General features: G+C 38.4%; 8 protein-coding genes across 11 annotated transcripts; 5 read left to right on the top strand and 3 right to left on the bottom strand.

Moving 5' to 3' along the window:
* Positions 1 to 26105: 26105 nt before the first annotated feature.
* Positions 26106 to 27997, top strand: aplnra (apelin receptor a). The gene has a single exon (XM_039663483.2). It carries the CDS (start codon positions 26286 to 26288, stop codon positions 27366 to 27368), a length of 1083 nt encoding a protein of 360 aa, XP_039519417.1. The 5' UTR covers positions 26106 to 26285; the 3' UTR covers positions 27369 to 27997.
* Positions 27998 to 44835: 16838 nt separating this feature from the next.
* On the bottom strand, positions 44836 to 55138 carry orai1a (ORAI calcium release-activated calcium modulator 1a). Its single transcript, XM_039663492.2, has 2 exons — positions 54836 to 55138; positions 44836 to 49937 (listed from the first exon to the last, which is right to left on the bottom strand). Exons 1-2 carry the CDS (start codon positions 54947 to 54949, stop codon positions 49392 to 49394), a joined length of 660 nt encoding a protein of 219 aa, XP_039519426.2. The 5' UTR covers positions 54950 to 55138; the 3' UTR covers positions 44836 to 49391.
* Positions 55139 to 59790: 4652 nt separating this feature from the next.
* Positions 59791 to 73414, top strand: kdm2ba (lysine (K)-specific demethylase 2Ba). Of its 3 annotated transcripts, none has more exons than XM_089119469.1 (10): positions 59791 to 60154; positions 66038 to 66304; positions 66786 to 66929; positions 67208 to 67294; positions 67741 to 68088; positions 68173 to 69179; positions 69941 to 70104; positions 70190 to 70351; positions 70447 to 70665; positions 72034 to 73414. In XM_089119469.1, exons 1-10 carry the CDS (start codon positions 60098 to 60100, stop codon positions 72222 to 72224), a joined length of 2646 nt encoding a protein of 881 aa, XP_088975595.1. In that variant the 5' UTR covers positions 59791 to 60097; the 3' UTR covers positions 72225 to 73414. The 3 variants fall into 3 exon arrangements, with proteins under 3 accessions (XP_088975595.1, XP_039519424.2, XP_039519425.2); XM_039663490.2 differs by having other exon boundaries at positions 59835 to 60154; positions 67771 to 68088; XM_039663491.2 differs by having other exon boundaries at positions 59835 to 60154; positions 67780 to 68088.
* A 257-nt stretch (positions 73415 to 73671) lies between these two features.
* On the bottom strand, positions 73672 to 91210 carry rnf34a (ring finger protein 34a). Of its 2 annotated transcripts, XM_039663448.2 has the most exons (9): positions 90695 to 91210; positions 89421 to 89639; positions 87328 to 87515; positions 87026 to 87224; positions 86009 to 86071; positions 78401 to 78602; positions 78199 to 78228; positions 77983 to 78024; positions 73672 to 76136 (listed from the first exon to the last, which is right to left on the bottom strand). In XM_039663448.2, exons 1-9 carry the CDS (start codon positions 90698 to 90700, stop codon positions 75952 to 75954), a joined length of 1134 nt encoding a protein of 377 aa, XP_039519382.1. In that variant the 5' UTR covers positions 90701 to 91210; the 3' UTR covers positions 73672 to 75951. The 2 variants fall into 2 exon arrangements, with proteins under 2 accessions (XP_039519382.1, XP_039519383.1); XM_039663449.2 differs by lacking the exon at positions 77983 to 78024 and having other exon boundaries at positions 90695 to 91166.
* On the top strand, positions 78892 to 80316 carry LOC148973698 (P2X purinoceptor 7-like). The gene has a single exon (XM_089119472.1). It carries the CDS (start codon positions 79751 to 79753, stop codon positions 80240 to 80242), a length of 492 nt encoding a protein of 163 aa, XP_088975598.1. The 5' UTR covers positions 78892 to 79750; the 3' UTR covers positions 80243 to 80316.
* Positions 80480 to 84938, bottom strand: LOC120488722 (uncharacterized). Its single transcript, XM_039685351.2, has 14 exons — positions 84390 to 84938; positions 83809 to 83916; positions 83660 to 83704; positions 83494 to 83562; positions 83323 to 83409; positions 82771 to 83113; positions 82398 to 82680; positions 82035 to 82268; positions 81868 to 81959; positions 81621 to 81725; positions 81324 to 81517; positions 81059 to 81223; positions 80667 to 80911; positions 80480 to 80566 (listed from the first exon to the last, which is right to left on the bottom strand). The coding sequence occupies exons 1-14, from the start codon at positions 84590 to 84592 to the stop codon at positions 80526 to 80528; spliced, it is 2214 nt and encodes a 737-aa protein (XP_039541285.1). The 5' UTR covers positions 84593 to 84938; the 3' UTR covers positions 80480 to 80525.
* Positions 91211 to 93056: 1846 nt separating the features above from the next.
* Positions 93057 to 103060, top strand: anapc5 (anaphase promoting complex subunit 5). The gene is made up of 17 exons (XM_039663447.2): positions 93057 to 93603; positions 93747 to 93826; positions 93922 to 94025; positions 94662 to 94884; positions 96826 to 96886; positions 96984 to 97085; positions 97167 to 97357; positions 97514 to 97595; positions 99039 to 99131; positions 99307 to 99488; positions 99774 to 99909; positions 100023 to 100097; positions 100182 to 100303; positions 100382 to 100489; positions 102091 to 102238; positions 102447 to 102609; positions 102685 to 103060. Exons 1-17 carry the CDS (start codon positions 93403 to 93405, stop codon positions 102894 to 102896), a joined length of 2283 nt encoding a protein of 760 aa, XP_039519381.2. The 5' UTR covers positions 93057 to 93402; the 3' UTR covers positions 102897 to 103060.
* Positions 103061 to 103156: 96 nt separating this feature from the next.
* On the top strand, positions 103157 to 105755 carry gpx8 (glutathione peroxidase 8 (putative)). Its single transcript, XM_089119471.1, has 3 exons — positions 103157 to 103442; positions 103567 to 103828; positions 105374 to 105755. Exons 1-3 carry the CDS (start codon positions 103236 to 103238, stop codon positions 105535 to 105537), a joined length of 633 nt encoding a protein of 210 aa, XP_088975597.1. The 5' UTR covers positions 103157 to 103235; the 3' UTR covers positions 105538 to 105755.
* Positions 105756 to 139665: the final 33910 nt, after the last annotated feature.

Consider the following 139665-nt stretch of genomic DNA (forward strand, 5'->3'; position numbering starts at 1 on the left):
GCCTGCTCTGCCCTGGCCATGCCCACATTTTGCTTCGCCTTGGAAGCCCGAGGGTCTGACAGCGCCGCTCTGGTCTTCGACTGCTCCGACCTGGTCGCCTCCACAGCCAGCTCCGCCACAGTCTCCAGGTCCTCTTCCGCTCCACGGGCCTGGTCCTCCACATCTCTCCTGGACATTGTAAGGAGCGTCTGGAATCCGCTCCTTAAAGGGGGGGCTATGTAACGGTTACCAGCTGGAGTGCCCTATTTATCCACCAGAGGGCACTCCAGATAAGACTAGGTTTCACACGAACTCCATTTCCCATAATGCCCCGTACCTAGGTCTAATCACCAACACAGGTGTTCCTCATTTACCCCTCCATATAAGCTTCTCTCTGACTCTCAATCAGGGCGAAGTCTTGTTTTGCCCCGGCGACATTTCTGAGCGTTTTCCCTGTGTTTTTCTGGATTCTCTGTTTATCGACCCTCGACTGTTCCTGGACTTTGTATCTCTGTTTGCTGCCTGCCCCGACCCTTGCCTGTTATCTCTGGATTCTGATTGTTGCCGCCTGTCCTGACCTCTGCCTGGTATTGTTTATGATCTGGATTGCCTGCTCTATATTGAATGCTGATCGTTGACTTCTGCCTGTCTGACTCTTCTTAATAAATATAACTGCACATGGATCTGCACGCTTCTGACTCTTCATGACACCATGTCATCCAAGATGTCCATGTCTTTCTTTCTTCAGTCGAAAAGAAATTAAGTTTTTTGATGAAAACATTCCAACATTTTTCTCCATACAATGGACTTCATTGGGAACCAAACGATTTCAGTGCAAACTGAAAACTGTTCAAAGGGCTTTAAACGATTTCAGACAATGAATAAGGGTCTTATCAAGCAAAACGATCGCACACTTAAAAAAAAAATAATAAAAAAGTTCAAGTTTTATAATCTCAAATGCTCGCCTTGCTCTGTTCTGTGATGCTCATTCATAACTCTCCTGTTCGAACTCATTCATCAAAATGAACTAATCTTTTTTTCGTGTCATTTAGTTAAATCAACGAACGAACTGAATGAATTGACTCAGAAAAAGATTCGTTCATTTTGATAAACGAGTTCGAACAGGAGAGTTATGAATGCACATCACAGAACAGAGCAAGGCGACCATTTGAGCTTATGAAACTTAAACTTTTTTATTATTTTTTTTAAGTGAAAAACCCTTATTCATCGTCTGAAATCGTTTAAAGCCCTTTGAACAGTTTGCAGTTTGCATTGAAACTGTCTTTTGGACCTTGAACCGTTTGGTACCCATTAAAGTCCATTATATGGAGAAAAATCCTGGAATGTTTTCATCAAAAACCTTAATTTCTTTTCGACTGAAGAAAGAAAGACATGGACATCTTGGATGACATGGGGGTGAGTAAATTATCAGTAAAAGTTTTTTTTGTTTTTTTTTTTAAAGTGAACTACTCCTTTAATTCAACTGAGTGATACTTACTAATTCACTCTCAGAAAAAAAGGTACAAAAGCTGTCACTGGGGCTGTACCTTTTCAAAAGGTACACTTTTGTACCTAAAGGGTGTATATTGGTAACTTAATGGTACCATTAAGGTACCAATATGCACCCTTTAGGTACAAAACTTTTGAAAAGGTACAGCCCCAGTGACAGCTTTTGGTCCTTTTTTTCTGAAAGTGTTCATCAATTAAAGTTTCCTGTAAATTGAACTATGTTAATATTGCGTTTCTAATTTGTTCATGTGTAGTTGTTCATTAATAACGGAACAGCATTCTAAAGTGTTAGAATACCTTTTCTTTACCTTATTATACATTTTTAATGTTTGTATTTCAATACTATTTTGGTAACCCCCCCTTCTCTCTTTCTCTCTCACACACACTATTTTTCTGGACTTGTGCCAAACATAAATTGGTCCCTTATGCACAGGGTAGGGGGCAGACTTGGAAGAGATGGTAGCTCACGTTATGTGTGCAAGTGTGTGGAAAAACAGACACACGTGGTGTTGTGTGTTGACAGCCCTGTTCATTTTTGACTCTGGCTCAGTGTGTGGTCATACAGCAACTGCAGAGTTCTGTAATGTATATCTTGCAGAATTTTCTTAATCATTATTTTTCATATTGTTTTCCAGTTAAAACATCTAAACCTCTCTAAAATAGCATCATTATTTTACAACAGAGATCATTAATACATCATCAGCATCATCATCGTCACCATTCCGTCTAATAAGTCACTTTTTGTCAGGTAATTTCCACACACGCACACAAAGTTTAGTCAAGAGGAAAGCTGCAGAGGGTTAGCAGGTGTGTTGGGGCTTGCCTATGGGCCCCCCGTTTTCTGACCTCCTGTTACAAATTACCATACAGGTGAGGGGTCAAATACAACAGAAAAGAATTCAGATCAGTGTGTGTGTGTGTGGTTGTGATGAGCCCATAAGCTGCAGGCATTGTGCTGTACACCAAACTTAAAACTGTGACAGAGCCGAGGCCAATCTGCCCCGCAGCTCTCCGCCTCACTGAAAACTTTCATTATCCTGCGTCAAAAAAACATGAACGAGGGGGGAAGAGTACAGGTCATAGCTTGTCTGTCCCTCGCTGTTCTCGCTCTGAGAATTAGGGTCAATGGAGAAAAAAATACGTGTCAGTTCTTATTGTTTAGACGCTGTGTCAGGGAGCCGATTGCTATTTATATGACCTCTGTTTGTCTTGAAGAAAAATTGCCTTAGACTAAGTGGAAAACTTGAGCTACTTGTTTGCAACTTCACGGGAGGACAGCGAGGAAATGAGAGCAAAGAAGTGATGAATTACAATATGTGAAAGTATTTTATCATGAGAGTGATTTATTGAATTAAGGTGGGCTGTGATACACGTTCCCACGCTCTCATGCATTACAACCAGCAGCAACAGCACAGCGTACAGAGCTGTGAAAAACTATGTACTCCCCAGCATATTCCAGTACGTCTATTTGATTGGCATTTCACCAATGTTAATCGATAAAAAGCCTTATAATTTAGCAGATTAATGTAAATAACGTCAAGTCAAGACATTTTTATTTATGTAGTGTTTTATACAATACAGATTGTTTCTAGCAGCTTTTACAGTGCACACATTACATTATGGATAAGAACGAGACAGATAGTCTAATATTAGTGAAATGCCATTCTTATTACGATGTCACAAGTATCAAGTGTTATAGGAAGTGTTCAATAATTCTATATAATTCCAATAATTAGAAACTCTTTTTTTTTCAGAATTAAGAAGTAAGAAATTACGGTAACACTATACGATACGGGTGCATTAATAAGCATTAACTAATGCACAGATAATACTGAATTAATGTGTAACTAATAATTATCTAAGCTATTCATTAATGATTACCACATTAGGAACTAATTAAGAGTCTGTAAGGTTAATGTATTAGTTCATACATGAATTGTTATTAATTAAATAATGTAATTGTGGATTAATTCCATAATAACTCATTTTTAAGTAATAGTGTTAATTAATATGTTAATTACCAGAATGAACCAAAGCCTTGTATTTCAACTTCCAGATAATATGACAGGTACACTAATATGCATTAATACATGATTAATTACTTCATTGTTAGTACAAATTCATGTGCAAATTACTACAATCACTAAATGACTAGTTAATAATGATGTGCCCCAACAAGTAAAGTCATAACATAATGATACCTATGCAAATCATTAGCTAATGATTAATTAAAGCAGACAACTGGAAGTTGAAGTGCATATTTGACTAATTGTGGTAATTACATTAATTTACACTATAAGTAAATAAAATTTGTTATGAATAGACAATGACACATTGAATTAACAGCAATTCATGTATTACTTAATTTATTAATCACATGGACACTTTATTAGTTGCTCATGCAGTAATCATTAATTAATGGTTTAGTTCTCCATGAGTTATACATTAACTCATGATTATCTGTGCATTAGTTAAGCATGAATTAATGCATATTAGTGCACCTGTATTGTAAAGTGTTACAGAAATTACTAGTCATCCATTCATTTTTGAGTCTGGAAAGGGATTTGAAACAATACTCAAGCTATTAAAAGTCCACCACAGCACTGTACGTAAAATGATCTAGAAGTTCAGAAGGTTTCAGACCACTGCAATCTGACCAGGCCAGGACAACAGAGCATTCTACATCTGATATGCCCAAAAACGTTGAAAAAGAAAAGAAAATATTCAATTTTGCACTTTTATTCACAGCAATATGCAGTGGTGGAGGAATTACTGAATCTCAGTACTTAAGTAAAAGTACAAATAACCAGATAAATATTTACTTTAGTAAAAGTAGAAGTAACACAATGACTACCATACTTAAGTAAAAAGTAAAAAGTACTGTATTTTAAATGTACTTTAAGTATTAAAAGTAAAAGTACTTGCATAACAATTTATTATCTTAATGTCTATTTTCTAATGATTAATAAAACATTTAATTCTAACTCATTCAACCTAATAGCCTACTCCTATAATGATGTTCAATAATGATGGAAAAAAATGTCACCATTTCTGAAACAAGCTTGCAATTAGGCAATATCATGCTTATCCTTACTATATGTTAATAACTATGTTTGGCAGTAAACGCGATTCATTTATGGTGTAATTCTGAACCTCTTGGCTTGCCATAATCCTAAACAAACCAAACATATATTACACACGGTGCGTTTCCTATGCACGTAAAAACAAATTTTCGCGTATGAGTTGCATGATAAACACACTGCGTGCGAGACGCATTTAGTGTGACCGGGTTGATATACTGTATCTATGGCAACCAAACGTCACTGGTGAGACAAACGTGCAACGAACGGACGGTCAGATGACGTTTTGGCAGGGGAAAAACTGATCAGAAAATGTAACGAAAATGTAACAGAAGTTGTAGAAATGTAGTGGAGTAGAAAGTATAATAATTGCTGCAAAATGTAACGAAGTAAAAGTAAAAAGTATGCACTATTTATTGTACTTAAGTAAAGTAAAGATACGTGAAAAATGTACTTAAGTAAAGTAACGAAGTATTTGTACTTCGTTACATTCCACCACTGGCAATATGAAATGACTATGTACAAATGAACATCAAAACACACTTAAACACACCAGTCACATACACAAATCCATCACAGCACACTGGAACCACCTCTTTAGACAAAACAAACTGATTCTGACCGCTCTCTCTGTCGCTCTCTCTCTGCTACACACACACACACACACACACTGACTCACGCGTGCTGTTACTTCAATCAATTCTCCCATCCTGCCATTGTTGCCACAATGCTTAGAGGTGGGGTTCTGTCCTGTTTTCAGCACACTGACCCCTGAACTCTATTTCTTCGTGACCCGTAATGAGAATGTGCCCAAGTCACAAAGTGTGTCAATTGCTGTGTGAGAGAGTTTATGGGATTTTTCTGTGTCTGTGAGTGTTTATGGGATTTTTCAAGCTGTTTATTTAAAGGAAAAAAGTGTCATTTTTTTTTACTCATTCCCTTGTTATTACTTTCTTTCTTCTGTGGAACACAAAAGGAGAAATTTTGAAGAATGTGGTTTAACCAAACAGTTTTGGTGACCCCTGACATTAATTGTATGGATAAAAAAAGACTGAGAAATTTCTCAAAACGTCTTCGTTTTTGATCTACTGAAGAAACATATATTTTAATGTCTGTGTGAACTATCCCATTAATCCCTTCCATTGAAAGAAAGCTCTTTGTCTTTCCAAGTGTGTGTGTGTGCATGTGTTTGCTTATTTGAGTACTGATTTGTGAACAATAGTTGTGTTAGTAAGGAGACCATTAGTAAGGGTGAGATCACTCTGGCTGATAAATTTAGCGAACAACTCATGGACAGATATAAACAATCCATCATTGTGCTAGTTTAAATATTTCAGTCTCCTATTGTTTATTGTCCCATATCTTGTCTCAAATGAGCCATGAAACCACTAGATCTTCTGACTGATGCTGACCACATATATGTGTGTTAGTGTGTGTTTGTGTGGTTACTATATGAACGGAAAGGCATGGTGGTCAGGGAGGGAAGTGGTTGTGGGGCTTGACCTTGTCCAGCAGACTCCCCTCCCTGTCTGTCTCTTCTGCTCTTTCTCTCAGATAGAAGATCTATGATGCCTAATCAGCAACACCACAGGAAACACCTTCCATCTTAAGATGCAGGAAAATAACATCCCAGAGGGAAAGAGGGAGAGATATCCTGCAATCGTCTGCACATCTCTTCTTGGATCTAATAGAAACCCATCACGTAGGTCAGAGTGCAGTCAAAACACATGCTAAGAGTGCTTGTATGAGCAAATGAGATCATAAAGAAGAAGCTCACACACTTTGAAAGGGATAGTTCAATTTGAAATTAATTTTTGATATGTTTTAGCTTACCTCAAGGATATCCAAGATGTAGGTGTCTTTGTTTCCACAGTATTTTCAATTTTGATGTTTTTAGGTCAAACCGTTCTTGTCTGTCAGTCATATAATGCAGGTCTATGGTCACCACCTCAAAGAGCATGCAAGTCCAAATTAAACATGATTTAATGTCTCGTAAGTGTAAGTGTAAGTTTTCCTGAGAAAAAGAGCTCAGAAATCTCACATATCTTCTAGAGTTTCAGAAGACATCTCAACGTCACACACTGTGTTCAGACCTGTACAAAACTCTGCAATCAGAGATTTCGGTATGAACTCAAATTTTTTGTTTTCAGTTATCTGAAGTATTTTATTCGCATTGATAAACAGAAAAATACCACACAAAGTTGACATGTCAATGAAAGGGCGCAACCTCTGCAAGGTGAAGACCAAGGTGAAGCAGTTTGCGAGTTTCAGCAAGTTTGTTCTTGTTGTTTGCTGAGTGCTTCTTTAAGAGCTCGAGTCAGTTCTTCTTTCACTCACCTGTCACAAGACATCTTTAGCATTCATCAGTAAAGTCTTTTTATCACATTCTTTCTTTGTCTCCTTCCCTCTGTCTTTTGATTTTTTTTTTTTTTTTTGGACCACCAAGCTTCATGGTCCATTAAATACTTATTTGGATTACAGAACAAAAAGCATAGACAAGCACACAAATCCACACAAACATAAAAAATATGGTCAATAGGAAATGATGTTGTTTGCTGACCCGTTGATTTGACCATGTTAAGGACTTTCCATTTACTTCACTTATTTTTCTATCCCCTAAAATTTCACTTATCCCTGACAGTTATAAACTTTATATATGTCTTAATTAAAACATTAGTAACCACCATTATTAAAACACCATTGGCTGTTCCCCATAAGTAGGGGATTTAAGGTTTTTCTGTCCAAAACATGACACACACATAAGTATTCAAAAGTTTGTGGTCAGTAAGATTGTTATTTTTAAAGAAATTAATACTTTTATTCAGCAGGAACACAATCAAAGGTGACAGTAAATACATTTATAATGTTACAAAATATGTCTGTTTCAAATAAATCCTATTCTTTTGAACATTGATTGAAAAAAAAATCCACAAAAATAATAAGCGCACCTGTTTTAAACATTGATAATAATTATAAATGCTTCTTGAGCAGCAAATCTGCATATTAGAGTGATTTTTGAAGGAACTTGTGAAACTGAACACTTAAATTAGATTTTAAACTTGGATTTTTTTTTTGTAATATTTAGCAAAATTACTGTTTTTACTGTATTTTTTTTAACAAATAAATGTTGAGAACGTGCTGAATAGTTAACTGACCACTACTAAATCCTTTATAACTACCTGCATTTACTACATTTACTTACACTTTCTAAGTGATCTTATGAATGACTGACAACTAACTTAAATAACTGGTTTGTAAATAATGCTCTACTTCATTTAGAAATTATTAATTGATCATTAACAGAGTATGAGAATACAATATTAAACGCATTATAGATATGCTTATAAATCAAGAAAAAAAATTATCTGTATTTATAAACTGCTTATTAATGTCTATTAATGCTTTATAAATGATGAATTAACTGTTTACTCATGCTTAACTAATTATTAATAGCGTGCAGTTATTACTTGTGTGCATGTGTGTGTGTGTGTGTGTGTGTGTGTGTGTGTGTGTGTGTGCGTGATGATAGGTGCAATGCAGCTGTCAGCATTTAGAAGATGGAGGTCAGCTGCTTTACTATCAGTGTGTGTGTGTGTGTGTGTGTGTGAGAGAGAGAGAGAGAGAGAGAGAGAGAGACTATTCCATTTTGCTTCCCTTACTGTTGTTCAAATCAGCATTTTTGAGGACATTTCTTCAATTTGTCAAATCTGTCTTCTAGTGACTCCAACCTCTAATGTGAATACTGACTATCTAAGTCTGTCTAAGTACAATATGTCTAAAGAAAGTATCCAGTGCAAATATTTTCCCACAGTGACCAGTGGTGCTTGTTATTTGTGTACATATGAGAGACACACACACATGGCTTTGACATTGGCTTTGAGCCCATGTGCTATCGTTAAAGGGCAGTTTGTCAGTGTGCACCAGCAGAAGGCAGACGTAAACATGAGGGTCTGGCTAAAGTGCTCTAAAAGAGTATCCTCTGCCTGTTTTAGAGCACCAAAGAGTCCAATAATGGCTACAGGCCATAACTTGTTACAGGCCATAACTTAACCTTCTGGAGACCAGTGGGCCCAAAAAGTATTTGGCCACTTAAGACACTCTCAAAATAGATAAATGTTGTTGCTTTAAATAATACTAAAATATCAAACCAAGAACACTCTTTAAGCAAAACATTTAAAAGAAAGGTCAATCTGACACAATGTCACAATTTTAACTCAACCAGTTGAATCAAAGTCATGGATCGACATTAAAACACTGTTGAATTTTGGTTCAATTTTTCTAATCGAATCAAGGTTATCGCAACAGTGTTTCAACGTGTGAATGAATTTCAGCATTGATTTATGAGTAGGCTATTTTGTTATTTTTTTTCCATCCACTTAGCATTAAATGTTGTTTTAACTGCTTGTAAATGCTGACAACCTGACGTTGTTTCTGTCAGCATTACTATGGTCAGAGATGATTGATAATTAGCATAGTGTTTGGATTTGCGATATGGCTCTGTTATGGGCAAGAACGCTCCAACCATCCATGCAGCCAAGCAGATATAAGAGCAGGGAGAAGAGCGAGAACAGACATACATATATTGCAGATATTATTCATGTTCTAATAACACTACTTTAATGTAACAACATAAGAGGAATATCAGAAGGTAAAGTCCTCACTGTGGATGACAGGAGGAGCTGGGGATGGAGGATGGTAATTAGATGCTGATAACACTGATTGGACCTTATATTGGGACGCTTTGATAGGCATCACATTCCTCACTGTAATATATATATATATATATAACTTAAAAAATGAAGTTGCCTTAAAATGTTACGTTCATTGAAATGGAAATTATTTAAGTTGATTTGACAAAAGAAAAATGTTGTGATCACAAATCATTAACATATTTTTTTTCACAGTGTACACTGGAGATTGATTTAATCATCAGAAACTCAAAATATCATGTTATCTGACCCACATTAATTATTTAAGTTGATTTGACAAAAGAAAAATGTTGTGATTACAAATGTTTGTCATCATGTTTTCTGATGATTATATCAATCTTCTTCATTGTGTTAACTCAATTTTTCCATTTAAATGAACTTAAAAATTTTAAGGCAACCAGGTTACTTCTTTTTTTTTTAAGTTAAACCAACGATATTTTCGTGGATCAGCTGAGATTCAGCTAAACTTGCTTTATTTTAACCAATTTCAATGCTGAAGGCATGTTCCAACTGGGAATATATTATCACTTTGTGACATAAAGGACCAACTGTAAGAAACAATTGCAATTGTGAGAAATAAAGTTGCATTTGTGAGATGTAAAGTTACAATGACCTACATTCAGAAGTGTTAATTCCATACATTTATACATTTTAAAGAATTACTTACTTTTCAGTGTGTTACTGTATGTGCGTTTCTCCCTTGCTTGGCTTGATAATATCCATAACCTTTTAGCCTTTAATGACTGCATCGGCATCTGCTTTAATCATCTATAAATAATGAAGGTAATAATAGAATCAGCTGTTGTGAAAGAAATGCTGAAGAACTCTGTCATCCCTTGTGAAAAGAAGTCTGCTTAATTGTCTTGAATGAACACGGTAGTGAACATCTTAAACGTTTTGTTTGCTTTTTTAACTGTACGTGCAGATAATATATTACTGAAATAAAAGGAAACTTAAAGTTAGTCCACCCAAAACCATAAAATTGTATCATTTTTTACTCGCACTCATGTCGTTCCAAACCTTTAAGGCATTGCGTTCATAATTTCGTTCACAAATGAAGGTATTTTTAATGAAATTTGAGAGCATTCTGTCCCTCCATTGACAGTCTACGCAACTACCACTTGCAAGGCCAAGAAAGTTAGTAAAGACATCATAAAAGTAATCCATGTGACTCCAGTGGGTAACCTCAATTTTATGAAGCGACTCAAGTGCTTTTGTTTTCCACACACACACACACACACAAAAATATATATTTAAATGTATTATAATTATATTATAATATTATAATTATAATTTAACATTAATCTCCAACACACGTTCACGCAACAATGTCTGCTCTCGCGTCAACAACACACATGCATGAAATGGAGATTACTATTTTGTAAAAAAAAAAGTGTTTTTTTTGCTAAAAAACTGAGCTATTATCATTTTGTCGGGACAATCTGTTGTCTATGGATCACAACTTGTAAGTATGTCTTATTATTTGTGTTTTCTATTAACAGTTCCAATTATAAGCTTTATGTGGTCGCTATGATAGATATAAACGAAGGGCAAGCTTTGCCTCCGCTAGCCTGCTAATTAACATTACAGTATTGATGTAGTGTAACATACCACTCTAAAACGTCCTGTGGAATACATGCTTGCAAAGTCTGTGGTTGACATCCGTTCAGCACGATCAACATTGGCAGGGTCTGAATCGAGCTCAAAATGGTTTGAATTAGACGCCATTGTTAATAATTACAGACTGTGAAGAGAGGAGCTGAAATATGTACAAAAAATAAATAACAATCAAGCATGAAAACATATTCTAGTACACCTTAAAAACAAAATCAAGACTTCGTAAAAAGACATGATGGACCCCTTAAAAGTATGCTATATTGTATCTCTTTTTCAAGGAGTGTTCTGGCCTTCAACTAAAAAAGAAAAGAAGGATAGAGCAAGATGACGAAGAAAAAGAAAAAGAGGAACTGAGAAGCCTTGCAATTTGTTGAGAAGGAACATACCAGAGTGGAAGGAAAGTGATTTGTGCCTGTTCTTGATTGGTTCTGGCTGCAGTGCTTGATTAAAGGGGATGAAGATAAGGAGGTTTAGAAAGAACAAGCACACGAGCACATGATCATATGAACACATAAACACAGCTACTGGATGTCATTGACTGCTTGCAGATTGTTTGTTGTGTTTTACTGACTGCCCACCGAGCACTAAGAAATCCAGAACACACACACACGTGCAAAGAGACGTTGTTCCACCAATAATTCACATGCATGCACGCGCCTGTTAACAATAAGAGCAGAAGCCATTGTACTGACAACAGGATGATGATTGTGCCTCTCGCAGGAGCAAAACTATGACAATGCAGACAGAAAGCTGTAACATTGAGTGCTCATTTATCATAGGACAGAGTCGTATTCTCATACAGCACTGGGATTAAATCTCAAATTTTAAAATTGCTTAAAGGGATAGTTTATACAAAAATGGAAATCCTGCAATCATTTACTCATCCCTATGTCGTGCCAAGTATTTCTGTTTTTGTGGAAATACAATGAAAGCCAATGGGGTCCAAAAGAGCAATGAAGTTTTTTTTTTTTTTTAAAAAAGAGGGTCATTAAATGGCAAAAGAAAGCTCATTTTTGAGTAAACTCCTTTAAATGAAACTTAAATCAATATAAAAGGGTCATTTAAAAAAAAAATCCCAGGCTCACAAATACATTTGCTCACTTTCAACTAAGTACACTTTCATGACTAACACACTTAAAGGAGTAGTTAACTTTTCAAAAAACTTTTGCTGATAATTTACTCACCCCCATTTCATCCAAGATGTCCATGTCATTCTTTCTTCAGTCGAAAAGAAATTAAGGTTTTTGATGAAAACATTCCAGGATTTTTCTCCATATAATGCACTTCAATGGTAACCAAACGGTTCAAGGTCCAAAAGACAGTTTCAGTGCAGCTTCAAACTGTTCAAAGGGCTTTAAACGATTCCAGAAGATGAATAAGGGTCTTATCAAGCGAAACGATTGCCCACTGCTCAAAAAAAAAAAAAAAAAAAAAAGTTTAAGTTTTAGCTTGAATCGTTTAAAGCCCTTTGAACAGCTGCAGTTTGCACTGAAACTGTCTTTTGGACCTTGAACCATTTGGTTCCCATTGAAGTCCATTATATGAAGAAAAATCCTGGAATGTTTTCATCAAAAACCTTAATTTCTTTTCCACTGAAGAAAGAATGACATGGATATCTTGGATGACATGGGGGTGAGTAAATTATCAGCAGAAGTATTTTTAAAAAGTGAACTACTCCTTTAATTTTACTTTTAAAAAGTGCAGTTTGTAATGCTGTCAAATTAAAAGTTTAACTTTAACAAAACTAGGGTTATTAAATGATGAAAGAACGTTAATTTTGTAATAAACTATTCCATTAAATGAAACACAAATAAAGTTAAAAGGGAACTTTTACAGTTGTTCCCATGGCACAAATACATTTGCTCATTCTTTCAACTGCCATCTTTCTGTCCATTAAGTCCTGATCATTTGGTCCATTTGGAGTGCAAGAGTTTGTCTGTCTTTAACATTCAGTCTGGTTTACAGCTACAGTAAAATCTCTGCTATAGAAATACATGCTATCTGGTGAAACAGGGTACGCGACGTTTAAAATGCACCTGTCACTCAAACTGTGACACCTCTACCTCTCAGCGGGACGCCACTATGGGGGTCTGCCAAAGCACATACACACAAGCACAGAATTAGTTTAAAGTGGCTGCTCAATAACAGCCACATTTGGGTCACTGTAAACCATATGGCAAAATAGGTTTTGACAGAGTGTAAAAACAATCTTGGCCCGCAACAGGAACAGCCCTTCAGGGGCTCATGAATAGCACACACATACATATTTAGAACAAGTTCAGTGGGAACCGTCCAAAGTTATGAAGCACCTCTCTCTTCAGGGAAAACGTGTCTGGATATAACTCATATATTTTGAGGTGGTATTTGGATAGTTTACCTTTTACGCTCAACTAATCTTTAACGTTTCTTGACATTTTATGATTCACTTCTCACTTGTACATATTTCATTTGTCAGTGAGTCATGGGAAGCAAATATACACCGTAAACGCACTGGCTACTTGTGATCGGATCACAGATAAAATGTTCACAGCGCAAAGCATATAAATGCTTACTGTAAGTAATGGCATTCGCAATAGTTAAGGTCATTGTTATCCATTTTGGACCTTTTGACCTGCAGAGTTAAGCTCCCGTACTAAATGTAATATGTTTGAGGCAACCAACGTTGGAGAAAAAATATCATGGGTGATTTGATTTATTAGGCACACAAAATTATAAGCATATGACTTCCAAACTTACTGTGACAGAGTTGAAGTACTACTGCAGAGCGTTAGCAATGAATTATTTAAATGAGATGATTTAAAATACACAATTCTCCTAGATTATGTAACCGTTTCCTGAGAATGACACATTTGTGGTGTATTTAATAAAACTCAACATTATGAAAAGCAATACCTCTATATAATAACTCTAACTCAACATGATGACTAGTCCTTTGCTTTTGAAAACTGGTCTGAATTAGTTCTCTGTTTACTCTTGAACTGTGCTCTGCCTTTTTTTCACACAATCCGTCTAGTGGGTAAAACTGGTGTGTGTGTGTGTGTGTGTGTTAGGTAAAGCTGTGGAGAAGCTTTTGTTTTCTGCAGGATTTGGGTCCAGATGTGTCCAAATTCCTGTCAGGCCCCCAGGAAAGAGGTAACCAGATAGGCGGTAAGCTTTATCCTAATTTTTTAAATGTGCAATGGTGTGAATGCACATCGTGTGTGTGTGTGTGTGTGTGAGAAAGAGAGATTGAGTATTCATGTGTTTAGTCCTTCTCTAATCCTGCTCATTATCCATTCCTGCCTCTCATCACCTTTATCTTCTACCTCTGTTTTTCCTCCTCTCCTTGTTTTTCCTTCCCGTGTTTTCCCGCCCGTTTCCTCCCTCTCTCCCTCCTTTCCACCATCACCACCTCTCCTTGATCCACAGCCCAAGGGCTCCACGTAAATGCTAGTTTGATTAAAGAAAGCACTTCCTGTTAATTTAGAGATGTGTTGTGTAGCATCCTCCGAAGAGCAAAAACAGCAGCATCAGCTTTTGTTTCTTTTGTTTCTCAAGCCTTTTAACTCGCATGGCCTGTTTGGGGGTCTGAGAAACTAAGCTGAGAGACCCCAAGGCTATTTTAATGGCCTTAATATACTAAACATAACTATCAGGTTAATACTTATGATATTACACCCAGTGATCATGTGTGCGAACACATACACAAAATTCGTTCGTTTGAATCAAAACTCATTGTTTTGAGTAAGAAATCATTTTATTTTTACCTTCTTGGTTGCATTTCTGTTTATAGTGTAAATACTTAATCTGACCACTTTTCATGGGGGGTTTTATTCACTTTGGGTCTATTTTCACAAGGTGTACATTTCAAAACTGATTGTAGGCTACTGTTCACAACAGATCATCAAAAATGCACTTTTTTCAAACATTTCAGCATGCTTTCAATCTTTTTCACAACACAAAATAAGTGTTTAATGTATTTAAATGTTAAATTCACAGTAACTGGGGTGCGTTTCCCGTACAACGACGTAGTTCGCTGCTTCACTACCATAGTACGATGCATCGTTGGAGAAATCAACTAGCTAGTCACTACTGTTTCCCGAAACTCACTGTCGCAAAGTATCGTTCAACCACGTTTCGCACGTGGTGGAGTAATAACTACTTTTAATGAAACTGTTTGAGATGCAATTAATGCTAGATTTGTTAATATAAATTACAGACATGTCATCTGAGGACTATTTCTAATTGTTCTCAGTTGTTTTGCTTCATTACCAGACTCAATATTTGTCTCGTTCTTACATAGTAGAGCACGTTCGCACATGCGCACACTTCAAAATCAGTACTTAAACTCTTTTGACAAACTAAAAGACGCAAATTCTATTTGTATTTATTCTAAATAAAAGACACCGTTTGTACTGACATAGCTTGCTTATTTTGCTCAAGATAAGGATTTATTACGTCCAAATGTGTTTCAATATAGAAACGATGCCTCTAACCACAGGTCGAGAGCTGTTGTTCAAACCACACAACTTTGCAATGCTGTTTGTGAATGTCCGTTGGAACGATGGTTTCGGGAAACATCGACTTGTTGAACTATGCAGATAACGACGGAACTTGCGACCATAGTTGGCTAACGAAGCTTTCGGGAAACGCACCCCTGGTTAGTTCACCCAAAAATGAAAATGATGTCATTAATGACTCACCCTCATGTCGTTCCAAGCCCGTAAGACCTCCGTTCATCTTGGGAACACAGTATAAGATATTTTAGATTTAGTCCGAGAGCTTTCTGTCCCTCCATTGAAAATGTACGACATACTGTCCTTGTCCAGAAAGGAAATAAAGACATCATCAAAGTAGTCCATGTGACATCAGTGGGTTAGTTAGAATGATTTGAAGCATCGAAAATACATTTTGGTCCAAAAATAACAAAAACTACGACTTTATTCAACATGGTTTTGTCTTCCGGTTCTGTTGTCAATTCGCTTCAGTGACGCTGATGACGTGTGTCTGGTGCGTCCGTGTATTTGGGTTCAAATAAATATGGCTGGACAAAAAATGCAAGTCTTCCTCTGTGTTGAAATCCTTAGACATGTTTGCGAAGATTGTTTTGTTTACAGCGTGCGTCTCGCTCAGACTGTAAACGATGCTCGGGCACACCAGACACACGTCAGCAGTGTCTTACGTCAGCAGCGTCACTGAAGCGGATTGACAACAGAACCGGAAGACAATACAACGCTGAATAAAGTCGTAGTTTTTGTTATTTTTGGACCAAAATGTCTTTTCGATGCTTCAAAAAATTCTAACTAACCCACCGATGTCACATGGACTACTTTGATGATGTCTTTAATTCCTTTCTGGACAAGGACAATATACCGTACATACATTTTCAACGGAGGGACAGAAAGCGCTCAGACTAAATCTAAAATATCTTAAACTGTGTTCCGAAGATGAACGGAGGTCTTACGGGCTTGGAACGACATGAGGGTGAGTCATTAATGACATCATTTTCATTTTTGGGTGAACTAACCCTTAAATAATGCTATTACTGTCAAACTTTTGATTTGCGTCTCTTCTCGTTCAGTTTAATATATTTGTCTGTTACTGTATTTAATCCAACTGATCTTAATAGTTAATCAAATAATCTTTTAGTATAGCTATAGATACAGATTCTATATAGTTTCTACTTTGTTTGCAATTTCAACCCAGCAAATTCAAGAGAATGTGGCATCCTGTGTTACCATAATTTTTAGCAACAAGGGTGATTTGAAACATGTAACTTGCATTGTTTGCTATTAAATGAACTGATTGTTAAAATTACTAAACTGAAAGAAGATCATACTGTTGTGTTTAGTCACCTCTATTTCAATACAATACAGATTGTTTCAAAGCTGTGTGTGTGGTGGAATACATGTGGGCGTTTGTGAATTTAACCTTGCAGTGCACATTTAAACATGAGCCAAAGGCAACACTGCCCCATTAAACCCTAAAAAGACCTATATTTGGGCCTATATTATCTGAAAAACCATCTATAAAAAAAACTGTTATAAATATGCAAGCAGACCCCACACAAGAACACACACACAGCATCTTCCATTATCCTGAGTCCAGAGCTCTTCCTGCTTTGCTTGCTGCTTTATCCATTCAGGGAACGAAGGGCACGGGAGAGAGGCAGGGTCAGAGGTCACTAAGCCCTCAGTGCAAGCAGGGAAACACCTTGCGAACCCTGTTTGTTCCTGATTCAGATTTTAAGAGAGAGAGGAAGAGAGAGTCCATGTTTATGAGAATGGTATATAGATTATTTGGTTAAAAATAAATATAAGGCAGAAAAATTTTCTCAGATGACATTTTTTTTGCTTTTTCATACCTCAAGATCATTTCGTTAGCGGTAATACGTAATTTAAGTATCAACTTTATTTCAAATTTTTCCATATTGTTTATGGGTGAGAAATTAATTTATACTTCTGCGTAGGGTGCGCGCAGTAGGTAGGCATAGCATATGCATAGACGCGTACCATACCGCATACCTTTCGCCGTAGCCTGACGCGCACCTCCTCAAAAATGTAACTACACGTCGCGACGACGCGGGCCGCAAGATCTGTGATTGGTCGGCTTGATAGCATCGCATTTCCTCCTACGCATTTCCGCACGTACCATCTCACGCATTTCCGCACTTACCGTCTTCTCTCGTTTCTGCCTTTTAGTTTTAGTAATTTCACTAAAATTAACTGTTTTTCCACCTCAATAAGCTCCAACTCCAACATGATCCGCTCTCTTTCAGTAGCCATTGCTTGTAGTAACCTAGCCACGAGGAATCTAAACACAGTGGAACATTAAACCCTCTACTGCCAACTAGAGTATCGGAGCAGTACTGCAGAGCAACCAAGACCTGAACGGAGAAGTATAAATGCTACGTGCGTAGGCCTTCAGAACTGCCTCAACGCAGAAGTATAAATTGGCCTTTAGGGCAAAATGTCACCAAAATTAATTTTAAAAAATGCTCCCAAAATTTAAGATATATATTTATACACACAATACACTCTCACCAGCCACTTTTTTAGGTACACCTTGCTCATAGGCCTTCAGAACTGCTTTAACTCAACTCAACTCAAATTTATTTCTAAAGCACTTTCAACACCACAATGTGGAACCAAAGTGCGGTACTGAAAGAATATATAAAAGAATAATAAAAAAAAAACATAGAAAACAAATCAGTTTTTAGTGCACCTTGAAATATACTGATTTTACAGACAAAGTTTGTTCCATTATTTTCCGGTTATCTCTGTAAAGCTCATTTGAAACAATCTGTCTTGTAAAAAAGCGCTATATAAATAAAGGTGACCTGACTTGACTTGACACGGGAAAGTCATTCCAAAGCCTCGGAGCAACAACAGAAAAGGCCCGATCACCTTTGCACATTTTTTCACACTTGAAAGATTTCTCTCTGAGAAACAACCCCAGGCAGTCAATGATATCCTCCACACATCCCTTTTTACCAAATAAAATAAACCAAGTCTTATCCTCGTTTATTTGAAGAATATTGTTAGCCAACCAACACTCAACCTCAGCCAAACATTCATACAGAGACTGAATGGAAAACGTATCTCCAAGTTTCAATGATGAATAAATTTGAGAGTCATCAAATGATAATGAATGCCATATTTTTCAAAGATCGATCCTAAAGGGAACATATAAAGGGAGAATAAAAAATGGTCCCAAAATTGAGCCCTGGGGAACCCCAGCCCGTTCTCGTCCTTTAACGTCATATAGAACGCTATATGCCAAAACGGCGCTCTACTACGCACATGGCACCCTTTATCGGTAATATAACACGCGAACCCAAGACGTTATAAATCCTTTAGCGTGAATATGACACGCACACCCTACCCCACACCTAAACTTAGCCCTCACAGCACGTGTTATATTAACGATAACGAGTGCCATGTGCGTAGTATAGCGCCGTTTTGTCATTTAGCGTTCTATATGACGTTAAAGGATGAGAATGCGTTGGGAACCCCACACATGAGAGGTCCTTTGTGGCATAGATCCAACAAGACGCTGGAAACATTCCTCATGGATTTTGGTCCATATAGACATGATAACATCACACAGTTTCTGCAGATCCATGACGCTAATCTCCCGTTCCATCTCATGTGGTGTGGTATACGTCTGCTTTTCAGCCTTTTATGTGTAATGTTTTTATGTACAGTCCCATATACAATAGAAACAGGAGTCAGCCATCATTGATCCATTGATCCCCCTCAAATTTGCACTACCGGATTGAGATCTGGTGTTTTACTGTAGTATAGTGAACTCATTGTAATATTCAAGAAAACTGTTTGAGATGATGGAAATATCCTGCTGGAATTAGCCATCAAAAGATGATACACTGTGGTTATAAAGGCAAGGATATGGTCAGAAAAAATACTCAGGTGCTTAAACAAGTCTCAATTGGTACCAAGGGGCCCAAAATTGTGGTAAAAAAATCCCCCACACACTTAAACAACACCACCAGCCTTAAACTTGTTGACATAAAGTAGGATAGATCCATGCTTTCATGTTGTTTACACCAAATTCTGGCCATACTATCAGAATGTCACAGCAGGAATCGAGACTTCTTCTGGATCAGACTTCATCAACCATCTATTGTCCAATTTTGGTGACCTCATGCAAATTTTAGTCCTACTTGATCTTAGCTGATAGGAGTGGCACCCGGTGTGTTCTGCTGCTGCTGCTGTAGCCCAACTGCTTCAAGGTTCGATGTGTTGTGTTACAATGGCCCTGGAAATCTGTTTAAGGGGGGAAAGTCTTCCCTGAATGTCACTGATGTGTATTTGAGTTTATTTGTAGTGGTATACGTCTGCTTTTCAGCCTTTTATGTGTAATGTTTTTATGTATCGTGGTGTAATACTGTACAGTCCCATATACAATAGAAACAGGAGTCAGCCATCATTGATCCCCTGATGCAATGGCTTCCTCCATAACAATGGTCTTATCTGATCCAGTTCTCCTCATTCACACAGGTGTGCCTGTATATGTGCGGCCATTTGAGGTCAATCCTGCCAGCTCTGTCTATGTGTGTGTGTGTGTGTGTGTGTTCATGCACCAGCATGTGTGTCCATTGAAGATAAGCTATTTATGAGCCACCTCATTTACGGAGGATTCTCAGAAACTAGTGCCATTTGTATCTTACATGTGTCCCTTTTACTACTGATATATTCAGCAGGATACTGAACTCAGTGACCTTATTTTATTAACTCTTTATTAACTCTTTTTGGTGTTAAATAATGAGAAATATAACATTTGAAGTGTTAAAAATCAGTCAATATCCATGTCCCCTTTTAAAATAATTATAAGGTTTTTTTAGTTATTATTTTTTTTAGCTTTGAGAGTTAAAGGGATACTTCAACCAAAAATGAAAAGTCATTAATTACTCACTCCCAAGCTGCACCCACCCCGTAAGACTTTCGTTCGTCTTGGGAACACAAATTAAGATGTTTTTGATTAAATTTGAGAGGTGGATCACTGCTACATAGGCTGCCTAAGGGACTGAAACTTGACGGCCCAGAAAATCATTGAAGAAAATGTTTAAATATTCCATGTGACTACAGTGGCTCAACTATAAGTTTATCAAGCGACGAGAATACTTTTAGTGCGAAAAAACAAACAAAAATAACAATTTATTTCAACTATTCCTTTTCAAGAGATTTCCACGACGCAAGTCATACAGTATGGATTCATTTTTTGATGGATTAATGTGCTTTTTGTCGGTGTATGAATGAGTGTATGAATGGGTGAATGTGAGGCAAATGTAAAGCGCTTTGGTGGCCATTAGGTCTATGAAAGCGCTATATAAATGCAGTCCATTTACCATTTACCATTTTTGGGGGGCTTCAAAATCTCAGTTTCTATTCACTCCCATTATAAAGCTTGGAAGAACCAGGACATTTTTTAAATATAACTCTGATTGTGGTCGGCTGAAAGAAAAAAAGTCATATACACCATGGATGGCTTAAGGGTGAGTAAATTATGGTAATTTTTGGATAAACTAACCTTTTAACCCCTGTAAATGGCTTTGGAACATTGCTTTTTTTGTAGTTAGAACAAACACTCTAGTTAAGTGAAACCTGTATGTTTAACCTGTATGGGAAAGTTGCTTGTGTTCTCTGAACGTTCAAACATTAACATTTACGTAAGAAAATTCCAACTAAAACGATTTTTAACGTTTGAAAACATTTTTAAAGACCAGATAACTGTGAAAGAACATGCTATTAATGTGACTGGGAGGACGTTTTTCACCTTGCCAGAACATTAACCACAGTTCTGAGAATGTTCCCTGTTAGCTGGGGATTTGGCATTTTCGTTATGGCCTGTATATTTAAGGGCAAGAAAACACTAAAAAGAAACACCATTTTAAAACTCCCTTGGCTATGTCCAGGTGAGTATGTGTGTTATCAGACTCATCAGTGAGGGCAGTCTCGGGCTAAAGAGTCAAAGAGTCGGGCGACTGCCCGTAGGCGCCATATTTCAAACATGCCTTCAATAATGAGCTGGGCTGGACCGACTCAGAGCTAAAGACTGGCAACTCACTTAAGAGGAGGTGAAAAAAAAACACATTCATTGACAGAACAACTTGTCGGTATCCTCTACTATGTGATTACTGAGTACACATGGGGGAGAGCGAGGGGGTGAACAGACACATGCTTTTAGGGATTTCAAAGACTCACAGGACTCTCAACATCAAATCAGAAGAGAATGCTAACATGCTAAGCTAAAAGGTAAACAAACCATTATGATTGCCTTTTAAATCTCAATGAATTACCTCACAGGCCTAAATCAACAGAAAAATGGTGATCTAAGTGTGTGTGTGTGTGTGTGTGTGTAAGACCAGAAGTGGGGTGTGGAGTGGCACATGGGTGTGATATCGTCTGAGGAGCTTTCTTGGTGTTTAGCATACCCATATGAACACTCGGAACACTTATTTTACAACAGAGAGATCCAAACAACCAATACACAACATACAAGGGAATATTCTCCTCTTCAGTTTAAGCGGACAGCCTCTTGAAACTCACTATCCTTTTTCATTGTCTGAAGTGCCTCTGGTGACACAAAAGCACAGAAACACACACACACCTTGCGTGATTTGTGGGGGTTTGAAGTCGTGAGATCAAATCGGACGTGTTAGGTGCCTGACAGCTGTATACTTCAAACAATGCCCGAATTACAGCTAACATCCCTCCTGTAGCTTCACCTCTGCTGGCTTCAGCCGTGCCAAAATGCTTAGTCTGTGTGGGAATGTAAGTGTATGCATTTAGATGTGTGTGTGTGTGTGTGTGTGTGTAAATGAAACATCGCAACTCATAAAAATGGAGGACCGCTCTAATCTGCTATTTAGCAGCGGTCCGGTCATCTGTACAAGGGCAAAAAACAACACAGCTGCTATGGGTCTCACACACTTACTCACAGGCAAAGTTGCCATTTCTTGTGTGGTCTTACTCTTCACAGCTGATAGAAAAATAAAATCTCACAAAAATTTGAATTATTGGAAACCTTACATTAACTTTAATTGCATTGTTGCATGAAAAATATGTCTTTAAAAGATATGAACTATACAGAGTTTAAAAAATCACATCTTTGGATGACTGTTTACTTACGTAAAACAGTTCTTAGGCAGTTTGTATGCTCATATACTCATGCGCTTTTATATCAAATTAACATTTGACCTCTTACTCCCCATTTACCCCCTCCTGTCCGCCTAGCTTCACTAAGACATGCAGGAGTACAGCAGTGTGATAAAATGTCCATGAGTAAATCATGCTCAAACAAAGCTTTCACTAAAAAAAAAAATTGATTTGTTACAACTAAGGGCTTTTTGGTGAAGATCTCAATTTCATCTGCCTAATCTGGCAATTAGAGGTGTGTGTTGAGTGTTTGAAAGTCGTCTGGCTAATCTGACCATCTGCTTCTTATCAGCGTTTCTTTTATTTTTTAAATGTGTGGATTTATTTATTTATCTAAAGGATCTATTAGAGCAGCAGGCAGCCACATCTCTCTGCAGTCAATCAGATAGCAGCCTACCAACCTAGATGTGTGTGTGTGGGGGTTTGCGTGGGAATGGTTTTGGGCTTAGTAGGTAGAGTTTGGTTTAAGTTATAGAAAATATAATTAACCTCATATAAATTCAATTGAAGTCTATGCAATGCCCTGACTACAGTGAAACAAACGTGTGTGTTGTCTATATAGAAATCCACTAGAGGGCGCCGTCTCATCTGAGGGCCTGCCAGCTTGATTTAAGCAGGAAACTCTCTGTTGTTTTTTGCCAGGCTGTCTTCTGTGTGTGTGTGGAGTGTGTGTAGTTTCTCTGAGGTCCAACAAAAACAACATGCAGAGGAAGGGGTGAGGGGTAGACTGGCGGGGCCGGGCAAAGGATTATGGGGGCACAGAGAGCAACCCAGTCGCCTTTTTGCACAGCAGGAGTACCTCACTGACTTTATGCGAACTTAGAAATTATACAATAATTAATGGCTACAAGTAATATTTTAATAAATCTGAATGCCGTGAATAATAATGCCAAGATATGAACCATGACATTGCATATTGCTTGCCTTTAAAGTAATTTCAAAGTACAACAGGTGTTTTGAGGGGTAAAGACCCATCAGGGATCTAATCTACTTAGCCTATGATGACTTTCAGTATGCACTTTATAAAATAAAAGTTGCAAAAGGGGTTTTTGATAAGAACCATTTTGGCTTCCCTAAAAAAACATTTTTTTAATGTGAAGAACATTTTAACAAACTAAAGAAGAACTTTTTTTTATGCCAATAAGCATTTTTTTTTTTATGATCGGTCAATCTGTTTGACATGTGCTATTGTGTTTTCAATTAGCCAAGTTCACCTTGAAATGTCTGGTGAGTATGTCTTTCAAAATGAGTTCTGAATCTCAATCTTGAGATGTTTACAAACTGAAAAAAAAGATCATACCACAGATTCAGTGTGCAGAATGAAACCACAATCTGATGCCACAAGTGGACATGTGCAGACAGTATCCTCAGAATAAATGGTGAACATCCTCTTATTCAAATGTATGTCTTAAGTGCCACTATTCACACATTTTATATCTAATCTGATTAAACAAATTTGCCAGGGATGCATTTCATGCCTCTGTTTTCTTTACATTATTTTTCAGTAGTCACACATTTACTTCACACTGTGATTGAAGTGTTATAATATAAGCTATAATTATTTCCCCCCCTATTATAAATAATTGCGATCCAGCATTTGAGTTAAAGATACGTGATTGAGAAGATCTCCATGTCGCAGTGTTGTGGAGAGTGACACTGATAGGTTTTGATTGATGGATTACACACTGATCCTGCTAAATGTGATTGCACGTTAATTTAAGGAGTGTAGTGCGTGAAACAAGATTTGTAGGCCTATGTGTAAATAGTGGTGCATATATAGCCTATATGCAAAGACCAATTTAACAGAGAGGTCATAAGAACTTCTTGGACGATAATCCGTCGAATAGGAAAAATAAGTTAGGTGTAGCCTATAGTTTTCCTGTTTGTTTTGAATGTGAATTGCTTTCTATTCAGCCTAAGCTATTTCGCTTTAACTGCCCCTTTTCAGGTGCTACAAATTGGGTGTAACGCGTGAACAGCGCGTCCTTGAGAAACTCGTTAATGTCAAATGCGTCGTTTCCTTTTGTTTTTGTTTATTTTGAGAGTTTGTGTCTGCTATTATCATGCAAATAAATGCAAGAAATTGCGAATTATATTCACACATATCCAAATCCTTTGCTGACATGTCTAATCTAATCACTAAATACACTCGTAGAGCTTTAAGACAGCGAACAATGTATTTTTATTAGAACCGCTGGAATTAGCCTATGAACTCCGAAAGGAAGGTTTTTTACGAATGAATATTAGGCCTATAGTGCACGTGAAGCTAGCTAGTTAGTTAGTTAGTTAGTTGGTTTGTTAGTTAGTAGGTATATGATGTAATATTGTTAAATGTAATGTTAAAGGAACATGTGAGTTTGTATTTTTTTTTTTTTCGTTTAAGGGTTTTAATAATGTGTCTGCAGGTAAATCTCTTCCTATTAAAGAGGCTCCACTGTAGTGGAAGTCGAGTGTTTGAAGTGACTGCATGTCACCTTCATGTAATGTTTGAGTGAGAGGAAATCACAGAGCATTGCCTCTTTTACATTATCATTTGGTCACTAGGCGTTGGTTTCACTGGGAACCTGTCTGAAACCTGTTTAGGCTTGCTTGCTAATAAGTGTAATTGTAGGCTAGTGTCATGTAGTCAGATCGATCGTGTAAACTGACAGTAGCCTAAATAATTAAAACTTACACTGAATGATTGAAAAAAAAAATGTCGTTCAATTAGGCTATTTTTACATGCACTCGGAGTATTTTAACGGAAAGCGCATGTTGAGAACATCTTGGATAGCCTAATATAGAACATTTCAGATGGCTATAAGAAAAGAAAAAAAAGTGTAGCCCAGTCTATAGATTTCCTGTTAGTTTTGAATGCGAAATTATATTTAATGTCGTTCAATTAGGCTATTTTAAACGGAATTTCTCTTAAACTGGGTATTTTCTTAAATCATGCTTTACTGCAACAATCTTTCCATTTATATAGGCCTAACATTGTTTCCATCCATTTAACTTGTCTCTTTCTGTCACGCTCGATTAAATGAGTCCTCCATCGTAAATTCAAAAGTGTTGGAAAATGTTTATACGTTTTTGCTATAGCACATAAAACGTTCAGGAAGCAATTTAACTAATCTCATTTGACGGAACAATAGGCAATAAAAATAGGCCTAATTCGTGTAGGCTATTATTTATTTGATAAATGTTTAAGTCTGTATGACATGAATGAACAAATGTTAAGGAAAAGTTAACAACATCCATTGAAATCCTGCGACTGTGACTCATTTTTATTTTAAAAGTGCCGTAAATGAGACGTGACGCAAAAATATTTTGTCAGACAATTTAAGCTAAATCTAACTTGAAAGACGAGCAAGCCATTACTTTTTCATTAAGAAGAAAAACAAAGAGTTAAGCTCACTTTGTTGACACACACACTCGCTCCTGCCGACTGCGTGGCCCGGGGGGGCCGTGGTGGGTGGGAGAGTGTGTGTGTGTGTGTGTGTGTGTGTGTGGAGATAAGGGGTCCGATATATGGGTTCAGAGGGAGGGGTGAGAAGTCTGGAGTTTAAAAAGACAGGGCGCTTCTCTCCCTCACACAGACGCGCTTCAGCTTCCAGTGAGGGAAACTTACCCCAGACTCTCGTTTCAGTCAGAAGAGTCCAAACATTCCATCTGAACTCTCAGAGATTCGGATAAAACTGCACAAAAAGAAAAAAAAAAAAAGAAGAAAAATCTTGAAGGACTCAAAGCTCAACCAAATGGAGCCAACGCCGGAATACGCCGACACGTATGACTATTATGACTATAACGATACTGGATGCGACTACTCGGAGTGGGAGCCGTCTTATTCTCTCATCCCCGTGCTGTACATGCTCATTTTTATCCTCGGTCTCTCCGGGAATGGCGTGGTTATCTTCACTGTCTGGCGCGCGAAATCCAAACGCCGCGCGGCAGATGTTTACATCGGTAACCTGGCGCTCGCGGACCTGACGTTCGTCATCACGTTGCCGCTGTGGGCCGTGTACACCGCGCTGGGTTACCACTGGCCGTTTGGCGTGGCTCTCTGCAAGATCAGCAGTTACGTGGTGCTGGTCAACATGTACGCAAGTGTCTTCTGTCTGACCTGCCTGAGTTTTGACCGCTACCTTGCAATCGTCCACTCTCTGTCCAGTGGCCGGCTCCGATCCCGTGGCACCATGCTGGCGTCTCTGGGTGCCATCTGGTTCCTCTCGTGCCTGCTGGCCGTGCCGACTCTCCTGTTCCGCACTACAGTGAATGACGCTGGGAACAACCGCACCACCTGTGCGATGGACTTCAGCATGGTCGCTCACAGTCAGGACCACGAATCCCTTTGGATTGCGGGTCTGAGCCTTTCCTCCTCCGCTCTCGGATTTCTTCTGCCCTTCTTGGCCATGACTGTCTGCTACTGCTTCATCGGCTGCACGGTCACCCGCCATTTCAGCCACCTGCGCAAGGAAGACCAGAAGAAGCGCCGTCTTCTCAAGATTATCACCACCCTGGTGGTGATCTTCGCATTCTGCTGGACGCCTTTCCATGTGCTGAAAAGCATGGATGCCCTGTCCTACCTGGACCTGGCACCCACCTCGTGTGGCTTCCTCAACTTCCTGCTTCTAGCTCATCCTTACGCCACATGCCTGGCATACATCAACAGCTGCCTCAACCCGTTCCTCTACGCGTTCTTTGACCTGCGGTTTCGCTCGCAGTGCCTGTGTCTGCTGAACCTGAAGAAGGCCATGCATGGGCACATGAGCTCCATGTCCTCAACCCTCAGCGCCCAGACTCAAAAGTCGGAGGTGCAGTCGCTGGCCACCAAAGTGTGAGGGATTTCAATGAGAAGAACAGAAAACATGAAGTTGAAGAGAAAACACTGGGTTGAAGGGGTTCAAAAAAAAGCTGGAGATCTACTGACGGCTGGTCCGTTCTGACTGGCGGTGAACTGATGGACTTTGGAGAACATATTGCTTTATGTTTGTAAATAACACTCATAGTTTGGTGTACTCTACTGTATCCGTGGATGAAGTGCCGGAATGATGTGACTTTGTCTGAATGCATGTGTGAATTTATGTTTGCTGACACCTTTTCGTCAGCTTTGACACACTCAAAATCAGGTCAGATTTGTCACAAACATTCAAACAATGCTGACCACAGTGATTCTGCTCTGAGGATGAACTAGAGTCCCAGACTGCAACATGGTGTCGGCCCAGATTCGGCTCACATCTGGACTGTGTGGAATCCACGTGTGGGCCGGATCTGGGCCGACACCATGGGTTGTGCTGTTGTAAGAGTGTGCGTTTGTGTTGAAGCCTGTATACACTGGTGTAGAGATGCAAATTGTACAGTATTTTCGTACTATTTTCCTTTCTGCTAAGAAAATGTTCAGAAATGTGTTCAGTATCTGTAGCACTTGTTAAGAGGAGATATAAAAAATTATAATTTTTGTTAAACTCCCTGATGTGAATGTGTGTGTTTTTTTGATGAGCGTGTGTGAGTGTGTTTCAGTGCAAAGGTGATGCTGCTTGATTAGATAGTTTAAAGCGCAGACAGAGAGTCAGGGTTTGGGGTGGGGTGGGACAGGGGTGTTTGGGGTGGGGGGGGGGGGGGGGGGTTGTGGAGACAGACAGACAGATGGCTGGTGACAAATGTCTCTGGGAAAAAAAAGGAAGGCAAGTGGAGGAAGGGAACAAATTTGTGGGGTGTAAATATATATTCATGAAATAATGTTATATTTTTTGAAACTTCTGTAACTAACTACTGCAACTGTATTAAATATGTTCCTTGAATACAATACCGTCTTAGCGTCATTAAACATGATTATGGGTATGAAATGGTGTACACAGTACAGTTCAAAGGGAGTTCACATTGATAGTCCATCCATCCTTTTTCCAAACTGCTTCCGCTTAATTGAATGTGCACTTGTAGTGAACTTTAAATCTTGTATATTTTAAAAAAATCTGTACTTGCAGATAATATAACATTAATGAAATAAAAGGCCACTTAAGTGTACTTACAGAGAATACACTTTCATGACTGTTTCTTAACACACTTAAGTGCACTTTGTAATAATGTCAAATGAAGTGCATTTTAAATCAGTGTTTTAATATTTGGTTGTAATTTAAAGAAACAAAAAACTTTCCCAGTGTAATAACTGTTACTTATTATTGTAATAAAATGTTCATAATGTAATGATTTTCTCAAAACATAATAAAATCTTGAGCTCATCATGTAACAACATTTTTTACATTATGAGAAATGTACATTATAATTACAGTATTACACAGCTTTTAAAGCAGACAAAAAATTAGTATTCCCTTAAAGTACATTTAAAAAAAAAATCTAAATCCAGTCTTAAACCACCTGTGAAATACAACAGATTGAAATATTCATGCAATTATTATAATATTAATAATCTTTACTATTATTATTAATTTATTTTTATCAAACATAAAGCATTGGTATTGCTTTACAGTACATTTACATGTACATCTTGACCTGCCTACAAAATTCAGCAGATAAATTCTTATTTATTTCTACTTAAGTGTGTCAAAGAAGCACTCTTAAAATCAACTAATTGCATTTAAAATAAAGTAAAATACATTTTTTTATTTAATTGTGAATAGCATGCATTACATTTAGATCGCACTTCATTATATTATTTCTGAGCTAGTATGCTTTTTAGTATGCTAAAGTGAACTTCTTTTTCGCAAGGGCCTGTAAAGTTCTAAAAAAATCTAAACTGTTTGCATGCTTCAAAACAACAACAAAGATGCATAAAAATCTTCCAGGTTCTGATTGAAACTTTTCTTAAGTCCTGTGAAGATACAGAGAGTTTCAAATATTTAAAAACCAAATATTTGATTTCCCACGCTGTAAAAAAATATTGTTGGTTTAACTTTAAAAAAATAACTTTTAAAAACTTTTAACTTTTAAAAAATAAGTAACCTGATTGCCTTAAAATTTTAAGTTCATTGAAATGGAAAAAATGAGTTAATACAATGAAGGAGATTGATTTAATCATCAAAAACTCAAAATATTATGTTATCTGAACTACATAAATTAAGTTGATTTGACAAAAGAAAAAATGTTGTGATTACAAATCATGAAGATATTTTTTTTACAGCAGTCTTACAGGCCTGGATCACATAAACACGCACACATCCACACACACAACATGTGGTATAATGATGGTGACTAATTAACACTGACATAGTGAGGTCACTATGATTTCTAAAGAATGGAACAGTATGGATACATACAGTATCTGTTTGAAGCTAGCTATTATGGGGCAAGTGCAAAAAATATTTCTGAAAAGATGACCGTTAAAGAAGGAAGAAAGGGATGCTACACACACACATACATGGACATTCACCAATAACAACAGAACCGACATGACCGATTGGATCCAGGCCCTTTTAAGTCAAAGAGAACAGAGAAACAAGTGAATGGACAGAGTAACAGAAAATAAAAAACTTGACTCGCCGAAGCCCCTCGTAACATAGAGAGTTCCAATGATAAATATCGCCAGATTGTTTTTGGCAGACTGTCTGATATACACACTGTCTGGAACAGAGATATGAGATAATCTCATTAGCAGGATAAACCAGACCAATGATGTCATCTAAAAAAAAAAAAAAAAACATAACAAACCCTAAAAGCCCAATGTATTTTTGTCCACAACGCACTATATGTTAAGCAGCTATTTCACATATATTCTTTTCTGTGACAGTTTCCTGTAATCGCAATAGCATAAAGTAAATGCATATAATGCACTCAAGTGCATTTGCAATCATTAGACAGAGGCTTTATTCAACAGTGATTTAGAAATGAAGACATCACAAGCATCATAAGAACAAATAATATTTGCAGTACACAATGCCATGTCTAAACTAGAAATTTGGACAAGCTGCATGAAAAAGTAAAAGCGCATCAAGTGGTGATGCATTTCATACATAAAATATTTTTTTAAATTGTTAAATGATTAAGTTTGAGCCCTTCAGTTTCAATCAGACCTAATGGGAATCTCATGTTTCAGGGCTTTTGTGCCAAACATAACAATCCAAGCTTTCAAAAAGAAGTTGCAAATGAAAAAAATAACGTGCTTATTTCATCCTGCCAATCACAACACACTTTTCTTCACTCCTTCGACAAGTCGTCCGGCATCCCTTCAGTGGCCCAGCTGCACCTGTATTTCCTTAATTAGGTCCAGGGGGAAAGAATGCTTGTGCCCATGCATTAGAGACCGTAAGAAGGAGGAAAAAAACAGTAAATTGTCATTTTGTTCCTATAAAATAGGCTATATGAACATGTGAACCTGAGAAAAGGCTTCACTAAATCATGTCATCATGCTGAGCAATGATTTTACTGTGTGTTTGGTCAGGTATCCAGAAATACAAGCACACTCAAATAGTCTCCATGTGAAACAGCAGCAGGTGCTGAGCTACAGTGTTGGAGTGTGTATTCAGGACCGTTATAAACCATTAACCTTGTCACAGAGTTAGATTATGATATACACGCATGTATGTGTCCCAGCTGCTAAGCTTCATAATAAAGAGCAGAAGTGCATACCCTCTGTCATCACTATACTCAAACTCGCTCACATCCCCCAGTCCTCGACAGGTGTGTTTCCTCACTTGATTTTGCCGTCATTTGGGCATCCTGTGTCATGCCTTCAAACTTACACTAAACAACTGTCCAAATGCACCATGATGGACATCTCTCAGGAGGCTTGGGTGCACTTTATCTGACCGTACTCTCATTCCTGTCAAAATTATGTTAATTGGATGATGTGGTTCAATCCATGGTCATTATATTCAGCTGTGCAACTACGTTTTATATTAAAATGTTTCCAACAAGTGTTGCAACAAGTTATGAAAACTTTTTTTGCCTAATCGGAAAAACAACAACAACAACAACAACAAAACGTTATTCGTCACAATCATGAGTTTATTTCTCATGACTTTATATTTCCCAATTGAATTGTGACTTTATATAATACAACAATGATAATAGCTTGTTTTCACGTGACGTCACGCCACTGCGTTGCCATGGCGCGAAACGCAGATGGACGGTAGGAAGTGATTTTCTATATTTAGGAAGCACTATAATACACTCAAAATGCCTATGTTTTGCGTCGTTTATGGTTGCTCAAATCGATCAAACCGCACGAGGAGTTTTTATCGTGTGCCAAAAGTTGTTGTTCATAAGGGAGGAAAATACAAGAAATTGACAGAAAAACACCGGGAAAAAATCCCTTGCAAACCTACGTCTGCGGTCAGGAGGAGCCGAATGGGATAATGCCTGTGTGTGTGTGTGTAACACAGTCTCATCCCAAAAAGTCATATAACTGACGTCTTGGGACGTTTTTTGACCATACGTCAATATCCGCCTTTTTAGGGCCCCCTTAAACGTCGGTAGATGGCGATCCCGGGCCGTCATACAACTGACGCTTTACCTTTAACGTCAGTTAGGTGACGGGTTAGGTTTAGGGTTAGGTTTAGGTATGGGGTAGAGTTAGGATCCTATAACCTCATCTACCGACGTTTAAGGGGGCCCTAAAAAGGCGAATATTGACGTATGGTCAAAAGACGTCCCAAAACGTCAGTTATTTGACGTCTTGGGATGAGACCGGGTTGGTGTGTGCAGTGATCACTTCGTCAAATGTGAGTTAATACATTATTTATGTGGCTTATAATTACATTATTCTTGTGTTAAAATACACTTATGTGGCTGTTTGTGTAACGTACCAGTTTCCGAACTTTGTAAAGTCAAAGTATGTCTGTAAGACGAGGTAGTTGCTGATATCTATAGCCTCGATGGCAGGCAAATCTCTCAATTCAGTTGAAAATCGGTCCCCTTCATAACGGATCACGTCCAACATATGTTTCGATTTTCTGTTTAACACAGTCTCATCCCAAAATGTCATATAACTGACGTTTTGGGACGTATTTTGACCATACGTCAATATCCGCCTTTTTAGGGCCCCCTTAAACGTCGGTAGATGGCGATCCCGGGCCGTCATGCAACTGACGCTTTACCTTTAATGTCAGTTAGGTGACGGGTTAGGTTTAGGGTTAGGTTTAGGTATGGGGTAGAGTTAGGATCCCATAACCTCATCTACCGACGTTTAAGGGGGCCCCAAAAAGGCGAATATTGACGTATGGTCAAAAGACGTCCCAAAACGTCAGTTATATGACGTCTTGGGATGAGACCGGGTTGTTCTGTTTATATATTTCTCTTGTAATAGCATCTAAAGTAGTACGGATTTTCCTCCATCTCGTCCATTGCGTTCTTCACTCCTTGCCCTCCATCTGCATTCCGTGCGTCAACACAATCATGTGACTGCAAACCACCTATTAAGGGTGGAATACACTACTTGAATATCGCCCAGGTTTTTGCTGTGATTTACAGTCTGCCAAAAGTCAAAGCTAGTCTGCAGATTTTTGTCAGTCATAGTTCACTTAAAATCATGTATATGCTGAGCAGACAATGATTCCATCAAGTCAAAGCCCACTAACCATGTTTGAAAGTTTGAGCCAATTATTGAACGCATATTTTTTTCATTTGTCATGTGTCTCCTAGCCTCAGACACCACGCCGACAGACCGTTGGCTGAACATCTGCAATTCACAGACAGCAACATGGTGTCGGCCCAGCCACCCAGATACAATACAAATGTATGTTTCTCCACACAAGTCAAGTCACCTTTATTTATATAGCGCTTTACACAATACAGATGGTTTCAAAGAAGCATTACAGGACTGGTATCAGGAAAATTATGCATTTTGGCTGTTGCTCAGCTAAAGTCAGATTAGTGAAGATTCAGTTCCGTTGTAAAAATCATCAATTATTAAATTTGTTAATTTCATTTATAAAGTAGTTCTGCAAAAGAAAAGAAAAAATTGTAATTGTCCACCTCAGCTCAGTTCTAATACAACAGGGTCAGCAAAGTCAAATCAGTAATATTGTTGACTATTAAGTGTCCCCAACTAAGCAAGTCAGAGGCGACAGTTGCAATGAACCTACAGGTATCTTGTATTTTGTGGAAGGAAAGTATAATTGCATACAGAAAGGCATACGTGCATGTTTGCACATATTCAGTTATATTGCACAATTGTGACTGAATTTATTTCCCATTACTTTTAAATTCTCATTAAACACTCATTTTCACTGACTTTGCTATTTTATTGTCAGGCTTAATACTGCTGTCAAACTGAGTTTTCTTTTACTCTTAAGGACAGGCAGAGATCAGCTGCTTCACTCTTTAATCAAGCACCCGCACACATTAGAACGACAGACACAGTGAGTGTCAGGTCAATAACGCAATGTGTCTGGGCTAGCTTGACAATGGAGCCTCTCATCTATCAAAACACAGAGGCCATCTTTGAGCAGAGGTTTGCTGAAAGACGTATCACACAGGAGAACATACTGTGCGAAAAACAATGACGGGAGAGTTGTGGGGTCTCCCGTTACTGTGATGGAGCGCAGAGCTCTCTGAGAATGTGTAACACATTAGCTCCTGGATTTGCCTCGAGTGTGAATGTTATGCAACTGTCCATATGACAGATGAGAGTAATGTCTACACTGGGAATTCCTATATTTTCTATTGTGGTTTCTCCAAGATAAATCACATGACATTTGGCATCAGATCAAGTATCTAAACTAAGCCAGATGGGTCTTATTACAATCTTTATATATATAAAGATTGCAATAAGACCCATCATAGGTTCATCATTTTTGTACAGTCAAAAGAAATCCTATTTTTTGCCTCCCTCTCATGACATTTTCTCATTTGTGTGTAGAGTTGAATCTGCTTTCCATTCTGAAACCCCCTAGTCTGCTGTTGGATTTGTTCCTTTAATCATGATCGCTATACTTTGTAACTCCTGTGAAACTTTTTTATCCACCTTTCTCTCATCTCCTCTTGTGGTTTGGGCTCTTTTCATGTTTAATGTGATTTCTCCTCCTCTGTTTAAGCTGTGATGAGCTCTGGGAGAAAAGTAAAGTAGTAGCCTAAGGATAAACACAATTTTGCCACAAAGAGGTTATATGTCCAGGATTAGTTGTTTTATAGCACCTGTCTATTACTATGAAAGTCACTGGCAAGAAGTTTGGCTTTATATTTCAGATCCTTAAAGTCAAGATTAAAATTGGAATGCAACCGTCTAGAGTAAATACTTCATTGAAGCACATTATTATTATTATTATTATTATTATTATTAGAACAAGTTATTTTAAATAAGTTTGACATGAGACCAGAGAAGAAAATCTGTGACATTTACAACAAAAGAATACAAAGTGATTCAAATTCTGGCACATGTTCAGCAAGTCAGACTGAGGGGTTTTTTGTGTTTGTATTAATATGTTATACTTAACATAAATAATCTACAGCCTTATAAAGATTTAAGCCTGAAATGTGATAATTTTCCAGCTATTAAATGGTGTTTATGCCTAAGGGTGTATGTTTACACAACAATGCGTTTTCCGCATACAGACAGCAATGTTGTCAAAACGATCCCATCCACATGGAAAACAACTAAAAAACACTGTATTATGCATGCCAGGCCAGTAGATGGCGATGTAACTTTGTAAAAAAAACAACAACACTTGGATATAAACTGTACAGGTAATACGCATACACATGACGTCACAGTTTTCACAAATGCGCATTTTTGAACTTTACACAGAGACGATAATGGTATAGTTTTCGAAAACGTGGACTTAGAAACCTGTTTTCAAAAGTTTGCGTTTTCAGGGACTCATTAAGACACTTTCGTGAAAACAAAGGGCCAAAACACACAGTTTTCTATTTTTAGTTGAAAATGGTGTCTTGTAAACACCCCCTGTCCTGGAAAATTTTATTCAGAGGAATCTACAGTGTATGACTTGAACATTGAAAAACGTCTTGCGTGTGAGCTTGCAATGAGTGACACGGGATGTTTATCAAACCGTTTTATAAAACAGACGACATACATTCGAGCCAGAAACACACACGCACTCTCTCTTTACACAGGTGTCTGTGATCTTTCATTCATGAATAGCTACATATTTGGCTCCAGCTGCAGATGCTGTTTACTATTTAAGCTTGTATGGCAAGTCTAAGGAGTCAGACCAGCTTTAGGACATTTTTCTGGGTGAGACTGCTTTTCCTTTCTGCAATATCGTATTTTGAGTGCCCACTATTCAGACAAATCTCGCAGTTGAAGAAATAGATGAGTGATATCCATAATAATGGAGGAGACAAGCAATACACACCGATGATGGTGATGATCCTGTTACACAATGTCAAAACCAAAGTAAAAGCACGTTGTTGAATGTGTTTATTCTTTACAACTCCCAGTGACCACACCCAGAGAGGACCAAACCTGTCCATGTGTGAATTCAGATCAGACAAAGACTAAAGTGGCCTCTCCATTCAAGTGCTGACAAAAGCCAACTAAACTTGTTTGCACTGACTTCCATTCAAGTTCAGTGTAGTTTTCCAGGCAACATTTGAGGGTCTCATTATATGTGTCTGACTGTACGTTTGTATAAAAGACGTATATAGCGCAGCAAGCAGGACAATAACCATATGTACACCAAAATCACCATCCCTCATCCAATTCCTTTTGTGTTGCATGGAAATGAAAAATCATATTGGTTTTGGACTTCCATAAAGTGAGGCATAATTTTTGTAATATTAAATTAATATATTATGTGTAACTTAAGTTAAATTTCTTTCAATAAAAATAGTCAATTTTCACTATTCAACTAAACAGCTACACATTTCAATAAAACTTATGAATGAAAAAAAAATGATAAATGAAAATGCTGTTAATGTTTTTCACAGCAATTTTGTATTTAAAAGTTTGATTAGTTTTTAAAACAACTTCACTGCTAATATTGTCAGCTCCTTTTTATTAACCCTAAAAGTCCGCACCAAGAAAAAAGTGATGGAAAAATCCACACTCAATGTATTTTTTTTTTTCAACACATCCAATAATTTTTAAAATATCGGCCTCTACCAAATGGTGGGATGTCACTTAATGGTAATAAATGGTACCGGAATTCATACTTTTTCATTGCCCATCATAATTTCTGATCAAAACCTTTTCTAGTCTTGACAAAACACATTGTCAGAAAGGTCTGAGTCTCAAAGTTCCATATTTTGTAACAGGAGTGATATTTGGACAGAAATGTATTAATTTGTTACAGCAGAATGCAATTAAATTCAATGGAATTTATGTCATTTTTGATATTATGCCTAAACAAAATCTCATTTTTTGTGATATCAACTTCAAATTTGGAACACAACTTGGTTAGATATATGGCTTTGATTTAGTAAATTTTATAGAAAAAAAATATTTTGTAAAATATACTGTATATTTTATATAAAAGAAAAAAATATTTAGTACAGTATATTTGATTTAATGTACATTTAAAACTTCCATACCTTTTTCATACTTTTATTTTTTGAAGTGCTTTTACTTCAGCAATAATGTGCTGAGTGTTTTCTTTAAAACAAGACCAAACTTAGGTCTTTATTCCAAAGCATACTTGAATTACAACCAAGGTTTAATATTTCATTGTAATGTCCATTTTCAAAAAGGGGGGTGACAATTAACCGTTATGTCCCAAATCAACCGTTTGGTTGAGCATGTTTTTGAAAAATTATAAAAAATATACTTACGTTTTTGTCATAGCACCAAGTAACATCATTTTGTAAAGTTAAGGCTCTTACGATGTAATATGTGAAAAATTTGTGCTTAGCTTGCAAAATTTCACCAAAAAAGTTCACATGGCTGGGGTAATTTCTTTGTTTCTGATATCCATGTTAGAAGAAGTGTTGTGACAAGTGCTGTTGATTGACACTGTGAAATCTATTGGATTTTTTTTTGGCCTAATATACCTCAAGCAGATGATATTGATAGCTCAATCAGTTTGAGTTAAGTTAGGTACTCCTCTCAATAAAATATAGTGACTCAAAATGTGCTCAGCCGTTTGAGTCAGGTCTGAGTCTTTTCCTATAAGTTTGGAGAACACCTGACAAGAGATCAGAGACCATTCCTCCATACAGACTCTCTCCAGATCCTTCAGATTCCCAGATCCATGTTGGTGCTTCTTCTCTTCAGTTCAGACCACTCATCAGGTCAAGACACTGGGACGATCATGGCAGAAGCTTCATTTTGTGCTCCCTAACACATTTTTGTGTTGATTTTGATGTTTGTTTTGGATTGTTGTCCTGATGGAAGATTCAACCACGGCCCATTATACGATTTCTAGCAGAAGGCATCAGGTTTTGATTTTTTATCTATATTTCCACAATGCCTTGTCTGAACAAGAAGTCCAGGACCTCCAGCAGAAAAATATGAAAATATGAACATGAAAGATCCAAAGATCCACCCATCTAGTGTGTTTTTTTTTTAAGTTTCATCTGACCACAGAAGCCTGTCCCGTTTGAAGATCCAGTCGTGTCTGACACCTAAATTTGCTGGAGTTTGTTGGATGAGCGAGGAGCATTTTTTTTAAAACCCTCCCAAACAACATGTGGTGATATAGTTTTTTTTAATTATTATTATTATTATTATTATTTTGCTTTTTGACCCCAAGACTCAACTAATCTCTGCAATTCTCCATCTGTGATCCTTGAAGTGTCTTTGGCCACTAAAAACTTTCATTCTCACCATCCATTAATAAAAAAAAGACACACGTCCTCTTCCTGGCAGAATATATATAATTTTATTATTAGTTTTTTTTTAATTATTTGTAAAATGCATTTCCCTGAACTGATGTTTTTTTTTTGTTTTTGTTTTTTGTGCACAATATAAAAACGCATCATGCTGAATGCTGTTGAAATGCTGTTGCGGGCTGCGTGTGTGAATACGTGTCTCTGTGTGTGATAAGACTAAGAGGGGTGAATCTCTGACTGCCCTGAGAACATACAGGTCTTCCTCTCACATTGTGCTTCTTAATGGATTAAACATTCCGTTTCCCCAGGATGCTACAACTGGCTCAGGATTTCACCATTTAAGGTTAAAGTGCAAGAAATGCACACCCAGCACTACTACAACATCACAATACCACTATACCACAACAAGCTTTTGCACAGTATTTATAACTGGACAATATTACAACATGAAAGATTAAACACAAGAAGCACAGTCTGTCTGTCTGTCTTTCACCCGAGGGAGATGTGTCTGCATCCGATGGTGATTTTGGCGGGAGGATGTGCTGTGTTTATATGAGTGTGTCTGTATGAGTGCCCAGCTGGACTGGCAGTGAGTGCAGAATCGTTTAGCTTTCTAACGGGCAGCCAGGGATGGACGGCCCGCACAATGCCATCCTCTCACGACCACCTAAACGGACTCTTTGTAGCTCAGGAAGGATGAGTCGTCTCTGCATCCGGATCCGGCCTTACACACTTCAACACACATACAGGTGTTCAAACAGACTAAATTTGTGCTGTTGCATTCCTCTTCTTTCCTAGTCTCTTTTTTTGTTCACAAAAAAAAAAAAAAAAAATGGGTCAACGCCTTTATTAAGCTCTCTTAAAAATAAAGGTGCCAAAAGGAGGTTCCCCAAAGAACCCTTTAACCCAATTTGGACTATTTATTTTCTTATAGTGTGCGAACATCTGAATCATCCTTAAAAACCTTTTTGCACTATAAAAAAACTTTTGTGCAATGCAAGACTCCACTGATGTTAAAGGTTCTTCATGACCATTAATGCCCATAAAGAACCTTGCAGTACACAAATAGTAAGGCTGTGGGGGATGTATATTATTGGATTGTATATATATATATATATATAATATTCATTATTGGCATGAGAATAAAACTATTGATATTCTCATTCCAATAATGAATATTTTAATGTTTTCACATTTCGTTGTAACCCTTAAATACGTGAATGTTTCACCAATCATTATTACATATTTGGGTCTTTAGATACCCGAATCTATATCTAACACTGCAACCCGGTACGTCAATATTCGCCTTTTTAGGGCCCCCTTAAACGTCGGTAGATGAGGTTATGGGATCCTAACTCTACCCCATACCTAAACTTAACCCTAAACCTAACCCGTCACCTAACTGACGTTAAAGGTAAAGCGTCAGTTGTATGACGGCCCGGGATCGCCATCTACCGAAGTTTAAGGGGGCCCTAAAAAGGCGGATATTGACGTATGGTCAAAATACGTCCCAAAACGTCAGTTATATGACGATTTGGGATGAGACTGTGTTACACACTGATGGATTTTAATAAACTTTCCAGATATTTGAGAAACAATTACAGAAGAATAAAATAAAGCATATTTTGTTAGCTTTTGGAGCTTGAAAAGGTTTAGTTTGAGCAGATGTTTTATACCATCATCACTGTCCTCGTCATTTTTCCAGCTCATTCAGCATCTGGCTTATTTTCACGAGCTCAAACATTTTCTAAAAACTATGGAAGAACTATCTTCAAAATCAATATTTTGATCGCTGACAGCTTCATCAGATCCACCACCAAGTGACCGTGATAGTAATATTTGATTACGTTCAGTACTTGCTCTGAAGTAAATCGCTAAAACTTTTCAAGATTTGCTGATGATTCTTCCTATTCTTTTGTTTTCTGCCTGCGGTAACTATGAGTGAAACGTCACTTCATCATTGTGTTTCAGACATTGCCACTTTGTGGAATAAAGGTTCAGTCATCAAAGATTAAATTATTGTTGTGCAGAAAAAATACACTGTTACACACTTCTGGTCATTAGTGACCCTATAAATTAAAAAAAAAAAATGAATGGGAAAACGTTGATTCTTTTTAATATTTTTATTCTTATATTGTTTACAATGAATTGATTGAGAAATAGTAAAAAGATTGATGATTAACTTAAAAAAAATGTATGAGGATGAGGATAGTGAATGATGTCCCAGGTCACTAAAGAGCCGAGGTGTGCATTTTATATTGGAAAAAGGCATTGCCCACCATTCAGCTATTTAGTTTATTTGACCAAAATCTCAAAACAAAGATATATTTCTAATAAGTATAGTAGATAAAAAAGAACAACTGATCTACAGATCCCAATATACTGTATATTACATAAATACATCAATATATTATCATACCAGATGAAATAATATTCACACCCTAATACAAAGTTTAGAACACTTTTTAACTGTTTGTGTGAACCATCTCAGGCATATTTTGGGGACAAATTTTAAATAAATCTGTCAAAACCTTATTTTTGGGGACTTATTTGTAAAAGTAAAAACCAGTATGACAATAATGTTTGGTTTTGTTTTTGTTTTGAATTGCAAAAACCCTCTGTCAGGGTTGTACAGATAAACAATGTAAGTCTATGCAGGGCTTTTCTTTTAGACATCACAGACCTCCATACTGTATGACCGTCCAGCTGCAAGGCACTAAAGACCCAATTTCTACTGTGCATTTATTAATCTTTGTTAATGTCAGTTAATTGAAATGTTCATTCATGTTGTGTATGTGAACAAATACAATTTTGGACCTTAAAAAATGTACCAGTAAATGCTAAATGAACATTAACTGCTAGAAGTATTTCACATTGTTAGTTAACTATGTTAACAAATGAAATCTTGCTGTAAAGTGTTACCGCATTATTTATATTTTTGTAGTATTGTAGTGTTTAATTATTTAAATCGATTTATTTATTTTAATAGTTTTTGATACATTTTGTTCAAATTATTTATTTATTTCCAATTTCTACTTTGAAAATGTAATATAATATATAATATAATGTATATAATATAATAAATACACATTAAAAAAATATATAATTTTAAACAGTACTATTAGATGTATTATGTATTTACTTATTTAAATCCATTTATTTATTTGAATACCTTTTATGTACTTTGTTTCAATTATTTATTTACAGTACAGGGTAGTAAGTGATCACATGTAATCTGTATTGCATAATCAGATTCCACAAAAACATTGTAATCATATTATATTGCGTTTTACTCATAATCAGACTAGTTACTTTTTTATTGATTACATGATTACGTTATTCTCACAATGACAGTAAATTATTCATAACTTATTGATTCTCCCTAAATCTTCTTTTTCATGTTTTGTGAAATTGCACACACAGACCAGCCACTGGTGGCTACAATTTCATGAAAACTGAGACGCACACAGAATTTGATCACTGGATTTACAGAAATCATTTCTTTCATTTCTTTGAGTGTTTTCTCAACATTGTGCACAAAACGAACACATTAATTGTTATTTGAATTATTACTCAGGGAGTCATTTAACCATATTGCTATGTCTTTAAAAGGCTTTTGTCTTTCAAACACATTTTTTATTATTTAAAAATTATTGGTTTTAATCTATTTTTTTAAAATGATTTATTTCATTATTAGATTTTCATTAAATTCACAAACAGCAGTTCCTTCACAAAACCCAAACCTTAAATGTGTAATGTAATGGATTAAGTTGCTACAGTTTTTGTCATGTAATTCAAGTGTAATAAATTTAGTACAACAGTTCATCCTTTTTATTATTTAGTTATGCATTTTTTGCTAATTTTTAACACGTTTTTTTCTCAAATTTTAGCACTCCCTTGCGGCCCTCTGTGGGGTCCCTGGACCACAGTTTGTGTGTGTGTGTGTATGTGTGTGTTTGCTTGGTCGGTTGAATTCAGTCAAAACTGCCAAGAGGCAAAACTGTGTCCAAGTTGACTGGAGCTCTTTAGCAGCCTTAAACCCCTTTACTTCTCACCTCTCTTTCTTCATGTCACCTAGCAGACATCTCTTTCCATTCACACACACACAAATAGACACACACACACGTCTGCCTCATCTGGCCATTGCAGCCTGTAACAACAAACCGCCATTCCCCACTTCCTCCTGACAGGTGCTCCCAATGAAAAGACCTCCAGTGTGAGAGATACATGGCACCCCATCAAAGCTATAGAGTGACGGGAAGTGAGCAGAAACAGAGCGAGAGACAGATAAAGAAAGGGAGAGAGAGAGAGCGAGAGAGAGAGATGACCCTCTCTGAATGTCTCGAGAAGCAAAGCAGCATACCAACACAGTCATGCTTTAGTTAACAGAGACATCACTGATCAACCCGAGCATCATTTACGGGTCTGTACGCAACTGAGCAACTACAATGAAGCAGTCATGAACTCAGGCTCACCTGCACTTCCAGCAGAAAGATCACAGCACATCAGCCAGGAGCCAAAGAAGAAGCTCCATGCAAAATTTGCATGTAAGAATAAGCAAAGAAGCTAAATTGGCTATTTTATGATTATTTGACAGCAGCAAAAGGATGTTGGAGATAATGACAATTCATTATTATCATCCACAGAACATATTAATAGACACAGATGTTATAGATAAATATTTAGGCCTAAGTATTATGAGGTTTTCAAGCTTTTCTAATTAGCTATAGCTCATATATTAGGCACTGACTGAGGATGTTTCCACTTGCCCTGAGCCTGATCAACACTGCCATCTACTGATACCGGACATGTCTTACAAGTTGACTAGTATTTTGGCGTTTAATCAGCAATTTGTTGCAAACTCCTCGATTTCCCCACGTAATTTAACAACTTTCAAAATGTTAAAGCGGGTTATTATTTCTTCTTCTTTTGGTTCGCGTGTTGAACACAATTTAGGGCGGGGTTTAATAGCAATTGACTGGTTTTGTTACCCAAACCTGGCAACCCTGAGACTTTCATCTTGAACTAGTTCATTAGGGGAGACCAACACCTTTGTTTGAGCATCGGTAACTCACTGGCTGTTTGTGCTATCTCTCAAAACTGTATGATAGCCAAATTTGTCAGCTATAAACACAACTCGATATGTAGGCTACAACACAATCACAAATTATGTGAGGTTGGCCTAATGTCAAACACAAAGATTTCCGTTGTTAGGCCTATAGGCTACAGCCCCAAGTTGTAACACAGGCTGAGGATAAATGTAGGCCTAATGTATAATATTCATATATGATAGAATTATGCTAATTTGATTAAATAAGACACACACAATCTATGCAAGAATGCTATTGAAGAAAAAAGAAAAATCTGTTTTTTTTAAAAAAAGTAAGCAATTTAAAGTTTCCTCACTGTTTCCACCCATAATTTTGGGACATAAAAAAGGCAGAAAATGTTGTTGTTGTTTTTTTCTGATGAGAATAGGCAACATGCACATAAACTACGATGGAAACATATTTACCACACAAATTTCTCAATGCACAAAAACGTTTGTCTTAACAGGTATGTGACATGGACAGAAAGACATGGACATCTTGGATGACATGGGGGTGAGTAAATTATCAGCAAAAGTTTTTTTTTTTTTAAAAAGTGCACTACTTCTTGAAGCAAACAGATTTTTTACTTTCCTTCCTGAAAATCAGTTGTTGTTGGTTTTTGTTTTTTGTAAAATGTACAACGTTGTTCACAGTAACGTGCTACTACTCCTCAGAACAGTTATGTGAGTGTATGATATTGATGGCATCACCACAGCTCTTTTCTGACTTGTCAAACTGCAGTGTTAGCATACAACTGACCCCATATTACACTCCCTGGTCTCCCTTATATATTTAGTAGGCTAAATATCATTACTATTTTAGTTTTTGTCAATATTTTGACTTAATTTTCGTTTTCCTAAGTTTTAGTAATTTTGTTGGTTTTGTAATTTGTATGGTTATTTTTTATTTATGTCTAAACAGTTTTAAGTCTTAGGGGTTTTTTGTTGTGAAACAAGTTTAGGTATAAGTTAATGTGCATTTCATATTTAAGTCATGGATTTCTTTTAATGGTTTGTTTAAAAAAAAAAACTACACGTAGCATCTTTTCAGTTATTTCTAAAAACGCTTTCAATAATCCTTGACATCTTTAATCAATAATTGTATAATTTCACGAAGTGTAAGAGTATTGTATCTGCAGTGTGAAAAAGATTTACTAGGTCAGTTGTTGTTCAGTTGTGTTCCTCAAGAGGGCGCACTGGGCTGCTCTATTGTGCTGCACTCACAAGACATTTTCTGGACGTTTTGTTCCATTATATTTTGTTTTGTTCTGTACAATTAGTGTACTAGAAGTCTATAAAGGTAAGGGACCAGCAAAAACACACACGTGTAGCTTTCATTTCATCCTGCCATGTCAATGAGATAATCCAACTTTAGCTGATTTACACGATTCGATAAACACATAGGTTAAGTGCATCTAACTAGAGACAAAATAGAAGTTCTGAGCTTCTTTAACATTTGGAATAGTTAAGAGAAAAAACTAAACAAAAATAAATCTCAGCTAATCCTCTTTAAACTCCAGACAATAAGAAACAATCAGCACCTTACAAATTTTTATTTGGCAAATGCTCATTTTCTATTTGACAAATACCTGTCGGGGGCACAGACAAATGAAACAACGGAAAATTGCTGAAAAGTGCCATAAAATGAAAAAGTCATGTCCAAACTCAAGCATCTTATACAATAATGAAATATGAAAGTAAGGCTTCTTTTAACCCCCATTAAGTGGGGATATTTTACATATTCACAAAGAAAAGCAACCTATAGACACTTATATATAGGATAAAAATAAATTGTTATATAAAATATAAAAATATGATGCTCTGTTTTTCTCTATTACTGTCACTACATCTGAAGTACTAAAATGTCTGCCAGTAAAACAGTATCTCTACTTTAAGAAATAGTACCTTCTTGCCATAAGGACAAAAGCATACTTTTCCAAGGCTTATTATCAAACACGTATTTGTACATATTTCAAAATAATAAAACACTTAACCAACTTAGCAAAAGATATAAGATGTAACACACAAGTGGAGGTGGCCTGAATAATTTGAAATATTAAAAAAACTTTACAGTAGATGTGCAAAAACCTATAAAAAGTTTTACTCTTGAAATGACTCATGACTATATTTGTAAACAAATGATACCAGCCTTATAATAGCCTCTTCACAGCAAAGGCTTTTTGAAATATCTCTTAAAAAAAAAAATCCAATCCACATCTTGTATTCACGCAAACAAAACATGCAGAACAAACAAAATATACAATATTTAAGATTTTGAGCTTTTTGAAGCCTCAGCCAAGAGCAAGATAAAGCACCCTAAAAAAAATCTTTATTTCAGGTCTTAATGGTCTAAACAGCAGCAAAGTAAATATGTTTTCATGTGGCCTGGCACATAAATGATTGAAATAAAACCAGCTGCAACCCACTGTTTGGCTAAATTAAAAAATGTAATTGGTAAAAATTCCATATCTTTATTTACGAAATGGGTCGTCAAAATGTTAAACAACACTTTTTTTTTTAAAGCTGCACTTTCCACACTTGAAAATTAACTCTTCTTGCTTCAGACTGCTCATAATTTACGTGGGGTAAACGGTAAATCCTGGGGGTTTATTTATAGGGTTGGGTATCGAGAACCAGTTCCAAATTTCCACCGATCGTGAATTTGATAAGACGATTCCACTTATTGATTCTTGTGTGTGCAATTTAATGCAACCATTCAAGCACAAGAATACACGAAAGAAAAAAATACAGCACTTGCATGCTGTTTTCTGTGCTGAGCACACATCCAAAGCACAAGCACGCTTGAACGGACAAATGCACACACAATTATATCACAATACCCTCATAAACGCAAGAAAACGCATATGTAACACTAACAATATATTGGATCTGTGCATTCGTTCCTAAAGTGACAAAAGCCTAACCCAACTGCTGCTGTTTGGTGTTAACCAAAGAAAATCACTTACTGATCCTGACTGAATAACTTTTGTAACTTTAATAATGACTAATCTATATTTTATTTATAAAAAAAACTATTAATTATTTTTAGTACTGTCAAATCGATTAATCACATCTAACATAAACATTTGTGTTTGTATGTGTTTAATATATATATATATATATATATATATATATATATATATTATTCATGTGTGTATAAAAAATATAATATAAACACAAACTTTTATCTAGATCCGATTAATCACGATTAATCAGTAATTATTTTACATTTGATAACAATTTTAACTGTAATTTTTCTGTACCTGAAATGTGTAGAGGTTCCTTTATTCGTGCTATTGATAATTTGCTTATTTTTTCTTATTTTATTACTGATTGTTTACTTGTCTATTGTAATGTTTGAAATTTATATTAGTAGTACTTGTTTTTGCTGTGGTATTTTTATTAAACCATAAGGGACGCACCAACCCGACGCCAAAAAAACTACCGCTAATGAAAACTACCGCAAAGGTGCTGATCCACTTGTCCGTGCGACCCCTGTGTCGCGCCGCGCAATGCTTTATTCCTATGGGTGACGTCATGCAACTTTGTCGCGACCGCAAAGCATTCCGGGAAGGCGGTGCTTCATTTAAAAAATTGTTGCTCGACAAAAAAAGCTGGCTGACGGTAGAGATCCACTTGTCCGACACGACAGTCACGTGTTGTCGCGACGCCTCCCCACATTTGTACTTTGATGAGCGTTCCTCAAGGTTACCGCTATGGCCGTGGTTTTGAGCCAGCGGCCAGACTAGAACAGAGGACCTACGAGATACTTCCCCCCGTCTCCATATGCTCTACTTCTATTGGATAGTTGCCGCGCATTCAACGGAATTCATTTGCATAAAGATGGGCATCGGCCAGCTTTTTGACGCGCAGCATTTTTCCAAATGAAGCGCCGCATTCCCGGGATACTTTGCGGGCACGTGAAAGTCAAGAGACGTCACCCATAGGAATAAAGTGGAGCGCAGCGCAACAGAAGTGGCGCACGGACAAGTGGATCCGCACCGTGATGCCCATCTTTAAGCATATTAAAGGCCAATTTATACTTCTACGTTGGCTACGCACGTAGGCGACGCCGTTGTGAGCATTTATACTTCTGCGTTCAGGTCTTGGTTGCTCTGCAGTACTGCTCCGAAACGCTAGTTGGCGGCGGAGGGTTTTAATGTCACACTGTGGTTAGATTCCTCGCGGCTAGGTTACTACAAGCAATAGCGACTGAAAGACAGCGGATCATGTTGGAGTTGGAGCTTATTGAGGTGTAAAAACAGTTAATTTTAGTGAAATTACTAAAACTGAAAGGCAGAAATGAGACAAGACATCGGAGGAGATGGTACGTGTGGAAATGCGTGAGATGGTACGTGCGGAAATGCGTAGGAGGAAATACGATGCTACCAAGCCGACCAATCACCGATCTTGCGGTCCGCGTCGTTGCGACGTGTAGTTACATTTTCGAGGAGGTGCGCGTCAGGCTACGGCGAAGGGTACACGATATGGGACGTGTCTGTGTGTATACTACGCCGTACCTACTGCGCGCACCCTACGCAGAAGTATAAATTGGCCTTAAGTCCGTTGTACGTGACGCGTCTATCCAATTGAAGTAGAGCATATGGAGGCAGAGGGAAGTCTCTCGCAGGTCCTCACATTTCCCGCTTGGTCAAAACCACGCACAATGTAGGGAGGCGACGCGACACCACGCGACAGTCGTTTCGGACAAGCGGATCAGCAGCGTGATGACATGCACCTCCCCAAAAATGTAACAACGCGTCAATTCTACTCATACCGCAAGCGTTGTGATTGGTCTGCTAGAACCGCTCCCCGCGTTTCACATGCTCCCTCTGCAACGACGCAGTAGTAGTCTATAGCGTAGAGGCTCCGCCGTGGGTCCAACGCAGAAGTATAAATCAGTCGACCGAGGCGTAAAAACGGCTGACAGCCGACCGTCGGCTTGGTGTGTCCCTCCCTGGTTTGTAGGGAAATGCTCCTGAGTGTTGTTCAAATCTGCAATGTTTTGTAAAAATACTCAGAATGAATAAGTTAGATATCTAAATGTTTGACAATTATTTTTATTTTTGTGTGTGTGCGTCTCTTAAAAAAAAAAAAAAAAAAACTTTTTAGAATCGAAACTGGGAATCGGTAAGAATCGGAATCGATAAGTAGAATTGGAATCGATTCAATTCAAACGATACCTAAACCTATTAACCAACGTTTCACAATGACTAAACCCTGGGCTAGCCTTTTTGTGTCAGTGTCACTGATTGGACGAACTCAGTACAGGCAATAAAAGGCAAGAATGAAACGTTGTCAGTCCAATTGTCGCATTCTCTGTCACAATTCAAATGATTTGATTAACCCTGCTTCTAAATTACAAGTGTAAAACTTTCCTTTGGCTGGGGTTAATAACGTGAAAAGCCTTTTTAAAATCCTTCCAGGGTAAATCTCTGAGCCAATTAAACACATTTTCAAATGAACTGTCACACAGTGTGCTTATATTTAGACTTATATGAATTACCGGTATTTAGATTTATCTGCATTGTGCAATTAAGATGAAAAGAAAATGAGTCTATTATCATAATACTGAAAAACGATATTAAAGCGTTCTATGCATTCGGATGTAGCAATTTAGCCTTACGGAAATTGAACTGTAATAACCAAACAGCTCTGGCAAACATTTTGGTGTTACTATTCAATGGAAAAAAAGCCAAAATTTTTAAATGGTTATTACTTTTCAGTTACTGTCACTGTTTTTGACCGACACTTTCTATGCTGGAAGCATCCAAAGTGTTGAGAGCGAAATTTTAGACCAACAGCAGCAGGGAATTTTGCATTCACAACTAAATTTCTTTAAATTTCTTACTATTATTTGTGGGTAAACAGATAATGGCAGTTTACAATAGCGTGGTGTTACAACTGTCAGATTCCCCATCGGTATCAAGGTTTGTATGTTAACAAGAAAAACACAAGGCATCACAATATTGTGATACTAACATATTGCAGAATCCCTGATTCCTACCATCTAGTGTCCCATTAATTTGTGACAACATTCCATATTTTGGGAAAGTGTTTGGCGTGAGAACAAGGACTCATCTAAGTGCGTAGACTAAGCAAAATTAGACTCTCCCCTGTTATCCAGTTGGTTTTGCATCTGTGTGATTTTGGCCAGAACCTCCAACTCCTCGTCCTGCCGCTCTGTCTTGTGGCTGACCAGCGAACGGTAAAAATGCACAGCGAAAACGATAAACACCAAGCCAAAGGGCACCATGATGGCGGTGGAGGCGATTGCTGCGGCTTCCCCCGGGGTTATACTACTAACATTCTTTTGCGGGTCAGGTTCAACATTCTTCAGAGGAAGGAACTTCACCCAGCAGAGAAGAACCACCTCTGCAAGAAACAGAAGGGTGCCTATGACGGTGGAGAAGGCCCAGGCCAGCTCGATGTGACGGTGCATCCGCTCGTGTGGCGATTCCTTTATGGAGTTGAGGTTGTGGACGTTGCTCACGGCTTCCAGGTTTGGCAGGATACATGTGCTGATCATCAAGGCAAAGAGGTGGACGGCCACCAACACTGTTGTGCAGGCACTGAAAGCAATCAATAGGCCAGGAGGGTAATAGTGATCGTCCTCCAACTGAACTTCCACCATCGCTACCTGAAAACACATGAGTTGGTAACATAAGACATCACAGTCAACCTCAACAATCGGTTTTAGCAAAAACTTAATTCAATTTTGAACACGCTGAATCGGCATCTGGCCATCGGTGAGAGAGAGAACTCTGATTGGTTTAGTTAAGGTTTTAGTATTTCCGTGTGCTTTCGTCATTTGCATTAGATTTTCTTTTAAATATATTGTTCTTATTCACTTTTTAATTTCAGTTTAGTTAGTTTGGTATATACATATATATTTTTCCAATTAACAATAATGTTTTTCATGGTTTTAGTTAACTATAATCACCCTGGTAGATATTGTTAGATTAAAACATCAATGCTTGCATCTAACATTTTCAATGTGTCTGGATCTGGATTTGGATGTGACCAATGAGAATTATCTAATCCCGATGTAAATGGATTAAATAAACCTCCAAATCTATTTAAAGTATACATTTATATTAGGGATGCACGATATATCAGCCAGCACATCGGTATCGGCCGATATATGTTCATTTTTAATGTTATCGTTATTGGCCTGGTAAGAAAATGTGGCCGATATATTAAAGCCGATAAATAATGTATTATTCCCTTCAGCTGAGACACTTGTTGAGCACTGTTTATGTTTTTTAATTTCTTGAAATATGATTGAAATCTCTTCAAAAAATGAAAATACGGTTCGGTACAACATATGCAGCGCAAATCTGTTATATCGGCTACATAACATTATAATGAGAACATCATTATAATTGTGTGCTTGGGACATGGATTTAATTGTGAGAGTGAGACTTTCGTTTTTGTAATCAGACTCTCAAAATTAGATAAAAATTTGGATTTAAGTTTATCGGCCGATATATCGGTTATCGGCTTTCAAATATAAAGAATTATCGGTTATCGGTATTGGCCAAAATTTTCATATCAGTGCATCCCTAATTTATATTGATTGTATGGAATGGAATTGTGACAAAATGTTCCAGTATTTTGTTGCATTAACTAATTTGAATTACATAAATGAACAAGCAGAAGAAATCGATTTTATATTCTTTGAAAGCAAGTCTCAACATCTAACTAATTTCACTGACCTTGTTTTAATGATCTTTAAATATTTTTCCAGCATGACAGACATTTTAATTTTGCAAATAGGGCCTAAGCCTAGCTGATTTTCTCATACTTCTGAAAACACCACAGACCACAAATCCCTTAATGAGGCCAGAAAGAAGCCCCACAAGTAGCAGCCACAGATAAGAAAATGTGTTTCAAAGTCAATAGCAGGTTACAGAAGAAGTGCTCTACTCTTGTGCAGTGAGTACATCTAAATAAAAAACTACCACTGAAATGTGTCATTATTTTTACACCGATCTCTAAAGAGAGATGTTTATGAACTGCAGTTTCCTCCAGCCACTCCTAAAGTTCATTTCCTGTGCTGAGCGCTTATAGTAAAGAGAGCTCAAGCGAAATAATCACCCTCAGAAAGAATATTACACCTTTTACAATCCCACACACACACACACACATTTCCGGAAAACCATTTCTGGTTCTCAGGTGGATCGAGGGTCTGTTCAGCAGGGAAACAGTTGTCACGAGAACAAAATAAATGTGCTGATCAACTTTTATAGGGGAAGAGAGATAATGCTTCCCATTTCTTTAGTCATTGTGATCAAAGGCTGTGTTGCATTCAATCAAACTCTACAGACATTCAGTGCAAATTAATCTGTGTAAATAAACACATTGCATGGCATCATCATATTACCTCATATTACTATTTTGACATTTACCATAAGTAACAATAGTTTACTTTTGTAGGATAAACAAATTGTGTGTTGGGTCACCATTTCTATACAAAACGTTTGGGTAACACTTTACAATAAGGTTCATTAGTTAATGTATTTAACTAACATGAACTAACCATGAGCAATACATTTGTGACAATATTAATTAACCTTAGTTAGTAAAAATACAGCATTTCATTGTTTGTTCGTGTTAGTTCACAGTGCATTTAAAGGGATAGTTCACTTTGAAATTAATTTTTGATATAGCTTACCTCACGGACATCCTTGTTTCCACAGTATTTTCACTTTTTTATATTTTTATGTCAAACCGTTGTTGTCTGTCAGTCATATAATGGAGGTCTATGGTCACCCCCTCAAAGAGCATGCACAGAGAAGTCCAAATTAAACATGATTTAATGACTCGTAAATGTAAGTACACATTGATGGCCTAACTAAGACACGAAACGAGCGGTTTGTGTGAGAAAACTAACAGTATTTATATCGTTTTTACCTCGTGTAATCACAGCCACATCCAAGTGATCTGAGGCGCTTCGGTCTGCGCAAGCGCCGGGAAAGCGCCGCAAGTGATCTCTCGCGTGTACATCACTCATTGTTTACACAGAGATTTCGGAAGCGTCACCTTTCACTGTGAAGATCTAAACATATTTAGATATAGAGGAAATCGCATTGGAAGATGATTTCGATATATCAACAGACAATGTTGAATTTTTTCCGCAACCGCACGAGAGATCACTTCCGGCGCTTGCGCAGACTAAAGCATCCGTGGCCTCAGATCTCTTGGACGTGGCTGTGGTTTCAAGAAGTAAAAACGATATAAATACTGTTTGTTTTCTCACACAAACCGCTCGTTTCGTGTTTTAGGCCATCAATGTGTACTTACATTCACGAGTCATTAGATCGTGTTTAATTTGGACTTCTCTGTGCATGCTCTTTGAGGTGGTGACCATAACCCTGCATTATATGACTGACAGACAACAACGGTTTGACATAAATATATCAAAATTGAAAATACTGTGGAAAAAAAGACACCTACATCTTGGATGCCCTTGAGGTAAGCTAAAATATATCCAAAATTAATTTCAAAGTGAACTATCCCTTTAACTAATGTTAACTAAGACAACCTTTGATAATGATGTATTTGTAAATGTTGAAATTAATATTAACTATGATTATTAAATGTTTTAGAAGTATTGTTCATTCCTAATTCATGTTAACTAAGGTAGTTAACTAATGTTATTGGTAAAGTGTTACCAAAGTTTTTTTTTTCTGTAATAGCTGTATTCATCTTAATAACAAATGCCAGTTAGATTATAAAAACTAATTGAATAGAATTTCAAGCAATGTCAAGCATACTTTGTTTAGTGTTTTTCACAAAAAAAAAAAACGTAATGGTGTAATGTTTAATAGCGCCTAATTGTCCACAATTAGCAGTCAACCACTGAAGGTTTTTTTTATGTAAAATGATAACCGAAACACTTCTATTTAGTATATTATATTTTACATTTAATTTGTAATAGACTTTTATCAGTTTTCTTAACACAACACTGTCAAAGGAAGTGCATTTCCTGTTGGCATGATGTAATGTTGCAAGGGATCTTCCAGCAAACGGAAATCTGTCATAGTGAAGATATAGAGCATCACAGTCCTGCCCACAGCTGGTGCCGGAAGTAAAAATTCAATACAATTTCTCCATTGACATTTGAGATATAAGCCATAAAAACATAACCATACATTGTAGACTTAAAACCAGCTACGGCTGTACTAAGCGATTGTATATGCTCATATAAACGCCAGAAGTTCATGGGGCACTAACCTTGTTTTAAGATAAATGCCTTTTATTCGCGATGTATTGGATAAGTAGTACTTCATTACCCACAATCCTGAACAATCCCACAGTGATGCATCTGATTGGTGGAAATCGTGTCTGAAACACCGCAAAGGTACGTGAAGACTGAAGATCGCGTAATGACGTAGGGTTAAGTTCATTGGTCGCACCTCTGAGACGCCCCGCCATTGGATGTGCAGTTGCCACAGCTTAGCCTATGAGCGAGCCAGATGCTCAATGTGGGGCCCTTACAAACGTTCGTTCACCGTACCTGCAGTTATTGTCAAAAATGCTATAGCTAATACAGTGTTACTACTTTACAATCATAATTATAAATATGACGCCTCCCCACAACATTGTACAAAATGTCATCTTTTTTTACATACCAAGTTCCCTATGGAAATGAATACCTCTTTGTTTTACTGTATAACAATTGCTGTAGTAATTTTGTTAATTCAGTGTATATTATCATTACTCAAATATTACTGTGGTAAAGATGAAACAATGTCACTTGAATTTTGATTTTAAATTAATTGGTGTTTAAAACGAATCTTTTAAATTAGCGAATCGTTCTCGTTTGCTCTCCTGCACTACAGCAGTAGCCAATAGCATTCGAGTTCATGTTGTGAAGCAACATTTCATTGGTTGTGCCAGCTAAACGAATACTGAACTTCACTTTTTCAGTCAAGTTGCTGTTTTCCACAAGATTCCGATGAAAACTTAAAAACGATTAAATGAGTCTCTGAAGACGGACTTATCGATAGTGAGACGACGTTCGTTCGTTCAGGATGACGCTTCAAAGATCGTCAGGTACGCGAATCTACTGAGTGAATGAAACAAACAAACACACACACACACACACACACACACACACACACACACACACACACACACACACACACACACACACACCGTCCCCGCCGTACGGCATACCGATGTAAAGTACAGAAAGGGCCACTGAATCGTTTAATGAGAATGAATCTTTTTAGTCTAACGTTACTGATTCAAAAGATTCGTGTCACTGCTGGAATGAAATCCCCACCACTGAAGCAAGCACCACTTTTGAGAGTTATGTCGAAGTAAGATTGACAAGGCTAGTGTAAAAGGCTAAACTCTCTACCTCTGATTACACTATATCCACGACAGGTGTCGTTTGCATATCAAAGTGATTGACATGTCAAGCGTCATATTACAACGCTATAACTCCGAACAACTTGCCAAGCTTCCGAGCAATGTACGTTTCTCCTTTTCATACAAAGTGTTAAGTAATAACTTTAATTTACTCACCATAGCAAAGCCGGAGAGCAGGGCAGAGGTTCTGCTGGTCGCTTTAAGTTTAGCTCGACTCAAGTAAAGTTTTCTCCATGACAAAGCTTGAAGTGAGTGCTCGTTAGAACTCATTGCGCGCGTTTTGATGTTAGTTCAAAAGTTATGAAACGTTATGTTTTAGTCTGGTATCGCCTTTGTATCTTCTTGATTACCCTTCGTACGTTTGCCGGAGCCCTTCAACCCGGTGTGACATACTCCGATTGTAAGATGACTAACTCCAGTAACCCTGTTCTACAGCCTGTTCCACGAGAAACTACAAGTCGAGCTACCCACAACGCACCGCTGACGATCATTGCGCTGCTGACGGTTTGTGGGATTTGTAGTCCAAATTTTTTTTTTTCATGCTGTATTGTTACTGTCATGTCCTAGAATTGATTTTATGTTTCTGTAGAGAGTAAATGCACATACACAGACAGGGGCCAACAAACACTGGCCTGTATAGTGTTGGAGCTGGTCAATCTGGTAGCCAATCTTCACTGATTTTACATTGATCAGTAAGACCAGAGTGTGAAGTTAGAATTAGCAGAGCAATAGCACAGCTGTGCATAAATTAATGCAATCCACACAACAAAATGGGAGACAAATCAGAGTTCAGAAGAGGACAAATTGTTGTTGTGTGTCATCTGTGACCAGGAAAGCAAGTCTTTGAGGTGTATCAATGGTATTCAGGGTCAGGGCCGTGCAGAGACCTCTGGAGGGGCAGGTGCTCAAAGTATAAAATGGGGCACATGGAAACAAGGCTTTATAGGGATGTGCTCAAAATATCAATACAGTAATATATCAATACAGATGATTCTGCATCGATACAGCAGCAAATGCATTGATGGAGTTTTGAAAAAGAACCAGAACAGAAAAGACAAATTTAAAGTTTAAAATTAAAAAAAATAATTGATGTGCTCTATATATAACTCTGGGATTAGAAACTGAAGCATCTTAAGTTGTTCCAACCTGATGGCTTTTTCTTCTCTGTTATACAGAATAATAAAGAACAGCAGTAGTGAACTGTGTAGGACAAAATCAACCTGGCCCATGTTTCGTGCAGTACAGTATAGTTTTATTTAATGGCATATCAGCATCTGTGGCTATTTTCATGGCAAAAACTGATTTACAAAAATACAAGAGTTACATTTTATACAATGAAAATAAAAAACAAAGCAAACAGAAACAGCAATTAATACTTTACAAGATTTTTAACATTAATGTGATGCCTGTTCTAAGTGAGTTTGCTGCCTTTGCTGTTGATGTTGTTACTGCTGCTGCTGATACTGCTGGAGTTGATCTGAGACTGTAGACATTAAAATAAAAAGAAATATAGGGTATTAGCTGAATAAACCATTTTTTATGTGACCATGTCAAGATGTAAAGATTGCTGACAGTGTTTGGAACTGGCTCACTAGTTCACTGACCTGCTAAAGCTACAGATTCTGCCCAGGCTGCTAAAGTATATAATACAATAATAGTATATAATAGTAACGTTACTAGGGCAGATGTTCACAGAGGCTTCTGCACACAAAACATAAGATGCTAACTGGTAAGCCTATGTGATAACTTACCAGAGTTGTGATAATCATTTTTATGTGAAAATATTTTTTTTAAATAAATACTGTAATAATAATAATAGTTTAAAGTAAAAATAATAGTTTTTAGTCAAATAACACCCCTCCACGCCCGTGAAACTTTTCTCCCTCAAACAGCAAGCTAACGTTACTTCTACAGCCTACACACAGCAATACAAACGACATCTCTCTGCATGCTCTCTTCACGTCGTTCTAGTAAAATAATAATAATAAGTAAACAAACATCAAAATCACTTCGCTGAGAATAAAACACCACTTACCAGCAGCCGCAAGACTTGAAGATATCCTCTGGGAATGCGCGATTGCGCGTAGCCGCGCGAAATTAAAAAATGCGCGTGCAGCGTGAGGAATCAGGTGAAAGGTCATCATGTGGGTCATTTTATTTACGGCTAAATTATTATTCATTCATTTTACTACTAGTTAGATGGGGCAGGCATCCACAAAAGTGCCTTTAAATACAAAAAAAGGAGAGGAAATTTTGTCTTGACAAAAGGGCACTTTGGGCACCAAGGGGCAAAAGGGCAGGTGCTCGAGCACCCAACGCCCCCCCCCTCTGCACGTGCCTGTTCAGGGTAACACACCAACACATGATGTTGGACAAACCACATCCAACAGGAGTAACTGTCGACGCAAGAGGAAGCTGTCTGAAAGAGGAAGATATATTAACCAAACCTTTGGTCACTCGTACTGTTGCTAAATGTTTCATTGGTGCCAACAGTGTAAATATTGGGCTGTGGATAATTTGAAAATGTATTGTTCTCTGATAAGTCCACCTTCACTTTCTTTCCCACATCTGTTCAGGGTGATGGTAAGCCCCAAAGAGGCTTAAAGGGTTAGTTCACCCAAAAATGAAAATTAAGTCATTAATTACTCACCCCCATGCTGTACCAACCCCGTAAGACCTTCATTCGTCTTCGGAACACAAATGAAGATATTTTTGATTAAATTTGAGAGCTGTATAACTACCACCTTGGCTCCTAAGGGACTGCCTCTTGACGGCCCAAAAAGTCAATGAAGAAAATGTTTAAATATCCCAAGTGACTACCGTGGCTCAACTATATGTTTATCAAGCGACGCGAATACTTTTTGTGCGAAAAAACAAACAAAAATAACGAGTTTATTCGACTATTTCTTTTCTTTCTTGTAGGCCAGAACGAGACTTCCTTAGATTTCCACGACGCATGCGCGAGAATTGCGATCTGCTTACACCACTTCAGATCGCAATTCTCGCGCATGCGTCGTGGAAATCTAAGGAAGTCTCGTTCTGGCCTACAAGGAAGAAAATAATCTCTTTCTTGCTATTTTGTTTTTCTAACAGGTGCAGTATCTGAACATGGCATTAGGAATCTGTATGATGAATGATTAAGGTAATCTCTCTTCCTCAACTTTTTTATTTTTATGTTTTTAACACTGATTATGAATTACAGAACAAAATATAGCAGCTTTACTACAAGCTGTTGTGTGTAAGATATTACAATTAGGTTTATGTCTTATCTGCTTTTAAAATAAAAAAATGCCATTATTACCATTACTGTGGTATTTGTGGTAAGACCATCATAAAATGCACCGATACCACTTTTTCCATAAGTCCAGTACTGATATTTTAATGTTTGGTACTTGCCGATACTGAGTGTGATGCCTGTAAATTCATTGCATTTCTAATTTAAAAAAAAATATTGGGTAGAGTAACCACAAGAATATAAATCAAAATAGTCTGCTCAATCAATTTAACAAATAGATATTTCCCTCAGTTATTTTCACATTTTAAAAAGACCTAATTATGTATTTTAGGGACTTCTGTTACGTTCACTTTCACTGTTTATTCTATTGCTCTATTATATTTTATTTTTAATTTAATAGCACAGTGAATATTTAGAGCTGCTCCACGCTAAGAATTTTTTTTTCCAACTGGCCCAATTCATTTTTTTTAGATGGGCTACCACTGAAAAATCTCAATTTTAAGGTACAGAAATTGAATAAAGTAATCAAAGTCAGTGACAGACAGCAGAGTGGCCCATTAAAATTGCAAGTTCCACCCCAGTACTGAACAGAACGAAGGCTGTTCTTCTGAGAACAGTTCAAGTTGGAAGAGAGACTGGTTGAAAATGTGGAGGAAAAATCTGGGTACCACCAGTAACGTCATGAAAAGAAGAGGGAGGTCAGAACTAGGCCTACTAAATCAGTCTGTCAAAATGTTCTTTATCAAGACAGGTTAGTGCAGTCAGTTTATGGATGTAAATATGACTGGATTCCTATCCCTGAATCCCCTGATCATTTCCCTGGCCGATATTTTAGCGGGAATAGGACACCTAATAAGAGCCGCCACCCACAGATACATCTTCTATACCGGCGCACACCGCCCGAACGATTTCACACTCAAAGTCCTCATCTTTTTGCACCACTATGTAGTTGTTTGTTATTGTATAACATGCATAAAAATGCATATGTGTGTCACAAGGATTACAGACCTCCCGGCAGTTGATGTGATATGTGTAAGATAACAATACTGTCACTGAAGGATACTTTTATTAGCTTTATTTTAATAAAATATTATGCGGTAGTATATTGTCTTCATCAAAATGAAATCTAAGAAATCAAAATGAAATAAGAAAGCATATTTGAACCCTTTCCAGCAGTGACTGATTTTGAAATCCATATTTTTACACTGAGGACAATTGAGGGACTCCAACGCACAAGGAGAAGAAGGAATCACGATGCATTAAGGGGGGTGAAAACTTTTTGAATTTGAATTTGAATTTGAACATTGAGAGTAAATTGTACGTAATTTGTCTTCCAGGAAACATGTAAGCATCTTCTGTTGCTTCCGAAGGGTTATTATGTTATTATATTTAAACATAATAAGTAAGATTTGGACATCTTCATCCTGTTCAAAATCCTAATTCAAAATTATTCAACCCCCCTCCCCCCCCCCCCCCCCCCCCGCTCTTAATGCATCGTGTTTCCTTTTGGAGCATCACCTACAGCCTAACTTCAACCTCAAACAAAGCCCACTTCCTTAAATCAGACTTATTTAGGCCCTTAAACGTGATGTATTTAACCATTGTCATTCAAATGAGCACCCCACCATGTTTCACTGCTGCATAAGACTTTTGTGCACTGATGGTTGCAGAAAGGCACATTAGACCAAAGCAATCAAGCCCAAGTTAACCGATAACTTCCTGTATTTGTAAGAGGAAGACAACATCAGACCCTGTGAATCACTCACAGAGCGAGACCTTGCTCTCGAATGGTTATGTCAGTAGTCCTTTTGTGTGCAGCAGTGCCGCCCCTCCCCCTCTCAATCTACCACCCAGACCCACACAGTACAATGTGTGCTCTTTGTAGGCAAGCCTGTAACTGGACGCCAGGTGGTCTGTGATTGGCTGAGTCGAGGCCCTCTCTCCCCCGTCTTCTTTTTCTGGTGCATATGCATGAGATAGCAGGCTGGTGTGTGCCTGTGCAGCTGCTTGTTCCAGACAGGAAAAGAGAGGGAGAGAAACAGGAGCGAGACATTGGGGAAGGGTAAAGGAAGAGGAACAGAGAAAGGAAATCGGCTGAGGAGACCGAGGGCGACTGTGATTGGGGGGTTTTGGTAGCCATGTCTATTTTCTGTTTGTCTGGCTGGCTATGAGATCAGGCGGCCATGGCCATGTCACTGAGCGCCGACGATGAGGATTACGACTCGGACACAGCCGAACAGGTCAGCACACTCTCTCTCTTTCTCCACATACACACGAACAATTAGCTGCCTTCTCAGGTTCCCTTCCTTGTAGCACCATGCCCACATTTTAAACAAGGCATGTTTTTTTTCTCCACCTCCTGCTTTCTTCACCTTCCTTACCATCTTTCTTCTCTCTCTGAAACAATTAGTAGGACAGTGTGGACTACTAAACGTGTAGTAATAACACTGGAGAGGTTTCCATACGACAGGAAATAAAACGCATACAATGAGCCTGAGCTTCTGTCTTATTGTTGGTCTCCATTAAGCTTCAGCTTTCAGTTTTGATTGGTTTGACACATGCATGCTTCCTTCAGAAAGATTTGCATTAAGGAAAAGAGCATGTTCCTGTTACTTTTCCTTTGTGTTGTTTGGATGTGGTTTTCACTTGTTTGTCTCATTTGTTTGGTTGGGAGAGCTGAAGTGTTGTAGATGGTAGACTTTTTGGGTTGTGATGTACTCTGACTTTCACACATGTGCAGGGTTTTTAGGGAGTGAAACCTGTATTGAAGGAAGACTAAAGTTCCTCTTAAGCAGCAGCATGACTGGACATGTGTTGCCCTTAAGTTCCCTTCCCATGATGCATTGGTGCTTAAATTGTTTTCTAGGAAATGGAGCATCGTGCTTGGTTTGTTGTTTTTAAGTGCAGGCAAAATCTAGACTGCATGGGAAACTGATTTTCTTTTGCACCCATTTGAAAGGTTAAAAATAATTAGGGACAGGTTAACACAACATGCTGATTTGTGCAACAGTTATGACTAATATATAAATTAGTCATAATCACTATAGATAAGTCATATAGAACACATAGACATAAACATATTTTGGTAGCATGCACATGATGATCACCTATGCTCACTAACAATGTGTACACTTCAAATATCTTAATCCCTGTTGTGATGTATAACTGGGTCTTGAATCTTTAAAACAGTTTCTTTGGCTGTTGAAGACTGGGGGAGGGGAGGTGTGTGTGTGTGTGTTTTTTTGGGGGGACAATAGAGGGAGGGGGGATGCCTTGCTGCTTTTGGGCCCCCTGTCTGGGTTCATCTTGGGTAGTCTATAAGTCAAATTATACTAGACTCTTTTTGGTTTAAAGGTGCGGCCATTTTAGTAAAAAATAATTAGGGGTTAATTTCACTGACTATTTGTGAAAAAAAAAAACGGTCTATGTGTGAAGTGGTTGTGAATGTACAACATAAGTACAGTGCATTTCACTCAGAAGTCGCTTTCAAACATAGCAACTTTCTGTCTATCCAGAGTGAATCAACCTGACCAATTGGAACCCATTGCAAAATCTGCATAGGGAAATCTTTCAGCTTCATATGAAATGGATTAAAATGACTGAATTTCTTAGAAAATTGGATAAACACCGCCAATGACTGCACCTTAAAGCTTTAATTACACAGTGCTCTGATCCTTAAATATTTGTTTCTTCCGCAGAGCACCTCAACAAAGTTCAACATGTTTTCATTGACTTGGTCATCACTATTGTGCAGAAACGGTAGTTTTCACTCTTCTGCAAGATCACTGGTTGCAATGAGGCCTTATAATTGGGCATTATAATTGGCCAAGAATTAGACATAATAAACTCTCACCCATGCCTAATAACATATTCACACACACTGTAATTATGTTTCCATTGGCGTGTACATGGGAGGATGTGTGGATGATCTCATCTACAACATGAATGAGTGTTTTAGGTGAATAGTGTGTTTGTTTGTGATGCATTCAAGTCACATTAGCCCCTTTCACACAGAGATTCCGGAAAATACACGGATAACGTGACCCGGCATTTGTCCCGGGATTGTTTGATTTCGGTTCATTCACACTGCCAGTGATTTGCCGGGATCTGTGAGTGCGTTCACACACAACCCATAAAGATCCTGGAAAGACACGTGACGTCAGGATGAGACGTGTAACTTGCGCGTCGAAAGCATGTACACGAGTATACCGTTCCACAAAGCTGGTGAAGATCTCAGCTTCAGTGCGGATAGTGAGGAGCTCCTGGTCTCTGCTTCGTTCCAGTTTGCAGACATTTGTTCGTCCTTTCTTTGTTGATGAAGAACACAAAGTTTCTTCTAAGAGCGACAGAGTCGCGCAATGGCACGAGCATCATCACTATGACACAACCTTTACTGCATTGGTCCTGGCTTTTGTTCACACATCACACGTTCCGGGACTGATTCCGGCAATGTTACTACTGTAGGTCTCCAACCCAGCATGGATGCCGGTATCAATCCCGGGTCGTGTTTGCATTCACACATAAGGAGTTCTGGCAATTTCTCGGCAATTTCCCGGGATCAACGCGCTCTGTGAAAGGGGCTATTGTGTGACCAAACTTCATTTCCCATCATTTTTTTTGTGGCAGCACATTAAATAAAATCGTTTGTATGGACATCACATTATTTCCAAACTCATAAATGGGATCTTCCCACAAGGGCTTTAATGCCACGGCTCCGCAACAGATGATGCATGTGGATTTTCCAGAATGGAGAATAATAATGGGTGGAAAAAAAAACATGTCTTGGTGAATTTGAATGTCCTAGCCTTGAGGAGGAAACATGATGTCCTTAGGTGTAGACCATTGTGACGGAATGATTCCTTCAAGACCCAATAGCAGATCATAGATTGAAGACTAATGATTGGTGGAATATTACAACCAGCCTTCAGAAGACAGTAGAAGGAATGAGGCTCCTCAAAAAGTACAGTCTCTGCTATTAGTTTATTCATGTTTGCTGGACTCAGAGGTACCTATGTCGATAGATCTAGTTCACATCCATTGATGTTGCAACATATAATGTAAGAGTAACTGGAGAACATCTGAATGAGCTGGTGTCTGATCTAGTTTCAGCTTCATCAGTCTAAACAGTCGTTTGTTTGAGGTAGAGATTATGTATTAGATCCTCAAACATGTGTATCCATTGGACAGCTAATGAATACTGGCTACGAAAGAGCATTCTTTTTGAAAGGACTATGTTTCATATTGGGTTCCACACTCGGACAGCAGGAATAGAGGTCACAGCTGTGATGTATCACTCCAAAGCACAAAAACACTGTTGTACTCTAATAGTAAGCATTCTTATAGTCTGCAGTCTGTCCCGCTCTGCAGTTCCCTGAATCTGTTGTGATGAAGCATAGTGGCAGGCAATGGTTGTGTTCTAGTTGTTTTGGTGTGAATGAAATGGTGTCGTATGGAGGAAAACTGTATTTTGCAAGGGCAGGAATACCTCAACGGCAGTATTTGCTTTCAATGTCTAAAACATCCCATTAGTATGGATATAACACCATTGAATAGTGCTTCTATTTAGTACCTCAGATCTCAGATGAAATGCAACTGGAAACAAAATCATAAAAAAAGGATGTTAAACCCAATCGTCAACCACTTCCCCCTTCTGAGCCAATTAAATGTTGAATAGAAGTATTCCTTCACTCCACCAGTCAGCAAGAACTGCTGTGTTGCCATGGTTACATTGCAGAAGGACAGACTTCCAGTACTGCACTGCAGTTTTGTGCTTGTGTTGTAATGTATTTATTATCTGAGCTGAGGAGGCAAGACAATGACACTGTGTAATGGAGAAAGCTGATATTAGGATTATTTTAGAGAGGATGATGATGATGCTAATATCAGACATGGTAATTTTAAGCAAGATGCTGGACAGTGGGAAAGAAAAATGCAAGCTTGACGTAATAAAGAACAAATTGTTCTCACACATATGCATCTGTAACACCGGGTACCAGTGTAAATCTCTTTTCTCCTTTAAAAAAAAACCCTTTGCTAAATCTGTAATTGGATCGTTAGTCACTTTGGATAAAAGCATCTTCTAAACTTAATGTAAATTAAGATTAAATCACATTACTATGCAGCATAATTTACTCACCTATGAAAATGTAAATGTCTACCTAATGCTAGTTTTCAGTATATTATATTATGCTATGTTATGGGATATCTGGAAACACATTTTTATCTTGATTTGTCATTGTTGTAATTTCATATATAGAAATAGTAGTGATTGCACCATGGCTCAGTGAGTCAGAGATTAATATACAGTAATGCTAGACCAGAGTCCTGGACTGCACTTTCTGTATTTGCAACTAGGTCATATTTTAAATATTATTACGAGTCCAAAGTACTATTGCACACAATCTCCTCTGTAACCAGAGCAAATTAGCTGAAATCCACCATTGCTGCTGCTTATTATTCAGTCATCCAAATAACAGAGCAGCATAATTAGCTTTTAAATGGGTTATATTTCAATAGCTGAGCTGCATTTGCAACTCAACAGAGCTGTAAATCTCAAGGGTGGAAGAATAAAGAAGATTATTTTGATTTGAAGCATATAGCGCATAGTGCTGTAGATTCATACAGGGATGAGGGACTGGAAAGAGCTTTGAAACAATGGAGAGCTGTATAATATTTGGAATTAAGTCATACAGGAGAGCACCTGTGATAATCAACATGTATTCTTACCAGTGAGCTAATCACATTTAAACCAGTTGCCGGTGCCAAGCAAATGGTATAAAGGAGACCATGTTAGCTGCAGCTATGCATTTTTCTTGTTAGTTTAGCAACATTAAAGGGGTTTTCCTTGAGCTTTTGACATCTAAGAGGTCATCATGTTATAAGAATATCCTGTAAGTTTCAGAACTGAAAACGTCCTTGTTAGTACAATAAAAGCTTTTATTGACACCAGCCTCTGAAAACGACTCGTTTTTCAAAGTGGGGAACTATGACGTCAAAGACGATAAAACACCACCCCTGCAGAAGAAGATCAACGCCTACTTCAACACGGCCGGTTTAGCCCCGCCCACCGATTCGCCCATTGCACACATAGCTAAATAACATAGATGCCTACCTCGTGAAGACAAACCGGATCGAGCTACCGAGCAATACAGAATATTGTGCAGAGCCTGGTTGTGGAAGAAGACCGTCACTGCATAAGCTTCCTCTGGATTCCAATAGGACTGCATGGATAAACTTTATTTTTAATGACGTTCCACTCCAGCTGATGTGGGTAAAAACATCATCCGTATGTTCGCTTCATTACACTGAGGATTGTTTTGTAAACAAGACTGGATTTGCAGACCGATTAAGAGTAAAGAAAGAGTAAAGAACGGTCCTGTGCCGTCTATATTGGATCTGACAGGAATTGTGCAACACACAGACTCTGGGTCGAACATGTATGGGCGAATCATTTCGGTTGCCATTTTACAACATTGGACGTTTTCAAAACAATTTCCCCCAAGTGCATTGATGGGTGAGTTGAAACTCATTATAATATGCAAAACTGTTATCCACTCACAGCAGTGGGCATTTACTTCCAAGTCTTCAGTGCGAGACTCCCATAAAAACCGAGCGTTTTTCAGCTAGGCTCAAAAGTTGGGTACAAAATAGCCTATTACTTATTCATTTTGATGTGGAAACGTCAGAAGTTGACCTCAGACAACAATAAAATAAAATTTAAAAAGTCAGTTCATGACCCCTTTAAACCAATAGCCAACTTAGCTTATTAGCATCCAACAATACAGCAAAATTAGGTGTTTACTATAGTTTACAATGTTAACCTCATATAGAACCAGCTCATAACACAATTCTGAACCATTTCACCCCTGTTCCCAGGTGTCTAGTACAATTTAAAATGGCATGTTTGAAATGCAAATGTAAAACAAAACACTAAATAAAAGAATCATCAAAATTGTCAGATTGTACTTTTTAAAGCATGTTGGAGATCCTTCTGTTTTAGGCCTCAAATTAGCCTTTGGACTGGAGCCGGACCCTATTTTAGTGTTCTATGGGAAGCAGTTCCTCTGCATAGCTGTTTTCTATATTAACTTTATAGTTTAATTTTCATTCTTTTTTTCCATTAGCAACGGCTTCCCAATAGACCCAAGCCTAAAATGGCTGCATCAACAGCAACAACTCCGGCAGCAACCACGTCTTCATCCACTGCTACAGCGGTCAAGCTGCCATCCAATCGAACCTCCTCTGGAGCTCGCCGCAGGCGCACACGATGCCGGAAGTGCGAGGCATGTGTGCGGACGGAATGTGGAGAGTGTCACTTCTGTAAGGACATGAAGAAGTTTGGAGGACCTGGACGAATGAAACAGTCTTGCATTATGAGACAATGTATAGCGGTAAGAAACTCAATTCAAACCAACACTGAGATGATTCATGAACCAAATGGAATTCATTAAATCACAACCCCATTTCAGAATTTTTTCCTTGAGAGAAATACATTTTTAGACTCAATTAGATTTAGGAACAATCTTTGTGAGGAATCTACTTTAGCTAGACCCTTCAATTTCGTTGAAATTAAGGTATTGGAATTACTTCATAGAGCAAATGAATGAGGAACTGGCAGATGTAGAGGTAGTTGTTGGAGATGCATCAATACACACATTTAGTTATTCATCAAACTGAGATCCAGAAGATAAGCCTGAACTTTGCAACCAAATTAAGTTAACTGTAATTCAGTTGAATAGTCCTTAAATAGAATAGTCTGTAAAAATGTGTTTACCCAAAAAGGCATGTGTTATTTTATTAAATTCATGTTGTTTTAACCACAATTTTTCAAAAATGTTCTGGATGTTAATATGTTGGCATGTGGTTCCACAGCCTGTGTTGCCGCACACAGCAGTGTGTGTGGTGTGTGGTGAAGCCGGTAAAGAAGACACACTTGATGATGAAGATGAAAAATTTAACGCCATGCTCATGGAGTGCTCCATCTGCAACGAGATTGTCCACCCAAACTGCCTAAAGGTCAGACTGACCGCACCCTAACCTAACCACTGACTTAAGACCTGTTCTAAAGTAAATGGAATGCAGTGTACACTGTGCTCTTTTGTTTTGCGTGGGCACAAACGGAAGGAAGAGATTAGACTGAAGTGCATGTTAGTGGGTGGCTCTGTTTTTAACACCCTTTAGTTCCCCTTTAGTGTGTGGAGGTGTAATGTATTCACATTACTTGGCTAAAGTGTGTCTTCATAAACATTCTTAGACATCTCTTCTGCTCTAAGTTCGGTCTCTTGCCTATACAGGTAAAGGATGCAGCCGGGGTAGTAAATGATGAGCTTCCTAACTGCTGGGAATGTCCAAAATGCAATTATGCTGGGAAAACTGGAAAAGTGAGTATTTGGGGAACAGCAGTAGTAGTTTGGTAGTATAAAAATTGAGATACAAAGATTAAAAAAGTATATATTAAAGTGTTTATCAAAGTCCTTTATTATGAGCTGTGGTATGCAGTGATATGTTTTGGAACTTTTTTCATTAATTTCATACTTTTTGAACCAATTGCCTCACATATTTAGTTCCTGTTTTAGTTTCTTACAAAAAGCATTAAGTATCACTCAGAATTACAAGGCCATAAGCAAACTGTCAAACTAGATCTATATGCAAATAAAATGCAAATAGTTGTGTTGTGATCATTTTAATTCCGTTAAGTAACTGACAGGTTGCCGAGCTCTTTCCCTTTATATAAACTCTGAAATGTTTTAGCGATTAAATAGGAAATGTCATATATCATACCAATTCATGCTTGTTGAACAGTTTGTAATAATCATAAGGTATAAAGTTGTCTTTTGTATTTTCTTGCCACTCTTTGGCCTGCAAGCAAAAACGGGGCCCAGGCTTCAAGTACGCATCCAACCTGCCAGGGTCCCTTCTGAGGGAGCAAAAAGCAGGTCGTGACGGTAGAGAGGAAGGGGACCAGATATTGACAGGTGCAGCATCCATCAAAAGGAAGAGTGAGAGGGAGGAAACTCCCAGACTGAAGACTGAGGATCTGCCCTCACGTCTACCCCCACTCTTGACCCCCAGTGGCCTGCCAAGACCACGATCCGAAGTTCCCAACTTTTTGAGAAAGAAGAGGAAGTTATTTGATGACGATGAAGAGGAAGAGGAGGCTAGTGCTAAAAAGAAGGTAACATTTACGCAGACAAGCATTATTTGCATAAACAAATCTGCTGTAGTTTTGCATTTAGTAACTTTGTTGACACATTTTTAGTCGAAGAAACCCTGGAGGTCTGAAGAGCCTTTGATTCCCAAACTCTCTCACATGAGAACAGAAGAGGAGGAAGACAACTCTGATGAGGAGGAAGACAGGCAGGAGAAGCGAGAACCGCCTCGTCGTTCATTTAAGAAGGACTACAGCACAGTGAGAAAAGAGGAATCGCATGAAGAAGAGAGACGGGAGGAGAGAGATTCACCTTTCAGATCCCTAAAGGAGTTTAACACCCTAAAGAAAGAAGAAGACCAAGAAGAAGACAAAGACGAAGATGACGAGGAAGAGGAGGATGAGAGTAATGGCAAAAGAGGCAGGGACAGCAGCCCTGCACTGAAGAACCATTCTTTATCGCTTGAGAGTGACGCATCGCGGTGCAGCTCCCCAAGGGCAGGGCCGAGCAGTGAAGGCAGTGAGACGCAAGAAAAGGCACCACGTCCTCGGGCGAGGCGACACCGGCGGAAGCCCCCTAACCGCCAGCTTAGCGCAGAACTTAGCAAGCAGCTTAACATGGAGATCCGTCGCACGGAGCATTCACTGGCCAATGAGAACCAGCAGCCACTCAAGAGTGAACCCGAGGACAGCGAGAACGAGGAACCAAAGAGAGGCTTACGGAACGGGACTACAGGGAATGTGGGAGGAGGAGGTGGAGGAGTAGAAAGGGGAGCAGGAGGAGAGGGAGGGGGGGAGCGACCACACTTACGAGCAAGGGAGATGAACGGGACGTCTTGGGAGCTGCGGCACTTCTACCCTCCTCAGATCACCCCTCTTGGCTTGAACCGCAGTTCACCTACAGTCAGGCCACTTCCTGCACGTTCCCCTCCCAAGTGTGTTCAGATGGAGCGCCATGTGATCCGGCCACCTCCGATTTGCCCTCCACCTGATAGGCTACCACTAGCCGATGGGCGTAATCACATTGCGCCCAGAGAAGCGTGGTTGGCTATCTTCAGTCACTTGAGCCATCGTGAACTTTGTGTGTGCATGCGCGTGTGCAGGACATGGAATCGCTGGTAAGAAAACCCTAAAGACTGGTTTACCTTTTCACACCTCAAACTTGAGACTTATTATGTCTGGCCCTGTCCCAAATGTCAGCCTCAAGTATTCTGGTCCTTCTCAATTAGTTTACACTTTGGTCACATTATGTTGCAAGGACAGTTTAGTTTAAAGTGTTTCCCAACTCTACTCCCAGTGGCACACCAGCAGAACACATTTTCGAACTCTTCCTATTCAAACATTTTCAACTCATCAGCTCCAAGACTCTAAGACCTGAAATGCATGGATCACATAATGGAGACATCCAAAATATTTTCTGTTGTTGTGCCTTTAGGAACAGTGAGGAATACTGGGGTAGTAGACCATTGAAAAATCCCAATCTCAACCATGAAATGACAAATAGGACACCCTACAGCAGGGGTGTCCATTCCTTCTTGTGGAGGGTCACCTTCCTGCAGAGTTTACCTTCAACCCTCATTAAACACACCTCAACCATTTACTCAAGATCTTCAGGACTTCCAAAAACTTCCAGGCAGCTGTTTTGGAGCTGACTGAAGCTAAACTTTGCAGGAAATTGGCCCTTCAGCAGCAGGATTGTACACCGCTGCCCTGCAATCTCATGGACTTAAGAGACATGTGCAAGCAAAGGCCATGAGAATTGGAAGTACCATTTTGGGACAGGTCCTATACAATTATTACAATGGCATTTTATAGTTGGCCACTTTTAGAGCTGTTGATTTGTGGTTTCAATTAACATCTTTTTTATGTATCTGTTTAGGTGTTGTGACAAGAGATTGTGGACTCATATCGATTTGAAGCGCTGTAAGTCCATCACACCACTCATGCTGAGTGGGATAATTCGCAGACAGCCCATCACATTGGACTTGAGCTGGACCAACATCTCCAAGAAGCAATTAAGCTGGCTTATTAACCGATTACCAGGTCAGTGTTCATGTGAGCAAGTATGTAGATCCACGTCATCCAAATCTGTGCAGCTATTACTAAATGCTTGTGTGTTTGGATACAGGACTGAGGGTGCTCCTCCTATCAGGCTGTTCATGGGTGGCCGTTTCGGCTCTCTGCACATCCAGCTGTCCTCTACTGCGTACTCTAGATCTGCAGTGGGTGGAGGGGCTCAAAGACCCCCAGATGAGGGACCTACTATCCCCTCCAACTGACAACAGACCAGGTATGATACAACACTTCAGATCGATATGTGCAACTCCAAGACCCAAGATATATACTCTATAGTGGCATATTCTCTAATTTGGCTTTCTCTAACAGGTCAGATGGACACACGCAGCAAACTACGGAATGTTACTGACCTGCGTCTGGCTGGTTTGGACCTCACGGACTGCTCTCTGCGTCTCATAATTAAAAATATGCCTCTACTCTCCCGTCTGGACTTGAGTTACTGCAACCATATCAATGACCAGTCAGTAAACCTGCTGACTGCTGCAGGGACCACCACGAGGGACTCCCTAACCGATGTCAACCTTTCTGGTAATTGCACGGTTTAAATATTTAGTCACAAATCCCATTTGTAATACTATCCTGGACCAGTGCCCAATTTTGAACTGTTGTTTCCACCAAAGATCATTTGGATTCTTATTTTTCCCTTAAGGCCAATTCACACTGCTCCAACACCAAAAGATATGTTCACTGGGTTTGATTGTGTCAGTATAGCCCCTTTAACACAGCGCGTTGATCCCGGGAAATTGCCAGAACGCCTTCTGTGTGAACGCAAATACGACCCGGGATTGATACCGGCATCGATGCCGGGTTGGGGAATTGCCGGAATCAGTCCCAGAACGCGCGCTGTGTGAACAAAAGCCAGGACCAATGCCATAAGGGGTGTGTCATAGTGATGACGCTCGTACCATCACGCGACTCTGTTGCTCTTAGAAGAAAGTTTGTGTTCGTCATCAACAAAGAAAGGACGAACAAATGTCTGCAAACTGGAACGAAGCAGAGACCAGGAGCTCCTCACTATCCGCGCTGAAGCTGAGATCGTTCACCAGCTTTGTGGAACGGTATACTCGTGTACATGTTTTCGACGCGTACGTCACATGTCTTTCTGGGATCTTTACGAGTTGTGTGTGAACGCACTCACAGATCCCGGCAAATCACTGGCAGTGTGAATGAACCGAAATCAAACAATCCCGGGACAATTGCAGGGTCACATTATCCGTGTATTTTCCAGAATCTCTGTGTGAAAGGGGCTTGTGTTACCCCTGTTGGTGTATGTTGCAGTTGGTCTGCGTATGTTTTCACCAACTGAACATGTTTAATCTGCATTTGTTAGTCGTAGAATGTCTTAGCAGTGATGTAATGGGGCCAGTTGCATTAACTGCTAAGACTAGTCTTAAAAGTTAGACTGTTCATATGTTTTTCAAATCAGTTACTTAAAAATGTAGATTGGTCTAATTTGACAACGAAAAGTAAGCCCCTGGTTGATTGTCGGATTGGTTGAAATCTGATGTCTGCAGTGTGAACTGGTCGCGAACCAAAAACATTAGCAGCTAGCGGGCAAGAAAAATCAGCCATCGCTTAAAGTTTTCAAAACAACAACTCAGTCTGGCTACACTGACACAAAAAATTCTCTCATTTTAATCAGTGAAGCATCCAATGTGTGCAGGTTACGTCATTTGGCTCATAAGATTTGTGGGCCTGTTCAGAGTGAGATCTCAGGCACCGCCATTATTTCAGTATGCTGTGGGGACCTATGAAAAAAAAAAAAACTTAAAATGTTAAACCTGTGTGCCATAGGATTTGCATTGGTTTACGTAGGACCATAGGAGTCTAATGCTGTAAAACTCTTAATTCCCCCTCACTGATTACTGATCTCTTCTTTCTGAATTCTCTCTTTAGTGTGCAACAGGGTCACTGATCAGTCACTGAGTTACTTCAAACGCTGCGGAAGCATCTGCCGCATTGACCTGCGATTTTGCAAGCAGGTGAGCCGTCAGGCATGCGAGCGCTTCATTGCTGAGATGTCGGTCATTGTTCCCTTCAAACTGCAAGAGGATAAACTGCTCCAAAAACTACACAGCACCCCCTAGTGTCTGGGAGGAAATGAACACCAGTCTAAAATGATACCATGTATCAGGTGCACTCATGTGTTCGGACTGAAACTGAATTCATTTCGCACACTTAAAAAAAAAAAAAGCACTGCAACACGTATATGTGGACAAAGCGTTTAGCCTTCTTTCAAACTGGGGAGAAGAGCAGACATATTGTACTTAAAGGCACATAATTCTGCTCCTATTCTGAATGGTGTATTTTAATGATGATGGACTTTATTCTTCAAATTCTGTTAATCTTTAAGAGGAGATTTATGTGTTATTACCAGGAAATTGTATTTAAATGGTGGTGTAGTAGAAAGCAGAGGGGTATATATACACACAACATCCATATACTCACTGGATACTACTACACACACTTAATCAATAGAAAAGAGTGAGTAAGCATGATTGTACATTATTCAAAATTCAATTTTTTTGTACAAAAGATGTATCAGTTCAGATTTCTGTGCTATATTTGGTTCAGTCCTGATATATGTATTGTTCTTTATTTTGTTTTTTTAATATAATGGAATTTTTAAATATCTCTGTCCATTTTATGTAATCAGCTTTGGAATGCTCCAGTCTGATTTTTTTCAGATGTTTTGACTGCTTTGAATTTCAAGTACTTGCTGTTCTTATCTCAAACAGGTATAGAAGTGGAATTTGTTATTATGAGGTCTATTTATAAACCAGTGCCATATTCCATCTGTTGTTTTACAGTTGTAACAGGCAAGACATCAGTAGGTTATATTTCATAGCTATTCCTGTGTAGAGCTAAGCTCTACAAGTGTTAGACCAAACAAATTACTGATTATTTAATCTTGTTAACAAGTAATTTGTTCAGTTCAACATATAAGGTAGTTATGCATTTTTCCCCATGAGGTAAAAAAAAGACTTTGCTGAACCTCCATCTAGTATTTGTCTGAGATTATCATGTGCTTTTTATTCCTTCCACAGTGATTATTATTGTAAAATGGTAACTGTTATGATGAAAGATGATTTTAATGGTGTGTATTATTGTGAGTTTTGTCTCAGGATATTTACTGTCAGAAAGAGGGAGCCTGCCATTTGATCTAAGCCACCATACTTGTACCACTATAAATTAAGGCATTTTTCGCCATCTAAAACAGTCTAATGTACATTCGGCTATTTATATTTGTATGTAATTAAAAAAAAATGTACCATGATGCATTTGAAAAGGGAAGTTATTTTTCAACCAAATGTAAATGTGCTTGTATTAGAATAACTTCAAATATGAAATTTAAAATGTTGTCGTGAAGTGCCATTAGCAATCTGTTTTAATCCTAGAAATTTCCTAGTGGGAAAAATTAAGACATTTACATTACATTTTCAAAATAGTCAATTTTGATTTCATATTGACTGGACAAATAATGAACCGGAACAACAAACTGACATTTAATAATCACGATGCAGTACAGTCCAGTGAAAATCTTTCTTATCACTTTTATTTAAGTATCACAACTAACTCAGAACATACATAACTCGTTTGTTAATTCTATATTAAATCGACAGCAACTGACCAAAAGAAAAAGTTATTTTTTGTTAAGAAAAATAAACTTATCTGAATAGGCATTTACACAGGAATTAAAGACATGTCAGACATAATAGGTTAAACAAGGATGCAATGAATCTGAATATACACCTAAATGTTATTTGTAATATCCCTTATAATCTTAAAATATATCATCACATAAAAAGAGAGGTTGGTATTGCTGTGGTGCAGGTGATGCTTGTCAGCGCGCTGTAATGTGGCATGATGCAACTTCTAATTGGGTTTATTACACATTAATAATGGCTACAAAATATGGGTTGATTATTTGTGTGGGTAATCACTCCCTAGTGACGACTTTTTTTAAAAAGGTTTAACGACGTACATTAATTCAAGTACTAACAACAACAACTGTAGTGCATGAGGAGACAGAAATGCACCTTTTTGGCACCCAAATCATCTTTTACACCGTTCATCATTTTGAAGTTATGGTTGCTTTGCCCATACATAAAATGGCATTTTCAAATGTTATCGATTTAAATCAGTAATATTGTACCGGTTTATGGTCCTACTTTCAATTGACACACACCCCATACATTTAAGTATTTGGTGCATAAAAACAGTTCCACCCTCTCTTGTTTATCACCACTTCACACTGGAAAACCAGCATATTAACCTGCTAAGTCAGTCACATATTCAAGAAACCAGTCCTAAAACTCTGACAAAGAAAAAGTCATATGATTAAAAAATTTACAGTCATTTATGGTTAAAGTCATATGATTAAAAAAATGATTAAAGGAGTAGTTCACTTTTAAATAAATTTTGCTGATAATTTACTCACCCCCATGTCATCCAAGATGTCCATGTCTTTCTTTCTTCAGTCAAAAAGAAATTAAGGTTTTTGATGAAAACATTCCAGGATTTTTCTCCAAATAATGGACTTCAATGGGAACCAAACGGTTCAAGGTCCAAAAGACAGTTTCAGTGCAAACTACAAACTGTTAAGGGCTTTAAACGATTCCAGACGATGAATAAGGTTCTTATCAAGCGAAACGATCGCTCATTTAAAAACAAAAAAAACAAAGTTTAAGTTTTATAAACTCAAATGGTCGCCTTGCTCTGTTCTGTGATGCGTGTTCGTGACTCTCCTATTCAAACTCGTTCATCAAAATGAACAAATCAGTTCCCGAGTCAATTTGTTCATTTCGTTCGTTTAATGAACCAAATGACACGAAAACAAGATTTGTTCATTTTGATGCGAACGTGGATCACAGAAGAAGGCGACCATTTGAGCTTATAAAACTTAAACTTTTTTATTTTTTTTAAATAATCGATCGTTTCACTTGATAAGACCCTTATTCATCGTCTGGAATCGTTTAAAGCCCTTTGAACAGTTTGCACTGAATCTGTCTTTTGGACTTTGAACCGTTTGGTTCCCATTGAAGTCCATTATATGAGGAAAAATCCTGGAATGTTTATCAAAAAAGTTAATTTCTTTTCGACTGAAGAAAGAATGACATGGATATCTTGGATGACAAGGGGTGAGTAAATTATCAGCAAAAGCTTTTTTTTTTTAAAAAAGTGAACTACTCCTTTAACGGGACTAATCTGTTGTGGACCATAAAATGTTCATTATGCCACTTAAAATTTGTTGAATGGTACCACTGTCAAGTTATCAGGAAGTACAATGTTACTTGTAGGAAAAACTTTTTTACAAAAACCCAAGAGGCTTCACATTAGAAACAGGAAACAAAGGCCCATTCACAGAAGCTGCAAAACAAAACAAAAAGGAAACAAAAGAGCAATAGGAACATTCAGATACTTCCATCCTGAGTTATGGTGCATGATGATGAACCCACTTGAGTATTACATTTGTTTCTTTTCTTGAGTTTCTCACAGTGCTTGCATGTGATCTGCGAGCAGAATGTCTTCAAAGCTGTAGGATATCAAGTCAAGGCTGTGAGGTGTTGCAGCTGAACAATTGCATATTATTACAGAGCCTCTTAGAAGAGCTTGTGGAATGTTTTTACTGAAGCATTTATTGACAAAGCCATTGTGGCCCACCATCTAAAGTCTTCCTCAAACGTCGTGAAAAATTAAGCAGAGGACTTACTCTTCCTCCCTAATTCGATGTGAAGACGGGCACTTGCTGAGTTCGTCCTCACCGAATCATAATGCAGTCTGCAGGTGGAACAGGACGTACTCCCAGAAGCATTAAGACTTGAAAACGTGCACAGCCCTGATAACGTATTGTCTGCATATAGGGCATTCATTCATGCGCTTCCCGCATTTAGTGCAGGTGACCATGTGACCGCACTCCAGCAGTACACAGTCAATGACAGCGTCCATGCAGATGCGACACAGGCTGTCGTCATTTGATAACTGGGTCCTGCAACCATCTGCAGTGAGAGAGAGGAAAAAGACATGGGTCATTACAACGTGTGCCAATCCATCTGTAAGAACATGATCTTGAGTTCATCAATGGGTTCATGTCAATTCAAATCCAGACAGTAACAGTGTCGGCCCAGATCCGGCCCCATCTGGTATGTGTTAAGTCCACATGTACCAGATGTGGCCCGGATCTGGGCCGACACTGTTACTGTCTGGGGAAGAACCAAACACAACCAGAGATGGCCACAATTCAAGTAAGATACCTCCAACTAGTGACGCTGCCAGTGTTGTAGTCCTCGAGACTCGGACTCGGTCTCGAGACCATATTTTAATGGTCTTGGTCTTGTCATGGACTCGTGTCCATTTGGACTCGGAATTGACTCGTACTCGAACATTTTTTTTTTTTTTAGGACTCGGAATTATTCCCGAGTCCACTCGAGTTCAATTCAAAATATTTTTCATGATTTTTAATGTATGTTAATAAAATATTTCTTTAAATTGATTGACACGCCCAGTGATTGGTGATTTTCTAGTGCGCAACTGCGCATGACAAATTGTAATAAAATTACTTTTAACACCACCTACTATGAGGCCTTTTTACCCTAAACTGATCATATTTTTTAAACTCTAAGTAAATTCAGTAAAAAAAAAAAAAAAAAAAAAAAAAAATTTCTCTAAATAAATAAAAGTAAATTAGGTAATCAACCCTCACTGGTCTCGGACTCGACCGCCTCGGGTCTCGGACTCGGACTCGACTCTCTATGGACTCGGTCTTGACTCGGACTCGACTCTCTCTGGTCTTGGTGTCGACTCGGACTCGAGTGAGGTGGTCTCGACTACAACACTGGACGCTGCGTCTCACGTTTGTAGCCCTTTTCATACATTATCTATCTACACACACACACAAAAAAAAAAAAAAAAAAAAAAAAAAACTGGGCTTGATTCGGTTGTTCTGAAGGTATGTTAAAAAAAAAAAAAAAAAAAAAAAAAAAAAAATGTTTACACTTCTGGTCTTCGGGGTCAATGACCTTGACCCCACATTGAAATGAATGGGAAATGTGAAAAAATTAAAATAAAAATAAATAAATAAATATATTTTCTTCTGGTGTCAAAAAAAAGAAAAAAAAATCCGGCATAAATCTGAATAGCATAAATGCAATGTATCATTTCATATGCTAATGCTAAAGCTAATGGTGTAATTGAGGAATTGTGTGGTATATGGATACAAAAGTACTTTATATCTTCAAAAACACAGCATTAATGAATAGATGAGAAGTAAACAAAAAATATATATTATTATTTGTATGATTAAAAATTTATATTTTTTGTACAATTACTCAATCAATTGTTGGGGTCGTATATAGGCCCCTGAAGCCCAGAAGTGTAAACAGGAAACAAAGACCATTTGAAGGTTAACAGCCAAAAAAACATGTTCTATTTGAATCGGCCCTATGACTGATTTATTTCCTGTGAACTACACCATGAACAGTTTCGGTAAAAAACATTCATTTCAGTGCATCACTACATCCCAACTCTTGCATTGTGCAGTTTATTTAAATTCTAGCCATACAAAAAACAAATAATATTTGATGAAGGGCATGGATGAAATGGGATAATGGGGGTAAACCATCAAAGAAGATACATTCTTATGACCCCTAACAATACAATTATTCCTACATTACAAATCATTGATGGCAGTGTAAACAATGGCACTTTACATTTTTCCTTTTGAGACTACATGCTATCTGGCAGTGGCCATGCAGGGAGGGGGTTGAAGTGCAATGACATCACAAACTGCAGTCAGTGCACTGGTGAGTGTGACCAGGGAGCATTTCCACCAATCACAAGCCTTACCTCCGATTCCACCATTGCAGATTGGAGGGGGATAAGCTACCACTTAAGTGGGAGGAGCAAAGCACAGCTATTAGACTCAGCTAGGAGTTATTATTAGTTAAACAGTCCATTTAATTTACTGTGTAACCTGAGCAGATCATCAACGAAATCAACTGAGACATTTGCACTATGCACAATGAATTTTTTAATTCAAACTGTGAGGTGAAAATGTCTTACCAGCAGTGATGGGGTTGCTCACATTTTCCACTGAAAAAAAAAAGAGAGCACGCTTTTATAAAAATGAATATACATACAGTATATTTCAGTCTTTTTTTTTTTTTTTTCGACAGTTCTCAATTCTCTCACATTTGGCAGGTATGGCAAACGTTTATTTTTAGACTGTGTGTTGCTTTATTCACGGAGCAGTGTTAGCACTCACTAGATTTGCGATTGTCCTCATTCTCCCGGTAAAGCCTCCTGACGCGCTCCACCAGCTCCCACTTCTCACAGCAGCCGGAGAAGCTCACAAAGTTCCTCGCAAGGATCTCCTTCAGCTGCCTGACCGTCAACTGCTCCACGTCACCAAGGGAGGACAGATCTGACAGAGAAGCTCTAGCCCGCCGCCGCGTCTGAGGACTAACCTGATAATAACGGGACATTCTAGTCATGTTATATAATCTCTGCAATTTAACCCTCATATTGTCCGTTCAGACCCCCATTTGATGTTTCCCTCAAAAGCATTGTTCCCTTCCTTTCACTGGCATGAGGTTTTGTGACTTGTTTCATTCTCAATCTATACGCAAAAAACTGAAACATTGGAAATAAACAGGAAAGGCGAAAAATTAAGTATTTTTTATCTTTCATTTAAAAAAACAAAAATTTGAATTTTCACACAGAAATTAAAGGGACTCTGTGTAGGATCTACCCCCATCTAGTGGTTAAATATTATTTTGCATTCAAACGAATTTTGCTCTCCAGCGCCTCGCTTTTTCAAGTGCGTATTGCATCTACGGTTGCCGTTATGTACCAAAATGCTATGACAGGATGTCTTGTAGTAACACTTCATCGAGCTTTTCTCCGGGTGAACAGGTTTGTAATTTAAAAAAAACAGCAACTTGACACAACGAACAAACGAATGTTACAGTATGAATTTCTGACACTGAAAAACATGAACTATTGTAATTAGTAGTAATGCCGCCTATATTCGTTATATTTTCTGAATTACCTGATTGTTAGATATCATCATCGGATGATTCAGCAGTAGGGAGAGGAAGAGGTAGAGGTAGAGGTAGAGGTAGAGGGAGAGGACAGAGAGGCAGTGGATCAGTGGGATCTAACGTCAGGCGAGATGGACGACGAGGAGCGCGAGAGTCAACACAACGACGACAAAGATACCCGGCAACTACAAGAGACGATCAAAGTAGAATTGAAAGTTTTCAAAGGCAGCGAAGAGAAACGACCGAGGTTTGTACAATTTATGTGTCTAGCTGTAAAAATTAATTTTAATTCTCTGTACAATCTTATCCACATAGCAAAATCATAACTTTAGCCAATTGATAATTTAAATATATATAAAAAAAGAAAGCTATAGAAAATCTTACAGAGAGCAATGTTTTATTTTGCACACACATATTTTTTTTTAAAACACTTATACATGAGATCCCTGCAATGCCTCAAGTGCAATATACTGCAAAACATGATGTATGTTATACCTACATGTATATCTAATGGACTAGATCTGATCTTATAATCATATTTCCTTTCATTTCTTCAGAGACTACTGCAGAACATGAGCCTTGAGGATCACATACGCCTCACAGGTAGATTGTTGGAGAGGCAGCCGGGTCTGGTCTTTGATTTATTGATCGAGCATCAGCAAAGACATGGTGCCCCTACATCTGCGGAGGTTCCAGGGGTACCATGGTGTACCTGTAGCCACTGCAGAGACATGCCGACAGACAGGGAGCGGAAATGCTGTGGACAGGACCCTGCACACTGCGTGAGCCTCCTTCCACATTTTACACAATACTGCCTGGATGAGGGATATCTTCGGATACATAGACAGTACCGGGAGGATCTCACTGCTTTCGGAAATGTAAGGGAGCCTGGTGATGACAACCGAGAATACAGGCATGCAGCTTATAGACACTTTATTTTCTGGCAGCATGGCTCATTAGGACAGGGGAACAGGAGAGTCATTCCAAGCTGCTGTGTTTACAGGATTAGGGAAAAATTCCCAGACCCTCAGGCACAATACACTGGCTACATTCCAGGGATCTAAAAAAGTTTTGTAAATAGTAATATCGATTTATATATGTTGTATTCTTTGAAGTTCTGTTTACTTCACACTTTGTTATAAAGAATAAAATATTTGTTAATTTACTTTGTAATCTATTTTTTCTAAAATCGGGATAGAGAAACATTTAAAAATGATGTGCAAAATGAATGATACACAAAAAACTTAAAATAAAGTTTGTTTGAAAATGCAAACATATATTTATTAATAAGTAGAATGATTTTTGATCATGTATTTACAACTCAAATATCAGTAAAACAACTCAATCTCAATCTGTCTCCAAGTTGGTAATAGCATGGAAGGTAGATCCTGTGAAAGACAAGTTCAATTAAATGTATACACAATTAAGAATCAGTATGTGACAAAATTAATGGGCTAAAATAAGGCCAAGTAGATGTTTGTCACTTACCCAGACCTCTGGTGACCTGTGTATGCATCAGCTCTGATGTTGATGGTGGCGGTATCGGTGGCACAACACCAAGACGCCTTGGGTCATCTGCTCTTAGGGACCTCTTTCGCGGCATCCCAATTCCACTTGTGACTCTCGCCTTCAAGATGCGTGCTTGTATCTCAGGGATGTAACCATATGATTTTGTACACTTCATGGTGTAAAGGCTATATCTTCTGGCATTTTTATTGTACTTCTTCCTATAACTGAAATTAACAAAAGACAATTGCAACAAGTCATTTAATCATTATGAGTAATAAACTTATAGATATTTCTCATATTTCTGAATACATAATTTAAAATGTGAAATTGCAATTATTTGAATATAACAAATTGTTGAGAGTTTGACATACACTTGTTGGCCCTCAGCCGTCCTGTATGCCGGTCGTTCCCGGTGGAAATTGTAGTCCAGGGCTGCGAGCACAACTCTCGTGTCATACACTCGGGGAGTGAAGGCCTGGCGCTTGCTGGCATACATCAGAATGTGATTCTGAAAAGACTCGAGATGTGCTGTCGATCTGGACAAATTAAAAAATAGATTTAGACTAAAAAACACACCCACACATGACTTGCGTATCATTTAGATTTCTTTTAAAATGTCATGTCTCCACGCTTTACCTGAAGCGCAGATACTTGTGGACATCCTTCTGCCAACGCTTGTTGAGGACGATCTCCACAAGCGCTTTATGGCTCTTTGAATCTCTCTCAATCCACTCTTTATCCTGAGTGTCTTCATGGTGGTCGTGTTGGCAGCTTCCTGTTTCCCAGGTGTGATTGTTGCAAACATGATGCAGAACTCCAATCCAAAGTGCCTGAGGAAAGTAAAACAATTAAACAAAAACATTATCATATCAAAGTTTTTTGACTCATTGCATTATTATCATTTATTTCTATTATAACATTCTTCCTGCTTACAAGAAACTGCTCAAATGTTTCTGCCGTCTTGCAGCACCACCAGAAATGGTTAACTATATCCCTCAGCCAGTGAAGGAGAATAGACTGTCCTTTCACCTTTCCCGCCTTATGGTAATTAACAAAACAGAGACAATGGAAGTTAGTCCTTGTAAATATTTTGATGGAGACCTGACATAACAAAATTATTACACCGACATGCAGGAAGGTACAAATCTTAATAAATGAAATTAGATGTATTAGAACTTACGGTTGCTATTTTTTTGCACAAATTTTTGGCACCATGCCACATGTCCAGGCTGTGGTGAATTTTCAGATCCTTATATTTTCCTTTATCTGGGTCTTTGAAGTATAGAATCATTTCTCAATCAGCAATTCAATATTTCTATTCAAATGTTTTATTATTTGACCACTTACTCAAAAGGGCTCCAATCTGGACATGAGCATCCGTGCAGAACTCCACTACCTTGATCTCTTGCGTAAGCTTGTCCACTGTCTGGATAAAACCCTCCTTCTCCATGATGTTGGAGTTCCAGTTGGTCTGCCGCTTGTCTATAGTGGCCACATGGATGATTTCCTTAGAGTCAAGCTCCATGGTTGTGTAGCTACAGTATTGGGCAGAATGCCCTGGTGAGTCATTTCTGCCATCACCTATAGAAAAAGGAAATACAGGTAATTTCAAAATACAAAACCTGTATGATAAAGTGATTGCAAAATTAGTTTAATTGTTTAATACCATAACAATTAATGGAGAACAAGTTCAAATATATAATTACCCACCTAGGAGCACAACATCTTTCCCTTTTAGTCGGCTGATGGATTCAGACCTCTTCTCTTCCCAAAAATCTTTAATAGTGTCAACACAGTAGGTGTCCTGGATGGTGTAGTGTGTGTTGGTGTTTACCATTTGTATGTTCATGAATTTAAATAGGAGAGCAACTTTAGTGTAGTTGTTTCCAGAAAGTAAAATGTTAGTGGAAAGAAGAAAGTCCCCAGCCTGCATGCCAAACTTCAACACAGGCTGTGAATTCCACCGCCATAGGCAATGTCCATTGGGGCAGATCTGGTAAGATAAGGGTAGCATTGTAAAATTAATAAGGCATAAACAGTGCCATTTGTTACGATACATTTTGATGTGATGTGAAAGGCTTACCCATTCAACACTCATCGCAGTGCCCCTGATGCCGATGTTTGTTGAAAATGGGGCAACACTGTCACACACTAAACCAGTCCTCAAGACACCAGTGCATCTGTTCACGGGAAGAGTTAAAAATGTGACAAGCTGCCTCAAGCAGTTCTCATAGAGCACAGCTGCTCTAACGCCAATAATGTCATCCTCACTGAGGACCTTCTGAGGGCCTGGCAAAATCGGCAGCTCGAGACTCAAGGGCTCATCGAGAGGGACTTCAGGGGCAGGCAGATCATGCACAGTCTCATCAATCCCAATAGTTGGCAGATTGTCAATTACCTGTGCTCCCTTCATTGCACCACCCATTCTGGAAGAGAAGAACTTCAGGGATCATACACAGTTCAATTGAATTATTTCCAAGTTTTTCCGGCATATAAACATGATCAAATTTATTACCTGAGACATCAGTGTGAACTAAAAGAATTCAAAAACATTCCAAAATAGCCCAAAACATTTTTTACATGTAAAAATTCAGCACATAAACAAAGTAAAAAGAAGTAATAGATAATGACTCACCGCAATGAAATTGTTGGAAGGTATTCCTCATCAGAGCTGTCGTCCAGGTAACCATGAAATGAGGGTCCTTCTTCTTCCAAATCAATCCTGTAAGATACAACAAACTGAAATGAATAAAAAAAAACTGAAAAAAAAATATCTAATTATACAATAGAATAAAATCCCACTTACACACTGTTCATGGGGTCATTGAAGGCATTTTCATTCAACTCCTCTTCAACAATACTCATGTCATGCATACTATGAAAATAAATGATAATTTAAAGCATGTATTAGCTGAAAACATGCAACCAGATAGTATTGATATGGGACACAAAATTGACTGTTTATGGGTTACCTCTGTTCAAGGGTTTCAACTTCCGGTGCACTTTGTTGTTCAGCTCTAAAAGCAAAAATCATAAGACAATATGATGCATAGGTAGATACAAGTTTGATATGAAACTTGTATTTTAACAATTAAAAAATTATTTCAATTAAATGACTTACCCATCTGTCCCACTGGAAATGCTTGACAACGCTGGAGCATTTGCCACTTGAACACATTTTGCCTTGATGGGGGTTGATGTATTACCACTCAAAAGGGTACTCTCATAACTGCAAAAATCAGATGGGAAAATCAGATCATGGTTTATTGACCATTTATTCTTACATAAAAGGGACTTGACTCCAGCAGTTGTTGACCCTCTCCAATGTTCACAAATAAAACTATAGGCATAGGCTACATACAAAATTACTGTATGCGTCTGTATTATTCAATGCGAGGTCACAGTATAAATGATAAATAACATAAAATTTCAGATAACTAAAAACTTGAAATATCATTAGGTGTGCAAACAATGCAAAAACATTCATTATCTCTATATTCTTACTGAATTTTTAGGTTATAAAGAGTAAACTTACAAACCTTGTTTTTAGCACCTTCACAATAGCAGCGAGTAAAGTAGTCAATAGCTGCTATTCATCAAAGACCTTGTTTAACTTTTTTACCTATGTTATACTGTATATATAATAAAGTACACAACCAAGCAATGACAAAAAAATTAAGTAAGACTGTAACATTGACTAACCTGTCGAGGAGAAAGCAGGCAACTTCAGCGTCTCTTCTGAAATCTTTATGCTGCATTAGCTCTTTCCACCTTGAAAACGCGATCCCGATATTTACTCTCGTTTTTTGCAATCTCCGGTCACGTTTCCTTTTTCGTTCCAGTCTTGCCTTTTTTTGCGTGGAAGATGCATTCTCCTGTGACTCGGCATATGTATGGTCCGCCATTACAAATAATAGAGCAATCAGCAATCATAGGAGAGCAATTCAGGGAATGCGCCTCTCAATGTGACGTGACGCTGGCTCTGAGTCTGAACGAAAACGCGTTGTGGAAACGCGTTTGGCTGGTGGTACTTTTTGACCCTCTCTGCTATTATAGTTTTTCAAGATGGCGGAACGACATGGAAGCCTCCGTTAACCTACCCGTCCCATGTACATAAAGATAATAAATTCTTCATTTACGAGGATAAGTCAGATAATTTGCAGAGGTATTTGTACACCATTGAGGACATATTTATGAATAAAAATATTGATTTCTGATAATAAAATACCTAAAACTCTACACAGTGTCCCTTTAAGGCCTGGTGCTAAAGTAAGAATGCAATATGGAATAAACATGCTCACAATCTCTCTCTCTCTCTCTCTCTCTCTCTCTCTCTCTCTCTCTCTCTCTCTCTCTCTATGCAAGTGTGACTGCAACAAAACCATATTTGTATAATATTAGGCAAACAAAATCAGCCACAAATGCAGATATGAAGGTGTGAGACCTAACACATGCACAAATACACATGCATGCACAGTTGCACACAAACACTTTCGCATGCATGTGCACGCGCGCACAAATGCACACACCCTTTAATTTCTGCTTATTGCTATTGGTTTTATTCACATATTTTTTTAAAATATAATTTCTTATTCTAAAGTTAATGATTTACATTTAGATTATTGAAATAAAAAATTTGTGAATAAAATGTTAAGGGCATTTTAGTTCTATTTTTACAAACTTGTGTGAAATCTTTGCAAAAACACACACTTTTAAAATGCCAACATGTTTTCTTCAAGCCAGCAGATTGCACCTACCTGTAGCAGATCTATATCCAGAAACAACTCCTATTTAATTTAGATCATCATTAAAGTATTTTTTTCTCAGAAAAAAATTTTAATATTTCATACGCAAGATAATGGTGTAGAGTATTTGGTAACGCTTCCTTTTACAGTACAGTACTTACAGTGTATTTACCTAGAAAGTATGGAATGGAACAAGGGTTGGTTTAGGGGTAGGTTCAGGGTTAGTACTAGATATCACCCAGTAATTGTTGTTACTAAAATAAGTACATAGTGTTTACATGGGTAACTGGACTGTAAAAGGAAGCATTTTTGGAAGTATTTTTATTGTGAGTGGGTAAAGAAAAAAAAATGCCAATTAAAAATATGAATACATACTGTAATAATCATAAATAACACTGAATGTGACAGATAAAGGTGATGAATTTTTACTAACAAAATTTACTTAGATTTTAATATTTTAATTGTGTTAAGTCAAATGTGTTGAGAAGATGAAATTCTTATTCTGACCAGCCCAAGAAAGTGTGTAGTTCATGACAATGTTAGTCCTTTCAATTACCAGTGAGAGAATTAACTCACCTCTGGTGTGTGTTCTGCCTGGTCGAGGTTAAGAAGTGAGACTGAAGTGGAGTCCTCAATATCCTATCAGCAAGGAATGTTTACACAGAAAGAAAACAATTAGCCATCCACACTAAGAACAACTTTACAAAGGATTCACCAATGACTGCCAAACCTCTTGTTAATAGTGGTATAAAGTACACTTAAATCCAATGCCAAAATTGTGTAAACCAGTTAATTTTTGCACAGCCATTTTGAGCACAGATAATTGTGCACATCAGTGCATTCTGGGTAGGATTGAATCAGCCATGCATACGTTCTTTGGAACATAAAGTCCACACTACAGGCATAGTAACTCCTAGCTAGTTTGTAACCAACTCTGCACTTTTTTTGGTTACTCCATTTGTTCAAGGTAGCTAGTTAATGCTCTAAAGTAATGCTTGTAAAAACTAATATGGCATTTATCCTCAACGATCCAATAGCAGCCTTCAAATTCATGAGCAGAAGTTGTTGAAATGCTGTGTATTTCTGTTTATTCTTGATTCTAACTTATTTTGGCTTATGTAGCTAATGGCCGGATCAATTCAGTTGGCCGCTTTATGTTTCAATCAACACAAGTTTCTCTGCAAATTCAATGACACTGGGCCTTTATTACAAAACAAAATGCTCTGAACAAACATATACTCCTCCGATGTGATACGGGACATGAAGCGATGTGATTCTAAAGTCTATACAGAGACGCAAAAAAGCTGTTTAAACTGGACCGGTATTCCACTATACAATATAGTTATCCATTTTACATGCTTAGAAAAGCGCAACGTTTTATTTTGTGTCATTGTCCTAGGTCGAGTTACACTACTCGAGTAACTGTATTTTAATAGGGAAAGCGTGGGGGTGTTTGGTCGCTTCTCTGCTTGGCCCATATTGAATGAATTGGGCTAGTTAAGTTAAAATCACGGATCAACTACATTACGTTTAACCCCTAATGTAAACATGTTATAACAGCCATGCTCACAGATTAGAATCAGCTGGACACACCTGATTGGACTCGGAGCTGTTGCTCCTACTGATTGGTTCTCCTTGAGCTGGAGAGAGAGCTGAGAGAGGGGAAGTGGGTTCTTCCGTTGAAGGGGGTGGGCTATACAGGGGGCGTGACTGCAGAGAAGGCGTGTCTGGATCATCCTCACTTTCGGCACCTTGATGGCAAAGCACCAAGTCCACAAGGTCCTCTTTCTCCCTAAGGATTTGAAGCATTCAAACAACTCAAAAACACTAATGATATGGTCATAATATACCCAATTATTAATAATGCTCACATACGGTTGCCTGTGTGAAAGTACCTGCAGGTATCAGTGTTAATATTGCGTAACGTAAGATACTGCCGCAAGTCCTTAACACGCAAACGCATGAGCTGTGGACGCTGGAATGAAGTGCCCTTCAGCAGCTGACAGGTTGTGCATCTGCGCTGGTTTTCCTGAAGTACTGAGCACAGCGAACAAAAACTCTTCTTACAGTCACAACAGATGTGCTACAGAGGAGAAAAAAGGGGAATTTGTGCTTAATCAAAAGGACAAAATACAAGGCTGTAATAAAATTACAATCTCTCATCTCAAACGAAAGAAAAGGCATGCAGATTATGGTTTATTGCCTAACTCTACTATATATTAAAATAATGTTGAAAGGTACTTATTCCCCTTGTAAAAAAATAAGTAAGTGTGCTTAATTGTACTGAATGCACATTTGTCGGGTACGGGTACAAGTCTAAAAAGTATATTTAAAAAAAAAAAAGTACTTGAAGCTAATAATGTCTATGTATATTAAATCTATATGTCGAGAAAAAAAAAACCAAGGTGGAGCAGTGCAAGTGATCTATTTTGTAAGTCAAATGTAAAATCTTGTATGGCTTTAAAGGGTTAGTTCACCTAAAAATTAAAATTCTTTCATCATTTACTCACCCTTAAGTTATTCCAAACCTCTGTGTGTTTATTTGTTCTGCTGAACACAAAGGAAGATATTTTGAAGAATGTTTTAATCAAACAGATTTCATTCCCCATTGACTACCATAGTAGGAAAAAAACACAGTCAATGGGGAATGAGATCTGTTTGATTAAAACATTCTTCCAAATATCTTCCTTTGTGTTCAGCAGAACAAATAAACACATAGAGGTTTGGAACAACATGAGGGTGAGTAAATACTGACAGAATTTTAAATTTTTGGTGAACTACGCCTTTAATGAGAAAGTTGATGAATAAATGTATTTGTCGCTGGATGATTAACAACCTTGAGTCTAGAAAAGTCGAATTGAATGTATGCCACTCTACTTCTAAAATTGACCAAATAATGTTTTTAGTTGATATTAAAATGTACAATCTTTGTCTTCTGGGAGAATCTGTAAAAAAATATTGATGACTCATCTTGCATGAATACGAATATAAAAATGTGTGTCCAATCAAAAGCTACATAGAATTTCTTTATTAGCACCAACCAGCTATATTTATCCGGCAGTAAATTTTGTTTTGCATGTTGTTGTAGAAATTTTAATAGATAAAATTAATTATGTTAACTAACCATAAAGTTCTAATTTTATATTTCTACCATGTGATAAAATCTATCATACTTCCACTTAGTCTAAAAGGGACTAAACTTTCCATTCTAGATCTAACAATAAAACAAGATAAATCTTAGTTCCTTTTATGTAGCCATGAGACGAACTTTCAATATCAACTAACCATCTAACAAACTTTTGACTTAACGTAACCTTGGTCAATGTAACTTTTAAAATGAACTGAACGTTCTGTTCTTTTACTGTATTAAGTCGTGATTGACTGAAATGTTGACCCCTTACAAACTCTTTTTGAGGATATTATAGGATATTTTTGCTGATGTCAGTAACAAAAAATGATGAGGGGATGGGGCTTGCTTTAAACAATGTAACCAATCATATTGAGTGTGACATGATCAGTCATAATGAAATAATTAGTCATGATGATTCTATTTATACGTGTATGGCATTATCATATAAAACATGTGTACTTCTTTGAAGTTAAGATTCTCTGAGGATTGCTCGAGAACTCCCAACTGAAATAAAGAGCATCTGAAGGACATTTACTGAATTATCTGTCTGTCATCTAAGCTGCGAAGCGAAAAAAAGTTGATTAGAATTATTAGTACTCAGTCGACGTCGATTTGTAGATGTGCTAGGGCATAGGACAGGTTTAGTACTCAGCCGACGTCGATGTGTAGATACGCTAGGGCATAGAATAGGTTTAATACTCAGCTGACATCGATGTAAATCTAAATACATCAACATCAAAAAGAAATTGGTGTTTCTGCAGCTATTTCATGGCATCTTTAATCTAATAAATGCTTTTAGATTTGATGTGCGGAACAAATGAGATTGTATGGCAATGACAGGTGTACAGGTCTACCTACCCTTCTCCTAAAGACAGAGAATGCTTGTCTACAGGACTGACACACCAGGCTGGTGTTGGAGGAGTTGGTAGGTGGGTATGTGGAGTATCCTGCAGTGGGAGCAAAACGAAACGGCCCCGCACCTGCCCCGAACCCTGCCTGCTGCCCTCTCACGGCCCCGGTACCCATCACTTCATTTAGCAGACCACAGCATGATGCCCACATGGACGAGGCCCCCGCCTGCACGGAAAACAATCACAAAAGACTTTAAAAAAAAACAAATGAAAAATTATGAGGTTTTATTAAGACTAGCGCTGTTTTGATTTTTTTTTTTTTTTTTTACACATTTCATGTGTGGCTGTACCTAAATAGGTTCTCTTTCGCATCTTATTATGTTGGAATGATTTAAAAGCACTTGAATAAAATTATTGGCTGATCATAGGATACGCCAACATGCAGATGTGAAAACTAATGTATTTATGAACATTTAACCATGAATCTAGCAGACCCCTTTTACAAAAATCAAGATTTTGTAAAACTGCAAAATATGTCCCCTTTAATCAGAAAATATTATTCACAGAAATTAAAACATTATTTTTGACAGCCTTAATTAAGACACATCTAACATGTAGAAAATTGCCATTGTGAGATGATAACAAAAGTAAGTCTGAGCTGCTGCTGTGCTTTATTTCCCCATTCAGAATGTCCTGCCCAGAAATAGTTCCCATTGACAAGGATCAATCTCATTACAGATGGATGGGAATAGGACTAAGCCATAACAAGGGATTAGTGTGCTTTAAAGGACTTCTGACTGCAGCTAGTGCTCTTAGTCACAATCAACAGAGAGTAACCATAGTGTTTTTATTTTCATAGGGAGCCAACAGGACAGTCAACTCCCAATTGTCATTGTGTAACACAGAGAAGGATCGGTCCTGTTGCTGGGTCTCACCTCTCAACAAATGAAAACATGAAGAAAACATGAGAACAGAAGAGTTATACAAACAAACACATTACTGATCATTGCATCTAACAACTGAATACTGAAATACACTAGTACACACCGTTATATAACTGCTAGATATGTTGATTGAGATATATAGGCATGAAAGATGTCATCAATGCACAAAACCACACAATACAAATAGTGCATGAAAAGCTAAACTGAAAATCAGCTGTTACTTATCAAGCTGATAGCAAATGTAGCAGATTATTCTTGCTAGCCTGATGCACAGGCAGCACAGCCAACAGAGAAACAAGTTTAAAAACTAAACAAGCATTATGAGAAATTACTGTACCTTCATAGCAGCTCAAAGACACCACGGGAAGTCACCCAGCTGCACGCAAAGGAAGCCAAAACAACATTGCTCACAAACGGCTAACTCTTCTTTCCACAGTCGCTGTCTACAGCCGCACCAGGAGGATCGCTGTGTATGACTGTGATTAAACGTTTTCAGCCAATCAGAGTGGTGGCTATCCTGTGACGCAATAGCAGCCAGCCAATCATCTCGTACCTCCAGTAGTGCAGCGGATTGAGCGGAAGTTTGTGCATTTCTATTAGAGTTTCTTCTCATATCATATGTTGTAGTTTATTACACTTCATGTAATGGAATTATTTGTTTCAATTACTTTCGTAATTTTAGCTTGAAAGCTTAACCCCGGTCTAACGAGTTCGCATTCTAGAGCCTTATTATTTTTTCGGGCAGATTTATTATATGATATTAGAGGAAAGTTCAAATTGAGTGATATTGCAACATAAATAGTGGTTTAAGTATTTCTTGTAGTTTAACACTTATTAACACTTATTTTAAGGAATGTTTATTAACAGATTAATTGACTTAATTAACGTTACAGAATAATTCATGAGTGTCACCTGAGTCACAGGTCACTGTTGCTGTTCCAACATGACAATCCATAATTGATCAGTAGTTTTAAGCTTTATGTTCAGGTTGTTGTTTAGTGGCATGCGCTATGTGTTGTCAAACTATAAACTAGATCTTGGTGAAATATCTGTGAATAGTAAAAAAATGTAAATGTATTTTGAACAATGTTGGCACAGTCATCACTTGATAAAATCCACTGACACCATGAAAAAATATTATTTAACATATAAGATGTGAAAAAGAAATGAACAATTCAGTGGACATAATAAACAAGCACATTAATTGGAAACAATAATATCACAATATCCTATAAACTATTTATTCTTAGATTTTGTTCATGTATAATACCATGTCATGTAAATATTTGCGACCTCTACCAGTCGGCAACGCGTCATAGTTGGGGGGCGTGGTCGGCGTGGGGGAAAGCAGCGCGACCATCCTATGTATTTGAATGACAAAAATGTCATATTGCGAGTCATTTATGCCTGCCGACCGGCAACGATACATTGCAAATTTAACTGTAATAGGTTATGATTGCCCTTATTTAATTAAAAACTGGGCCAATGACCCAACCAAATGGCCGGAGGTGTCGTTTCCAGACTATTATATCTGGTTGAATCTTCAGGTAAGACATCGCGGAAGCTACCGGCAACACAAGCCTGTAACTCAATCAACTTGCGTATACGTTACTATAAGTCCATAAAACCATGTCACTTACCAATTGTACGTATGCTTCACTCCAAACTATTAATCCTTTTGTAAAACGGTGATCAAAGTAGTCGCTACGAAGTTGCAGAGGGACTTTGCTGACAGTTATCCGAATTCTCACAGACTGCAGTCTGATAACCTTCAGCTGATAACGCTAATAACATCCCTCATGAAAAACAACTAAAGGAATCTTGTAGTATTTTAGGACAAACTATTATAGTAACGTTAATCCTATAGGAATACTATAGTATTTTGGGACATAGCCTAGAAGTATAGGTATTAATGAACATCACAGAAGTATTATACACTACTATAGAATACTAATAGCCATAGGATTACTATAGTTCTTTTTCGTAAGGGACGTAACGTCAGACAAATCTGGCCCACTGCCTAATACGAGTTAAACATCTACTACTATATCACACAGGGACCTCTACTCACACAGTAATCTAATAAGATATGATTAATTTTGCCATTTTGTCCTCCTATCCGGTTCTGCATGTATGTAAGAAAGGCTGTAGAACTTCAATTTGTAATTTGTTAGTTTATTGGTGGTACAGAAAACGACACCGCAACCCTTCGGCATGATTGTCCCATGTATTTCAATGAGCGCCAAGGCAATGATTTCCCCCACGGGCTAAATTCACACCACGTGACGGGGCGTTCCCGGGGGCGTTCCCAGACCAACCGACTGTATCTATGCATATATAAAAATAATAATACTTGCGGACATCTGATTTAACGATTAAACGATTAAAGATCAAACGATTAATGATTCCTGATTTGTCTCAGGAATATTGAAAATTATCTGAAAACCCTTGAAATTACCATTAAACTCTGTAAAGTCTATGACTCTGTTCGATTTATCAGCACTCTGCAGCGCGTACTAAAAGATGATTTTGAATGTATTTTTCGATGTATCATCATCAGGTTAAATGTCTCGAGAGTACTGAACTGAAAACCATATTTTTCAAAGACACCTGACTCGTAACGGACTCATTGACACGAATTGTTCACACAAACCGATACAAAGAACTGATCATTAAAAAAAAAATCGATTCGTCTGTGCTCTACATTGCGTCCTGAAACGTAAACGGAACTGGAGGGTATTTTGAAGAAAAGTCTCCGGCTGATTGTCAGCAAATGTTCCATGTGAATATATTCCAATATGTCCATGTTTGATTAATAACCTAACACATTAAACAAAGTGGTTATGATTACAGATTTTCACGTTATCAATCGACATGACTGCATTTGAAACACCGTTGATATTTTAACGTTACCGTATTAGCACAAATAATGAATGTTAGCTTACCACATAGCATAGTTGTTTTTTCTTCTATTAAAATAGAATATTTACTGCACCGATATTCTTAATTGTATTAAAATTTGAGGAATATAAGGACCGGGGGGCAATGGCCAGTGTGCATGAAAGTCTGTATTTCAACCCCATGATGACAAATGGGGTTGTTCATGCCAATATCTTCGGTATAAAGGATTGGGTCACTCCATACAAGATCGCAGTGTTAGCTTTACTGTATGAGATGTCCACAACCAAACCAATGGCACTTCTAGACAGAAGACGCCTGAACAAACTCATCCTGCCTTTACAACAGGTATGTAGCTTGTTTTCTTGTAGAGCTGTTTATGACTACCCTGTGTGTCCCTTAAAAAAAAAGAAGAATGTGTTGTTTTCAGACATTTAATTTTCTAGATTAAACCATACTGCACATGTTTGATTTGTGTTTGTGATGACCAGGGTGCAGATTTGACTCTGAAGCAGTTTGTGAAGATAGTAGAGGAGTGCTGTCCTCACATGGTCAATGCTGTTAAAGTCAGGTACAGTAGGCATCTTATCTTTATAAAGAACTTTTCTACCTGGGTAGGTTTTCATATATTAATCGTACATATAATCAACACCTTCTGTTTTTCAGGTTGATTTTAATGGCTGGTGGAGAGTTGCAGGACATGGAGCACTTTTTTACTATCCTGCCAAATGCATTCAGTGACTCGGAGGCATTCAAAACTAGTGTTGTCGGTACGTATACGTGTTTTCTTTCAGGGCTATAACCAAAATGACTATCAAATATTGTCCAATTTAAAAGGTTAGTTCACCCAAAAATTAAAATTCTGTCATTTACTCTGCCTCATGTCTGTGTGACTTTCATTCACCTTTGGAACACAAATGAGGATATTTTTGATGAAATCCGAGAGATTGCTGTCCCTGCATTGACAGTCCACACAACTGATACTTTTACATTTATTCATTTAGCTGACGCTTTTATCCAAAGCGACTTACAATTGCTATATTTGTCAGAGGTCACACGCCTCTGAAGCAACTAGGGGTTAAGTGTCTTGCTCAGGGCACACATATATATTATATAGAACTATATATAGAACTAATTTTCTTTAAACTTTCCACCATATGTCCACCTATTAACCCATTTTATCGAATCATATAATTCTGAAGAATCATATAATTCTGATTAATTCTAATTCTATAAATCATAAAAATGTGTCAGATGAGATCATGTTCTCCATTGAAGTACATTGATCACATTCTAACAGTATAAAATAGTGTTAAGGGGTTATTTTGGGGGATACAAAATATCTGTGATTAATGTGAGACAGATTCATCGGTGAAACTTAACCCTTAATCTCTTTGTGTTTGTAGGTCTGTTCATGCGTCAGATGCTGCTGGCCTACAATAAACTGTCCTTCAGTCAGGTATATAAGCTGTACAAGTCCCTGCAGCAGTACTGCCATCGTGGAAACCTGCCGGAGCTGTCGGCTCTGTCCACTGAAGACATGGAGCTGACCAGCAATGAAGACCCCAACGCCGACTGTATAGACAAAGATGAGCTGGACACTACATCTCTACACCAGTCCGAACTGAGGTCAGATGGAATCATGTGTTTCTTGTATTATTAGTGGAATAAGGGGTGGGTTATTGTGTTGGGGTCAGTTTGACCCATATTGGTACTCTTTATTTCTTGTAATTTTGTGACTATTTCTCATTTAGGTCTTTGAATGTGCATGCTAAGTTTTAACTTGGATCTGTTTTGGAAAGGCTATACAAATTGTGGTTACATCAATTGTGTTAGGGATAAAATGCAATTTATCAAATGTCAACACTTTAAAAACCCCGAAAAGAGTCAGGTTAAAAATGTATTGTATCCTGTCATTTATTGTAACTGGTCAAAGACTAAAATATGAAATGAAGAGTTCAGATGCAAAAGCCTGCAAAAGCATCATAAAAAATGATGATTTTTATCAAGCTTGTATATTTAAGTTCAGTGATTTCACTTAAATGGCAATGATAATTACCTATTAATTGTTATTTAAGTGAACTTAAATATTACTGAACTTAAATATACAAGTTTGATAAAAATCATCATTAAAGAAGAAAGATGGCATTTAGAGGCTTTTGCATCTGAACTCTTCAAATACATTCACAGTTTCACAGTCAAAACATCTGCCAAAGGATGTTTATGTTGTTAGGTTTTTTGGATCTCATGCACTCGACTCTTGCAGGACTGAAAAGCAGAGCAAGAAACCCATTTTACACTCAAGGGGTTGAGAATCAGACATAACTATAGTCTATACATAGCCAGAGACTGTTTTCACAAAGTACAAACAGCAATAATTACTACTTACGCTAAGTACAGATATTTTAGGTTGGTACTGTAAAAAGGGGCACGAAATCGACCCAAATCGCGGAATTCGATTCGTGGTGAAGGTTTCAAGCGTGTTCCGTCTTTTCCATGGCAAAGTGAATTTTAATTAAATGCAATACATTTAATCTTATGTATTAACTCGTTTCATCTGACTCCATAAAATGAAAAGGGTTTATCAATGATATCTGTGCATCATTTAGTAGTTAATGCTTGACTATTCCTTTTAACTCTAATGAAAATAAAGTCAAAGTCTGTTAGAATAGCCAAATATAACAATTTATTATGTCAGGTAAATGTATTATTACAATTCCACAAGATAATCAGAGCAAACCATCAATTGTTTTAGGACAAAGGAACTTTACCCAACATACTACATGAGCTGAGCCTTGAAGACACAACATCACGGGCTGATCTGAATACAGAAAGCAGCCATGAACTCTTGTGCATTTTCCTTAAATAGAGCCAAACCTTACCTGATCTAATCACCAAATTTACCTCATCCAATCACCAAACTACAATGGACTGAAACCCCCACCATGTTTACTGGGGGAAGGAGAGTTTGCATTCAGATTAACTCAAAGACACACCCTTTTGTGTGCAAGATATTTCTATATTCTTAAAAACCTTATTACCTTTTCTTTAACTTCTTTGGAAATGAGACATTACCAGTCACCCTGAGACTTTTGAAATGATTCTAAACAAGATTATCACATTCACATTAAAAACACATATTCTTGTGTGAGCTTCCTCTGCAAGAGTGTGTGTGTGTGTGTGTGTTGTTCAAGCAAGGTCCTCTTGTCTCCAGAAGACACTGGTCACTGATTATATCAACCAGTTCCAGTTTTCTAGTCTTACAGTACTGTTTATACTTAGTAGTTATTTGCTAAGTTCTCAGTGTGCAAATATAGAAAGAATTCACAATATTATTTATGTCCATTCAGCTAATTTTGCAAATAAAAATATGTGGGTCAAAATTGACCCCTAACACAATAGAAATAGATGGAAAATAATTCAATTTGTCACATATCTCTGTCAAACTAGAATAGATGTTTTATGTTTTTACATGAATGTTTAGGGTTTTTTTTCCATAGTGTCATACTTTTGGCAAACTGCATGGAAACTAATGGGAAGTCTGTGGGGGTTATTTTCTGTTTTCATCAGATCTGATGAGACCCAAGGTCCGCTATCTCAGAAACAAGCAGAATACTTCCTTGCACGACAGGTTTGTCTGAGTTAAACTAGAACAGATTTGGCTTTCATAAACACAGCTGTCTGAGATTCCTTTTGCCCTGTGTGATTCCCATCTTGTTTTTTCCCAGGCGTACCTCCTTAAGAACGATGAGAACAAGGCCATGTCGCCAGCTAAGTTACAGGACGAGCTCAACAACATCCTCAAATTTAATCCTGACTTTGCCGAAGCTGTAAGCTGAACTCCTTCCTTTCAAGAAACAGATGATTCATCTCTTTTTACTTTAACTAAGCCTCTCTCTGTCTCTCCACAGCATTACCTCAGCTATATGAACAGTATGCGAGTGCAGGACATCTTCATCTCCACTCACAGCCTCCTGCACTACTTCGACCGCCTCATTCTTTCCGGTGGCGAAGGGAAAAGCAATGGAGATGAAGGCTATGGGCGCAGTTTACGATACGCTGTCCTTAATCTGGCAACCTTGCACTGTCGTTTTGGGCATTAGTGAGTATTAGTTGTTTTAGTTGTAGATTGTGTTTTGAGCTCTACATTGTGTCAGGAGCATTTTATTTTTGCTGCAAATCAGAATTGTAGCCTCTTAGTCTGAACTGAACTGTTGTTATATGACTAAAGCTGATTTCTATGGTTGTGTATGTGCAGTCAACAGGCTGATCTGGCTCTGCAGGAAGCCATCCGCATCGCACAGGAAGCAAATGACCATGTGTGTCTCCAGCACTGTCTGGTAAGAGCAGTTTCTCTCATTCATTGCCTCCCTACATTTAATAACAAAGGTTATTAGAATTATCATAAAAATATGCAAACTCTACTTTACCTTTATGACCTTTCAGTGAAATGCACTATTCTCATTTTGAAATATATAAATATATACATACATGCATACATTCATACATACAAACATAATGTGTATGTGTGTGTTTGTATAAACATTCTTTTTGTAGTTAACAGTTAATACTAATCTACCCATTTCCAGAAAAGTTGGGACATTTTGTAAAATACCATGACCTTATAGACCTTATGCACCAGAGAAACAAGTGCGCCGCCATCTTTAGAATATTGTCTAAAGATGGTATTGGAAATGTTAAATCTGAAAGCTGGATCACTCCTCCATAGGCTTCTAAGGGATCGAAACTTGCCGGACCAGAAACGTTATTAAAGGCATCGTTAAAATAGTTCAAGTGACTACAGTGGGTCAATCTTACGTTTATCAAGTGACGAAAATACTTTTTGTGAAAATGAATAGTTGAATAAAATTGTAATTTTTGTTTGTTTGGGTTTTTTTTGCGCACAAAAACAAGTTTCAGTTCCTTAGAAGTTTCAATCCCTTAGAACCCTAGAGGAGTGTTCCAGCTCTCAGATTTCATCAAAAATATCTTAATTTGTGTTCCAAAGCTGAATGAAAGTCTTACGGTTTGGAACAAAATGAGGGCGAGTAATTACTGAGAGATTGTTCATTTTTGGGTGAACTATCCCTTTCACCAGACAATCTAAAGAACAATGCTGATTTTTATAGCTTCTCATGGGCATTTAAAGACTGGTTTTTAGAGCAACAGTCCTGTTCACACTAAGGGCACCAGACGGGTGTTTTGGCCATTGGATGATACCCTGGTGGGTACCATCGGATGGCTTTTTCATTGTACTGTGTTTTTGTATGTAATATTGAAAGGAAAAAGAAAACAAATTTTTTTTTATTTTATTATTATTATTTTTATTTTATTTCTTTTTACTTTTTATTATTATTATTTATTTTAATTATTATTATTATTATTTTTTTTTGTCTTTTTTTAACTTTGTATACTGTACTTTCCTAGTAAATTGTCTTTTTATATTGTATTTAAATAACCATCACTGTTACATGATTTTTATATGTTAATTGTTTTTGTAATGTAATTTTATCTTGTCATGTGTTTGTATTTGTGTAGGACTACAGATGGAAATTAGCATAGTGCTAAATCTGGTGCAGCCATCTTTTCAATGTAACTGCACATTGTCCTGTTATAAATAAATAAATGTTTAAAAAAAAACTCACAAGGGTTAATCGGTTTAAGCGATTAATCGGTTCTGGTGTCAGTAGAGAGGTTTGATGATAGTGTGTGTTTGTGTGTATGTATATTATGCTTAACAGTGTCTGCTGTATTCTTATTTTATTTCTAATTTGTGATTTTAGAGTTGGCTGTACACACTAGAACAGATGAAAGGATCTGATAGTGTGGTACTAACAGAAGACTCTGTGAAAATTGCAGCTCACTTTTGCCTCCCTGTAAGTAGCTCATTAAGATGGAACCATTTAATGCCCTTATAATAGGGAAATGCTTTGAATAACCACCAGGCATAATAAATGGCATCAGGCACATTAATTCAGCGCATATTAATCTCTTTTGCAAGGTCATTGTACAATGAAATAAATAATTAATGCTCCCCATTGTGTTTCGCAGTATTTAGCTTCTCTAGGCATCCAGTCCCTGGTCCAGCAGGGAGCAAAACAGGGCATGCCTGCCAACAAGCTGCTGGACGCCCTGCGAGGAACCGACATCATGCACTGGAAGCAAAGCCTCTCTGAGCTGATAGAAATCAGCCTGGCACAGACCACCTCCATATGGAGGATGTATGGCAAAAGGTCAGATAACGCAGATACCTTCTTTTTTATGAAATTTAAAGGAATTTTAGATGCACCGGGGACCCGATTATAGCACTTAAACACGGAAAAAGTCCGATTTTCATATGTCCCCTTTAAGAGAACTGTGAAGTGAAATTAAATTTCTTTCAATCGTATGTAAATAATATGTCTTCAAACAGACTGTAAGGGCTCACACTTCCATTCTGCATTGATGTTAGTGCTACATCTCCTACAGGTATGCAGGTTTTTATGTTGTTAAAGCAGATTTTTTTGCGTTTTCTGTAGCACTATGGCACGGCAGCAGGCTCAGCTCCTGTTGAATATGAACAGTTTGGAGCCGGTGAACTTTAGCGTGCAGCAGAACAACACTGAGGCCTTTGCCGTCGCTCTCTGCCATCTGTCTGAACTCCATGCTGAGCAGGTACCTGACCGACCTCACAAGTAAATTAAACGTAAATGCAAATGGACAAAATGTATTGAATGCTAAATTAGCATGTTTTCCAGTTCCAGTGATTCTTTTTTTCCCGTCTTCAGGGCCATTATGCTGTTGTGACTGACATCATGAAACACTTGAAGCAGCAGTTTCCTCCCCATACCCAACATGCCAAAGTACTGCTGAACAAAATATAGGCTTCATTAAGCACAAATCAGCATCAGCTATATGATTTCTTTCTCTCTTTCTCTTTTTACCAGCTCTGGATGCTATGCGATCTGAAAATTCAATTTGAAAAGGCTATGAATGATGGGAAATACCATTTGGCTGAACCTCATGTCACTGCTATCTCTGCCTTAAACAGCACTGAGGGATTGTACAGGTAGATAACGGCACATATAATACGTTTTTTTAGTAGGTTGGGCTGTACGAGTGATTGTTACCGTCCTTGTCTGCTCAGGAAAGCCCAGTTGCTGAAGGCTCTGAATCAGACGTCTGAAGCCTCGAAGATTCTACAGCAGCTGCAGCAGCAGTGTGAAAAGACTAAGAACACAGAGATGATCATCAGGTATGTCTTCATGAAAAGAAAAGTCCCATTGGAAATCTGGGATTCAAGATCTAATTGAAAACTGGAAATAAGTGATGATTGACAAAATTGACTTGCACTTTTACTGGCTGCTGAAAACTCAGATTCGTTAAGTATATTAAAATTCAAAACGGTTTGTGATAGAGACCCGAGCAGTCCCGGTCACAAGCAGAATCACACCAGGCATCCGTTTAAAGGTCGTTCCAAAAGAAGTTTAATGCTTTAAAGGCTTTAAACAGTGGTTAAGTGCAAGAATTAAAAACAAAGGTTACAAAAACAGTCTAAAAACTAGCACTGTTGAGGTCACTTCTGATCACCCTTAAATGCATAATTTTCTTACCTTTAGTTAATTGGAACATACCATTTTCATTAAAACTAACTCTTGTTTCTCTAAACATTTCAGCAAATTCCCTCAATGATAGTTAAGACAAAGAGTTTAAAAACAATCAATATTCAGCATTGTACTGTGTTCAGCATTTCCCCACCTCCCAGGGTGTGCACATACCTAAAGTTAAGGCCCACTCTTCTAACAACAGGAAATAAAAAAGTAAAAACCCACATGAACAATTATTTCATGCATAAAAATAATAAGGACACAATTTTGAGGGATGGAGAAGCATTTTTTTTTTTTTTTTTGCTTTAAAAAAGACCCCAAATTTTTTAAGTCTATCTACCTTATTCTACGCCCGTTCTATTTCCCATGATTCATTGCGGTTTCAACTGACTAAACTGACCGTTGAAGTATTGTTTAAATAGAATGCTAGCACTCTAGTCCAGACCACTCATCTATATACAATGATATATTATATAGATCAGTGGTCCAGACATTAGAAAAATATCAGTTTACACATGCGTTTTATATTCACGGACATGACCGTTATTAAAGCGACTTTAAAACTTTCACCGAGATTTTAAAGAGAAACCACAAAGAAACCTTTCTTTAAAGTGAATTTCGTTTTTTTTATTATTTGAATCTTAATTTAAACTAATGTTTCATCAACCAATTGACTGGTTTTAATAAATAAGAGGTATATAAACAATAGATGATCATGACAGAGGCGACCGCGACAGCGCGCAAACTGGACTTTGGTCTGAAACTCGGCGTAACGTTATGCCTAACCTCACAGCCCTGAGAAATATATAGACTATGCATCTTTGAAAGCAGGGGTAGACAGGAGTAAAGGGCTAACCTGTTAGTACTGTTCTGCAGTCGGAGTGATAGAAACTGTCGGATGTTTGCTGGATTTGGGAGATCGTGCAGTCATGCATCAGCTATCCTTTGGAAGTTATGAAGAAAAGAAAAACGTTCATTTTTTTTTTTTTATCTGTGATTTAATAAAAAAATAACGTGATCAGATCACATTTGATGAATGTTTTTTTCAATTTAGTTTAGCGATGTGAGGATGACACAATCTAACACGGCAAAAAAGCATAGACTAGACTCGAACCGGAAGTTGACAACCGGAGTCGTTGTCATGGCGGCGCCCATTGTTTAGAGCAGAATAAGGTGGATAATTGAAATCTTTTTGGAACGGCAGTGTTCCCGTGTCAGTTTTTAACTCTGCATTGTGTTTGTGTGGCAGGGTGATGCTGGCCTCTGCTGAACTCCACTGGGACTCTTCTGGATTTGCATCAGGTCTGCCATTACTCTTACAGGCTCTTGCTCTGTCACGCCAACACAACCTGCAGAGCTTGACCTCAGAGACAGTGTTACACCTGGCATTTACACAGGTACACCAACAAGAACCTTCACAGTTTGTGCTCAGATACCTGATAATGACTGACAAATGCTCACAAAACACCTCCCAGTTCCATGATTTCACTTAAGAATTCACTTGTTTTTTTTTTTAACTATACCTGTATGTTTGTTAGATTAAAGATCAAGAAATTGTGTAATTTTCAACTAGGAGTGTCTGATATTGATCATCTCTCTTCATAGCTGATGTTGGGGATTCCCGAGCAGGCTCTTGCACTGGTGCAGGACGTGTTGGAGTCCGTTTTGGCTCACGGTTCTCTGATGGACAAGGGCAGAGCTCTGCTATTGGCCGCTCGCTGTCAGATGACTTTAGCAGGAACTACTGCTCAGAAAAACAGACTGACTGGTACTGCCCGAGTCCATCTCACTGTATTCAAGTCATACTTCATACGTTTAAGTGATTTATGTTTTTGTCCTACAGCACTGGAACAAGCCGTGCACACTTTAGAGGAGGCAGCTGTGTATTTCTCTCGTCTTGACTGTAAAGAGCGTACGAGAGACATACATTATCTACAGGCACGCTTGCATCACACTCTCGGCAACGTCTCTCAACGCAACAAATACGCCTTGCTCTTCCGCCTGCTGGATCAGGAGCTGCCGTCCTCCGGGATGACTGTGGTCAATCGTCTTTAGGGAAACATCTGCTATGGTGTTAATGTACGACTCCAAACATTGTACTGTGTGCATACTGGAAATAAATTTTATTTTGTATGTGAAAAACTACATTTTGACCGTTTTTCATGCTATTTTAATATGTACAAAGGTCTTAAAATAAAAGAGTAGAAATTACGAATTTACACGGTAGACAATATTATATGAATTAATGCAAATTTAAGGTGCTGAGCTGACCCTTCCTACCGAATAACTTTCTGACACGCCCCTTTCATTTCGACACGCCCACTTTCTAGCCAGCAAAAGAAAGCCATATTTGAAGTTTTTCTCCCAGATTTCTCCACATATTTATCCTCCATCATGGAGGCGCTTGGGGGATACCCCACCAAATCATCTGCTTCTAAAGCAGGACTGTTCAAGGTTTTACTGAGTGTGGCCGTGTGCATGGGCTCACTGTATCTGCTGCAGAGTAAACTGTCAAAGTCGCGAAAAGCCAAAGATTTCTACTCATTTGAAGTGAAGGACGCGAGAGGCAGAGCTGCCTCGCTGGAAAAGTATCGAGGGAAAGTAAGTTGCATACTTTTAATGTTTTAAGTGGTTTGACTTAATTTGTAAGACTTTTTAGAAACATAATTGCCCTAGTTTTGTGCTGCAGTATTTTGACTCGAGGGCTCGCTGTCTCTGATAACAGGTCTCTCTGGTTGTAAACGTGGCGAGTGGAAGCGAGTTAACGGAGCAGAATTACCGTGCTCTGCAGGAGCTTCACCGAGAGCTCGGCACGTCTCATTTTAACGTGCTCGCGTTTCCCTGCTCGCAATACGGTGACACCGAATCAGGCACCAGTCGGGAAATCGAGGCTTTTGCCAAATCCAACTATGGTGTAACGTTCCCCATCTTTAGCAAGATCAAAATAATGGGGTCTGAGGCTGAGCCCGCATTCAAATTCATCACAGGTAAGTTAGGGTTTACCTGAGGATAATCTTCATTCAAAAACTTTTTACACAAAATAAAAATTGCAGTACCTTTGAGCAATAACATCAGAACGACAGTCACAACAATATGTGTTTTCTAGATGTATTCTTTAGAAGGGCGACCCCTTATGGGTGCTGCCATTTCGACGTCACTTGACCAGTTCCTACTTGATTTTGAGAAAGTATTTGTAATAACAGCAGTATATTTATTTTGTATAGTTCAAAATTCAAAGCATAAATATAAAAGTAGGCCTACATAAAAAAACACAAGAAAACCAATCAAAACTCCACCTCGCATAATATCAGTAGCTTGTGTTGGGATGCTGGTTCATCCTAATGTATTAATGCACTATTCAATGCCATTATGCAGTATAAATAGTGTGTGTTCTGTGTTTACAAGCTCAACTGCCACTCTAGGGAAAACACCGTTGTGCCACCCACACCACACTTCACACTCACGATTAAACACGATCTTTGAAAATAAAACTTCATGATTATTGGACACACACATATGGGGTTAGAATTGTTGTTTTATTCCAAATACTTTGATTATGATCCACACACAAATGTAAGGAGATTCTCAGAAGTTAAACATTCACAAATATTCTGTATGTTCCACAAAAATGAATTCAATTTTTATATTTGTTCATTTGATTTCTTTCATGAATTCTAATGTTAAATACACCTGTAGAGAAAAATAAAGCACTGTTTTTTTTTGTTTGTTTGTTTGTTTTTTATTTATATAATATGTTGTATTTTTATCTTCAACACTTTGGCATAAATGTCTGCCATTCTTTTTTATTTTATATTTTGATACCTTGTAAGGCTTTGTTTTTAAAATAGGGACATTAGTTTGATTGTAATGCACATGCAAAATAGTAAAACCAATATGCAAAAAAATAAAAACGTGATGTGATATTTTTGCCATATCACCCAGCCCTATATCTCATTCATTTTCATTGGAGAGCTGGCGACTTCCGGCAAAATGAGTGACCATTGGTGACAAAATGACTCGTGACTCGTGCGACAAACGTTTTTAAAAAAAGGACATTTTGCAAGCGACAACCAATAGGAGTGAAGACTGTAGGTGGTGGAGAAAGTTCATTTAGATTTAAAATAAATTAACTAATGGCGTGATAACTTGTTGATATAAATGCAATAATTCCAAACAAATGTCCCAAAAATATATATTAAAAATGTATCTCTTTCTTGACACCCTAGACGGCTGTCTGGTTTACCTATAGATACACGCCATCCCTAGTTCACACTGTAAAAAATAACAAAGCGTGGGCACTCGGTGGCCTCTTCATGCACTCATGCTACTATGGGAATTGGGACACAATTTATGGCAGCTCCTTGCACACATCCAGACCTGTACATTTTAGTGACAGCCCAGCTATGGGATAGTAAAGCAAACCCTAACCTCTGGTTTGAAATATGAGGACATTTCTAAATTAATTCATATATAGGCCTAGTAATATTGAATAATGAATAATATTTACATGTCTAAAACTTTTTCCTTTCTAGATTCTGTACAGAAAATGCCGAAATGGAACTTCTGGAAGTTTCTTGTGAGTCCGGAAGGCCAGGTGGTGCGTTTCTGGAAGCCGGAGGAGCCCATAGAGGACATTCGAAAGGAAGCCACAGCCCTTGTGCGGAATATAATACTGAAAAAAAGACAGGAGCTATGATGTGCACAACCCCCCTCAGAGACTCATAAGTGAAGCATTGTGCACATTTAAGTGCGTATAGATCATCTGTGGTCAAATGCGGGGGGCTTCACCTGCATTGATTTCTATGAGAATGAATAATGCTGGTTAATGTGAATGATACTGACAGAAGATGATCGCTTGAGGCCTGGCTTTGTGTGCTTGTGTATTTAATAAAATTTTACATTTTGTCATTGGTATGATTTTGCAAAACATGAGGAGCTTTTTGAAGATTTTTTTACTAGTTTGATTCCTGTGACAATGTGCAATAATGCACGTTTCTGATCATTTTTCTGGTATGTCTGTCAGTCAATCATCAATTAAATATGTCACTTATCTGGAAGGTATTGCAGATAAATGCATATTCATAATTACTTTAATGATGTAATTTAAGAAAATAATTACAAACTTTATTATAAATGATTTATCAAGAGGAGCTGAATTTGCCATTGGCTGATGGTAAAATAGTAACAATGAATCTAAAAATTGCAAGGGATCATCAGTGTGAGTAAAATGCTTGTTATGCTTAACATCTCGAAAAATACATCCAATTTGGTTACAGTTTGATTTGTTTGGGGTTGTTTTAAACCTTTAATCCTAACAAAATCCATCATCAAAATTTTTCAAAGGAATGTTGTTTGATTCAAAAAGGTTATATTATAAGAAAAATCTGTATTTTAAGCCAATTTCCTCTGGGTCATAATAACCATAATGCCTAACACAAAACTCTTGATGCATATTTAATTATTATTCCTGTAGTTTTGTTATTGTAATTTTCTTGTTTTATCTTCATTGATTCTATGACAGTCTTTTGCCACTTGGATAGCCTAGTTCGTGGAGTTGTTTGATTTTTTTAAACACTCTTCTATAAACCAATTTAAATCTAGCTGATTTGACGAAAAAAAAAAGAATGTCTGATAATAATTTTCATCCATGTCCACTAGATGTAACAGAATTATCAGTAACAAAAGGGTGCACGGGGCATTGTGCAAAAATAATGAATAATCTACTCTGACCTGCAATGATAATCCAGAAAGGAAGACCTGCTCAGCCTCCTGTGAGGAGATATCCCAGCCAGGAGACAGACAGGGCATTTATGATTGCCTATGGAAAAAGTAAATATAAATGTACAATAGGTAATATATCTCATATTCTTTTTCAAGTAGAATAAGATTTACAGGATGTAACGTCACACATAAACACTAAAATAATATATTTTTATATGTACCCTTAATCCAAATAAAAACATGAAATTGGTGAAATAATAATAATAGTATAGTAGACATAACAAAAGTTTCAGTTGAGAGTACTGATACTAAATACACCAAGAGACATCACAGGGGAGTTAAATGACCAATATGCAAGTTGAAGATAATTCATAGCTCTAAAACAACATCAAACCTTATTGATTCGAATTACGTCGATATTTTGACAATTTATTTCTAGACTAGGCCTATTTATTTAGTCGTTTGCGTTATTCGCCTCTGCCATAACGACCTATTGGTTTTCATTAAACCGAGAAAATGGAATTTTGTTTTATTTACGATCCCTGAGAAATGTTCTATTATTTAAAATGCAAAAAACAAAAAAAACACAAAAAAAACAACAAAACTTTTATTATTTTCAAGGTGAAAATGATTCATTTGCATGGATCCACGCCGAAGAAAATGTCTAAATGTCACGTTTTTAATGAAGCAGGCTAATGAGTAAAATGTCTATTTTTCCGGCGTCCCCCCAGCTCCTCGTTTAAGCAAAAGGTACGCTAAAAACAACGTATTACATCGATGTTAAACCACGTTAACCGTGTTAACCATAACCTTAAATACTCGACCTAGCTCCGCTTAGCAATGAGAAGAAACTTCTGTAACTTCAGTGCCCAACCCGTATCACGACAAGACGTGAAATAATCACGTTGGTCCACTTTGGAAAACGTGTAGATGTCACGGTTAGTTTAAACTCACAACCATAAATAGGGCTTTACTGCCCTCTTGTGTCAAATTATATTTCTATATTTATTTTTCCAACAAATAAAACCAAACCCGGAATAAAAGCCCATCCAATACACCCTTTAACATGACCAAAATGCTTAATTAATTTTCAGAGTTGACTCATTCTCCTCTATGCTGCGGGCCATCTCGCGATCATTCATTCAACTATTTTAAAAAGGCAGGATAAAGCACCAATCCACACTTTTTATTAGTCAAATTCATTTAAAAAAATGTAAACTCAAGTATAGAATGTAAGTAGACAAAAATACTGTTGCTAATGAGAAGACAGACAAGACTGCTGCAGGTTATGTGTAATTTTATGGGTATTTTTTTTATTGAGAGTTGTGTTATTGCAGTAAGATCTTTAAGTTTTTGTGATAGTTGTGTGTGTTAATGTTAGATCAGATGTTCTTGGTTCATTTACTGCCTAATGTATAAATGTGTCTCTCACCGTCATGGAGAGAGATGTGTAAGGCAATAGCGCCTTGCCTAAGTAGTTTGTATGTGTTCTATAATAAAAGAGGAAAAGTCAATTTTTTTCTTATTTGTTAATTCAAAAATTTCTCCACCTGTGGGAGGGAGCACTCTGGGTACCCCTTTCGTTTGTTTTTTCGGGCGAAAAATAAAGTTTCTCCAATCTTCTCAAAACTCTGGATTCTAATAGAGGGCCATGAGACTTAAACCTGAGTGCAAAAATGGAGGCTCTAGACCCTTCCAGAGCTGAGATATCGAAACTCAAAATTTCGACCCGAAAAAAAAAACGACAGTGTTACCCCTTACGTTTTTTTCAGTTTTGGGGCGAAAAATCAAGTTTCTCCAATCTTCTCAAAACTCTGGATTATGATAGAGGGCCGCGAGACTTTGACCTGAGCGCAAAAATGGAGGCTCTAGACCCTTCCAGAGCTGAGATATCGAAACTCAAAATTTCGACCCGAAAAAAAACCGACAGTGTTACCCCTTACGTTTTTTTCAGTTTTCGGGCGAAAAATCAAGTTTCTCCAATCTTCTCAAAACTCTGGATTATGATAGAGGGCCGCGAGACTTTGACCTGAGTGCAAAAATGGAGGCTCTAGACCCTTCCAGAGCTGAGATATCGAAACTCAAAATTTCGACCCGAAAAAAAAACGACAGTGTTACCCCTTACGTTTTTTTTCAGTTTTCGGGCGAAAAATCAAGTTTCTCCAATCTTCTCAAAACTCTGGATTATGATAGAGGGCCGCGAGACTTTGACCTGAGCGCAAAAATGGAGGCTCTAGACCCTTCCAGAGCTGAGATATCGAAACTCAAAATTTCGACCCGAAAAAAAAAACGACAGTGTTACCCCTTACGTTTTTTTCAGTTTTCGGGCGAAAAATCAAGTTTCTCCAATCTTCTCAAAACTCTGGATTATGATAGAGGGCCGCGAGACTTTGACCTGAGCGCAAAAATGGAGGCTCTAGACCCTTCCAGAGCTGAGATATCGAAACTCAAAATTTCGACCCGAAAAAAAAAACGACAGTGTTACCCCTTACGTTTTTTTCAGTTTTCGGGCGAAAAATCAAGTTTCTCCAATCTTCTCAAAACTCTGGATTATGATAGAGGGCCGCGAGACTTTGACCTGAGAGCAAAAATGGAGGCTCTAGACCCTTCCAGAGCTGAGATATCGAAACTCAAAATTTCGACCCGAAAAAAAAACGACAGTGTTACCCCTTACGTTTTTTTCAGTTTTCGGGCGAAAAATCAAGTTTCTCCAATCTTCTCAAAACTCTGGATTCTAATAGTGGGCCATGAGACTTAAACCTGAGTGCAAAAATGGAGGCTCTAGACCCTTCCAGAGCTGAGATATCGAAACTCAAAATTTCGACCCGAAAAAAAAAACGACAGTGTTACCCCTTACGTTTTTTTCAGTTTTTGGGCGAAAAATCAAGTTTCTCCAATCTTCTCAAAACTCTGGATTATGATAGAGGGCCGCGAGACTTTGACCTGAGCGCAAAAATGGAGGCTCTAGACCCTTCCAGAGCTGAGATATCGAAACTCAAAATTTCGACCCGAAAAAAAAAAACGACAGTGTTACCCCTTACGTTTTTTTCAGTTTTCGGGCGAAAAATCAAGTTTCTCCAATCTTCTCAAAACTCTGGATTATGATAGAGGGCCGCAAGACTTTGACCTGAGCGCAAAAATGGAGGCTCTAGACCCTTCCAGAGCTGAGATATCGAAACTCAAAATTTCGACCCGAAAAAAAAACGACAGTGTTACCCCTTACGTTTTTTTCAGTTTTCGGGCGAAAAATCAAGTTTCTCCAATCTTCTCAAAACTCTGGATAATGATACAGGGCCGCGAGACTTTGACCTGAGCGCAAAAATGGAGGCTCTAGACCCTTCCAGAGCTGAGATATCGAAACTCAAAATTTCGACCCGAAAAAAAAAACGACAGTGTTACCCCTTACGTTTTTTTCAGTTTTCGGGCGAAAAATCAAGTTTCTCCAATCTTCTCAAAACTCTGGATTATGATAGAGGGCCGCGAGACTTTGACCTGAGCGCAAAAATGGAGGCTCTAGACCCTTCCAGAGCTGAGATATCGAAACTCAAAATTTCGACCCGAAAAAAAAACGACAGTGTTACCCCTTAAGTTTTTTTAAGTTTTCGGGCGAAAAATCAAGTTTCTCCAATCTTCTCAAAACTCTGGATTATGATAGAGGGCCGCGAGACTTTGACCTGAGCGCAAAAATGGAGGCTCTAGACCCTTCCAGAGCTGAGATGTCGAAACTCAAAATTTCGACCCGAAAAAAAAACGACAGTGTTACCCCTTACGTTTTTTTCAGTTTTCGGGCGAAAAATCAAGTTTCTCCAAACTTCTCAAAACTCTGGATTATGATAGAGGGCCGCGAGACTTTGACCTGAGCGCAAAAATGGAGGCTCTAGACCCTTCCAGAGCTGAGATATCGAAACTCAAAATTTCGACCCGAAAAAAAAACGACAGTGTTACCCCTTACGTTTTTTTCAGTTTTCGGGCGAAAAATCAAGTTTCTCCAAACTTCTCAAAACTCTGGATTATGATAGAGGGCCGCGAGACTTTGACCTGAGCGCAAAAATGGAGGCTCTAGACCCTTCCAGAGCTGAGATATCGAAACTCAAAATTTCGACCCGAAAAAAAAACGACAGTGTTACCCCTTATGTTTTTTTCAGTTTTCGGGCGAAAAATCAAGTTTCTCCAATCTTCTCAAAACTCTGGATTATGATAGAGGGCCGCGAGACTTTGACCTGAGCACAAAAATGGAGGCTCTAGACCCTTCCAGAGCTGAGATATCGAAACTCAAAATTTCGACCCGAAAAAAAAAACGACAGTGTTACCCCTTACGTTTTTTTCAGTTTTCGGGCGAAAAATCAAGTTTCTCCAATGTTCTCAAAACTCTGGATTATGATAGAGGGCCGCGAGACTTTGACCTGAGCGCAAAAATGGAGGCTCTAGACCCTTCCAGAGCTGAGATATCGAAACTCAAAATGTCGACCCGAAAAAAAAAACGACAGTGTTACCCCTTACGTTTTTTTCAGTTTTCGGGTGAAAAATCAACTTTCTCCAATCTTCTCAAAACTCTATATTATGATAGAGGGCCATGAGACTTAAACCTGAGTGCAAAAATGGAGGCTCTAGACCCTTCCAGAGCTGAGATATCGAAACTCAAAATTTCGACCCGAAAAAAAAAATGACAGTGGTACCCCTTTCGTTTTTTTTTTTAGGCGAAAAATGAAGTTCCTCCAATCCTCTCAAAACTCTGGATTCTGATAGAGGGCCATGAGACTTAAACCTGAGTGCAAAAATGGAGGTTCTAGACCCTTCCAGAGCTGAGATATCGAAACTCAAAATTTCGTCACGAAAAAAAAACGACAGTGGTACCCCTTTCGGTTTTTTTTTCGGGCGAAAAATAAAGTTTCTCCAATCTTCTCAAAACTCTGGATTCTAATAGAGGGCCATGAGACTTAAACCTGAGTGCAAAAATGGGGGCTCTAGACCCTTCCAGAGCTGAGATATCGAAACTCAAAATTTTGACCCCAAAAAAAACCGACAGTGGTACCCCTTTCGTTTTTTTTCGGGCGAAAAATAAAGTTTCTCCAATCTTCTCAAAACTCTGGATTCTAATAGAGGGCCATGAGACTTAAACCTGAGTGCAAAAATGGAGGCTCTAGACCCTTCCAGAGCTGAGATATCGAAACTCAAAATTTCGACCCAAAAAAAAAAACGACAGTGGTACCCCTTTCGTTTTTTTTTTCAGGCGAAAAATGAAGTTTCTCCAATCCTCTCAAAACTCTGGATTCTGATAGAGGGCAATGAGACTTAAACCTGAGTGCAAAAATGGAGGCTCTAGACCCTTCCAGAGCTGAGATATCGAAACTCAAAATTTCGACCCAAAAAAAAAAACGACAGTGGTACCCCTTTCGTTTTTTTTTTCAGGCGAAAAATGAAGTTTCTCCAATCCTCTCAAAACTCTGGATTCTGATAGAGGGCCATGAGACTTAAACCTGAGTGCAAAAATGGAGGCTCTAGACCCTTCCAGAGCTGAGATAGCGAAACTGAAAATTACGACCCGAAAAAAAAAAACGACAGTAGTACCCCTTTCGGTTTTTTTTTAGGCGAAAAATGAAGTTTCTCCAATCCTCTCAAAACTCTGGATTCTAATAGAGGGCCATGAGACTTAAACCTGAGTGCAAAAATGGAGGCTCTAGACCCTTCCAGAGCTGAGATATCGAAACTCAAAATTTCGACCCGAAAAAAAAACGACAGTGGTACCCCTTTCGTTTTTTTTTAGGCGAAAAATGAAGTTTCTCCAATCCTCTCAAAACTCTGGATTCTGATAGAGGGCCATGAGACTTAAACCTGAGTGCAAAAATGGAGGTTCTAGACCCTTCCAGAGCTGAGATATCGAAACTCAAAATTTCGTGACGAAAAAAAAACGACAGTGGTACCCCTTTCGTTTTTTTTTTCGGGCGAAAAATAAAGTTTCTCCAATCTTCTCAAAACTCTGGATTCTAATAGAGGGCCATGAGACTTAAACCTGAGTGCAAAAATGGAGGCTCTAGACCCTTCCAGAGCTGAGATATCGAAACTCAAAATTTCGACCCGAAAAAAAAAACGACAGTGTTACCCCTTACGTTTTTTTCAGTTTTTGGGCGAAAAATCAAGTTTCTCCAATCTTCTCAAAACTCTGGATTATGATAGAGGGCCGCGAGACTTTGACCTGAGCGCAAAAATGGAGGCTCTAGACCCTTCCAGAGCTGAGATATCGAAACTCAAAATTTCGACCCGAAAAAAAAAACGACAGTGTTACCCCTTACGTTTTTTTCAGTTTTCGGGCGAAAAATCAAGTTTCTCCAATCTTCTCAAAACTCTGGATTATGATAGAGGGCCGCGAGACTTTGACCTGAGTGCAAAAATGGAGGCTCTAGACCCTTCCAGAGCTGAGATATCGAAACTCAAAATTTCGACCCGAAAAAAAACCGACAGTGTTACCCCTTACGTTTTTTTCAGTTTTCGGGCGAAAAATCAAGTTTCTCCAATCTTCTCAAAACTCTGGATTATGATAGAGGGCCGCGAGACTTTGACCTGAGTGCAAAAATGGAGGCTCTAGACTCTTCCAGAGCTGAGATATCGAAACTCAAAATTTCGACCCGAAAAAAAAACGACAGTGTTACCCCTTACGTTTTTTTCAGTTTTCGGGCGAAAAATCAAGTTTCTCCAATCTTCTCAAAACTCTGGATTCTAATAGAGGGCCATGAGACTTAAACCTGAGTGCAAAAATGGAGGCAAAATTGGAACCCTTCCAGAGCTGAGATATCAAAACTCAAAATTTCGACCCGAAAAAAAAAAAACGACAGTGTTACCCCTTACGTTTTTTTCAGTTTTTGGGCGAAAAATCAAGTTTCTCCAATCTTCTCAAAACTCTGGATTATGATAGAGGGCCGCGAGACTTTGACCTGAGCGCAAAAATGGAGGCTCTAGACCCTTCCAGAGCTGAGATATCGAAACTCAAAATTTCGACCCGAAAAAAAAAAACGACAGTGTTACCCCTTACGTTTTTTTCAGTTTTCGGGCGAAAAATCAAGTTTCTCCAATCTTCTCAAAACTCTGGATTATGATAGAGGGCCGCGAGACTTTGACCTGAGCGCAAAAATGGAGGCTCTAGACCCTTCCAGAGCTGAGATATCGAAACTCAAAATTTCGACCCGAAAAAAAAACGACAGTGTTACCCCTTACGTTTTTTTCAGTTTTCGGGCGAAAAATCAAGTTTCTCCAATCTTCTCAAAACTCTGGATAATGATAGAGGGCCGCGAGACTTTGACCTGAGCGCAAAAATGGAGGCTCTAGACCCTTCCAGAGCTGAGATATCGAAACTCAAAATTTCGACCCGAAAAAAAAAACGACAGTGTTACCCCTTACGTTTTTTTCAGTTTTTGGGCGAAAAATCAAGTTTCTCCAATCTTCTCAAAACTCTGGATTATGATAGAGGGCCGCGAGACTTTGACCTGAGCGCAAAAATGGAGGCTCTAGACCCTTCCAGAGCTGAGATATCGAAACTCAAAATTTCGACCCGAAAAAAAAACGACAGTGTTACCCCTTACGTTTTTTTCAGTTTTCGGGCGAAAAATCAAGTTTCTCCAAACTTCTCAAAACTCTGGATTATGATAGAGGGCCGCGAGACTTTGACCTGAGCGCAAAAATGGAGGCTCTAGACCCTTCCAGAGCTGAGATATCGAAACTCAAAATTTCGACCCGAAAAAAAAACGACAGTGTTACCCCTTATGTTTTTTTCAGTTTTCGGGCGAAAAATCAAGTTTCTCCAATCTTCTCAAAACTCTGGATTATGATAGAGGGCCGCGAGACTTTGACCTGAGCACAAAAATGGAGGCTCTAGACCCTTCCAGAGCTGAGATATCGAAACTCAAAATTTCGACCCGAAAAAAAAAACGACAGTGTTACCCCTTACGTTTTTTTCAGTTTTCGGGCGAAAAATCAAGTTTCTCCAATGTTCTCAAAACTCTGGATTATGATAGAGGGCCGCGAGACTTTGACCTGAGCGCAAAAATGGAGGCTCTAGACCCTTCCAGAGCTGAGATATCGAAACTCAAAATGTCGACCCGAAAAAAAAAACGACAGTGTTACCCCTTACGTTTTTTTCAGTTTTCGGGTGAAAAATCAACTTTCTCCAATCTTCTCAAAACTCTATATTATGATAGAGGGCCATGAGACTTAAACCTGAGTGCAAAAATGGAGGCTCTAGACCCTTCCAGAGCTGAGATATCGAAACTCAAAATTTCGACCCGAAAAAAAAAATGACAGTGGTACCCCTTTCGTTTTTTTTTTTAGGCGAAAAATGAAGTTCCTCCAATCCTCTCAAAACTCTGGATTCTGATAGAGGGCCATGAGACTTAAACCTGAGTGCAAAAATGGAGGTTCTAGACCCTTCCAGAGCTGAGATATCGAAACTCAAAATTTCGTCACGAAAAAAAAACGACAGTGGTACCCCTTTCGGTTTTTTTTTCGGGCGAAAAATAAAGTTTCTCCAATCTTCTCAAAACTCTGGATTCTAATAGAGGGCCATGAGACTTAAACCTGAGTGCAAAAATGGGGGCTCTAGACCCTTCCAGAGCTGAGATATCGAAACTCAAAATTTTGACCCCAAAAAAAACCGACAGTGGTACCCCTTTCGTTTTTTTTCGGGCGAAAAATAAAGTTTCTCCAATCTTCTCAAAACTCTGGATTCTAATAGAGGGCCATGAGACTTAAACCTGAGTGCAAAAATGGAGGCTCTAGACCCTTCCAGAGCTGAGATATCGAAACTCAAAATTTCGACCCAAAAAAAAAAACGACAGTGGTACCCCTTTCGTTTTTTTTTTCAGGCGAAAAATGAAGTTTCTCCAATCCTCTCAAAACTCTGGATTCTGATAGAGGGCAATGAGACTTAAACCTGAGTGCAAAAATGGAGGCTCTAGACCCTTCCAGAGCTGAGATATCGAAACTCAAAATTTCGACCCAAAAAAAAAAACGACAGTGGTACCCCTTTCGTTTTTTTTTTCAGGCGAAAAATGAAGTTTCTCCAATCCTCTCAAAACTCTGGATTCTGATAGAGGGCCATGAGACTTAAACCTGAGTGCAAAAATGGAGGCTCTAGACCCTTCCAGAGCTGAGATAGCGAAACTGAAAATTACGACCCGAAAAAAAAAAACGACAGTAGTACCCCTTTCGGTTTTTTTTTAGGCGAAAAATGAAGTTTCTCCAATCCTCTCAAAACTCTGGATTCTAATAGAGGGCCATGAGACTTAAACCTGAGTGCAAAAATGGAGGCTCTAGACCCTTCCAGAGCTGAGATATCGAAACTCAAAATTTCGACCCGAAAAAAAAACGACAGTGGTACCCCTTTCGTTTTTTTTTAGGCGAAAAATGAAGTTTCTCCAATCCTCTCAAAACTCTGGATTCTGATAGAGGGCCATGAGACTTAAACCTGAGTGCAAAAATGGAGGTTCTAGACCCTTCCAGAGCTGAGATATCGAAACTCAAAATTTCGTGACGAAAAAAAAACGACAGTGGTACCCCTTTCGTTTTTTTTTTCGGGCGAAAAATAAAGTTTCTCCAATCTTCTCAAAACTCTGGATTCTAATAGAGGGCCATGAGACTTAAACCTGAGTGCAAAAATGGAGGCTCTAGACCCTTCCAGAGCTGAGATATCGAAACTCAAAATTTCGACCCGAAAAAAAAAAACGACAGTGTTACCCCTTACGTTTTTTTCAGTTTTTGGGCGAAAAATCAAGTTTCTCCAATCTTCTCAAAACTCTGGATTATGATAGAGGGCCGCGAGACTTTGACCTGAGCGCAAAAATGGAGGCTCTAGACCCTTCCAGAGCTGAGATATCGAAACTCAAAATTTCGACCCGAAAAAAAAAACGACAGTGTTACCCCTTACGTTTTTTTCAGTTTTCGGGCGAAAAATCAAGTTTCTCCAATCTTCTCAAAACTCTGGATTATGATAGAGGGCCGCGAGACTTTGACCTGAGTGCAAAAATGGAGGCTCTAGACCCTTCCAGAGCTGAGATATCGAAACTCAAAATTTCGACCCGAAAAAAAACCGACAGTGTTACCCCTTACGTTTTTTTCAGTTTTCGGGCGAAAAATCAAGTTTCTCCAATCTTCTCAAAACTCTGGATTATGATAGAGGGCCGCGAGACTTTGACCTGAGTGCAAAAATGGAGGCTCTAGACTCTTCCAGAGCTGAGATATCGAAACTCAAAATTTCGACCCGAAAAAAAAACGACAGTGTTACCCCTTACGTTTTTTTCAGTTTTCGGGCGAAAAATCAAGTTTCTCCAATCTTCTCAAAACTCTGGATTCTAATAGAGGGCCATGAGACTTAAACCTGAGTGCAAAAATGGAGGCAAAATTGGAACCCTTCCAGAGCTGAGATATCAAAACTCAAAATTTCGACCCGAAAAAAAAAAAACGACAGTGTTACCCCTTACGTTTTTTTCAGTTTTTGGGCGAAAAATCAAGTTTCTCCAATCTTCTCAAAACTCTGGATTATGATAGAGGGCCGCGAGACTTTGACCTGAGCGCAAAAATGGAGGCTCTAGACCCTTCCAGAGCTGAGATATCGAAACTCAAAATTTCGACCCGAAAAAAAAAAACGACAGTGTTACCCCTTACGTTTTTTTCAGTTTTCGGGCGAAAAATCAAGTTTCTCCAATCTTCTCAAAACTCTGGATTATGATAGAGGGCCGCGAGACTTTGACCTGAGCGCAAAAATGGAGGCTCTAGACCCTTCCAGAGCTGAGATATCGAAACTCAAAATTTCGACCCGAAAAAAAAACGACAGTGTTACCCCTTACGTTTTTTTCAGTTTTCGGGCGAAAAATCAAGTTTCTCCAATCTTCTCAAAACTCTGGATAATGATAGAGGGCCGCGAGACTTTGACCTGAGCGCAAAAATGGAGGCTCTAGACCCTTCCAGAGCTGAGATATCGAAACTCAAAATTTCGACCCGAAAAAAAAAACGACAGTGTTACCCCTTACGTTTTTTTCAGTTTTTGGGCGAAAAATCAAGTTTCTCCAATCTTCTCAAAACTCTGGATTATGATAGAGGGCCGCGAGACTTTGACCTGAGCGCAAAAATGGAGGCTCTAGACCCTTCCAGAGCTGAGATATCGAAACTCAAAATTTCGACCCGAAAAAAAAACGACAGTGTTACCCCTTAAGTTTTTTTCAGTTTTCGGGCGAAAAATCAAGTTTCTCCAATCTTCTCAAAACTCTGGATTATGATAGAGGGCCGCGAGACTTTGACCTGAGCGCAAAAATGGAGGCTCTAGACCCTTCCAGAGCTGAGATATCGAAACTCAAAATTTCGACCCGAAAAAAAAACGACAGTGTTACCCCTTACGTTTTTTTCAGTTTTCGGGCGAAAAATCAAGTTTCTCCAAACTTCTCAAAACTCTGGATTATGATAGAGGGCCGCGAGACTTTGACCTGAGCGCAAAAATGGAGGCTCTAGACCCTTCCAGAGCTGAGATATCGAAACTCAAAATTTCGACCCGAAAAAAAAACGACAGTGTTACCCCTTATGTTTTTTTCAGTTTTCGGGCGAAAAATCAAGTTTCTCCAATCTTCTCAAAACTCTGGATTATGATAGAGGGCCGCGAGACTTTGACCTGAGCACAAAAATGGAGGCTCTAGACCCTTCCAGAGCTGAGATATCGAAACTCAAAATTTCGACCCGAAAAAAAAACGACAGTGTTACCCCTTACGTTTTTTTCAGTTTTCGGGCGAAAAATCAAGTTTCTGCAATCTTCTCAAAACTCTGGATTATGATAGAGGGCCGCGAGACTTTGACCTGAGCGCAAAAATGGAGGCTCTAGACCCTTCCAGAGCTGAGATATCGAAACTCAAAATGTCGACCCGAAAAAAAAACGACAGTGTTACCCCTTACGTTTTTTTCAGTTTTCGGGTGAAAAATCAACTTTCTCCAATCTTCTCAAAACTCTATATTATGATAGAGGGCCATGAGACTTAAACCTGAGTGCAAAAATGGAGGCTCTAGACCCTTCCAGAGCTGAGATATCGAAACTCAAAATTTCGACCCGAAAAAAAAAATGACAGTGGTACCCCTTTCGTTTTTTTTTTTAGGCGAAAAATGAAGTTCCTCCAATCCTCTCAAAACTCTGGATTCTGATAGAGGGCCATGAGACTTAAACCTGAGTGCAAAAATGGAGGTTCTAGACCCTTCCAGAGCTGAGATATCGAAACTCAAAATTTCGTCACGAAAAAAAACCGACAGTGGTACCCCTTTCGGTTTTTTTTTCGGGCGAAAAATAAAGTTTCTCCAATCTTCTCAAAACTCTGGATGCTAATAGAGGGCCATGAGACTTAAACCTGAGTGCAAAAATGGGGGCTCTAGACCCTTCCAGAGCTGAGATATCGAAACTCAAAATTTTGACCCAAAAAAAAAACCGACAGTGGTACCCCTTTCGTTTTTTTTCGGGCGAAAAATAAAGTTTCTCCAATCTTCTCAAAACTCTGGATTCTAATAGAGGGCCATGAGACTTAAACCTGAGTGCAAAAATGGAGGCTCTAGACCCTTCCAGAGCTGAGATATCGAAACTCAAAATTTCGACCCCAAAAAAAAACGACAGTGGTACCCCTTTCGTTTTTTTTTTTCGGGCGAAAAATGATGTTTCTCCAATCTTCTCAAAACTCTGGATTCTGATAGAGGGCCATGAGACTTAAACCTGACTGCAAAAATTGAGGCTCTAGACCCTTCCAGAATTGAGATATCGAAACTCAAAATTTCGACCCAAAAAAAAAAACGACAGTGGTACCCCTTTCGTTTTTTTTTTCAGGCGAAAAATGAAGTTTCTCCAATCCTCTCAAAACTCTGGATTCTGATAGAGGGCCATGAGACTTAAACCTGAGTGCAAAAATGGAGGCTCTAGACCCTTCCAGAGCTGAGATAGCGAAACTGAAAATTACGACCCGAAAAAAAAAAACGACAGTAGTACCCCTTTCGGTTTTTTTTTAGGCGAAAAATGAAGTTTCTCCAATCCTCTCAAAACTCTGGATTCTAATAGAGGGCCATGAGACTTAAACCTGAGTGCAAAAATGGAGGCTCTAGACCCTTCCAGAGCTGAGATATCGAAACTCAAAATTTCGACCCGAAAAAAAAACGACAGTGGTACCCCTTTCGTTTTTTTTTAGGCGAAAAATGAAGTTTCTCCAATCCTCTCAAAACTCTGGATTCTGATAGAGGGCCATGAGACTTAAACCTGAGTGCAAAAATGGAGGTTCTAGACCCTTCCAGAGCTGAGATATCGAAACTCAAAATTTCGTGACGAAAAAAAAACGACAGTGGTACCCCTTTCGTTTTTTTTTTCGGGCGAAAAATAAAGTTTCTCCAATCTTCTCAAAACTCTGGATTCTAATAGAGGGCCATGAGACTTAAACCTGAGTGCAAAAATGGAGGCTCTAGACCCTTCCAGAGCTGAGATATCGAAACTCAAAATTTCGACCCGAAAAAAAAAAACGACAGTGTTACCCCTTACGTTTTTTTCAGTTTTTGGGCGAAAAATCAAGTTTCTCCAATCTTCTCAAAACTCTGGATTATGATAGAGGGCCGCGAGACTTTGACCTGAGCGCAAAAATGGAGGCTCTAGACCCTTCCAGAGCTGAGATATCGAAACTCAAAATTTCGACCCGAAAAAAAAACGACAGTGTTACCCCTTAAGTTTTTTTCAGTTTTCGGGCGAAAAATCAAGTTTCTCCAATCTTCTCAAAACTCTGGATTATGATAGAGGGCCGCGAGACTTTGACCTGAGCGCAAAAATGGAGGCTCTAGACCCTTCCAGAGCTGAGATGTCGAAACTCAAAATTTCGACCCGAAAAAAAACGACAGTGTTACCCCTTACGTTTTTTTCAGTTTTCGGGCGAAAAATCAAGTTTCTCCAATCTTCTCAAAACTCTGGATTATGATAGAGGGCCGCGAGACTTTGACCTGAGCGCAAAAATGGAGGCTCTAGACCCTTCCAGAGCTGAGATATCGAAACTCAAAATTTCGACCCGAAAAAAAAACGACAGTGTTACCCCTTACGTTTTTTTCAGTTTTCGGGCGAAAAATCAAGTTTCTCCAAACTTCTCAAAACTCTGGATTATGATAGAGGGCCGCGAGACTTTGACCTGAGCGCAAAAATGGAGGCTCTAGACCCTTCCAGAGCTGAGATATCGAAACTCAAAATTTCGACCCGAAAAAAAAACGACAGTGTTACCCCTTATGTTTTTTTCAGTTTTCGGGCGAAAAATCAAGTTTCTCCAATCTTCTCAAAACTCTGGATTATGATAGAGGGCCGCGAGACTTTGACCTGAGCACAAAAATGGAGGCTCTAGACCCTTCCAGAGCTGAGATATCGAAACTCAAAATTTCGACCCGAAAAAAAAACGACAGTGTTACCCCTTACGTTTTTTTCAGTTTTCGGGCGAAAAATCAAGTTTCTGCAATCTTCTCAAAACTCTGGATTATGATAGAGGGCCGCGAGACTTTGACCTGAGCGCAAAAATGGAGGCTCTAGACCCTTCCAGAGCTGAGATATCGAAACTCAAAATGTCGACCCGAAAAAAAAACGACAGTGTTACCCCTTACGTTTTTTTCAGTTTTCGGGTGAAAAATCAACTTTCTCCAATCTTCTCAAAACTCTATATTATGATAGAGGGCCATGAGACTTAAACCTGAGTGCAAAAATGGAGGCTCTAGACCCTTCCAGAGCTGAGATATCGAAACTCAAAATTTCGACCCGAAAAAAAAAATGACAGTGGTACCCCTTTCGTTTTTTTTTTTAGGCGAAAAATGAAGTTCCTCCAATCCTCTCAAAACTCTGGATTCTGATAGAGGGCCATGAGACTTAAACCTGAGTGCAAAAATGGAGGTTCTAGACCCTTCCAGAGCTGAGATATCGAAACTCAAAATTTCGTCACGAAAAAAAACCGACAGTGGTACCCCTTTCGGGTTTTTTTTCGGGCGAAAAATAAAGTTTCTCCAATCTTCTCAAAACTCTGGATGCTAATAGAGGGCCATGAGACTTAAACCTGAGTGCAAAAATGGGGGCTCTAGACCCTTCCAGAGCTGAGATATCGAAACTCAAAATTTTGACCCAAAAAAAAACCGACAGTGGTACCCCTTTCGTTTTTTTTCGGGCGAAAAATAAAGTTTCTCCAATCTTCTCAAAACTCTGGATTCTAATAGAGGGCCATGAGACTTAAACCTGAGTGCAAAAATGGAGGCTCTAGACCCTTCCAGAGCTGAGATATCGAAACTCAAAATTTCGACCCCAAAAAAAAACGACAGTGGTACCCCTTTCGTTTTTTTTTTTCGGGCGAAAAATGATGTTTCTCCAATCTTCTCAAAACTCTGGATTCTGATAGAGGGCCATGAGACTTAAACCTGACTGCAAAAATTGAGGCTCTAGACCCTTCCAGAATTGAGATATCGAAACTCAAAATTTCGACCCAAAAAAAAAAACGACAGTGGTACCCCTTTCGTTTTTTTTTTCAGGCGAAAAATGAAGTTTCTCCAATCCTCTCAAAACTCTGGATTCTAATAGAGGGCCATGAGACTTAAACCTGAGTGCAAAAATGGAGGCTCTAGACCCTTCCAGAGCTGAGATATCGAAACTCAAAATTTCGACCCGAAAAAAAAAACGACAGTGTTACCCCTTACGTTTTTTTCAGTTTTCGGGCGAAAAATCAAGTTTCTCCAATCTTCTCAAAACTCTGGATTATGATAGAGGGCCGCGAGACTTTGACCTGAGTGAAAAAATGGAGGCTCTAGACCCTTCCAGAGCTGAGATATCGAAACTCAAAATTTCGACCCGAAAAAAAAACGACAGTGTTACCCCTTACGTTTTTTTCAGTTTTCGGGCGAAAAATCAAGTTTCTCCAATCTTCTCAAAACTCTGGATTATGATAGAGGGCCGCGAGACTTTGACCTGAGTGCAAAAATGGAGGCAAAATTGGAACCCTTCCAGAGCTGAGATATCGAAACTCAAAATTTCGACCCGAAAAAAAAAACGACAGTGTTACCCCTTACGTTTTTTTCAGTGTTTGGGCGAAAAATCAAGTTTCTCCAATCTTCTCAAAACTCTGGATTATGATAGAGGGCCGCGAGACTTTGACCTGAGCGCAAAAATGGAGGCTCTAGACCCTTCCAGAGCTGAGATATCGAAACTCAAAATTTCGACCCGAAAAAAAAAAACGACAGTGTTACCCCTTACGTTTTTTTCAGTTTTCGGGCGAAAAATCAAGTTTCTCCAATCTTCTCAAAACTCTGGATTATGATAGAGGGCCGCGAGACTTTGACCTGAGCGCAAAAATGGAGGCTCTAGACCCTTCCAGAGCTGAGATATCGAAACTCAAAATTTCGACCCGAAAAAAAAACGACAGTGTTACCCCTTACGTTTTTTTCAGTTTTCGGGCGAAAAATCAAGTTTCTCCAATCTTCTCAAAACTCTGGATAATGATAGAGGGCCGCGAGACTTTGACCTGAGCGCAAAAATGGAGGCTCTAGACCCTTCCAGAGCTGAGATATCGAAACTCAAAATTTCGACCCGAAAAAAAAAACGACAGTGTTACCCCTTACGTTTTTTTCAGTTTTTGGGCGAAAAATCAAGTTTCTCCAATCTTCTCAAAACTCTGGATTATGATAGAGGGCCGCGAGACTTTGACCTGAGCGCAAAAATGGAGGCTCTAGACCCTTCCAGAGCTGAGATATCGAAACTCAAAATTTCGACCCGAAAAAAAAACGACAGTGTTACCCCTTAAGTTTTTTTCAGTTTTCGGGCGAAAAATCAAGTTTCTCCAATCTTCTCAAAACTCTGGATTATGATAGAGGGCCGCGAGACTTTGACCTGAGCGCAAAAATGGAGGCTCTAGACCCTTCCAGAGCTGAGATATCGAAACTCAAAATTTCGACCCGAAAAAAAAACGACAGTGTTACCCCTTACGTTTTTTTCAGTTTTCGGGCGAAAAATCAAGTTTCTCCAAACTTCTCAAAACTCTGGATTATGATAGAGGGCCGCGAGACTTTGACCTGAGCGCAAAAATGGAGGCTCTAGACCCTTCCAGAGCTGAGATATCGAAACTCAAAATTTCGACCCGAAAAAAAAAACGACAGTGTTACCCCTTATGTTTTTTTCAGTTTTCGGGCGAAAAATCAAGTTTCTCCAATCTTCTCAAAACTCTGGATTATGATAGAGGGCCGCGAGACTTTGACCTGAGCACAAAAATGGAGGCTCTAGACCCTTCCAGAGCTGAGATATCGAAACTCAAAATTTCGACCCGAAAAAAAAACGACAGTGTTACCCCTTACGTTTTTTTCAGTTTTCGGGCGAAAAATCAAGTTTCTCCAATCTTCTCAAAACTCTGGATTATGATAGAGGGCCGCGAGACTTTGACCTGAGCGCAAAAATGGAGGCTCTAGACCCTTCCAGAGCTGAGATATCGAAACTCAAAATGTCGACCCGAAAAAAAACCGACAGTGTTACCCCTTACGTTTTTTTCAGTTTTCGGGTGAAAAATCAACTTTCTCCAATCTTCTCAAAACTCTATATTATGATAGAGGGCCATGAGACTTAAACCTGAGTGCAAAAATGGAGGCTCTAGACCCTTCCAGAGCTGAGATATCGAAACTCAAAATTTCGACCCGAAAAAAAAATGACAGTGGTACCCCTTTCGTTTTTTTTTTTAGGCGAAAAATGAAGTTCCTCCAATCCTCTCAAAACTCTGGATTCTGATAGAGGGCCATGAGACTTAAACCTGAGTGCAAAAATGGAGGTTCTAGACCCTTCCAGAGCTGAGATATCGAAACTCAAAATTTCGTCACGAAAAAAAAACGACAGTGGTACCCCTTTCGGTTTTTTTTTCGGGCGAAAAATAAAGTTTCTCCAATCTTCTCAAAACTCTGGATTCTAATAGAGGGCCATGAGACTTAAACCTGAGTGCAAAAATGGGGGCTCTAGTCTAGACCCTTCCAGAGCTGAGATATCGAAACTCAAAATTTTGACCCAAAAAAAAACCGACAGTGGTACCCCTTTCGTTTTTTTTTCGGGCGAAAAATAAAGTTTCTTCAATCTTCTCAAAACTCTGGATTCTAATAGAGGGCCATGAGACTTAAACCTGAGTGCAAAAATGGAGGCTCTAGACCCTTCCAGAGCTGAGATATCGAAACTCAAAATTTCGACCCCAAAAAAAAAACGACAGTGGTACCCCTTTCGTTTTTTTTTTTCGGGCGAAAAATGATGTTTCTCCAATCTTCTCAAAACTCTGGATTCTGATAGAGGGCCATGAGACTTAAACCTGACTGCAAAAATTGAGGCTCTAGACCCTTCCAGAATTGAGATATCGAAACTCAAAATTTCGACCCAAAAAAAAACGACAGTGGTACCCCTTTCGGTTTTTTTTTCAGGCGAAAAATGAAGTTTCTCCAATCCTCTCAAAACTCTGGATTCTGATAGAGGGCCATGAGACTTAAACCTGAGTGCAAAAATGGAGGCTCTAGACCCTTCCAGAGCTGAGATATCGAAACTCAAAATTTCGACCCGAAAAAAAAACGACAGTGGTACCCCTTTCGTTTTTTTTTTTAGGCGAAAAATGAAGTTTCTCCAATCCTCTCAAAACTCTGGATTCTGATAGAGGGCCATTAGACTTAAACCTGAGTGCAAAAATGGAGGTTCTAGACCCTTCCAGAGCTGAGATATCGAAACTCAAAATTTCGTCACGAAAAAAAAACGACAGTGGTACCCCTTTGGTTTTTTTTTTTAGGCGAAAAATGAAGTTTCTCCAATCCTCTCAAAACTCTGGATTCTGATAGAGGGCCATTAGACTTAAACCTGAGTGCAAAAATGGAGGTTCTAGACCCTTCCAGAGCTGAGATATCGAAACTCAAAATTTCGTCACGAAAAAAAAACGACAGTGGTACCCCTTTCGTTTTTTTTTTCGGGCGAAAAATAAAGTTTCTCCAATCTTCTCAAAACTCTGGATTCTAATAGAGGGCCATGAGACTTAAACCTGAGTGCAAAAATGGAGGCTCTAGACCCTTCCAGAGCTGAGATATCGAAACTCAAAATTTCGACCCGAAAAAAAAAACGACAGTGTTACCCCTTACGTTTTTTTCAGTTTTTGGGCGAAAAATCAAGTTTCTCCAATCTTCTCAAAACTCTGGATTATGATAGAGGGCCGCGAGACTTTGACCTGAGCGCAAAAATGGAGGCTCTAGACCCTTCCAGAGCTGAGATATCGAAACTCAAAATTTCGACCCGAAAAAAAAAAACGACAGTGTTACCCCTTACGTTTTTTTCAGTTTTTGGGCGAAAAATCAAGTTTCTCCAATCTTCTCAAAACTCTGGATTATGATAGAGGGCCGCGAGACTTTGACCTGAGCGCAAAAATTGAGGCTCTAGACCCTTCCAGAATTGAGATATCGAAACTCAAAATTTCGACCCAAAAAAAAACGACAGTGGTACCCCTTTCGGTTTTTTTTTCAGGCGAAAAATGAAGTTTCTCCAATCCTCTCAAAACTCTGGATTCTGATAGAGGGCCATGAGACTTAAACCTGAGTGCAAAAATGGAGGCTCTAGACCCTTCCAGAGCTGAGATATCGAAACTCAAAATTTCGACCCGAAAAAAAAACGACAGTGGTACCCCTTTCGTTTTTTTTTTTAGGCGAAAAATGAAGTTTCTCCAATCCTCTCAAAACTCTGGATTCTGATAGAGGGCCATTAGACTTAAACCTGAGTGCAAAAATGGAGGTTCTAGACCCTTCCAGAGCTGAGATATCGAAACTCAAAATTTCGTCACGAAAAAAAAACGACAGTGGTACCCCTTTCGTTTTTTTTTTTAGGCGAAAAATGAAGTTTCTCCAATCCTCTCAAAACTCTGGATTCTGATAGAGGGCCATTAGACTTAAACCTGAGTGCAAAAATGGAGGTTCTAGACCCTTCCAGAGCTGAGATATCGAAACTCAAAATTTCGTCACGAAAAAAAAACGACAGTGGTACCCCTTTCGTTTTTTTTTTCGGGCGAAAAATAAAGTTTCTCCAATCTTCTCAAAACTCTGGATTCTAATAGAGGGCCATGAGACTTAAACCTGAGTGCAAAAATGGAGGCTCTAGACCCTTCCAGAGCTGAGATATCGAAACTCAAAATTTCGACCCGAAAAAAAAAAACGACAGTGTTACCCCTTACGTTTTTTTCAGTTTTCGGGCGAAAAATCAAGTTTCTCCAATCTTCTCAAAACTCTGGATTCTAATAGAGGGCCATGAGACTTAAACCTGAGTGCAAAAATGGAGGCAAAATTGGAACCCTTCCAGAGCTGAGATATCGAAACTCAAAATTTCGACCCGAAAAAAAAAAACGACAGTGTTACCCCTTACGTTTTTTTCAGTTTTTGGGCGAAAAATCAAGTTTCTCCAATCTTCTCAAAACTCTGGATTATGATAGAGGGCCGCGAGACTTTGACCTGAGCGCAAAAATGGAGGCTCTAGACCCTTCCAGAGCTGAGATATCGAAAGTCAAAATTTCGACCCGAAAAAAAAAACGACAGTGTTACCCCTTACGTTTTTTTCAGTTTTCGGGCGAAAAATCAAGTTTCTCCAATCTTCTCAAAACTCTGGATTATGATAGAGGGCCGCGAGACTTTGACCTGAGCGCAAAAATGGAGGCTCTAGACCCTTCCAGAGCTGAGATATCGAAACTCAAAATTTCGACCCGAAAAAAAAACGACAGTGTTACCCCTTACGTTTTTTTCAGTTTTCGGGCGAAAAATCAAGTTTCTCCAATCTTCTCAAAACTCTGGATAATGATAGAGGGCCGCGAGACTTTGACCTGAGCGCAAAAATGGAGGCTCTAGACCCTTCCAGAGCTGAGATATCGAAACTCAAAATTTCGACCCGAAAAAAAAACGACAGTGTTACCCCTTACGTTTTTTTCAGTTTTCGGGCGAAAAATCAAGTTTCTCCAATCTTCTCAAAACTCTGGATTATGATAGAGGGCCGCGAGACTTTGACCTGAGCGCAAAAATGGAGGCTCTAGACCCTTCCAGAGCTGAGATATCGAAACTCAAAATTTCGACCCGAAAAAAAAACGACAGTGTTACCCCTTAAGTTTTTTTCAGTTTTCGGGCGAAAAATAAAGTTTCTCCAATCTTCTCAAAACTCTGGATTATGATAGAGGGCCGCGAGACTTTGACCTGAGCGCAAAAATGGAGGCTCTAGACCCTTCCAGAGCTGAGATGTCGAAACTCAAAGTTTCGACCCGAAAAAAAACGACAGTGTTACCCCTTACGTTTTTTTCAGTTTTCGGGCGAAAAATCAAGTTTCTCCAATCTTCTCAAAACTCTGGATTATGATAGAGGGCCGCGAGACTTTGACCTGAGCGCAAAAATGGAGGCTCTAGACCCTTCCAGAGCTGAGATATCGAAACTCAAAATTTCGACCCGAAAAAAAAACGACGGTGTTACCCCTTACGTTTTTTTCAGTTTTCGGGCGAAAAATCAAGTTTCTCCAAACTTCTCAAAACTCTAGATTATGATAGAGGGCCGCGAGACTTTGACCTGAGTGCAAAAATGGAGGCTCTAGACCCTTCCAGAGCTGAGATATCGAAACTCAAAATTTCGACCCGAAAAAAAAACGACAGTGTTACCCCTTATGTTTTTTTCAGTTTTCGGGCGAAAAATCAAGTTTCTCCAATCTTCTCAAAACTCTGGATTATGATAGAGGGCCGCGAGACTTTGACCTGAGCACAAAAATGGAGGCTCTAGACCCTTCCAGAGCTGAGATATCGAAACTCAAAATTTCGACCCGAAAAAAAAACGACATTGTTACCCCTTACGTTTTTTTCAGTTTTCGGGCGAAAAATCAAGTTTCTCCAATCTTCTCAAAACTCTGGATTCTAATAGAGGGCCATGAGACTTAAACCTGAGTGCAAAAATGGAGGCAAAATTGGAACCCTTCCAGAGCTGAGATATCGAAACTCAAAATTTCGACCCAAAAAAAAAAAACGACAGTGTTACCCCTTACGTTTTTTTCAGTTTTTGGGCGAAAAATCAAGTTTCTCCAATCTTCTCAAAACTCTGGATTATGATAGAGGGCCGCGAGACTTTGACCTGAGCGCAAAAATGGAGGCTCTAGACCCTTCCAGAGCTGAGATATCGAAACTCAAAATTTCGACCCGAAAAAAAAAAACGACAGTGTTACCCCTTACGTTTTTTTCAGTTTTCGGGCGAAAAATCAAGTTTCTCCAATCTTCTCAAAACTCTGGATTATGATAGAGGGCCGCGAGACTTTGACCTGAGCGCAAAAATGGAGGCTCTAGACCCTTCCAGAGCTGAGATATCGAAACTCAAAATTTCGACCCGAAAAAAAAAAATGACAGTGTTACCCCTTACGTTTTTTTTCAGTTTTCGGGCGAAAAATCAAGTTTCTCCAATCTTCTCAAAACTCTGGATTATGATAGAGGGCCGCAAGACTTTGACCTGAGCGAAAAAATGGAGGCTCTAGACCCTTCCAGAGCTGAGATATCGAAACTCAAAATTTCGACCCGAAAAAAAAACGACAGTGTTACCCCTTACGTTTTTTTCAGTTTTCGGGCGAAAAATCAAGTTTCTCCAATCTTCTCAAAACTCTGGATAATGATAGAGGGCCGCGAGACTTTGACCTGAGCGCAAAAATGGAGGCTCTAGACCCTTCTTGAGCTGAGATATCGAAACTCAAAATTTCGACCCGAAAAAAAAACGACAGTGTTACCCCTTACGTTTTTTTCAGTTTTCGGGCGAAAAATCAAGTTTCTCCAATCTTCTCAAAACTCTGGATTATGATAGAGGGCCGCGAGACTTTGACCTGAGCGCAAAAATGGGGGCTCTAGACCCTTCCAGAGCTGAGATATCGAAACTCAAAATTTCGACCCGAAAAAAAAACGACAGTGTTACCCCTTAAGTTTTTTTCAGTTTTCGGGCGAAAAATCAAGTTTCTCCAATCTTCTCAAAACTCTGGATTATGATAGAGGGCCGCGAGACTTTGACCTGAGCGCAAAAATTGAGGCTCTAGACCCTTCCAGAGCTGAGATGTCGAAACTCAAAATTTCGACCCGAAAAAAAACGACAGTGTTACCCCTTACGTTTTTTTCAGTTTTCGGGCGAAAAATCAAGTTTCTCCAATCTTCTCAAAACTCTGGATTATGATAGAGGGCCGCGAGACTTTGACCTGAGCGCAAAAATGGAGGCTCTAGACCCTTCCAGAGCTGAGATATCGAAACTCAAAATTTCGACCCGAAAAAAAACCGACGGTGTTACCCCTTACGTTTTTTTCAGTTTTCGGGCAAAAAATCAAGTTTCTCCAAACTTCTCAAAACTCTAGATTATGATAGAGGGCCGCGAGACTTTGACCTGAGTGCAAAAATGGAGGCTCTAGACCCTTCCAGAGCTGAGATATCGAAACTCAAAATTTCGACCCGAAAAAAAAACGACAGTGTTACCCCTTATGTTTTTTTCAGTTTTCGGGCGAAAAATCAAGTTTCTCCAATCTTCTCAAAACTCTGGATTATGATAGAGGGCCGCGAGACTTTGACCTGAGCACCAAAATGGAGGCTCTAGACCCTTCCAGAGCTGAGATATCGAAACTCAAAATTTCGACCCGAAAAAAAAACGACAGTGTTACCCCTTACGTTTTTTTCAGTTTTCGGGCGAAAAATCAAGTTTCTCCAATCTTCTCAAAACTCTGGATTATGATAGAGGGCCGCGAGACTTTGACCTGAGCGCAAAAATGGAGGCTCTAGACCCTTCCAGAGCTGAGATATCGAAACTCAAAATGTCGACCCGAAAAAAAAACGACAGTGTTACCCCTTACGTTTTTTTCAGTTTTCGGGCGAAAAATCAACTTTCTCCAATCTTCTCAAAACTCTATATTATGATAGAGGGCCATGAGACTTAAACCTGACTGCAAAAATTGAGGCTCTAGACCCTTCCAGAGCTGAGATATCGAAACTCAAAATTTCGACCCGAAAAAAAAACGACAGTGGTACCCCTTTCGTTTTTTTTTTCAGGCGAAAAATGAAGTTTCTCCAATCCTCTCAAAACTCTGGATTCTAATAGAGGGCCATGAGACTTAAACCTGAGTGCAAAAATGGAGGCTCTAGACCCTTCCAGAGCTGAGATATCGAAACTCAAAATTTCGACCCGAAAAAAAAACGACAGTGGTACCCCTTTCGTTTTTTTTTTTCAGGCGAAAAATGAAGTTTCTCCAATCTTCTCAAAACTCTGGATTATGATAGAGGGCCATGAGACTTAAACCTGACTGCAAAAATTGAGGCTCTAGACCCTTCCAGAGCTGAGATATCGAAACTCAAAATTTCGACCCGAAAAAAAAAAACGACAGTGGTACCCCTTTCGGGTTTTTTTAGGCGAAAAATGATGTTTCTCCAATCTTCTCAAAACTCTGGATTCTGATAGAGGGCCATGAGACTTAAACCTGACTGCAAAAATTGAGGCTCTAGACCCTTCCAGAGCTGAGATATCGAAACTCAAAATTTCGACCCGAAAAAAAAACGACAGTGGTACCCCTTTCGTTTTTTTTTTTCAGGCGAAAAATGAAGTTTCTCCAATCTTCTCAAAACTCTGGATTATGATAGAGGGCCGTGAGACTTAAACCTGACTGCAAAAATTGAGGCTCTAGACCCTTCCAGAGCTGAGATATCGAAACTCAAAATTTCGACCCGAAAAAAAAAAACGACAGTGGTACCCCTTTCGGTTTTTTTTAGGCGAAAAATGATGTTTCTCCAATCTTCTCAAAACTCTGGATTCTGATAGAGGGCCATGAGACTTAAACCTGACTGCAAAAATTGAGGCTCTAGACCCTTCCAGAGCTGAGATATCGAAACTCAAAATTTCGACCCGAAAAAAAAAACGACAGTGGTACCCCTTTCGTTTTTTTTTTTTCAGGCGAAAAATGAAGTTTCTCCAATCCTCTCAAAACTCTGGATTCTAATAGAGGGCCATGAGACTTAAACCTGAGTGCAAAATGGAGGCTCTAGACCCTTCCAGAGCTGAGATATCGAAACTCAAAATTTCGACCCGAAAAAAAAAAACGACAGTGGTACCCCTTTCGGTTTTTTTTTCAGGCGAAAAATGAAGTTTCTCCAATCCTCTCAAAACTCTGGATTCTGATAGAGGGCCATGAGACTTAAACCTGAGTGCAAAAATGGAGGCTCTAGACCAGTGTTTCTCAAACTTTTTCAGCCCAAGGACCACTTTATCTTCCATTTTTTTTCTGAGGACCACCTAACAAAATCCCACTCTAACACGCCCCCAAAAACAAACAAAAAATGTAAGGATAAGCTAAATTTAAGTTTAAATTTAACTCCTAACTGAGCTTTGATTGATATAGGCTTTTCATTTTTCTGTCAGTGAAGAAAGTAAACTTAGGGTCAACTGATATAGGTTGATTTTGCCTATGAATAATTTTTTTCAGACGCGTTTATTTACTGAAAGCTAAAGCTTGGTAATTAAGTTTATCAAATGCATTCACAATATGTATAGGCTACACATTTTTTATTGTTTGTATGCCTAATACAGGGCTTTATAATCAAAGAGGTCCTAAATTTGAGGTTGGTAGGGGCTTCACATTTTTTAGTTATCTGATATTTGCATTTTCAAGACGTTTGAAGACCTAAAAAAAGGATATGAAATTGCTTTAAAACCATGTCAGTGGGCAGTAGATTATTTGTCAAAGGAGAGGAGAGCCTCACCTCTCATCTCACTCTTTCTTTTTTCCTCAGTCTCTTCATCACTTTCTCTTCCCCTCTGAAGACTTAGCTTTGTACTAAAGGCTACAATTTGTATTATATTCTCAATATGTATACATTCATTATTACTCATGTGCCTAAAATGATGAAAACGGCTTTGTTAATGTTTCTTGTCCCCTCACAACAATGACAGTAAACTAATTATTACATTACACGTTACTATTTTTTATACTAATTTTCAGTTCAAAATGGCTATTAGTTTGCCTGATTATTTTTTGTCATTCGTTTAACATTTATGACCTAAAAAATTATGTCAAATATGAAATGTTAAGTTTAGCTACCTGTAATAAATTATTACATATCGCGGGCTTTCGCGCTAATTGCGGAGCAGGCATGCTAGTCAAGTGATCAGCCGCACACATACAAACTACTAATAAAGTGATAAGAGCAGCTTACAACAGGTAACATCTCATTCTCATACAGCTCATTCGTATTAGGCTATGTTAAACAGTGTTTATACTAAAACCGCAAGTGTGTTTTGTGCATTTTGTTTCGCAGTTACCTTCGTCTTCTAGTCTTCTCTTCTCGATAGTTCTTCCTGTTTTTAAATGTTAACGAGAATGTGTCCAATTTGGGCATGGGTGTGGTAGCTTCTGACGTCACACTTGGATGGGGCCGGGTTGGATCTCCACCGCAGGATGCAGCGAGAGGCTTCTCACTTATTTGGCCAATTCTAAGGGGAAAAAAGAATAGTTTAAATCTCACAATTCTGACTTTTTATCATGCAATTCTGACTTTATAACTCGCAATTGCAACTTTATATCACGCAATTCTGACTTTATAACTCGCTTTGCGACTTTATATCACGCAATTCTGACTTTATGTCTCGCAATTCTGACTTTATAACTCGCAATTGCGACTTTATATCACGCAATTCTGACTTTATGTCTCGCAAAGTCTCGCAATTGCGACTTTATATCACGCAATTCTGACTTTTTATCTCGCAATTCTGACTTTATAACTCGCAATTGCGACTTTATATCTCGCAATTCTGACTTTTTATCTCGCAATTGCGACTTTATATCACGCAATTCTGACTTTATATCTCGCAATTCTGACTTTATAACTCGCAATTGCGACTTTATATCACGCAATTCTGACTTTATAACTCGCTTTGCGACTTTATATCACGCAATTCTGACTTTATGTCTCGCAATTCTGACTTTATAACTCGCAATTGCGACTTTATATCACGCAATTCTGACTTTATGTCTCGCAATTCTCGCAATTGCGACTTTATATCACGCAATTCTGACTTTTTATCTCGCAATTCTGACTTTATAACTCGCAATTGCGACTTTATATCTCGCAATTCTGACTTTTTATCTCGCAATTGCGACTTTATATCACGCAATTCTGACTTTATATCTCGCAATTCTGACTTTATAACTCGCAATTGCGACTTTATATCACGCAATTCGGACTTTTTATCTCGCAATTGTGAGAAAAAAAGTCAGAATTGTGAGATAAAAAGTCGCAATTATTTATTTTATTTTTTTATTCAGTGGCGGAAACACGCTTCCATATCCATCCCAATTACGAGAAAGGTCAAAGTTTATATCAATTGCGCCAAAAAAAAGTCAGAATTGTGAGTTTAAATCTCGCAATTGCGACTTTATATCACCCAATTCGGACTTTTTATCTCGCAATTGCGACTTTATATCACGCAATTCTGACTTTTTATCTCGCAATTCTGACTTTATAACTCGCAATTGCGACTTTATATCTCGCAATTCGGACTTTTTATCTCGCAATTGCGACTTTATATCACGCAATTCTGACTTTATATCTTGCAATTCTGACTTTATATCACGCAATTCTGACTTTATATCTCGCAATTCTGACTTTATATCTCGCAATTCTGACTTTATAACTCGCAATTGCGACTTTATATCACGCAATTCGGACTTTTTATCTCGCAATTGTGAGAAAAAAAGTCAGAATTGTGAGATAAAAAGTCGCAATTATTTATTTTTTTTTAATTCAGTGGCGGAAACAAGCTTCCATAGGATCCACCCCGAAGAAAACGTCTAAATGTCACGTTTTTAATGAGTAATCAGCCTAATGAGTAAAATGTCTATTTTTCCGGCGTCCCCCAGCTCCTCGTTTAAGCAAAAGGTACGCTAAAACAACGTATTACATCGACGTTAAACCACGTTAACCGTGTTAACCATAACCTTTTAAATACTCGACCTAGTTCCATTGCTTAGCAACGGGAAGAAACTCCTGTAACTTCAGTGCCCAACCCGTATCACGACAAGACGTGAAATAATCACGTTGGTCCACTTTGGAAAACGTGTAGATGTCATGATTTAGTTTAAACTCAGAACCATAAATAGGGCTACTGCCCTCTTGTGTCAAATTATATTTCTATATTTATTTTTCCAACAAATAAAACCAAACCCGCAATAGATGCAGTGGCTCAGTTGATGCTTTGGGCTTTAATCAAGAAGATCTGAGTTCAATTCCCATACTTGCGTTAAATTGTTGTGATTATATCAAACAAAGTGGCTAAAACAATATTTCTTCAACCCGTTTTTTTACAGTCTATGATCTAGACGCATGACTTAAACGCAGGCAGACACAGCAACAGTTGTAACTTGTAGGCAGGTATATTGATCATTAAATCAGAGTTTTGTTGTCTTGAATGATTCATTCAGTCATTTTCATTCATTCATTGATTTATGTCACTTGTTTAAGTCATCTAAAAAAAATAAAAATAAAAAATAACCCCGATTAGGGTGCCCCCTGGAGGTTTATAGGCTTCTCTGCTTTGAAGCCTATAAAGTTTTTGTTAAAAAAAAATAAAAAAAAACACAAGCAGACAAAATAAAATTTAAAAAACCTCAAGCAGGTTATAACAGTGTGTTCTATGTCATTGATCAGTCTTTATTCACCACAGACCTTATTTCAGGCGATTTAGCAAAAACCCATTCAAAAATCCCATATACTTTAGAGCGAGGGAAACACTAGTGCTTAGTGCTAAAATGCTAACGCACTTCCGCGTTTTGGCCTACAGAGTGACATCATAAGGTTAAATTTTGTAACCAAAGTTTTGTGCTTCACAGTCGTGACGTAATATTCACGTAAAACAGCAAGCCCCTGCCCCTTTTTCTTTAACTATTTTTACAGTATTTGCTATATGGTTTTAACATGTATTGTGCCCTTTTCTGATAATTGTAAAGGTAATACTAATACGGAACATTACATTTATCCTTCCATGCTACTCCAAAAGTTGTGGCAGCATGCCGGGTTGCAGCATGCGAGTTATAGTACTTGGAGTTCACTTTTAAAAAAATACTTTTGCTGATAATTTACTCACTCAGTCCCATGTCATCCAAGATGTCCACATCTTTCTTTCTTCAGTCAAAAAGAAATTAAGGTTTTTGATGAAAACATTCCAGGATTTTCTACTTATAATGGACTTCATTGGGAACCAAACGGTTCAAGGTCCAAATGAGAGTTTCAGTGCAGCTTAAAGGGCTTTAAATGACACCAGACGATGTATAAGAGTCTTAGGACCCTTCGTGTCATGACTCGAAAAAAAGATTTGTTCATTTTGATGAACGAGTTTGAACAGGAGAGTCACGAACATTCATCACAGAACAGAGCAAGGCGACCATGTGTGCTTATAAAACTTAAACTTTTCTATTTTTTTTTTTAAATGACTGATTATTTCTCTAGATAAGACCCTTATTCATCGTGTCATTTAAAGCCCTTTGAAGCTGCACCGAGTGACAATGTCATTCGTTTTAATCCAAGCCAGCAATGTGGGGAAATACATCTAATGAAATTTAAGTCCATGGCCAACTCTAAATTTTAAGGAATTTATATATTTGATTTCATAGTAAGGTTCATTTGCATGAACAACACATTTGTTACTGTATTTGTTAGTTAATAATACAACTGTTAATTGTTTAATCATGTCATGTTACAGTCAGTGCATTTACTAATGATAAGAAATACAACTTTTGATTTCAATGTTTTAGTAAATGCTGAAATGAGTATTAACCAAGATTGCTAAATGCTGTAGAAGTGCAGTTCATTATTAGTTAATGTTAACTAATTTAACTAATAAAACCTTATTGTAAGATGTTACTGATTCATGATAGCCACCACTTTCATACATATAAAACACACATTAAATTTACAACATCAACAAAACTAAAAATGAATTTTCCATAATTACCTTCTTGATTCTATTTTGTTTGGTAAAGTAAATAATATTTAGTAATATTATCATCATTTATCAAGGCAAGGAAAGAAAGAATCAAAAAAAAAAAAGTTAAAGCTTGTGAAATCCAGTCTTCGAAGTCTCTATAATGAAGAGAGGCTCTCTGACCTACTGAGTCTGACTGCTGCTCTCCATCGATTTAGATATTACAATTTATCGTGAGGAAGTCATTAATTTAAAATCACAACAGACAGACAGCACTGCTTTAAATATAGGTGATTTATTTAATAAATAACTGCATTTAAATTCTATAAAAAATACATTTGATTGTTATTTGTAGTAATATTTTGTTTTGCGCCCTTCTTGGTGCCTCCACCCCTGCCGCTGAGGAGGTCTGTTGCACTTCACTGCTAAGTAGTATGCATATAATATACATAGGTACACATAGGCCTAGTATATACTAGTAAAGCCATTTTCTCTAAGAGTCCATAAGCAGATCCCTTAGAAAGTGACGGGCCTTGGACGCTCATTCGTTATCGTCCTGACTGATGTGACAGAAATGGGAAAGATACTTTACAAAGACTCTACAACGCTGAAGCAATCACCTTCCCCGCCCTCGTGTTTAACGGGTTCAGCCTGACCTAGCCAATCTATCAAGCTGTTTGTTATTAGAACTGAATGTTCTTAGAGGAAAAACATCTTCAGAAATAAACGTACCAAGTGTCCAGACAAGTGAAAGCGTACATTCTTAAGCTTCAAAGTTCAGCCTGGTGGGGTTACCGCTGTCTTACTGGGCTCTGACATTTTGTGAGCTCTGATCAAAACGCCTCGCTCGCTTTGACAGCCCTGAAGACCCCATAAGGTGCATCGCTGGGCATAAAAATCCATGGGAACATTCAAGACTGAGCATAACGAATGAAATATTTTCTTGTTGGCATGTCAAAAAATGTCCCAGTGTCTATCTTTTGATTGGACAATGTGCACTCTAAAAAATGCTGGGTTGTTTTAACCCAACTTTGGGTCAAATATGGACTAACCCAGCCGTTGGGTTAAATTTTTACATTACATTTTTAACCCAACATTTTGGGTTTGTCCATATTTGACCCAAAATTGGGTTAAAACAACCCAGCATTTTTTAGAGTGTGTGATGTCTCTGCGAGCAGGGTAAGTGGAGGAAGAATGCTCTTATTATTGGGAGATATGAGTGTATGTAATGTGCCTCAACCATTTGACAAAGTATAGCAGCTATATACTGTAACTTGGATCACGTGTATCTTATTGATAACCACATAATCACATTACAGCCTTGACGGCATTACATTTAATTCAGTGTATTGCGACATTCAGTCACCATAGAATACCATAGAAATGACTGAAAAGAGCTGAATAACATCACCTGTCGCGCAATTGTCCGTGACCTATCTTATAAAACAGCATTTCCAGTGTAAACTAAAAATAGATCAATCCGAAACAAATGTTTATGAGCAAACATGTTGAAGATTAGCCGATTAGCCTGTCGGTTCATTAGATGAGAAGCTATTTCCTCGAAAGCGGTTTATTCAGTATTCAGCATAGTGAAGCTTCTCCTCCATTGACTTCCATTAAAAAAAAACAGCCTTTAGTTGTTACTCTTCTTTTGGATAAGACCACAAGTGGCTTTGGGGAGGAATGGAAATACATAACAGTAGGACATAAATGCTTGCATGGACGAACATTTTTTTGCTCCTGAGACTTAAAGAGGTCATGAACTGGCTTTTTAAAAATTTTTATATTGTTGTCTGAGGTCAACTCATGACATTCGCTTGGTTTTTACATAAAAAAAACCCCATCAAAATGAATAAGTAGGCTATTTTCTACCCTAGTTTTGAGCCTAGCTGAAAAACGCTCGGTTTTTATGGGCGTCTCGCACTGAAGATTTGGAAGTAAACACCCACTGCTGTGTTTACTCGACCCGGTTTGTCATCACGAGTTAGGCAGGCCTATGTTATTTACTGTACGTTCACACCGCAGCCGACTTGAGCTTCCAAAGCGGCCGGAAGTCATTCATTTTCAATGGAAGCTGGCTTTTCTCAGCTGCAAGGAGCGTCAAGTCGTGTTTTGGGCGTTTTGAGCGTCAATCAGAAAGTTGAAAGAAGCTCAACTTTATGATAATGAGCTGTGACGCGGTTCAGCTGCAAGCAGCAGCAAAACGGCAACAACCAATCGGAATAAAGACGTCCTTCACGCTGGCTGATTCCCGGGGAAACATGAATGTAAACTTTAATTCCTACCATTCCTATCATCGCCGCTGCTGTGTTTCCTACTGGTTTCGTATCATTTATGACATGACGTAGTTTGCTTAGGGACCGCATGAGCGCAACTTATATTTGAAATATTTGCAAATGCTCGTTTTAAACCGGGAATGCAATTAATTTGCTCATGGAGACACCGATTTGACCGCAATAATAATAATAATACTAACTATTTTTTTTTCCAGACCAAATGTGACCAAAACGGTTAAAAAAATGGTGTCATTAAAAAAGGTTTCTTCAATGTTTTGCTTGTTTTTTTCTGTTTATTACACTTCATGTTTTGACACTTCTATTCTCCCTGCAACGTCAGAGCGTTCAAAGCGTCCAAAGCGTCAACAAGCTTCACCGTACTTTTTGACAAGCGTCTTTGACAGGGCGGCCTCTTTGACGCTCAAGACGGCGGCGGTGTGAACGAACAGTTAGCTATGCTTGTAATGCGCGAATCGGTGGGCGGGGCTAAACCGGCCATGTTGAAGTAGGCGTTGATCTTCTTCTGCGGGGGTGGTGTTTTATCCTCTTTGACGTCATAGTTCCCCACTTTGAAAAACAAATCGTTTGCTGAGCCTGGTGTCAATAAAAGCTTTTATTGGACTAACAAGGACGTTTTCAGTTCTGAAACTTACAGGATATTCTTATAATATGATGTGGACCTCTTAAGGAAAATTAGATTTTTCAGTTCATCACCCCTGTAAGATATATGTACATTTTTAATATTTAGAACCCTTATTTTATTGATTGCTATCAGGATTTGAAGAGATCCATTATAACAAAAAGTGTTACCTTTAATGTGAACCGGTCAAAAGTGGAAA

Source organism: Pimephales promelas, chromosome 14, assembly GCF_988280905.1.
Source record: "Pimephales promelas chromosome 14, fPimPro1.hap1.1, whole genome shotgun sequence".
In the NCBI taxonomy this organism is placed as follows: Eukaryota; Metazoa; Chordata; class Actinopteri; order Cypriniformes; family Leuciscidae; genus Pimephales; species Pimephales promelas.

Coding starts and splice junctions, on each gene's coding strand:
- anapc5 (XM_039663447.2), top strand. CDS start 93,403: ATGGCCAGTGTGCATGAAAGTCTGTATTTCAACCCCATGATGACAAAT. Junction 97,358..97,513: donor CACTGTCGTTTTGGGCATTA/GTGAGTATTAGT, acceptor GTGTATGTGCAG/TCAACAGGCTGATCTGGCTC. Junction 102,239..102,446: donor TACACCTGGCATTTACACAG/GTACACCAACAA, acceptor CTCTCTTCATAG/CTGATGTTGGGGATTCCCGA.
- LOC148973698 (XM_089119472.1), top strand. CDS start 79,751: ATGAGCCTTGAGGATCACATACGCCTCACAGGTAGATTGTTGGAGAGG.
- aplnra (XM_039663483.2), top strand. CDS start 26,286: ATGGAGCCAACGCCGGAATACGCCGACACGTATGACTATTATGACTAT.
- kdm2ba (XM_089119469.1), top strand. CDS start 60,098: ATGGCCATGTCACTGAGCGCCGACGATGAGGATTACGACTCGGACACA. Junction 70,352..70,446: donor TCCAACTGACAACAGACCAG/GTATGATACAAC, acceptor TTTCTCTAACAG/GTCAGATGGACACACGCAGC. Junction 70,666..72,033: donor AACCGATGTCAACCTTTCTG/GTAATTGCACGG, acceptor TTCTCTCTTTAG/TGTGCAACAGGGTCACTGAT.
- LOC120488722 (XM_039685351.2), bottom strand. CDS start 84,592: ATGGCGGACCATACATATGCCGAGTCACAGGAGAATGCATCTTCCACG. Junction 82,681..82,770: donor CTGCGATGAGTGTTGAATGG/GTAAGCCTTTCA, acceptor TTATCTTACCAG/ATCTGCCCCAATGGACATTG. Junction 80,567..80,666: donor ACAGGTCACCAGAGGTCTGG/GTAAGTGACAAA, acceptor TGTCTTTCACAG/GATCTACCTTCCATGCTATT.
- gpx8 (XM_089119471.1), top strand. CDS start 103,236: ATGGAGGCGCTTGGGGGATACCCCACCAAATCATCTGCTTCTAAAGCA. Junction 103,443..103,566: donor TGGAAAAGTATCGAGGGAAA/GTAAGTTGCATA, acceptor CTCTGATAACAG/GTCTCTCTGGTTGTAAACGT. Junction 103,829..105,373: donor CGCATTCAAATTCATCACAG/GTAAGTTAGGGT, acceptor TTTCCTTTCTAG/ATTCTGTACAGAAAATGCCG.
- rnf34a (XM_039663448.2), bottom strand. Junction 87,225..87,327: donor ATTAACACTGATACCTGCAG/GTACTTTCACAC, acceptor TCAAATCCTTAG/GGAGAAAGAGGACCTTGTGG. Junction 78,603..86,008: donor AGGCAGAACACACACCAGAG/GTGAGTTAATTC, acceptor CGTTATTATCAG/GTTAGTCCTCAGACGCGGCG.
- orai1a (XM_039663492.2), bottom strand. CDS start 54,949: ATGAGTTCTAACGAGCACTCACTTCAAGCTTTGTCATGGAGAAAACTT. Junction 49,938..54,835: donor TGCTCTCCGGCTTTGCTATG/GTGAGTAAATTA, acceptor ATGTGTTTTCAG/GTAGCGATGGTGGAAGTTCA.